The sequence below is a fragment of the Lithobates pipiens genome, unplaced genomic scaffold, assembly GCF_037356315.1.
Source record: "Lithobates pipiens isolate NorthernLeopardFrog02 unplaced genomic scaffold, aLitPip1_a1.2 Scaffold_19, whole genome shotgun sequence".
In the NCBI taxonomy this organism is placed as follows: Eukaryota; Metazoa; Chordata; class Amphibia; order Anura; family Ranidae; genus Lithobates; species Lithobates pipiens.
Window position 1 is genome coordinate 348435473 of NW_027507764.1, and position 144179 is coordinate 348579651.

Consider the following 144179-nt stretch of genomic DNA (forward strand, 5'->3'; position numbering starts at 1 on the left):
CAAATATCAGTATAAGGGCTTGTGGATGTCTACATAAGGGAGGCTTTTATAGGCAAATTGAATTACTTAAATTACTGTATATTAAATGCACATATAATCTTATGGGAAGATTTTTTTTGAGAAAAATGGTCTGGCAATAGAGTTGCCATAGTGTAACTCATGTGTGTGTCTAAAATATTGCTGCTGTTCCTTTCATCGCCATATGGCCAGGGCATACCTGTCTCTCCTGGGTGCCCAGACACATTATGGCAGGTGTCAGAATAGAGAGCAGAACCAGATCAGTAAACAAACAAACAAACCCAAAGTATGACCTGAGAAGTACTTACTAATTCTGAACCGTCATAGGACAAGTACCTACCCCCTGCTGTGGACTCACACATCCCTGAAATGTTATATGATGGGTACAGTGGCAGCTGGTGCTCAAAATTTTTTGGGGGTGCAAACGAACTGAAAAATTCTGAAAAATACTGAAACAAAAACATCAATTGCAGCCACTGTGCCCATCATATGCAACCAACTGTGCCCATCATATGCAGCCAACTGTGCCCATAGAATGCAACCAACTGTGCCCATAATATGCAGCCAGCTGTGCCCATCATATGCAGCCTCTGTGCTCATTAAATGCAGCCAACTGTGCCCCATCAATTGCAGTCTCTGTGCCCCGCAAATGCAGCCAACTGTGCTCCATCAATTGCAGCCTTTGTGCCCATAATATGCAGCCACTTACCCCATCATGGTGGTGGATCAGGCAGCAGGTCAGGTGGCGAGCTGTGGGATGCGTAGCATGGAGATGGATGCAGGACTTCTCCGTGCATGTCTACTTCCTGTTCTGCATGGCAGCCAATGGGATTGCCTCTACCTTCAGCCAATCAGGTGCCCGGCATTACATCCAGGCCTCCTGATTGGCTGAGAGCAGGTTCTGTGTTAGCAAATATGCCTATGGCTCTAATCAGGTACTTCAAAAACACCCCCCACCCCCGCCGCTGTAATTCAGGCGCCCAGTGCCTGAAAAGGGGCCGGACGCCTAAATGGCTACAGCAGCCGTGGATAGATTCATGCAATGCATGAATCTATCCATAGTGCACAGAGGGGGTGGCTGGAGAGAAGGGACGGCACCCAAGCACCCCTAATGGACACACCGCCACTGCTTCTCTATCTTTTCACCAGGGTCTGGCTCAGCTATCCTTTTCATTACTCTATTCTGAATACTGAACTCCTGTATGTATTTCTGAACATTAGCTCTTATACATTTTAAGTGTAGCTCACTGTATCTATATGCTTGGATCTATTTTTGTTGCTGTGATTCAACAGTGGAACGAATACCTTTGCCTTATTACGCTTGATGTAATATGACATACTTGGATATTTGTACCTATTGTATAATTGTTTGTATATGCCTAATATAACATAATATATAAAGGCATTTTTTTTCTGTAGTGCGTTTAAGCCAGTGTTTTTCAAACTTTTTTAAGCCAAGGCACCCTTTAAAATTATGGACAATCTCAAGGCACCCTCCAAAATTATGAGCAGTCTTGAGGTGCCCCATGCTAAAATGTAAAAACAATTCTGATAGTTTTACATGATGCAGTAACATCATTACACAGGACATAGGACACCTAACATTAAAGGCAATTTATTCTTCCAAAGCAAATACAATTTTGCAAACTTGTACTGTACTGTACTGACTAGTATTCATACTTACTAGTATTGCAATGTTTCTCTTCTGGCTCAGTTTTTCTCCATCACTCAGCTAATGAGACCCCAAAGCTGATGGAGAGAGGCAAGGGAGGGTCAAACAAGGATGACATCCTTCTTATCAACTGATGATGTCATTGGTTGTTGGAGGTTGGCAGATAGAAGATTTTAATGGTGCACAATGAAAACCTGTGGCTTTGTGTAACTAAAAGGCAGGTTTCATCCACCTGCTGGCTTGTATACACTTTTGGGGCAATTTTTTGGCATTTTGCCAAGTCTCCCCTGAAGAAACCTCAAGGCACCTTGGTTAAAAAAGGTTGGTTTAAGCTATATATTTAAAATTATTGTATTAGCAGATTGATACACCGTGGAGAGGTTTAAGCACCCTAAATAATAATCTATTGTTGGTTGCTGAATGGTATAGTTCAGTGATGGCGAACCTTGGCACCCCACATGTTTTGGAACTACATTTCCCATGATGCTCAACTACACTGCAGAGTGCTTGAGCATCATGGGAAATGTAGTTCAAAAACATCTTGGGTGCCAAGGTTTTCCATCAGTGGTATAGTTAATAGTGGTGTGCAAAACTTTATTGCTAATTACATTAGATTTTCTCTAACTTACCTTACAGGTGACACAGTTTAGCCCAACCCCCCCCAAAAAAAACTCAGTTTGGTACAGTAGGGAAAGAGTAATGCCCTGAAAGTTTTTAATTGATGTCTGTGTACATGTTCAAAATATATCTCACTTTCTTTTATTGGCCTGTTCATAAAATTCATATGGCAGGGTGGTGTGCCCTGCCTGGCCCTCCACATGCTGCAACGTCCAAAGAGGCTCGAGGGATTGGGAGTGCCCTCCATACGCAGGTACTATGAGGTGGTTGCCCTGCAAAGAATTCTTGACTGGCAACATCACACCGCTACTAAATCCTGGGTTGCCCTCAAGAAATTCCTGGCTGGACGTAATTTGTCTCATGCTCCATGGCTCCCTCGGGACTGCCGAGGCCTCTCAGATTTTGTGTCACCGGTCTCTGTCCATGTGCTGAGGTTATGGGATACACTAAATACAGGGAAACTGCTATCGCAGTCCGTGTCCCCACTTGCACCTCTTGGGGGCTTCCCCTGGCTCACCCCAGGGGAACACCTCTCCTATTTCCGCATGTGGGCAAGAGATGGAGAGATGCGATGAGGGAGATTTGTACATGAGCGAGGCCTAGTCTCCTTGGACTGGCTACGCTCCCAATTCGGCAGCTTCCCGATGGATGAATGGCGCTATAGAAAATTACAACACTTTATCAGTAGTCTGCCTCACCCTATCCAACCTCCCTCTTCCCTGACCCGGTTTCAAAGGTTATGTAAGTCTGCAGACCCCATCCCTCGCTCTATTTCTGTGCTTTACGAGATGTTGCAGTCTGCGGAGTCCAGGAGTAAGACAATATACATATACGAGAATGGTAGATATATGAGAACGCAACCCAGATTTGATACAATGGTACACAAGCCCCCTTGTGGTTGGGGCATAGCTTGATGAAATCATATGAGGCAAGCTATCTGAATGTATCAGAGGTTTCTCTATGCTGGTAACCCAATAGCCTTTCTGGTCCATATATGTGCCCCTTGGGCATTTACTGTTTGTTTCTGTCTTTCTATTCTCTATGTTTTGCTGTATTTTGTTTTTCTCAAAGTATGTTATTTTGAAAATATAAAATAAAGATTATATTAAAATAAATATATGTATATATATATATATATATATATATATATATATCACTTTCTTTATGGGTAACAACGTTGTCCCGAAGACATGAAATGAGAGAACATCTTCCCAGTGAGGAATCAGACAGCAATACACTTTGTTAGAGGTTCTAAGCCTTACACCACACTATCCAAAGATAAGAAAAAAGTTTTGGCTGAAGTTTTTTGTTATGGCCACTGAAGTTCTTTCAATGCATAAGATGATGGCAATTGTGTAGGGTGTTAATAAAGGATCAATGTGCTAACTTAAAAATATAGGGGTTGATTTACTAAAGGCAAATAGACTGTGCATTTTGCAAAGTGCAGTTGCACTCTGCAAGAACATTTGCTCCAGAGCTTAATAAAAGAGCAGCTCTGCCGACTTACATCATCCAATCATGTGCAAGCAAAAAAGCTTTTTTTTTGCCGATTGGGTATACTTTTCTGTTCTGAAGCAACTGCTGGGGTTGATTTATTCAGGCTAATCCACTGTGCACTATGAGTGCACCTGGAAGTGCAATCGTTGTAGATCTGGGGGGGAAGATCATAAATGAGGGGAATCTCTGCTGATTTTATCATCCAATCATGTGCAAGCCAAATTTCAGTTTTTTATTTTCCTTGCATGTCCCCGTCAGATCTACACCGACTGCACTTGTAGTGCAGAGTGGATTTGCCTTTAGTAAACAACCCCCCTCTATTTGCCTATAGTAAATCAACACAACAACATTCAATTAAAGCAGTGAAGCCAGTTTAACAGGCCAATAAAAAGAAATGGCTGACAAATTCACTTGAGATCACATGACAGTCTGTTAAACTGTAAACTTGAATCTTGGTATGCTCTGTGATGTTAGAGATTATAGTTATCCAGACATGATGTAAAACCATTGTAAATCTACCATGGACCTTTCTGAGCTGGAGACACTCAGGGGTTGATTTACTAAAAGCGAAAGGACTGTGCAGTTTGCAAAGTGCAGTTGCACGTTGCAAGAGCAGTTGCTCCAGTGCTTAGTACACAGGGCCGCCATAAGAAAGTTTGGGGCCCCTTACAAAGTTTTAGGCCTGCCCCCCCATCCCCAGACCTAATCATCAACATTCCCCAGGGCCCGCCCATTGGCAGTCCCACCGATTCCCATCCCATGTCATCCTCTTTCAGTCTCATGTCCCCGATCCCATGTCCTTCTCCTCCTCCAGTCCCATCTACTCCATCCTATATCATCCTTCTCCAGTCCCATCTCCTCCATCCCACATCCTCCTCCCCACATCCTACTCCAGTCCCATCTCTTCCATCCCACATCCTCCTCCTCCAGTCCCATCTCCTTCATCCCACATCCTCCTCCTCTTTCAGTCCCATCTCCTCCATCCCACATCCTTCTCCTTCAGTCCCATCTCCTCCATCCCATGTCCTCCTCCTCCTCCAGTCCCATGTCCTTATCCTCCTCCAGTCCCATCTCCTCCATCCCACATCCTCCTCCTCCTCCTGTCCCATCTCCTCCATCCCACATCCTCCTCCATCCACTCTCCTTTTCCTCCTCCAGTCCCATCTACTCCCCCAGTCTCATCTCCTCCATCCCATCTCCTTCTCCTCCAGTCCAATTTTCTCCATCCCATGTCCTTCTCCTCCAGTTCCATCTCCTCTATCCCATATCCTCCTCCTCCAGTCCCATCTCCTCCATCCTAGGACTCCAGTTCTGGTGGCAACTGTCTCCAAGGGCATTTCTCTTTCACTACCTATTGTGTCTATGGGACCTCACAATGGGACACAGATGGTAAAAAAAAGAATATAGTTTTAACTCTTTTATAATTTAGCCAACATGGAAAAAAAGCGCTTGCTTTATATATACACTTTTTATACATAACTAGAACATCTAATATGGTTATATCATTGCATGAGATTTCCCCTCACTTCCGGTCTTAGTGTTACCAGAAAAGGAAGTGGGGGAATCTCGCTGTGGGGAAATAGCTTGCAATTGTTGCCTTATAATGCCCATATTATCTCTCTCTCTCTCTCTCTCTCTCTCTCTCTCTGTATATATATATATATATATATATATATATATATATATATATATATATATATATATATATATATAAAGAGAGAGAGAGAGAGAGAGAGAGAGATTGGTGTTATCGCTCTCACTCTCTCATACTGGTCACTGGAAGTTCAACATGGCACCTCATGGCAAAGAACTCTCTGAGGATCTGAAAAAAAGAATTGTTGCTCTACATTAAGATGGCATAGGCTATAAGAAGATTGCCAAGACCATGAAACTAAGCTACAGCACGGTGGCCAAGACCATACAGCGGTTTGCAGTTACTTTCATCCTGCTAAAAGGACAGAAATAGGGCTGGCAATACAGTGATTGATATTAACAGGGATCACAGGCTGTGCACTGTACATGTCTTTTAGCAGCTTCAGGGAAATATTTTTTTTTCCACTCATCTCTGCAGCAGCTTCTTTGCAGAAGAATTCTGTCCTACCAACACAGGAAGCACAAGGCTCTGCAGTGATGGACAATCCACCCTGTGTACCTATTGGCTAAGGAGGCAACAGGAGGCGGAGCAGCCCAATCAGAAACTGAAAGGCTGTTAAGTTCCTCCCTCATAACATCTCCCAAGTCCCAGCCCTGCCAGCTTACTGTGCTGACTATGTGCTTAGCCTCTGGCTCCTCTCTCCTCCAGACTTCATGGTTACCGGCCCCCTCCAGACACTCAGGCCTAGTACATGTGTATCGGTTGTACCCCCCTATGGCGGCTCTGTTAGTACATGAGCAGGTCTGTTTTTTTATTTTCCTTGCATGTGATTGGGTATTGTTTTCATAGTGAACCTTTACCTCATTTACTAAGCTCTGGAGCAACTGCAATTGCAAAGTGCACAGTCTGTTTGCCTTTAGTAAACCAACCCCATAAACTTCCCATACGGTATGTGCAATTTACCTTTCTAAAGTAATCTGAACCCAAAAATATGTGGTGGGTACATTTGTTCATCTTTTCAACCTTCTTAATTTAATTTCAACTGATAATCTTGGGAATAACACACTAGGGTTGATTTACTAAAACTAGAGAGTGCAAAATCTGGTGCTGCGGTGCATGGTAACCAATCAGCTTCTAACTACAGCTGGCTCAAATAAGCTTGACAAAATAAAAAAGGAAGCCGGTTTCTATGCAGAACTGCACTATATTTTGCATTCTCTAGTTTTACTAAATCAACTGCACTACCTGTTCTTGGCTGGTTACCCTCACCAAATTCAATTGTATCTACAGAGGGAGTAATGGCTGTCACTTAGGCTGAACTTCAAGCATGTCTTCTCTTTCTCTACATTTCATATGAGACAGGGAAATTAGTAGTTTAAAAAAGACAGAAAATTAAATTACTACTTCTTAGGCTACTTTCACACTGAGGTGCTTTACAGGCGCTATAGTGCTAAAAATTTCACCTGTAAAGCGTCTCTCCTGTCACTTCAGTGTGAAAGCCCTTGGGCGTTGCGCTGGCAGGATGCTTAAAAAAGTCCTACAAGCAGCATCTTTGAGGTGCTTTAGGAGTGTTGTATATACCGCTCTTAAAGCACCCCTGCCCATTGAAATCAATGGGCAGCACTGCTGAAGCACCAGCAAACCACAGCTTTTAACCCTTTTCGCCCATTAGCGGGGTTTAAAGATTCATACATACACAGCTCAGTGTTCATTCCATAGAGGATTGTGAACAGGCACGTAAGTGTACTTTATTGCAGAAGACACATGTCAGCTTGTCTCTTGTCCCCACGATTGAATAAAAAAAATACCAGCCCATTTAAGTGATCCTTCAAAGGGATGCTACATGACAGTGGATTTAAACCCAAACATTAATAAATATGCACATAAGATATTGTCCTAGTCTCCTGGAAAAAGTTAAAAGGAACTTTTATTTAAGCATGATAAAATATATCCTAAAAACTAAAACAAAAACAAAAAAAAAAACATACTTATGTTTGACCCCCTCCCCAACTGTGCACTTATTTGGTCCCTGGCACTCATAAAAAGTTATTTTACAGAGGTCAAATTCTGTTTCTTGCAAAGCTTGTATGTGAAGTTTTTTAAAGCTTCCAACTGACCTCGCGCTTTCTAGTGGGTCTCACTATCCCCACAACAAGGGTGTTGGTATGGTAAGGAGATGTTCTGGACAATGAGGAATAAAAGAACATCTTAAAGAATGTCTCTTGAATATGTTGCAGTTTATTTTATATTTGAAAGCGACTAGCACACACAGGTAAAGTGTTTAGTGATGGGCACAACTTGAGCAACATTATATGCTGGCCTGTACCTTGGGTGGTGGGAACAACAACATTTTTGCTGATGATGATTTACAAAAATATGTGAGATATGTGAGCACATGTCATCGTTACATAGACGACATGAGTTTCTTTGGCAAGGGACAGAATCCCTGTTGAACAATATTTATGAAATGTACAATAACTTTAACATACAGTCAACAAAGGTACATTTTTGGGGATTCTGCATTGGAGATTAATATGAAGTTATATTTAAAGGATAATAGCATCTGGAATGCAGACAGTGACCATCTGATACATGTTAGAAATTGACTAAATAACTAGGGTAAACATTTTAGAGTAAAGAGAAAGATATTGATTTTGAAAAAGGTGCAAATTCATTGCAAATTAGACTATATAAGAAGGGCTACTCAAAGGTGCAAACAAAGGCAAAACAGAGTAACAGGGAAGAACAGTTAGGAATTAACAAAACAAAAGCTCACAAAATTTGGAAGGCAGTTGGTTCTTATCTGGCATGTGTATGCTTTTTGTAAATGTCTTTAATATATGTTTTATCATGTGTACATAAATGTTTTTTTTACATTTTATTCGTATGTACTTGGCTGCTGATATCTTATATGCAAATATAATACTATTTGGGTCAGAATCCATTGTTATGTATTGCCCCATTGGGGATCACTAAAACAGGCTGGTTTTGTTATGGTTGTCATTTAAAGGTGACTAATGGTTGCACTCACAGTGGATTTTGTCTCACTCATATAAGGACGATTACATTAAGAAGTAAATTGATGTTCCTCTTATCACTTTTTTTCTTGAAGCGGAGAAGGTTGTAGGTTAGTTTGTGGTTACCGCCTGATTGACTACTCTTTTCTCCCTTCCTCTCCAGTCTAACAGCTGTTGTACAAAAGGTTAAAAGGGTTAAATTTGTAACCATTTTTGTTGGGAAAATGTTAAAACAATTAAAGATAAGGGGTTAATAATGAATGGATAGGAGTGATTATTAATAACAATAGTAATTGTTAATGCAGGAGTCAAATATTAATTTAGTGCTATAAGGCCTCTTTCACATTGTTTTCTTGAAGCAGAGGTTGTAGGTTATTTTGTGGTCATCACCTGATTGACTACTATTCTTCACTTTCCTTATCAGTCTAATGGCTGTTGTATAAGGTTGGTGGCAGACTTTAACATTGCCCTGAAAAGTGATCTTTGGGTGAGCAGCAGTTTGCAGGTATTCGGGTTTTCTGAACCCAAGAGGGAAATACCACATCACAATCACAAACCAAACATTTGGCATGAGGAAGCCGCTTGGTCCTATTGACTTTAATAGGTGTACGTGGCAAGCAGTACCACCTGTCAAACGAAGCATGCCAAGTTGAATTCGCTGCACTGCAAGGGTGAAGCATCATGGCAAAGCCTACAATACATGACAATGTGAACTGACCTGAGTGGCTATCGTGTTAATTTGTAGGTAGGCAGTCCATAAATATGGAGATCAACTGCCTGTTTTTACCACCTTTTGCCACCTGTATGAACTTAATAGCATAATAGAGAATAATATTTAATGAATGAATGAATGAATGAATGAAAGACTTGTATAGCGCTGCAACTGCGAACTGAATCGCCTCGAGGCGCTTGGGCTAATGAGCGACTTCTTTCTTTTTTGTTGTAGCTCTTGTTTGTAGCATAGATTTTCCAGTTTGATACCCCATTAACAATATCTACAGTTAAGCTCTAAATCAGGTAAATGCATTAGAGGTGTGTTCTCCCATGGGTTTCTTATGGGTGGAGATTAGGCTAAAGCCATTTTGATACAGTTGTGACGGCGGTGTGCATTAACACTGTGCGGGGATGCAACATGGGACCTTGGCAACAGGCAGACCATCAAACATACATATTAAATAATAAAAAAATCATCAAGACACCAACATTGGATCAACTTAGGCCAGGGTCTGGTTTATTGGTTTTAAAACAAAATATTCAAGTAATATAATAAAATTTATTTCATCAACAAATACTGATTAAACCACTCTCAGCTCAGCCACTGAGACTCGAGCTGATTCAACCTTCAGTTTAACATTTCCTTACATACCCCCTTTAGATAAATTAATCTAAAAGGGATCCCCACATAAACCGGCAACGACGGGGGGGGGGGGGGGGGTATGGAGGGGAGCTCCCTGCGACGTCGTCTCTCTGACTCCTGCCAGCTGGTGCCTTATATAGACACAAGACCAGCTTCCGGAATGTTCTAAAGGTCGTATGATCTTAAATGACTAATCCTAACTCAACCCTCTGACCTTCCAGAACCCTCTTCTATCTCATGACCCAAACTGACCAATGAAAAATCTCCTATTTTAAAGCCCTTTAACTTGGCTTACATTGCCGACACCACAGCCCCATAAGGCAAAGGGGGCCTAAAAAGGCTATACCCCTTTCCTCCCCATTTTCTTGTAGACCCAGCGACTCCAACAGTTGTATTCAGAAAATTAGCAATATCTGAAAATATAATCAGCAGTTTTTACATACAAACAGCATTGTCTGGAGAAGGTCAGCAATTGTATTTCATGGTTTTCTGCAAAGCTGGTCACACAGTCAGGTGGTGTCATCATTTCTGCATCATTACCCAGTGAATGCAGGACATGTGGTAATGACTCCTTAGGCATAGGCCCATGATGCCCTGAACGCACAATGGGGTTGAATATCCTAAACTAGAGAATGCAAAATCTGGTACAGCTCTGCACAGAATCCAATAAGCTTCCAGGTTTTTTTTTTTTTTTGTCAAAGCTTAAGTGAATAGGCTGAAGTTAGAAGCTGATTGGCTACCATGCACATCTACACCAGATTTTGCACTCTCCAGTTTTAGTAAATCAACACTAGTGTGTTTTCAGTTTTATAGGTTCAGACTTTTGCATAATTTCATGTTGGCACTGAGTTTTACTGAACAAATGTGTACAAGACATTCTTCCTCCATCCATGTACATAGAGTCGTCACGGTGACCAGAAGGCTGTACATGAAAATGTTTAACATTCAGAATTTGTTCACAGACAATAATTTATTGGAACTCATCTGTAACAAGCCCTGGCACTGATTTATAAGTTGATTTGAAAAATAAATAAAAGTGATAGAAACCTACATTTGGTTTTAATGATAGACTGTTGCAGCGTGAAAAGTAAGGATAGGAAACATTGCTGGGAAATTAGATATTATGCCCTGAGGAAAGCTGCAGCTACCAGCCCATTAATTATTAGATATTTATTATTAAAAAATTCTTTTCATGAGTGACTGCAGAACATTTATGCTGTTCAAGCTGTTGAGTTCCAACATCAATGAATTCTGTGAAGCTTTTTCGGTATGTCTGTTTACCTGTTGCACTCAAGTAAGGTGTGAGCAATTTAATACAATGACTGCAAACAGTAGCAAATCTAAAATGACTGGATTTGGTATTAAAACCTTGTATCTTTAGAACCATGTCTGCACTATGAAAGGTTGTGGAGCTGTTCCCATTTCCTTCTTGTAATCTTACATTTTAGCATACATTATAAAATTATGTAACAGACTATTGTAGCACCCTGGAGTTTAGGCAGGGTTACTACTCAAAAATGTACTTGCCAGCAATAGTCATCTTGGCTAATTGTTACATATTAATTGATTTCTTCCTAAGTTTGACCTTGTTGCACTTTTCTCTTCTACCACTAGGTGGCTGGGTACTTGGTGGTACTAGATATGAGAAGGGCATTGCAAGTTTGGATTATGGGTATATGGGGTATCTCAGCCAATGGGCAGGGGTTTTCTTGAGTCCCTTGGCCTGCTGGGAGAACCTATATATTCGGGTGGAGTCAGGTGATTGGTATTCTGTGCCACCTGGATGGCTGTCTGGGTGGACATGTGTTGTACTGCCCGGGCTGCTAGGCCAGAGATTGGGCCTTTCTGCGGCACATCTGACTGCTAGTCTGGCTTAGGGCCTATCCAGAAACAGGAGAGAACAGCTTGAAGTCCAACTAAAAGTGGAAGTTCGGAGAATCTGTCATGGTCGGAGGTAGAAGGAAAGCTGTTGCCACTAAGGGACCAACCATCTTGTTACCAGGGACCACAGTAAGTAACTGAAAAAAAGTACCAGAGCAGCATTCCTCTTGTACTTGCTGGTACTTGTCTGGTAGGGATTGTGAAGAATCGGGAAACTTCAGTGGGTATCAAGCCAAGGACCCAGCCAGTGGAGGTGACACTTGCAGAGCAGTCTTGTGTGTCAAGCCAGGGACCGAGCACATGAGTGGGGTGAAGCTTGAAAGGTATCTTGAGTGCCAAGCTAGGGACCCAGCAGAGAGGAAGATACCACCGTGAAGATTGGAAGAGCTCAAGGGATTCATTGGCAGTGAATCATCTAGTCTAGTGAGAGACTGGGAGCTCAGTGGGCTGAAGAACTACAAGGGGTGCTTGTAGTGGAAGTAAAGAACTGTTATGCTTTGTGTTACGAACTGTTAAAGAATGTTGTCATAGGAGACAGCATTCCTACACATGCAGATTTGGCATCTCGCTAGATGCCTTTGCCTGCATGGCTGTCCTCCTGTTGAAGTCTCAGAGTCTGCCAATTGAATTTGCAACTACCTAAGGGTGCCCTGGCCCTAACCCTCTCTCCCTCAAAAATTTGTTAAAGAGGGTTTACTTCCTCTTTCATTCCCTGCAAAGGTAAAGCATAATGGACTATTATGCATCACATAGTAGTCCATTATGTGTCACTTACCTGACACAGGAGCCAGCAAAGTCACCGCTGTCCCCTGTAGTTCCGAGCGTCCATCTTCTTGGTGGGTCTCGCTGCTCCGGCGCTGTGATTCGCCGGAGCAGCGATGACGTCACTCCCGTGCATGCGCACAGGAGCCGACACTCGCGGCATATCGCCGTAATCTGCGGCTTACCCAGTGCGCCTGCACGCCGTAGACAGCGGTGGCTGTCTTTAGGTAAATATCTCCTAAACCGTATAGGTTTAGGAGATATTTCTTGGACCTACAGGTAAGCCTTAATCTAGGCTTACCTGTATGTCAAAGTGGTTTGTAAGGGTTTACAACCACTTTAAGAGAAAAAAAAACCTCTGTTTTGCATTCAAGAAGTGTCTGGCGTCCAATAACTTTAACTACCTTGCACCCACCATGTCTCACAACCCACCATATACAGAAGAATGTCAGCTGTCTCTGGCCCTGGAGGTTCTTATTAGACCGAAGGAGGCCTGGGTCCTTGCTACACTATGGTATGGATGTAAAAGCTCACATAAAGCCTAAAATACAATGTAAAGAGTTTAAATGGCTAAGAGAGGCTGCCAAAACCAAGGTGTTGCTATTAAAGTGAACCCTTATATTTATTACATCAATTATGTAAATGATTTAAAAGTTTGTTTTTTAACAATCATTTATTTTTTACAGAGATTACAACAAAAGATGTTTGTCAAACAGTAAATATTAATATATCAGTGTTCATTTTCATTTTTAGGTTTATTTTGACATTTATATAGAAGAAGCTTGTCAATTGTTTGCAAATGAATCATACCTTAAGGGCCGGTTCACACAGCGAGGCGATGCGAGGCGACACGGCTCGCCTCGCTCCCGCAAGTCGCCCCCGTTCTGTACAATGGAACCGTTCTGAGAGGAGCGACTCGAGTCGCTCCGACTCAGAAAAAAGGTTCCTGTACTACTTCAGGGCGACTTCGGGGGCGACTTGCATTGACTTCTATACAGAAGTCCTCTGCAAGTCGCCGCTGAGGTCCCCGCAGGTCGCGGCGAGGCAAGTCGGAGACGCCTCGCTGCGCCTCGCTGTGTGAACCGGCCCTAAAGCATAACGTCATGTTTACTTTCACTTTAATTTGTGTGGGCCAAGCTGGTCCAAACAATGAATTTCCTTAACTTGTATTTAATTGGATTATTTTATTTGTTGATAAAAAAATACAAGGCTTCCTGTGGATGGCTGAGCAGCTCTCAGCCTGATTCCATTTTTTGAGCAGCTCTCCGCCTGATTCAATTTTTTTCTGCCAACAGAAGGGAAGTTTTCAAACCACTGTCATACAGTTTTCACAATGCTGACATCAATTAGAAAAGGAAATAGTTTCTCTGAGCCAGCTTTGCCCAAACTTTAAAGTGAAAATATACATGGAATTTAGCATGAAAGTGGACATTTACTCATAACAACTTGATAAAAAAATGTTTGTAGCAAGGAATATACATTCCACATTAATAATTATGCTACCAAAATGGGTGTGTTCTGTAAATTGCTCTTAGTATTGCTCCTGTTTCTTCTTGCTGGAGGCTGGCATTATCCTGAAGCCCAGAGCACCTGAGCAGAAGTAAATCTTTAAGCTGACAGCAGATTTGCCTCTAGTGGCTCTGATTTTCGGCACAGTGCCAAAAAATAGAGAGCAACTGAGCATGTGCAGAGCGGGGTAAGACAGTGCCTTGCTGGATTTCAAACAGTCTAGGCCAGGCTTTCTCAACCTTTTAACCCTAGAGGAACCCCAAAAATGATTTTCAGTTCTCGAGGAACCCTTACTAAAACCAATTTCTCAGGGGTCAATAGGAACAATGCCCTTTATACTGGTGGCCAAAAGGAAGAATGTCCCCCTTAAAGTGGTGCTCAGATTTGCCCCCCTTAAAGACAGCTAAAAAGATATTTGGTGTCATGCTGCTGGCTTTGCTAAATGATACTGAACCTTGAACTCTGTAGGCATCATCAAAAAGGTGGTTCGTCAGGCACAGCTCAAGGAACCCCTAGCAACCTCTGGAGGAACCCCAGGGTTCCACGGAACCCTGGTTGAGAATGGCTGGTCTAGGCACTTATTTTTAATGTTTTACATAGCTATACCTGCAAAGGGGGCCAGCCTGAAATGATCTAGCAGGACTAAAGTTCCACTTTACAGCCGATCTCTTCATATATATTCCTCAACAGCCGCAAAGGATATAAAATCACGTTGTGTGCACCAAATCCCTTTGCAAACCCAAATATAAAATTGAGAAGATAACAGTGCCATCATCATTGTGCTACACATAGCCTATACAGAGAAGCAGGGGGACCCAGCAACTAAAGGCTGTGTGCAAAAAACTTTAGGGAGACAGATACAAGACTGGTCACCCTGTATAAGGAGAGAGAACACCAGTGTCTGGTCTTTATTACAAGAAACTCCTGCTCAAAGGATTATTAAACAGATCTGAAAAAAACACACCAGGCTGCAACTAAGAATACAAATACCTCTACCTCTAGGCCAGCACAGTGGCCAAAGCCCCTTTCCCACTTGTGCGACCTGAAAGTCGCCCGATTTTGCAGCAATTTTAATGCAACTTTAACAGATGCCTGTGTAATCTTGAGGTCTATGGACCTCAAATCACATCAAAGTCGGACCAAAGTAGTGCAGGGACTACTTTGAAGTCACACGGATATGAACGGTACTCATTGGAAATCATGGGGTATGGCTTGTCATGAGACTTTGCAGTCCCAAGTTGCTGGACAAGTCACAAAGTGTGAAAGGGACCTATGTGGTTATTCTGCCTAGCAGCACTGGGGTCGTCAGTTTGACACCCAACCATAGTACTGCCTGCATGGAGTTTGCATGTTCTTCCTGTGCGGGTTTCCTCCCACACTCCAAAGACATACTGATAGGTTAATTGGCTCCTTTATATGTGTAAATTGGCAGCACTATATCAGTACTTGTAATAAATAAATAAAATGTCTTTTGTATTCAGACAATATTTGCTTACCCAGGGGTTCAGCTTTAATAAAACTCTTTTTTTTATAATACTATGTTAGACTTTTTCATATAACAATAAATACAAAAGCTTTTAAAAGAAGCAACATTTGAGAATTTGCTATATGTAAAAGCAGTGCTTTAGATGCTCTATAGGTGGTGTCCAGGCTTTTTCAATAGTCTCCCGTTTATCATGAAGTATGCTGGACAGGTTTTCTTAAAGCGTTACTAAACGCAGAACAGTAAAATCAGTCTGTATATGCATAAAGCATGCTTGTTATACTCACTGTGGAACCTAAGGGGGTTAATCCTCCGCATTGTGTAAAAAGGTGTTTGAGCCCATCTTCTCTGATCCTCCCCTTCTTCCACTGTCCTCTAACCATCTCCTGATAATACAAAGCCTTGGAGTCACTCTGCACATGCTCAGTTTGGTGTGTATTGCGAGAGAGTTTTTTTGCATGTGATTGGCACAGGGCCAATCAGCACTGTCCAGAGGGTCAGGGGTCTTGCAGCCTCAGAGTAGAATGAAATCTTCTACTACGAGCTTTAACCAGACACTGATAGAAGTCACAATACTGCTATATACTGCTGATGAGAAAAGGTATTTAGCTGTTAATATTTACTAAAATAATTACATTTCCATGTTCTGTGTACTGAGAGAGACCAGATATAGTGAATACAGGGTCCTGGGTTTAGTAACACTGTAATTACAATGCAGGAGAGTTTTACTTAATTCCAATGGGACAGATAATATCTTCCATGATCTGGCAAATGGCAATTGTGGCTGCCAGGTGAATATTAGATATTACGATTTAGGAATGTTTAGATATTGATGGGATATGTTTATGTAGTAATGCAGTTTGTGGTACATTTATGTGGGAAATTTTGTTGATAAGTGAGAAGATTCTGATTCAAAAGCTTCTGATTTTTGGAAGTTGCTATCAAATATGAAACAGTGTTCACTCCTGTCCACACAAGCACATTTTAAATATTGTTTCATATACAATTTTCAATGTGATAGCTTCTGTTTGTGTGTGTCTTTTTAAGGAATTGAGAAAGTGGGAAACTTGGTTCCATCTAAAAAAAAAAAAAAATCTCCATTGGAAGAGTGCATTTTCTCTATGGAATATACTGTATGTCAGGACCTGGACTTGAACCTGTGACTTCTTCTGTGTCTAACAATGACTTTGCTTGCTGAGCCACATAGAATGCTGGCCAACCCCCCTGACAATTCCTTAAATGCTTCTGCCTTGAATCATGTTTGTCTTGAACCTTCAACTGTGTTGCTCCCATGAACCAAGCCATACGCCATATCTCTGCATGTCCCGTTTGCCAGATTATTGTGCTCTCTCCAGCCAACATCTCGCTTTTTGTCTCTCCCGCTGCTGTCCATATCTTTGCTACCATTTGTTACTCCACTACGCTTCTGCTTACGCCTAACCTGCAGCTATTCATTATTGACCTTTGGCTTGTTTACTGACTACACTTCTGCTTGATCCCTACCTGCTATATCTGCTACTGGACCCTGGCTTGCTCACCACCTGGGGACTGTGATCTGGTACTAAAACACAGCAAAGCCCATTTCCACTATCATGAGTTCTGGGGAATAGTGGTTAGTACTTAGACCCAACACCTTGGGTGAACCTATGTCATCAGCCAGAGTGACCTGTGTGTATACCTGTTCCGCTTGTTGGTGGATACTACTCCACTGCTATAGTTACCTGCCTCCGACCCTCTGTCATAATTTCCCCTGATGAAGTCAGGTGACATGTGATGTAACGCGTGGGACAGATTCTGTAGGAGTGAGGACTGGAAGTGATGTCATATCAAGAACAGTATCCCTGATATGCCTGTCTTTTTTTTTATTATTGATGTAAGCAGCATTTTAAGCATAAATAAAGTGATTTTTAGGCATATTGCACTATTGGGTTATCCTCTATGTCCCCATATGGTATATGAGTGCACCTCAGTTTACGGACCACATGGTCAAAAAGGGATCAGAACCCCATTACTGAGGAGGAAGATCGAGGTGAATACGAATATCCTGGTGAGTGGGAGACCTTACTACAGAGTGGATCTTGGAATACCAATCCGACCAGAGAGAAGTGAGCTGGATATTAGTGCACATGCGTATATATTACATTACTGAGGTGAGGGCACTGAGGTGATTGGGGAAGAGGCTTGAAGATTTTTGTAAAGAAGTCATGTTTATTTCCCATTTTATGAACTGTAATACCATTATCATTCACTATTTATTATTTAGTACATGTATACACTGATGGTGATACACTGTTCAATTTAAAGTAATTATTTAGGAGGTAGTGTGGCATCTTTAGACTATTTGCTTTTATAGCTTATAGAATATGACCAGTGTGTGGGTGGGGAGAAGACCTGTAAGAGTGGGTTCACAGCACTACAAGTCCGCACCATGCAGAAAAACACATTATGCAGGGTGTACATGACCATTTAATTTGGATGACACCCCAAGGCACCATCACAGCGTACCTGCTCTGTAGCATATAATAACACACTACAGGGGGTCCCCTACTTACAAAACATCCGACTTACAAACGACTCCTACTTACAAACGGAGGTAGACAACAGGAAGTGAGAGGAAATCTCCCCCTAGGAAGGGAAATTCTCGGCTGTAAGCCCTTGTACACACGGTCGGAGATTCCGACAACCAAATCCATCGGAGTAATTCCGACGGATTAATTCCGGAAGAGGTCCGGAAGTGATGTTGCATACACACGGTCGGACTAAGTTGTCGGAAAATCCGATTGTACATAACGTGATGACGTTATTTCGTTACGATGGGACTACATTCAGGCTAGTAGCCAATAGCTTTGGTCTAGGAATTTGATCTGAGCATGCGTGGCACTTTGTCTGTCGGAGTAGGCTACACATGATCGGAGTATGTCCGATCTGAGCATTTTCTCTGAAAATTTTACCGGCAAGTTGGAAAAGTTGGTGCGTCGTATAGTCCAACGGAAACAGTCCGATGGAGACCACACACAGTCGGAATATCCGACAAAACGGTCCGATAGGAAACATTCCGTCGGAATCTCTGACCGTGTGTACAAGGGCTAAGAGTTAATATGGGAAAACGGTGTCTCCACTGATGCTTTATTACCAATCCTTGTTTCCCTAATAACCCAACATTTTCAAAATCCAATTATCATTGGTACAGAAAGTGAGATGAAATCTTCTGAATAGGAGCACAGACAGCAAAACAAATGTTACAGGGGTGATAACCCTTCCCTATGCAGTCCAAAAAGCTTAAAAATAGATTTTTTTGGCTGGAGCTACACTTAAAAAATGTACCTGTTCCAACTTACAAACAGATTCAACTTAAGAACAAGCCTACAGTCCCTAACTTGTTTGTAACCCTGGGACCACCTGTATTGTGTGTATTCTGTCGGAAACAAAAGTGCAAGTACATTTTTCTGCCCAGGCTGGTGAATTTGCTGCTCATTCAAAATAAATGCACAGCCTTAATGCAAGTGAATGTAAACGCGTTAATGCAACACACCAAAGCAGAGTGCTGGGCTCACACTTATGTGAATTGGATGCGGATCACCCCGCATCCAATTCGCATGACAGGAGAGAGTGTGACCGGCTTTCAATGGAGCCGGTCCACACATCTCCGTGGCACCCATGGAGCACACAGCAAAAGGGTCCTGTGCATCTTCGGCTCCATTTTAGGTCCGAATTCAGGCAAAAATTTGCATCGGAGCCCCTGCTGTGCCCCGTAGTGTGAACCCAGCCTTAAGGGACTAGAAGCAAGATCCGTGACTCTTTATTGCACATCTTTTTGTATATTCCAAAAATAGCAAACGACAGCCAACAAAGACAGAGTGTCCAAACCCAGGAGGTGATGTGTGCATTTCACACTGACCTCAGTGCTTCTTCAAACCAGTGAAGAAGCACTGAGGTCAGTGTGAAATGCACGTGTCAGCTCCTGGGTTCGGACATTCTGTCTTTGTTGGCTGTCATTTGCTATTTTTGGAATAAAATCGTTGGAAGTTCCTGTGGTGTGCAGCCGTTCTTTTCTTCCTATTGATCATCGGTGGCGCGCCGTGGCTTGCACTTGGTGCATCCGGACTGTAGTGATTACTCACCTGGAGCGGAGTCTTCCTTTTTGAAGCTCAAATTAACATACTGCTTTGTTGCTCTTTACATGTTAACTTCTTGTGGTTCCTGATGTATTTAAATACAAAATGAAGAAAAAGTCAGAAGTAGCTGCCACAATATTTCACAGTATCCTCAATCAGCTTCTTACTTGGTTTCTATTGCAGGGACACTAAGCATGAAACCAGGACTGAGCTCTACCAGGTCAATGGATACAGTTGTATATTCCGAGTCACAAAAAAAAAAAAAATCAATACATCAATGACTAGAATGGGGAAAGCCATGATTTAACTCTTACATCAATGGCAGTCTATATAATCACCATATTTCACTGGCGACATCATTAACATATAAGAAGTGTGAGCACATACTGCTTGCAACAGAAGTGGGAAGAAGGACGAATGTAATGAATGGGCTGCCAGCACTTCCTGCTGTAGCAATTTTTAGAGCTGGATACTTTTCTGTACAATTCTATTTGCGGTGGAGATGAGCTTTCAGACACTCACCATTATTTATTGCACAAGTTAGATGATGTAACACAAAGGTCACCACAGCCGCAGTAAATTAGATTATTCTGATTTAACAGGGAAACTAAATAGGTAATAAACATTTCATTCTGTGCTCTCTCTCTCCTGCTATTTTATTAATGTATGTATTTTTATCACCTTTGCAAAGCTCCAACCGCAAGAAGGCTCTGTGCTTTTTGTACCAACAGTGTTCCTAAAACATTAATTTAAAACAAACTGTGCCGATTTTTTTTCTATGAATTTTTATTTGTAATTATACATTACCTTTTGCTTTATAGTGAAACTGACCTGGCTCAAAACATTCCTAAAGTAGCAATAGTGCTGAATGTCTTGAAATTGATGCCTGTGTCCCCGTGGAACCCTCTTGAATCCTAAGCCGAGCATTAAAGTGATATTAACCACTTGCCCACTGGGCACTTAAATCCCCTTCCTAACCAGACCAATTTTCAGCTTTCAGTGCTCTCACATTTTAAATGACAATTAGTCATGCAACACTATAACTATATGAAATTTTTGTCTTTTTTTCCCACAAATAGACCTTTCTTTTGGTGGTATTTAATCACCGCTGGGTTTTTTATTTTTTGCGCTATAAAAGAAAAAATTCTGTAAAAGAATGAATTTTTCTTCGTTTTTGTTATAAAATTTAGCAAAATTAGTCATTTTCCTTCATATATTTTGGCCACAATTTATACTGCTACATATCTTTAGTAAAAATAACCCAAATCAGTGTATATTATTTGGTCTTTTGTGAAAGTTAGAGCCCACAAGCTATGGTACCAATCTCTGAAAATTGATCACATCTGAAGTACTGACGGCCTATTTCTTAAGACCCTAACAAGCCAGGAAAGTACAAATTACCCCCCCCATGAACCTTTTTTGGAAAGTAGATATTTCAAAGGTATTTAGTAAGAGGCATGGTGAGTTTTTTGAAGTTGTAATTTTTTTCCACAATTCTTTGGAAAAATCAAATTTATTTATTTTTCACAAAATTGTTATATTAGCAGGTTATTTCTCACACACATCATATGCATACCACAAATTACACCCCAAAACACATTCTACTATTCCTCCCGAGTATGGTGTTTGAGACTTTTACACACAGTGACCGCTTACAGAGGCCCAACATGCAGGGAGCGCCATCAGGCGTTCTTGGAGCATAAATTACACATATAATTTAACTACCTCTTGCACTTTTGAAGGCCCTGGATATCCAGGACAATGGAAACACCCCAAAAATGACCCCATTTTGGAAAGAAAACAACCCAATGTAAAATCTATGAGGCATAATGAGTCTTTTGACCATGTCATTCTTTTCTACAAGTTTTGAAAAAAGTGTAAATAAAATTAAAACGCATTTTTTTTTTACACAACGTTGTCAATTTACACAATGTTTCTTACACATAGTATGTATATACCAAAAATTACACCCCAAAATAGATTCTCCTACTCCTGAGTATGGCGATACCACATGTTTGACTTTTTTGCAGCGTGGCCATATAGAGAGGCCCAACATGGAGGGAGCATCATCAGGTGTTCTAGGGGCATAAATTTCAAATCTAATTTGACTATCTATTACACTTTTGTGAGGCACTGTAGTGACATGGATGTGGCATGAATGGGGATGGATGAGCCATGGATGGGGATGGCTGAGTATGGATGGGATGACTGAGCATAAATGAGTATGGCTCAATATGGCCGGGTATGGCTGAGTGCAGATGGGTACATCTGAGTATGGCTTGGTATAGATGGGACAGCTGGGTACAGCTGAGTACGGATGGGATGGTTGGGTATGGCTGAGTATGGCTAATTATGGGTGGGGATGGATGGGATGGCTGAGCATGGATGAAAGATGAGTATGCCGAGTATGGATGGCTGAGCATGGATGGATGGATATGCTGAGTATGGATGGGTATGCTGAGTATGGGTGGCTGAGCATGAATGGATGGATGGATGGATGAGTACGCTGAGTATGGATGGGTAAGCATGGATGGATGGATGGATGAGTATGCTGAGCATGGATGACCATGGATGGATGAACATGCCGAGCATGGATGGCTAGGGATGGATGAATGGCTGGAATGAGCACATATCAGCACTGTGGGCACTACACATCCAGCCCACAGCACTGCTGCCACCAATCTCTCCCCTCGCACTGTACAGATGGGATAGAGGAACCGGACATGACGCTGGTTTGTTTACAAATGATCACTCCTTCGTTTACTGCTTTGTGCCGGGTCTTTTGGACCCAACAGTCACGGATATTGCAGGGGGCACGCGAGAGCGGGATTCTGGGAGGACATCAATATACGCCCTCCCCGAGTTATCCGACCGCACTGCAGCCTTTATTCGGCTATAGCGCGGTTGGCAAGCAGTTAAAGGTTTTTTTTTTGTTTTGTTTTTTAAATAATCCTGTTATTTACCTGTTCTGTGTAATGGTTTTGCACAGCGCACCCCCGGTCCTTCCCGTCTCGGGTCCCCCGCCAGTGCTCCTGCTTCTCCTGTTTAGCAAGTAACCCCATAGGATGCTGCTTCCTATGGGGGCACTCATGCAAGCTCACTCCAGAGCTGCCTTTTCTGAGCCCCTTGACACAGACTGGGCAGCTCGGCCCCACCCCCCACTCATCAGCATTCGATTGACAGCAGCAGGAGCCAATGTCTCGGCTTTCATGCACAGCACTGGATGGTGAATGGGCTCAGGTAAGTATAACAGAATGTTTTTTTTATCCTAAAGGATAAATTCACCTTTAAAAAATAAATAAAAATAAATGCAGGTAAAAAAAAATGTGCATTTATTTATTTTTTTATTGGGAGACTAGAAAGCATTGCACCCATGATCAGCAGATCGTGGGTGCAATGCAGAACTCTTGCATGCTCTGTGTGCAAGCTGTCTGGCCATACATCCAAGCAGTTAAACACTAACAGGAAGCATCAATGAACTACCACAGCGATCAACAGCACCATGGTAGTTCATTGGGATCTACAAGCCAACAGCCTCAAAGGCTGCCAAACCCTGTAGTTTTCTATTCAAATAACACTGTGAATGAATGACGTGCCCCACATGGCCAGGTTCTTTGCAGAGTGTGACAGAGTGGTGAAGATCCCCCGCCGCCTGTCACAACAGGGAGGTGGATTTGGAACATGTTACAAATGCTGAACTTATCCTTAATGCATTAAGGTAAAAGACCTTTACTAATTTCCGGGTGTTTCCGTTGTTATTTTGACGATTGGTTCAGTTCTGGGTATCTTACCACTTCCGGTTTTTATCAATGGAGACCAGAACGAGGCTTGGATTATCCTTGTTTGGTATTGACGCCATATTTGAGGTGACGCCCAATAGAGGACTTTGCTTGCTGCTTCGGGCACCATTTTGTTGGCGTCCTTTGGTGCAAGCATTCGGTTCCTTTCCCTTGCTGTATTATTGCAATTTTTATATAGTGATCATAACAGTAAGTTTCATTACTATATAACGGCACTTGGCATTTTTATTGCACTCTATCAATAATTCCGGACGTCCTCTGCCTATCTAGTATAGCAGAGAATGGTCCGGTTTTGGCTACACCCATATTGATTCTTGTTTTATACATCAAAGTGAAGCTTGAAGTGCAAACCATGGGTGCCATTTTACACCCATATAGAGGCTTGAGTTATACATCAAAGCAAGGCCATGGACGCCATCTTTACAAACAGGAAGTGGTTTGCTTATGATTGTTTGGTGGTCATAGAGCTGTCCCTCATTTGCAGTGATCATCTACCTTATAAATACGCAGTGGCTGCAGGTGACCAACACCCCAGAGGATGCCTTATTAGGACAGGCTCTGCTGCTGCCTCTGCGTTACTTGGTTTTATCCATATGCTTTTAATGTCTTCTCAAATGTGAGTGACCGTTTTATCATTTTTTTCAATAAATGTTTTACATTTAAAACGGGAACACACTATGAGGCCCCATTTTTCTTCTTTTGTCATATTGAGAGGAAGTTTATGGATTTCGGTCATCATACTTATGGTGGATACCTATTGATGTCACTACTTAAAGAGGGATTCCACCAAAAAAAAAAAATATTAAAAGCCAGCAGCTATAAATACTACAGCTGCTGATTTTTAATAAATGGACACTCACCTGTCCCGGGTTCCAGCGATGCCGGCAGCCGAGGCCGATCAACCGCTCGGCTCTCGGCTGCTGCCGCCACCATTCTAGGTGAGGGAATCAGGAAGTGAAGCGAATCGGCTTCACTTCCCGGTTCCCTACTGCGCATGCGCGAGTCGCGCCTCGCAATAGGAAATCTCTGCGCTGTCACTGGGACCCGTGTGTGTCCCAGCAGACAGCGTGGCAGGGCAGGAAATGGCGTAGACTCCCACGGGAGTCTATGCCCGGAAGTGGGTGTAAATACCTGTCTTTGACAGGTATCTCCACCCCCTCCCCCCTGAAAGGTGTCAATTGTGACACCGGAGGGGGGGAGGGATCCGATCAGCGGAGGTTCCACTTTAGGGTGGAATCCCGCTTTAATGGATCCCTACCAGATTGGTCTATATTGGAAGTCGTGGTTGCTGTACCTTTTGTGAGTTCAAGCTGGCTGGTAAGCTGCTTTCCTTACGGTGGTGGATTATCTACAGCCAACCAGTTCACCCAGATTCACAGTCACATTATTCTTTGCCATATTTTATGGACTATATGCACTTTATATGCATTAACACTGTTGGTTTGCTTAAATTTTTCATTATTGTTGGGCAATCTTAATTTGTTATATTATTATTATATTGTATACATTTTTATTGGAAATAATCTCATTGTTTATTTCATCAGCGCTGCACTATATTACTTTATTTGTTCACTTTAAACTGCCAGAACTCCATGGGCAGTAGAGGCTTTGACATTTGCCAGTTAAATGTGACTTAAATGTGTCAGGAGCATGCAGGGATTAACCTCAACTTTGGCAGGAGGGTGTAGGGATTAAAGCATATCCAAATCCAAAAAACAATGCCATATACTGCATTTGTGGTTGAAATTGTGGTGGCTGCTTTATTTTTTAATGCTGTTTATTTATTTTCACCTGGTGATTTGGCCAATAAGGCTGTTATTTTTCATCTTTTTTTTGTTTAAACAGTCCAAGCTGTCTAGTAAAAGCAGCAGTTAGTGTTAAACCAAACCATTTAACATGGGCAGGTTTGCTTATATTTTATTAATTTCTGTAAAATCTTTATTCACAAAAGGAAAAAAAAAAAAAAAAGTTGCTATAACTGCTTGAAAAGTGTTATGTTTAATTCAAATCCATCCAAAACGGATAGTGCAGGGGGGCGGGGGCGGAGGCGGCAGCCAAAGCAGATGGTGGTGTAAGGAGAGATCTCTGCCACAAATGTCAGCTTACCGCGGCTCACAGGTAGTCCACAAAACTACAAATTGTACCCACAGCAATGGGAGACTGAGGGCAACACAGCGGCCATGATGAATAAGCGCAAGGAGAGAGAAGGACTGAAGACATTAACTGATTTCCCCCTCCCCCCCCCCCCACGGAAGGCTGAGATTTCCAAGATGTAGTCCGCTCAGAGAACTGAACCTCAGCATCATCTGCATGCTCCTGCAGCCATCCACAGATTAGTCAAGCCCCACAAGCCATCCACCACCATCGTCACCTATTGATAGCCCTGTGAAGTGGAAAAGGAGGATTGGGATGGAGGGGGAGACACAGGATGAGGCAGGGACAGAGGGGGAAGGAATGGAGGAATCCTCCTCATATAGCCATCAGCTAGATGCATTCCCCAGATCTGGTCAGCCTATCATAGTTACCACTATGAAAGAAATGTTACTAACCCTACAGGGGGCCCTCCAACAGGGCATGGCAGCATTTATGCACACCACAAAAACAGAGCTGTCAGCGTTCAGCAGAAGAGTAGCTTATGTGGAACAAAAGATGTAGGAATTCACTCTGGCTCATAATCACCTGCTAGATGCCCATTTTGACATTGAGGATGAGCTCAAGGCCATGCATCTCAAGATCTCAAGAGGCTGGATGGATGAGGCTGCAATGTGATCTGGTCATATACAACGCTTATTTGCTATATATCTGAGGTGAGAGGCTGGGGGAACTGGTGGTGCACAAGTTGAGCACTGAAGTTTGCAGTGGATTGTCACACACTGGAAATCACTTTATTAGCCTTTTTTGCATGGACTGAATTTTATGTTCACAAAATACATGCATGGACTTTTTTTATTAATCACTGTTTATTATTGCATTTTGCACATTAATACGGATTTTGCTATTTATTGATTTTTTATTTATTATATTTATTGTGATATTTTTTGAATTTGCTCACTCATTACATGCATGATCTTTTCTAATTTATCACCGTAACATTGTTGTAGTGTATACACCATTTCGGATTTTGCAATTTAATGTGCTATAATATTTTTTGGATTCTTTAAATTTTATTTTTATTTTTTGAGATTTTTGGAATTTTTCCACTGAGGTATTTTGAATATATATATGCACAGGTATATTATTTGGTATATTGCATATTAGAGGCATCATACCTATTATTTCATTGGTACACTTTAGTGAGATATTATTTACTTCCACATGTTTTCTTTATTATTAGTGATTATTGCACTTTATACACAGTTTTAGGCAGCGCCGCATTTATTTATTCCTCTATTATACTTCATGCTGGTGTAAGAGATCACCATTTCGTGCCGGCTGCTTCCTTAGTATATAATAATACTATAGACTATTATTCAGTAGTTAGGTGGAGCACATTAGTATTTTTGTTATATTTGGATTATTTATGCAGATTTATTTTTTGCACTATATATGCTGTATTTATTATCTAGTGGGATAGTATCTCATTTGCACTTTATCTATTTTGGCTATTACAACTTTATTTTATATGTATATGCACCTTCAGGTAGCGCCGCATTTATTTATACTATTTTACATGCATCTCAAGATGACGCACATCGAGGATAGGGCTCGTAGGAACAACATAAAATTCAGAGTACCTGAATCGATAAAACCAGCAGATCTCACAGCATACCTCCAAAAGCTTATGACCACAACTTTCCCATCCCTGGGGTCTGCAGATGTAATAATAGACAGAGCCCACAGACTGCCAAAGCCATCATTCCTGTCTGCCCAAAACCCCAGGGATGTCATAGCTAGGATCCACTTTTACCTTGTGAAAAACCAGCTGATGCGATTTGCCAGACAGGATCCTGCACTCCCTGACCGTTCGCTGGAATTGCATTGTATGCTGATTTGTAGCAAGCTACACTGACGGCGAGGCACACTAGTCCCAATTACAAAAATCCTGCGTAATAACAAAATTCTTTACAAAACGGGGATGTCCTGCCAAATTATTGCTGGAAATGCATAATGAATCGCACACAATTACCTCACTTGAAAAAGGTATGGAGCTCCTCAGAAAATGGCGACTTCTGCCTGTGAATAGAGAAGCTGCAGACCCTGAACCCCTCCAGGACAGATGTAATATTAATCACCAAAACAGGAGGGGCAGGTAGACAACTCTCTGCTACATGCTTGTTCACTTTGATGGCATTTATACTTGGATGTTATCTGCTAGTGATCACTAACCCCTGGTGCCTTCCAAAACGCCCGCAAACCCATGTGTAGGCTCAAAAATCGTACGTTGTATGGCTAAATTGAGACCTAGTTTTCCCCCTTCTTCACTTACAGGATGACTCTGTAACCTGTTTTATGCAATACATATTGCTTGACTGTTCCAAGTTGCTACACAGCTCAGTTTAGTTTTCTATTCTTGTTTTTTTTTTTTTTTCTGATGTTTGTTACAGAAAATTTACCTCCAATACTACATCTACCCAACAACAGTTCAAGAGCACATTCTCTACTAATTTCTACCACTAGATGGGAGCAGTTCACTTTAATTAACTGGAATGAACCTTAAGATTGCGCCACACAATGTGAGAGGCTTACACAAACGTAGAGCCCTATGGAAGTCAGATCTGGACCTGAAATGTGACATCCTGTGTACACAAGAGACACATTTCTCCAGCAACAAACCCCCAAAGTGCACTCACAACAAATACCCAAAAGTATTCACAGCTAATGATATTTCCAAGAACAATGGTGTATTGATTGCCATTAGGGACACTGTAACCTTTTCTCTATTGCAGGATAATCTTGACCACCAAGGATGCTTTATCATTACCTACACACTGGTAAAATGACATGCTCCTAATGTCAAACCGATGAAATTTATTCGTAAAGCTGTTTCACTGGCTAAATCCATGCAAAAAGGTAACTTAATACGTGGGGACTTCATTATGGTTATGAATGATGAACTTGACTCCTCCTGGGTGGCTCTCAGGAAGAGGCCCTCTTTAGGATCTTGGTGCCATGAAGAAAGGACTCTTTGATCCCTGGCACTACCTTAGGTCCAGCAAGAGGGACTACACATATTACTCTATGGTGCATAATAGTTACTCTAGAATTGATTTTTTTTTCTCACGGACACGTATACGTGCAGAATACGAGCAAAGCAGATGTCCATAGCATCACCTGGTTGGACCACACGCCTGTGACCATTGAGATTATGGATAATACCAAAACTTCCCACAAACCATTGTGGCACAACAACACTTTTCTTCTGTCACATCCCCATATTAGGGATGAGAGAGAAGAGAAACTAAAAGAATACTTCAGCTTCAATGCCAATGGAGAGAGTGTTCTCCAACCATAATTTGGTGTGCACATAAGCATTCGCTAGGGGAACACTTATCCAGGTTCCCCCTAGAGAAAGGGGGAGAGAAGAAAAAAAAAAAAAAAAAAAAAAAAAAAAAAAAACAGTTGCAGTGCCTATCACAGCTTCACAAGTCCATAGCAGAACGAGGAGGCCCAAAATAAGAACACCAGTACCGCATCCCCCATCGTTTTGAAACGCCTTACTCCTTGCACCAAAACTAATATTTTTAATACAGCAGCCGCATCAGGTTCCAATGCTCCAAGCAATCATACTTACACTACCCAAATCCAGTAGAGACCATACTCATCCCCAAAATTTTAGGCAAATCTCATTACTAAACTCAGATCTAAAGACATAGCTAATATCTTGGCATATTAGGCTAATGGAAATTACCCCTCCCTCATAGGATTTGATCAAGTTGGCTTTGTAAAAGGCAGGCAAGTACCAGACGGGACCAGAAGGATGCTAGACCTCCTGCGTTTTGCAGAAATCAACCAAGTACCCAGTATCTTTCTAGGCTTAGATGCCGAAAAAGGCCTTTGGTACATTGGGGTTATCTATCAAAGACCTTACACAAATTTGGAATATCTGGCCTGATTCACTCAGCTATCATGTCCTTATATTTCAATCCCACAGCTCGAGTCTACACATCTAGTCTTCTCTCTGACCCTTTCCTGTTATCAAATGGTACGTGTCAAGGCTGCCCCCTTTCCCTAATAATATTCTCACTTATCATAGAACCACTAGCACCATGCATCAGGTCCAATGAAACCATACAAGGGATCAGGATAGGTCACAAAAGCCACACAATAGGTCTATTTGCTGACGATATTATATTGATGATATCTAACCCCCAAATCTTCCATGCTAGAACTAAAAATGCTGCTATACAAATTTGGACAAGTTTCCTTTACAAAGTCAACACAAACAAATGCTTTTCCTTGACACTCAATGTGCCCATAGAGGAACAAAACAGTATCAAGTGTCTATTCTCCTGTAATTGGGACCCCCTCCCCCCCTCAATTGCTTATCTTGGTGTGCAGCTAACCTCCTCTTCCGTTAAACTATATTCCTGCAACTATCCTCCGTTACTTGCTAAAATGGAAGATGATAACAAGGAAAGAATAGCTGCATACCAAATGCAAAATACTGCCCAAACTATTATACCATTTTAGATCATTACCCATACCTATCCCCCAAAAATTCTTCTTACAATTAACGACCAAGCTAAAGAAATTTATTTGAGTGGGTAAAAAAACCTAGAACTGCATTGACCCAACTGTATAAACCCAAATAACTTGGCGGTATAGGTCTCCCCAATGCACACATTTACTATCAAGCAACAATTCTGGACCAAACTCGTTACTGGTTCTCGTGTCAAATTGACAATAGATGGTCAGAAATAGAACAAGAACTCCCAGCGCTGGCGATAGCTCCCTGTATACACAATAGACCCGAAAGACCACTGTACCCTAAAATACAAGCCACTATAACATGGTCCTTCATGATAAAACAGCAATTTATAGACACTAAAATGCACAGAATAAAAACTCCAATAGCGGCATATGAATACCTGATCCCAAACTTTTTGACTCAATCTTGAAAAAGAAAAGGGGAACATTTCTCTACACCTGAACTAGATGGACAGGAAGCATTGGACAGATACCAACTGTTCCAAATAAAACACTACACTAAAACTAACACAGGCCACTAGAAATACCCCAAATCCTTTGGAACTACCTAATTAACAAACATCCAATGAAACACAAGGGGTTATCTCTATTCTATAAATTCACTACCCCCCTATAAATATAGTCTAAATTACCCAATATGATTAAATGGGAACAAGAACTAAAAAGAGAATTCCCACTATATCAATGGCACTTGCTGTAAACTACAAAACGCCAAATCCTCAGCATGTGTAGACCACTAGAAAAATGAGCAGAAGATACTACATAGATGGTACCTCACACCCCTACGTAGTCACAAAATGAACCCAAACATCCCACCACTTTTCTGGCAGAAATGTAATGCTACTGGCAACCTTCTGCACATACTGTGGAGCTGTAAGGTAATAGAATCCTTTTGGAAAGAAATAGCCTCTCTTATCCAAAACATTACAAATACCACATCCACATTAAACCCTGCATTTGCCCTCCTAAACCTCGGTATAGAAAACGCCCCCCCCCCCCCCTTTGACGAGGAAGGTTGTTATTCATATACTATTTGCAGCACGCATCTCCTTGGCAAAAGAATGGCGCTCCCAAACAACTCCATTTCGAGAGAAAAACGCCCACTATACAATGGAGAAAATGCTTGCGTATAAATAAAGAAGAGCTCCGGCCTTTCATAAATACTGGGAGACCCAGAGAACTTCTCTCAATGCCTCCTCTCACTCATGACTATTGCTCTATGTCTAATATGCTTATGATACTTATACCAAACACCCAGTCATTAGGTGTGGTCACACCAGAAGACCTACGACAGCAACTGCTAATATGCGATTACACCAAGACCACAGTATGAGGTTCCAGGAGGGCTACCTTATTCAAGTCCCTTAGAGGAGCCTGCTCACAGTATGTACCCAGTTGGGGTGACAGGTTCTACCTCCTGTTGAGGTTGCAGGCTATGTGTATATAGGTAGCTCAGATAGGAATGTTTCTTTGTAGAAGTAAGTCTAACATTCAACATCCACTATGTTCATGTACTAGAGGGGTGCCCAAGAGCGATGGCCACTTAAGCGACTCGGTAACCGGTCGTGGGCCACAATGAGCAGAGCAGGCCGATGACAGGTCTGTGCAGAGCTGACACGGACACAGCCCACTCTACTCCATGGGTCCTCTGATCCGATCAGGTAAATGGAGGGTCCGATTGGGTCGGACCGATTGTGTGAAAGGGGCCTTTCACACTAATGCAGTGCAGTGCACCTGTGTCTTTCCTGTGGGCTAGCTACATTTTGCCATAGCCTTCTATTATATCCTGCAGGTGTTGTGCACTTTCTGAAAGCTCACCAAACCCGCAGGTAATAAGAGAAGTCTATGCCTCAGTGCAGGTAACCTGAAGGTGCACTGCACCTAAGGATCAGTTTGAAAGCAGCCCAGTAACCACTGCAGAAATATGCCCACATATACACTACAGTTTTAGTAATAAACTGACCTTTTATAACAGTCTTCCATTCAGGTATCGCCTGCTGTTGCTGTCCCCAGCAGAGTGCATTTGGCATCACTCCGCCTGTTGCGAGAGACAGGGCTATACAGGAAGCATCAGCTTATACAGCTCTGCTCCACAGCTACTTGCTTTAACAACACTGATGCTCTGGGGTGGCGGGTCTGCAATCCAAGAGCTGGGCTTGCCAATTTACCATCCCACAGAAGGAGGTCACTGGCCACATCAGAGGGCTCTGTGGGCCACTAGTTGGGCACCCCTGATGTACTATGTTGTAAACAATGCTTTATACTTCATGTGTAAACTGCAATTTTTCAATAAAAATCTATGGTTAAAAAAAAAAAAAACATAGTACATTCAACACTACCCTTTCCACAGGTTGACAATGATGCTGTTTCGTTAGTCCTCCTCAGATAGGGTGTTACTAGTCGGATCGCCAGGGTATTATTTTTAAACAGAATTTATATAGCACCAACAGTTTGTGCAGCACTTTATAATAGAAGGGGTGACAATACAGTTCAGGACAAGAGGGGTAGAAGGGTCCTGCTGGTGAGAGCTTACAATCAATCAGGGTCTAAATAAAGGAAAAAAATAAAAACAAATGCAAACTTTAAAGTGGAGATCCACCCACATTTTTTACTCCTCACCATGCAGCACTAATGCGCATCCTTAAAAACAAATTTGAAATTTATTTATTTTTCTGTTCACTTACCTGATTTAAGCCTATATCTAATTTCACTTCCTCCTTGGACATCATTTCCGGTTTTGCATGGGCTCCTGGAAGATCTTGGTCAGCTTGGCATGGCACCGCTCCAGTAACATTTAACATTAGCGTCTTTGGAAACTCTTGTTCAGCTTGGCATGGCAAGCTGACCAAGATTGCAATGCACTACACATGCAGTGATTGGCTGGTGCATGCTGGGTGGCCAGCATGCACGGAATGTATGAGGCATGAGTATTCTAGGGGTATTTTTATCTTAAAAGTCATAATTCGGCTGGAACTCTGCTTTAATGATTGGTAAGCTGTAATATAATAAATGTTTGCTTGTGGGTTTAGGTTCATTTGAACCGTAGTCAGCCTGGGCAGAAGATGAAACTGTAGGTAAAGTCTAGTCCTAGGATCCAAGGCCAACAAAACTTGCAGACTCAACAACATGCATATTTACTTCAGAACTATTACTTCCTTAGTCATATTTTTGGCTAGGTCCACATGGAGTCTCTCTTTCTTCTTGCTATATCATAAAACACAATTATTATGAGAACAATAGGGATTGATTTTCAGTTTAACAAATAACTGGTCCCATAAATATAAAACATTACATTTTGACAGAGCACACTGGAGTAAAACAAGGGCAAATGAAATGAAGTGGCCCATTGGAACCACAAAAATAACACATTTTCTTTATAATATCGTTCATACATTCATAAGAAATTCACACTGGCTTGTTCAGGCCCAGGTGCTATGATCAGGGATAATAAAGGGGGGTGGAAACCTTATACAGAACATAGAAAGGAACACACTGAAACAAGCCATAGTGTGAACAGCCTAAAATACAGGTACATCTAAAAAAAAAATTGAATATTAAAAGTTAAAGTTTATTTCAGTAATTCAATTAAAAAAGGGACACCTATATTACATACTGTAGATTTATTTTATTTGTATCTTTCAATGATTATGGCTTACAGCTAGTGAAAATCCAAGATTTAGAATCTCAGAAAATTTGAATATTGTGAAAGATCAATATTGTAAACTCATGGGGGTTGATGTACTAAAAGCAAAACCACTCTGCACTACACGTGCACTTGGAAGTACAGTCGCTTTAGATCGGAGGGGGAAGATCTGAATTAAGGGGAAGCTCTGCTGATTTTATCATCCAATCATGTGCAAGCAAGAATGCGTTTTTTTATTTTCCTTGCATGTCCCCCTCAAATCTACTGCAAGTGCACTTGTAGTGCAAAGTGGATTTGCCTTTAGTAAATAACCCCCATGGTGTCACACACTAATCAGCTAATTAACTCAAAACACATGTAAAGGTTTCCTGAGCCTTTTAACCAGGGGTCTCAAACTGGCAGCCCTTCAGCTGTTGCAAAACTACAAGTCCCATCATGCCTCTGCCTATGGGAGTCATGCTTGTAACTCTCAGCCTTGCAATGCCTCATAGGACTTGTAGTTTCACAACAGCTGGAGGGCCGCCAGTTTGAGACCACTGCTTTAAACGGTCTCAGTCTGGTTCACTAGGTTACACAATCATGGGGAAGACTGCTGACTTGACAGTTGTCCAGACAGTCATCAGCACCCTCAACAAGGGGGGGATAAGTTACAAAAGGCCATTGCTAAAGAAGCTAGCTGTTTACAGAGTGCTGAATTCAAGCATATTAATGGAAAGTTGCGTGGAAGGAAAAAGGTGTGGTAGACTAAGGTTTACAAGCAACAGGGATAAACACAGCCTTGGGAGGATTGTGAAGCAAAGTCCATTCAAGAATTTAGGGGGAATTCACAAAGAGTGGACTACGCTGGTATCAGTGCTTCAAGAGCCACCACACACAGACTTATCCAGGACATGGGCTACAACTCTCACATTCCTTGTGTCAAGCCACTCCTGAACCAGAGAGATGTCAGAAGCGTCTTACCTGGACTAAGGAGAAAAAGGACTGGACTGTTGCTCAGTGGTCCAAAGTCCTCTTTTCAGATGAAAGTAACTTTTGCATTTTATTTGGAACTCAAGGTCCCATAGTATGGAGAAAGAGTGGAGAGGCACAGAATCCAAGTTGCATGAGGTCCAGTGTGAAGTTAGTCAGTCAGTGATCATTTTGGGAGCTAGGTCAACTGCTGGTGTTGGTCCACGGTGTTTTATTAAGTCCAAAGTCAGCATTGCCCCCTACCAGGAAATTCTAGAGCACTTCATGCTTCCCTCTGCTGACCAGCTTTATTGAGATGCTAAATGTCATTTTCCGGCAGGACTTGGCACCTGTCTACACTGCCAAAAGTACCAATACCTGGTTTATTGATCGTGGTATTACTGTGCTTGATTGGCCTATAAACTCGCCTGTCCTATAAACTCATAGAAAATCTGTAGGGAATGGTCAAGAGGAAAATGAGAGACACCAGAACCAACAATGCAGACAAGCTGAAAGCCGCTATCAGTACCACAGGCTTATTGCCTTCATACCACGCTGTATTGATACAGTAATTCATGGAAAAGGAGCCCAGACCAAGTATTGCATGCATACTATACTGTACATTTTGGGTTTTCATCGGCTGTAAGCCATAATCATCAAAACTAAAAGAAAGAAATGCTTGAAACGTGTGTGTGCGCGTGTGTGTTGAATCTATATAATATGAGTTTCGCTTTTTCAATTGAATTACTGAAATAAAAACTATTTGATTATTTTCAATTTTTTTGCACCTGCACTAGGGCTCCTGCATATGGACATCCTGAAGCCTAATTGAACTACCAGACGAAAGCAGGTACATATATTCCAGATATAATAAAACGTGATCAAATCTTATAGTTCCTTTTCTTTTGAAAGCAGACAGAATCTGAGTATACACCTGTTCTCTGCCAACATGCTGCAGAAAAGGAACCTCGCGCTCCATTTTGCTGTACAGGAAGACATTTACTCTGTGTGGAAACAGGGGTCTCTGCAGAGGTTCAACATGCCCCCTGCCAAGTCAGAACTACAGCTCTATAAACAAGAAATACTCATATAGTCTGCCAATTGGAGACATCAGCCCAGGCTGAGTTAAAAGCTAGAATTATCCAATTAGCAGGGTACACAAGTGTTGCTGATTTGTGGCGCCTCGCTTTAGACTCAGCAGGAGGCATGTCAGACCTCTGCAAGGTGACCACCCACTGCTTCCACAGAGAGTAAGGCTGGCCATACATTATACAATTTTCTTCTATAGATTTCCTTTAGGTTTACCAAAACCATATACTATGAGGTCTAAACTACTACTTTCAGTTTGTGTGCAATCAGGCAGGCCCTTGTACTACACAGTTGAAGGTAAATCTAAAGGAAATTGTATGGTGTATGGCCAGCTTTAAAGGTTCTTCTGTGCAGCATGCTGGAAGAGGCCTGGAAGACTTTGTACACCTTTTTTAAGTACCTTTAATGTATTTAGCAGATTTAATCTAAAAGTTAAGTTTTAAGGAATGCTGTTTGTATTCTTTACAAAGACCAGTTTTAGGGTATCTTATTTATATACCACATGATAAGCTATTATTTGCTATGGGCAACAGAGCCAATTATGGGGGGGAATCATTTTCTCTCTGTTGCCCATAGCAAACTAGGTTTCATAAGTTAACGCAGAACTCCATCTTTTGTTAGACTTCACATAGTTCATTTGGGCCAGATACGTCCCTGACTTAGGCCCCATTCATACCTGAGTGTAGCATTTTCAGGCAGAAAGTCACACAATTTTGTAAAGGTCACCAATGTAAAAAAAAAAAAAAAAAATAAAAAAAGCCCAAATCAGCCTAAAAAAAAAAAGTTCCAGAACTCGTTTGAGCTTCAGGCGTTTTGGAGCTTCTGGCTTCAGAAGTTTTGGAGTAGAGATGTGAATCATCTCCATAGAGAATTGATTTTTTATTTTTTTTCCCCCTCCAGCATTTTGTAGATTCGGGCTTAAAGCTACAAAATTCTCAGCTGTGAATGGGGCCTAACATGTGAGGCCATTGGATGTGTGGAATAAATTGTAAACATCATACCGTACGTTGTTGGATCCGAGACTTCCTGACGCATACCCGAAACAAAGTCTATCACAGCGACGCTCAGCCATTCACAGAAAGCAGTGTATTCCATCAATGAATACAAAGCTCGGCTACATACAGTTTTTATATGGCACATCCAGCGGCCTCACCCGTTAGTGAGAGAAATCGTTTGTTTGGGCCAAGCTAAAGTCTAACAAATGATTCAGTTCAGCTTTAAAGTGAACTTTGAGGCTTTTTAACCATACAAAATATGATGCTCTGACCCAGAAGTATGACATAGGCACTCAGACATATCAGGCTCCACTGGCTGCATGCATTTTTTCTGGTCAGGTACAGTATTTACTATGCAGTGATAACTCAAAGTCTGCATGTTTAAAATAAAGTCAGCAATGTCATATCCCATATATGTCTGTATTCACAGATTAACTAAAAATTAATAAAATAAAATAGATCCCCAATGATTCATCAAAAAACAGTAAACAACATTTTTTTTTAAAGGAAGGGCTATTTAAATTTCATCAATCTCCCAGTAATCAAATCTGAAAAGCAGACACATTATCAAGTATTTTTAGTCAAAGGCTGTGAACATTACTGTGCAGCCACACAGTGGCACTCAAGCCATTTCTTAGCGTCCAGAATTATTCAATAGGTGACTAATAAATAGCAGTATGATCAATTCATGTTTAACAGGATGAATGTTCACATTTCAGATATTACATTATAAACAAATCTGCTGTGGAAATGCACGTTTAGAGAAACGTGGAGTGGCAAGATTATTATACACATGATCACATGAAAAAGGAAATTACATATTCTAAAGATGTAAAGAAAAGACAAGAAAAAAGCACATGCTGTATTAGTTTTGCACGTTACAATCATGTTTCAGTAAGGCGTATATATGCCTTTATTTCTGTATCTGAACTCTAGTGCAGGGACATGATGTAGAACAGAGTCCCATCTCTGCACACTGCAACTGAAAGGACATGTCCTCAGCCTCCATCCTTCTTCACGTAAAGGAAAAAAAAAATCCTCCTTCATAACTACGACTTCCGTCAATGTGTACGATTTGCATTTGAATGATAGTGACAATTCTTAGTCGAGCACTGAAAACTGTGCTATGATAGGGAAGAAAAAAAAAAAAAAAGTCACAATACTAGTCCCGTAAATTGTCATGGTCCACTAGCGTGTTAACCTCTAACAGAGAGGTTGCTTAAGTCTTCTGGTACCTTGTTTCACAAGAGGAGGCCACAACACCTGGTCCTCTGGAAAATCCCTTCGGCAAGTGGAGTGAAGAAAATAAAGATCACCCTTGACTTAATCCTTTGCAGTAACATATTAGGCAATATGCCATCACCTTCTCCTTAGAATAACCAATTCCCTTTGGAAATACAATCATTTAATGATTACTGAAGATAAAATAAAAAGTCTAAAAACTCATTATGTTATACAGTCTGTGAAAACGTCCGTGATTTTCCTTCAGAACCCTGTTTCTTCAGAAAACTGTAAAGATGGTGCAGCTTAAATTTGTCCATATTCTTACTGTAGACATTTAAGAAAATTCCAAGTACGACTAACAGTCCAGACCATACATACCTAAAAAGAAAAAAAAAAAAAGAAGAAGAAAAGATAAAAACAGTGTTTTAGTTACACGTTAATTGCGCCTTAGGCTCGGTTCACATGGCTGCGACTTGAGATCTGACCCCAAGTCGCATGACATGTAAAATCCCATGTTAGTCAATGAGAGCTGTCTTAATTAGCACTACGCAAGTCACTCTGACTTTAGAAAAGACTTCTATTCTATACACTTCTATCAAACTACTCAAGTCACCTGACCGCAGGTCATAGCAGTGTGAACCGAGCCTAAATCTGCAATAAAGATAATCATATTTGCTTGTTCTTGTCCAAGATTCTGACACTTCCCAGGGCAACAACAGATACTGCACCGTCTTCAAAAATGGATTAGCAGAAGGGAGAAGGATCAGTATACAAAAAGGTAAAAGTTTCTATTTTGAGAATACATTGCTATGGCAGTATTCCTGCCGCTGGATAAAAGAATAGCTTAAAGCGTATGTAAACCCCTACAAACATCTTTTTTGCTCCTTTTGGTTTGCTTAAAACATACCACTCAAACTAGAAACCAAGCATTACTAGACCTACTGATTACCAATACAGACCTGATCATGGATGTGGAAATAAGGGGCAATTTAGGAAACAGCAATCACAGGTCAATAAGGGGAAGCATAAGGGGAATATAAAGACACTGAATTTCAAGAGCCAACTACCCTAAACTATGAACCTTGCTAGAAGATATAAATTGGGATAAAAATCTTAGGAACAAAGAACACGGAGGAGAGATGGGTTTGCTTTAAGAGCATATTAAATAAGGACATTAGCCAGTGCATCCTATTGGGAAATAAACGTTTAAAAAAGTGAACAAAAGTCCTGGATGGATTAACTCCAATGTAAAAATGCATATAAAAGCAAAGGAGAAGGCCTTCAAGAGATACAAGGCTGATGGATCATCATCAGCATTCAGACTTTACAAAGAATGCAACAAGAAATGTAAGGGTGCAATCAGGGCAGCTAAGATAGAACACGAAAGACACATAGTGGAGGAGAGCAAAAAAAAAAAAAAAATTCTTTAAGTATAAAAGAGGGAGGACAGACCATAGTGGCCTCAAAGAACAATGAAGGGAATCTGGTTACTAAGGATGGAGAGATGGAGAAGGTATTGGATTTATTCTTCTCCTCAGTCTTTTGCCTCAGTTTCCACAAGGAAATCGGGGGGCTTCAGTAACCAAAAACTGCAGTTTTATCCTCATGACACATCTCATGAAGCACCCTCATGCCTAACAGAGGACAGAATAAAAAAACGTAACATTAAATAAGTCACTGGGACCAGATGGCTTGTACCCGAGGGTTCATAGGGAACTCAGTCAAGTAATTGCCAGACCATTGTTCCTAATTTTTACTGACAGTCTACTGACTGGAATGGTACCAGGTGATTGGAAAAAAGCCAATGTAGCACCAATATTTAAAAAAGGGTCAAAATACATCCCTGGAAATTACAGACCAGTTAGCCTAACATCAATAGTATGCAAGCTTTTCAAGGGGATGATCAGGGACTATGTACAAGATTTTAGTAATGAAAATGGTATCATTAACAGTAATCAGTATGGATTCATGAAGAATCGAAGAATCGTTCTTGCCAAACCAATCTGTTAACCTTCTATGAGGAGGTGAGCTGCCATTGAGATAAAAGAAGTGCATCTGGATTTTGCAAAAGCATTTGACACAGTGCCCCATAAACATTTACTGTACAAAGTAACGTCCGTTGGCATGGACCATAGGGTGATTGCCCGGATTGAAAACTGGCTACAAGGGCGAGTTCAGAGGGTGGTGATAAATGGGGAGTACTCGGAATGGTCCAGTTCTGGGCACCAGTCCTCAGGAAGGATGTACTGGAAATGGAGCCAGTAGAGAAGGGCAACAAAGCTAATAAAAGGGACTGGAGAATATTAGTTATGAAGAAAGGTTACGAGCACTGAACTTATTCTCTCTAGAGAAGAGACGTTTGAGAGGGGAATACTATTTCAATTTACAAATACCACTATTATTGATTATAACAGTGATAATCACGGTTATAGGCAATAGTTTTAGCTGTCAGGAATATCTTTCATTCATAACAACTTAGTTACTATTATAATCTGCGATTGGCTACAGTTAATCACATGGTACAGGGTGCTGTGATTGGCCCAGGTACCATTTGATAGCTGTGGGCCAATCACAGCATCGCTAGAGTAAGCACGGCTGTTATGAAAGACCTAACAGTTTTGTTTACATTGTGATCACATAGCAGTAACAGTAATCCGCTGTTTCCAGTAGACAAAGCGGTCACGGGAGCGGTGTGCTGCGCGCCGATGTGCCAGGCGATGTATATGTACACGGCTGTACCACCCGCTTGCAGTAACGTGGACGGGACTATAAGTGATCAATTTAGCAGTACACATCACAATTCAGAGGCGGTGACTGACCTGCTTCATGCTGCACTGTATTTGATTGCAGCATTTCCTACTAAAAGGGGGGTTTAAACCATAGGCAAAGCAGGTCAAATACAGCCTTTTCTTGTCAAATGCTGCATTTTCCATCCAAAAGCAGCTGCATAGGTTTAAAAGGTAAATGCAGCATTTGACTAGAAAACCCACTGACATCAACCCTCATACATAAATAATTAATTACAGCAGTAAACAGAGTTAAAATAGCTGGGAAACTTATAACCATTTCAGAATTCTGTATGTGGCAATGCTCTCTCTTTGCCCAATTTACATTCTTCTTTTCTAAAGGATTATCTTTCATCCAATGAGCAAAAACGATTAACATCTACGGCTGACAATAAGCTACAGTAGACACAAGCATAATACATCTCAAAATGATTTTACCTTTAAAAAAAAAAAATATATATCTAAAAAGAAAAGCTGTTACTTACTGTAAGGTAAAGGGTTTTGCAAAGAATAGAAAGGACAACACAATCGTCATTGCCTTTCTCCCAGTTGTTACTGTGGAATTGAACAAAACATGTATTAAAGCAGAAATAGAATTATAAAATTGGTATATGAAAAGGTTTTGAAATCAATCTTGTTTTACCAACAATTCAACATTTCTCTTAGTAATATATTTTTGTATTCTTGTCTTCAGTGGGTTAGGTTTACCAATGATTGCAAGTCAACTGAGACCATGAGGTCAAATACAAAAAACAAAAGTATGATTTTAGTTTGCTTTTGTTATACGATACGTTTTTTTCTCTCTCATAATTTGTAAAAACAATTGATAGTATGAGGGAGCTGAATATACAGAATGCCCGGTATCCCTTGTATTTTCTGTGTTAAATCCAAATTAATACAATTACTGGGCAAACTATCCTTTGCCATAAGCAGGCTCTTGTTGAAATGAAATGAGACGTTCAATAGGGTCTTCATTTAGGTGGAGATAAAATCAAGAGATTTACAAGACCCCAATTTACGAGGAATATAGGCTAGTGGTGGTTAAAGCGGAACTCCAGGATGCCATCACATTTTTTTGCAAGGTTTCCCTTCAGTGAAAATAAGTAGTGTTAGTTTACTCACTAATTTTCTGAGAAATCGTCTACTGAAAAGTTCATGATATTAATCACTTTTACTTTTTTTCCCACTTTGAAAATTGCAGATGCTTGGCCACTAGGATGAGGTACTCGGAAGAGTCTGACATCACACCCTTTTGCATTTGCACAACCTGACAAACTATTCAGGATGATGTGGATGGATGGGTGGGACACACAAGGACGACTTGCCTAATGAACAAAGCCTGATGTGTGAAGACTCTTCAGAAACCTCCTGGCCCCCTGCTGTGCTTAGTGGTTTCTATCATCAAACTCTACTCAGTACAACAGGGCAGTTACATAGGGATCAGCAGTGGGAACCACTGAAAGCAACATGAGACCGGGAGGTTTTTGGAGCATCTTCAGGCTGCAGGTTCTCTTTGTTAGAACATAATTTGATGGCTGCCCTGTGGAAAAGACAAATATTTGCCATCTTCACAAGGATGCCTTTTATTCTTGATATTAGAGTCACCATAAATAACAACTTAATGCGTATTCAATATTTATCTTCACGAATTGCCCATGTGATATAACAAACACTATTAAAGCCCCTAAGGGATCATTCATACCTGCAACCCTCTCTACAACTCCTCTAAAAAGCAATTTTCAGTGGATTGCTTTTTATAGGATGATAGAGCAGCAGCTGCAAGCCATTCAGGAGGCTTGCATATTGTAAAATCCTTAAGGGTATTTTACCCCTATCAAGGTGCCAGCCAGACAAGCAGCCACTCACCCACAGCAAGAGGCCAGCCAGCAAGCCAGCCACCCATAGCAGTGGGTTAGGAAGTAAGTTGAGGAAGTAAAGGCTATGCTGCAAACAGAGCATGCTGGCAACTCCCTCCCATTCATGACTGACTGTTGGTCAGGACCAACAGAGCCACTAATGAGTCTTACATGCCACTTCATTGACAGTGGATGGACAAAAAGGCAATTGGCGTTGAATACAAAGGTGATGCAAGGATCCCACACTGGGGAGTACATTAGAGGAAAAACTGAATGCGCATAAACGTGCATGCAAAAACAAATCTTTTTACTGCTGCTAAACTCCTGCAGGAGAGAAAAGCATCAACACTGTGTGCATAAAGCCTTATGCTGTAAATATACCAACAGTTTCTAATAACTGGTTACCTGTCACAGCAGTCAGAGCTCCAAAGATCTTAATCAATGCAAGTACAAAAGATATTCCAAAATATCCTGTCAGCGAGAAAAGGAAGGCATATCCATACGTCTGAAATGGATACTAAAAGAAAACAGGTTCAGATTAGGAGATGCTGCTTCAGTATACACACACACACACACACACACACACACACACACACACTATAAATTACTGTATTTATCGGCGTATAGCATGCGGCAGCGTATAACACGCACCCCAAGTTTAGGAGGGAATTGTAAAGAAGAAGAAGAAGAAGAAGAAGAAAAAAAAAAAAAAAACTTTTAGGAGGGAAGTTTAAGGAAAAAAAAAAAAAACAACTTACATTTAAATGCCCATCAATGCAGCCTTGTCAGTGTCATTTGCAGCCTTGCATTGCAGCCTTCCCAGTCATTAGCAGCCTTGTCAGTTTCTTTTGCAGGCTTTCCATTTAAAAATGGCGCCGTTGAGATACAGAGCGGATGTCCTGTGTATCTCAGCGGCGCTTGGTAGCGCTCGGCCGTTCTCGGCTATTTTTGCCGGCTTCTGAAAGCCGTCGAAAATAGCCAAGACCGGCCGAAGAGCTCGCAATCGGCAGGTGATCGGCGTATAACACACACCCATGATTTTAAGGGGAAAAATGTGCGTGTTATACGCCGGTTACACTTTATAAGATATAATTATGATAAATTTGTATTAAATATATTATATATATATATATATACATACATATATACACACACACACACACACACACACACACACACACACACACACACACACACACATATATTTTTTTTATTTATTTATTAATTTTTTCGAAAAACTGTGCTGGAGGGACAACTGAAGCGTACAGCCACCCAAAGTATAGAAAGACCATACACGGGTATACATTGTGCTTGTGTAAATTGGAGTATAAATCCCTAGTAGCACAAAACCACCATTCTCGGATTTACTCCTTTGCACGAGTTTCTCAAGTACGCTGTATAACTGTGTACAGCTAGTGCACAGCCATTCATTAGTATGCTGCAGCAGTCAGAAATATGACCACAATTTACATTGAATGTCTGAAAGTGTCTGTAAGGCCTTTGAGTGCTCAACCGTTATGTATTCTTTTTTTTTTAAGGGCACAACTATAATGAACAGCTATGTGCTTTACAAATTGTCTCTAAAATAACTGATACTCCCTTCGCTTGATAAATAAAAAAAAAAAAAAAAAAAAAGGTAGAAGTTAAGCTCAGTCACAGAAAATGTCATAATATTCCTTGAATCTTGTAGTGTGCAGCATTAGGCAGAAAACACTCTGTAGCACACCACAACCTGCATTGAAGGAATGAGTTGCAAAATGTAGGCATTGTGTGGAGCAAAAACAGTTGCATTTGGAGGAAAACAGTATCCACTCTGCGCTGTAATCCCAAATCCAAAAAAGTTGTCCCTTTCTTGCCTCAGCATATTCTACGCTAAAACCTGGATATATATCTTTCATCATTGATGGTGCCTTTCCAGATGTGCAAGGTTCCTCTTCTCTTTGATCTGGAGGATGTAGTGCCCATGGTTGCCACATTTGGATTCATCTGACCAAAGAACAGTTTTCACTTTCTAATAGACCAATTTAAATGAGCTTTGGCCCAGCGAAGATGCCAGCATTTCTGGATAATGTTCAGATATGGCTTCTTCTTTGTACAATAGAACTGTAACTTGTATTTCTGGATGGCATGGCAAACTAGGTTCATAGATTGATTTTTGGAAGTATCCCTGAGGCCATACGGTAAGGTCCATCACAAAACCCATGCCAGTTTTTCATGCAGTGCTGTCTGAGGGCGCAAAAATCATGGGCATCCAATATTGTGTTTTGGCCTGTTCCCTTGCGCACAGAGATTTCTCCAGATTCTCAGAAACAGAACCTCTACCCATCTTTACTTCTGAGACACTCTGACTCTCCAATATGCCCTTTTTATACCCAATCATGTTAGTGACTTGTTGCCAATTAACCCAGTTAGTTGCATAATGTTCTTCCAGCACTTCCTGGTAGGTACCACTTTGCCAGCTTTTTAAAGCCCTGCCCCAACTTTTCCGAGATGCGTTGCTGTCATGAATTTCAAAATGACCTTATTTGTTTTTCTATTGCGAATAAAATCTAGGTTTACAAGGTTTGCAAATCAACGTATTCTGTTTTTTTGTAGATTTTACATAGCTCACAGTCACAACTTTTTTTGTTTGGCAAGAGTTAGTCACTGGTCCGCTAGACTCCAACTGTCCACATAGAGGCATGATCAGAAGGTGCCAGGTGTAATTTTAGATATATATGGCTGACCACACATTATACAATTTTCTGATTCAGAGAAAGTTGTATAATGTATGGTCAGACTAATACAGGTATTTTTAGTGACAACATGGACCTCGGCTTTGCCTTGCAGGTTCAGGTTAAAGCTGGCCCCTGCAACATCCAATGCTCATCTTCCCTTTGTTTCCTTCTTGCTTGGGCCAATACCTCACTATTGAATACCTTTAAAGCCCAAGTTCACTTAAAACAAAAAATAGATAAAAGCACAAGGGATTTTACTTACCTTCAGTGAGATCTGTCCCTTTTTCTGCTGTGTCCTCCTGTAGCAGAAACTTTCTCCTCCGACGACCCAACCCTGCAATCCTCCAGTGCAACAGGGGACAGTAGAAGTAAGAAAGCTGTCACAGGCACTCATCAAAAAACTGTCCAACTATTCTTGCCCTTTACACTCCCTTCCCCCATTCACGCAAGTACTACAGCTTCTATTAATAAAACAGAATCTGTGAATGGATGATGGTTGATGGTTGAAAGGTCCATCCTCTCCATTCATAGATCAAGTTTTATTCATAGAAGCTGTAGTACCAGCTTCTATAAATGGAGTTGCTTGGCAGCAAGGGCAGGCATAGTCTGGCATGCTGAATGAGTGCCCGTGACAGCTCCCTCAGTTCTATTAACCCCGTCACAACAGAAGATTAAGACTGTAGGGGTTGGGGGGATCTTAGGCTTTAAAAAATGCTGACTGGCAAGAAAAATATTTCCCCTGAAAATAGGAGGGCAAACGTATTATGCACCGATATTTGTTTTTACCAACAGGGGGGTGGGGGTAGGGTGGTCCACCCCAGGTGCCATACATTGGGGGATGTCAGGCTGGCCGCACTGCCTCTCCTGGCCCTGGGACAGCACTACCGCATACTCTAATGTTAAGAAATTTTTTTTTAAAAAAAATCACCGCCAGTCCCTTCTCATGCACTTCTGCTGTGTCATGGTCATTGCAAAACGGAGCCTCTAAAAATCCTCATTGGCTCCGTTTTTTCCTCCTCCTCATGTAGCTTTAGATTGGAAGAAGAGCGGTCACGTGACCGCCCATGAAACATTAGAGGAGAGCAGTCACGTGACCGGGTCTATGAAAGAACGGAGATAATGAGGTATTTAGAGGCTTTGTTGAGAAGGGACTGGCAGTGATTTTTTTCTTAAACTTTAGAGTATGCTGGCAGTACTGTCCCAGGAGTGCAGGGGGGCTGTGTACAGTGCATGGGGAGGGGGCTGTGTAAATGGGGCTGCATATTCTGCAGGGGGTCTTTGTAATGTGCAGGAGGCTGTGGAAATTATTTTGCCCTGAAACTTCCCTCTTAAAATTAGGGTGCGTGTTATACGCCGATAAATAAGGCAATTCTAACAACTAGAAAGACAAAACTTATACCGGATCCAAATGTTACATGCTATTAACAATACTACCAATCCCTACAAAGTATAACTGTATTTTCACTTTGCTCATAACCATGTTATTTGTACAAAGTAGACAGGTTTTTTTTTTTTTTTTTTTTCGCTGAAAGTAAGACACGCCTTATAAAATGTACATTGTAACATAGTAAAGAATAAAAGACCTTAAACACATACATTAGGTAAATATATAAAGCCTGTGAGGAATTAATTTTGAATATATAAAACATGCCATTATAATGTTTTTCATAGGAGAAGGAAAAATTTTTTTGAAGTGTGTGCATGACTTGTGGCTGGAAGGCAGTGCCTATTCAGCAGCCACTCCATAATGCGACATGTATATTTTATGCTTTCATGCACTACTGCCTTGCATTAATACAGTTCTCAGCTGTGTACTAGTCATTTCCTATTTTTTAATCAAGCTGCTCTGTTTCAGCACTCACCTTGGAACAGAAGGCTATGGCAGGAGTTAATCCACTTGTAATGGCCAAACCCAATAAAATGTAAACAAATCCTATGGAATATGAATACAGAACCTGAAAAATTAAACACTCATTTGAAAAAGGTAATAGAGACTTGCAAGCGCTGTTCACAGAGGCCTGAAATCTAACACAAAACAGTTTTTACATAATGCTCTCCAGAATACTAGCGTATATTTGCATATAAGGGTTACTTTGATTATGCAGTAGAAAAAAAAAAAAAAAAGGTTGTTACAAGAAAATATACAAGTACTGGGCCTCAGAGGAAATATATACTCCACAGACCCCTTTCTCATTTAGACCAATACATGTTTGACATTTGGTATAAAAGGGAGTAAAAAAAATTAGGTCTTGTATATTTAGATAGGTAGTTATTTTTATTTAAATAGCAATCCAGTCATCCGCAGTCCTTTACATTACAGCACATGCACCATGTTTGGCCTTACTAGCAGTACAAATTCCTATGCCGCAGTTCATTCACTGGTTTTTAAGTGAATTTGGATAATCTCTCTACATATGAAATCCTCTTCATACCTTCATGAAATATTTCTCCCCACAGGTATTAATGAGCAAACCAGGCAAACTTCAGTTTGAACTTTCCTGGGGGAAGTTTACAAGCCCTGAACATGGCAGCATTGTTTTTTGTAAACAAGGGCATGGGGGTAGTTGGGCATGGTCTTTGCCACCGCAAAAAAAAAAAGTTTAAAGAAAAATACACTTCAGCGTGAAGAGGGTCTTTTAATACGCCTTAAAGGGCAACAATAAAAAACATAAATCCTTTACATAACATGCATAGGGGATGCTTTGGAGCAATTTTTCTCAACTCCAGCCCTCAATAAAATAATGGCTGTGGTAAGTGAAACTGATCAAATAACCTGTGCAAAATAATGGAGAGCCTGAAAACATGACCTGTTGGGGGTACTTGAGGACTGAAGTTGAGAAATATTGCTTTAGAGGATCTGCACGAGCAGTTAGGAAGCAGTACGATGTAGTCCTTTATGGCCTCTTGCACGCTGCAGCTTGAAAAAGATCAGTCGTTTTTTTTTTCCTTTAAAAGGAGCTAAAATATGGCCCATTAATTGAAATATGCCTACACACACACACACACACACACACACACACACACACACACGTAAACAAGCGACATGCATTGTCCAATATAAAAATAAAAAAATTATAAAAAAAATAAAAATCTGCATTTCTGGTCAGTAATTTATGCCTCTTGTGCACAAGTGTGCACAAATGCGCTGAAACGACCATTTGCATATTGTGCAGACGAGAACGCAAATAAAATGCCTGAGTGCGTGCAAAAACATGTGATCACAAATACGCGAAAATGCACGTAAAATAATGTACAAAAAAAAAGAAAAAAAAAAAAAAAAAACTGCTTGAAATTACGTCTGAAAAAGTAGATGCTCAAACAGAAATATCATGTGCAAGAGGCCTATAAGTGACTTTGTTTACAAACAGGGGCAAGGGATTTATCATTTTGCGGCGAGGTAGCACTACCACCGCTAAACTGCAAATCCCCTTCTGGCTACTGTTTATAAGCCTCCGTTTACACCTGAGCATATTTCTTTCATGCAGAAAGTCCTGCAATTTTTGCCACAATTTTGTACAGGCCAAAAGGTCACCAATGTAAGAGAATGAAAAACGCCTGTAATCTACCAAAAAAGAAGCTCCTGTACTTTTTAGTTTTTAGCGATGGGCGTTTTGCTTTAGGTGACAGAACGCTCAGATGTGAACAGGTGCCGTTGAACTGAATGGGATTTGTCTTGTTGGGCATTTTTAGAGCCGAGGCTTACAGCAGAAAAAATATATAAAAATGCCTAGGTGTGAGCAGAGCCTTAAGGAACCAGGGGATCTGAGCGATGTGTTTGACCAAATATAATGACCACATATGACCTCACTCAGGATCCCCAGGCAGTTTGCTTAGGAACAGAAGCCAGCTGGGAATTTGTCAGTTTCAACATAAATAGTGCAAGAGCAGTATGCTGGATTATTTTATCAATTTTTAGGGTGTTTGTTGTAAAAATGTGTACTGTCTTTGGGGTGGGGGGGGTCGTGGGGTCCCCTAAAAATTCACAGAACACCCATATCCAGGCACAGGCTGGATGATCAAGAAAGTAGAGTGTGTATCCTCACTCTTCCAGAACCACACCAGGCCACATGCCTTCAACAAATTAAAAAATAAACACTATTCCCTGATGCAAATCCAATATCAATAACTGTGTCCTTGATCCTGGATGTAGATCCTTGTCAATCATGAAGACCTGCGCTACCTGACAAGGTTTTTTCCATTGCACTACTGCCAGAAAATGACAGATCCCTGGTCAGCTGCTCTATGTAAACAAAATGTAAAAGAATTCTGCCCTTGAGTTCTAGGTGAAGAAATAAAAGAAATCTACTTAACCAGCTGCCAACCCCTTGCCCTGATACAAGGTATTAAACAAATGAAATACATGCATGGAGTTAATATTAACAAAAAATAAATATAAATATTGCGATTTTATAACTGAACTAAAAGTATAAAAGTTGCATAAGATGCTATTGTGTAAATGAACAATCTCCCTGTAATTGTGCAAATGTGCAAAAGTGAACCTGAAAGTGCTGAAATGCCCAAAAAAACCAAAAATAAATAAATCCTGGAATAACTTAATTTGGTTCATAAGTCATGAATAAAGCACTCCATAAGAATGTAAATCTCCTGCAGAACTCGTGTGTGGAAACCTTCACACCACACCGCTGTGAACAAGTCTTACCAGAAGACAAATCACCCTCTTTGTACAAAAAAGTGTCAACCACCCCAACCTATAAGCTTTTGCAGTAAGGTGCATGCACATCACAAAACAAAGATTTCCCAGCATGCTTACCAGCTGGCCTGCAAAAAAAAAAAAATAAATAAATAAATAAAATTGACCAGTCTAACAATTCACGTTAAAAACAAAGGGTTTTGTTTAGTGTGCAAATAAATTCCTCTATTTTTAACTTGAATTTTTAGACAGGGCCTATCTGGTTTGTTTGTAATAACCACCTTTTCCAGCTTCCGTCTCGTAGTTGAATCTGAGCATGCGTGAGTTTTTGCGCATCGGAATAGCATACACACGAACGTATTTTCGGATAGGAACTTTTTCAGGCCGAATTTCCGATCGCGAGTACGCGGCATTAGTTATCAATTAGACCCCTGAAAAACCCTTGGATCCTAGGCCAAGATTGTACATGGGGTTCTGACGAACTTTAATACCAAGCCCAATCTATACAGATGACAGGTATTATCACCTCTCAAACTGACAAAATGCTAAAATTTCAGTGGGCAGTAAAGGTTTTGGCATTTGACAGGTAAATGGCAGAAGGCAGGGCTTATTTTTGAATTGTGCACAAGCAGAAATCCCATGTTTAGCCTGGAATTGTGATCAAAAGGCTACCAGGACATATTCAATTATAATAAGAAATTTGCAGGCATCTCAAAAATGGTTGTTCTCCTAGGAACACAGAAAGAAGAAATCAGGGTTATGCTAAAGCCTTTTTTACACTCTGCATCTCCATTGACGCTTTTCAGCGTAGTGCGATTAACCACTTGCCACCCAGACCAACTCTGACATTTCTCTCCTACAAATCAAAAAAAAAAAAAAAAATTATCAAATTTTTTTGCTAGAAAATTTACATAGAAGCCCAAACACACACACACACACACACACACACACACACACACACACACTTTTTTTTAGCAAAGAACCTAGAGAATACAATGGTGGTTGTTGCAACTTTTTATCTCGCACGGTATTTGCCAAGATGTTTTTTTCCTTTAAAACAGTTTTGTCCTCAAAAAAAAAAAAAAAAAAAAAAAACCCAGTAAAGTTAGCCCAATTTTTTTACATAATGTGAAAGATAGAGTTATGCTGAGTAAAGAGATACCCAACATGTCACGCTTTAAAACTGCACTCGGTTGTGGAATGGCGCCAAACTTCGGTACTTAAAAATCCCCATAGGCGAGGTGGCGCAGTTTGCTTGAATGCAGAGGCCAGGCATGACATTATAACATTGTGCCCGGCCTCTGAACGTTCATAAAGATACCGGTGACTGGTCCACCAGAAAAAAAAAAAAATATGGTAAACATCCGGAGCCAGCGCATCCTGTCTCCGACACACTGATGGAAGCAGTGAGTCGGTAGAAGCACCAGAGGGAGGCGGGAACGGATGTCCCCTTTCGCCATCCGTAAGGAACGATCAAGCTGCGGAACAGCCGTTATGATCATTCTTATGGTGTAGAGAATCGCCGGCTGAAAAAGCCGATATTTAAAATGATGCCTGTAGCTGCAGGCATCATTCAGATATACCTGCACAAAGGACGTCATATGATGGCTGGTGGGCAGGAAGTTGTTAAAGACTAAAAAAAAAAAAAAAAATTAATAATAATAATAATAATAATAATAATAGGTACGTATAAATAAGTATGATTAAAAAATCCTATGTGTCCTTTATATCGATGGAGGCTAGAAATTCTCCAGTCTGGAGCGAGGCCATTACTGAGCGGACAGACATCATCCGAAAGGACTGGATTAGTAGATACTGGTTAGGGGATCTTGGGTCCAAAATGGGCCTTGTATCCCAGTTTGGTTTTTGAAACGTAAACAGGTTTGAATGAAACCTTGTGCCCCTTTCGGATGCAGGAACCTGTATAATCACTCCTTGTTGCACTAAATTATGTAGTGCCTGAAACAGCAAGTTCCTTTTTTGGAAGATCCAAGGGAACACTGAATCTTAGAAACCTCTGAAGGGGAACCCCCCCGCAACTCCAGCTTGGGACCATGCGACACAGTCAAGGTGACCCACTCATCCCAAGCAACAGTTCTTCAAAATTTCCGCAAAGTGCAGCAGCTTCCCCCCCCCACCCAATAGAGTGGGGGGCGTCCCCTCAAAAGGAGGGCTTGGTGCCGGGTTTAGAAGAGTTTTCTGACCCTGGCCTTGCCCCTGGCTCTAGTGCCCTGTTGGTGGCGGAACCACCTTGGCACTGAGACACCTGGGGAAAGCAGTCCCTGAGGTTTTAAACGGGGGACACCTGGTACTTCTCTTCTCCGGAAATCTTTTGGATATATTTGTCCAAATGATCACTGAAGAAACGTTTCCCATGAAAAGGGAAACCTGCCAATAACTTCTTACAAAGGAAGCTTGGCTGACCAGTTCTTAAGCCATAAAAGTCTGCGCATATGTACAGACAAGAGAGACAAATTAGAAACCTGCTATACTGAAACCTTTACAAAGGCATCAACAGCAAAACACAGGGCTCAAGGAATAAATCGGTCTTATTTTCAGCAAGCTCATCCTCCTGGTTAAGCCTGTAGGCCTGTCTGACCTGATCCTTTACGGACTGGCAGATACCAATTGCTGCAACAGCTGGCTGAATAGCTAAACTGGCCAAATAAAAGTAAGCCTTTAATAATGGCTCCAGTTTTTTGTCAACAGGGTCTTTCAAGCCCTGTGCCTTTATCCACCGGAAAAGTTAAGTTCTCGTTTAAGGAAGAGAATACTGCATCTACGGCTGGCATTCTCCACTTCTTAAACTTTTCATCCATGGGATATGTAAGGGAACAAAAAGGAACAAAAATCCTGTCAGGATGCTCTCAATCAGCATACACCGCCTGTTCCAACAGCGGAAAGCCCATGTGGCGGCCTGAAGAGGCCTCAGGGACCCCAAAGAGGACCGGGGGGGGGGGGGCTCAATAACCTCTGCAAGAGACAATTTAAAAGCAGAACGAACCATCTCGGCAAGAGTCTGGATCAAAAGCCTCTGCGACTGAGAGGCAGACACCAAATGAATATCTGCTTGTCCAGATTGCTCAGAAGCAGACTCATCTGCCAGGCCCTCCACAGAGTCCTGAGCTTTTAGCTCTTCCCCATCCTCAACTCGTTCCTGCTCCAAACTAGGAGGCTCAGGGGAGGGGGATCTGTCAAGCTCCTTGCCGCCCTGCAGGATGGAGGCAATCATGCCAGCAATCCTGTGCTCTAAGCCGGCTAGGGCCAAGGACAGTTCATCTTTGGTGATAAAGGGTAAAGCAGCAGCATTGACTGTATGCACGATATCAGATAGGAGCAGCAGCTCAGATTGCCCAGAAGCCCCTGGTCTTTCACGGGATACAACACTAGGGATACAAATAGGTTCAGGAACTACTAGCAACATAGGTGTGCCCTTCCCTGTAGCGTTAGTCCAGCTCCTCTTTTTTGAAAACATAAAAATCCTATTTTTGTGGCTTGTAAATAACAGCCTACCTGTAAAATCCTTGGAGTACATCACGGGACACAGAGCAGCATAGTAATAACCATGTGGGTTATCGGCCACCTTCGTGTGATGGACACTGGCACACCCAAGACAGGAAGTTGCCTCCCTATATAACCCTTCCCATACAGGGAATACCTCAGTTTTTGTAGCAAAGCAATATACATAAATCCCAAAAGAGGGGAGTGACCACTGTGTCCCGTGATGTACTCCAAGAAAAGGATTTTACAGGTAAGCTGTTATAAAAATCCTATTTTCTTTATCGTACATCACCCGACACAGAACAGCATAGTAAAAACTATGTGGGACGCCCCACAGCAATGCCACTTGAGGGGAGGGAGACAACAAGTAGGGTGTTAGACTTGAGGACCTATACTGCTCGCAGCACACTGCATCCAAAAGCGATATCCTCATGCCTTTTTATATCCACCCAATAGAATCTAGTGAATATATGGACTGAAGACCAAGTTGCGGCCTTGCAGATCTGAGCCATGGAGGCTTGGTGATGCACTGCCCAAGAAGCACTAACTGCTCTGGTGGAGTGCGCTTTGACTTGAATAGGTGGAATTTTCCCCTTTAAACCATAGGCCTGAATTATCACTTGCCTAATCCACTTAGAACAAGTAGATTTGGACACTGCCTGTCCTTCCCTAGGACCTTCTGGCAGCACAAATAAAAACATCAGTCTTCTGGATCTGAGTAGTTGTCTTTTAAATAGACCTTGACTGCTCTCGCCACATGAAGGGAATGTAGCGATTTCTCTTCCACAGAACAGGGTTCTGGAAAAAACGACAGTAGGACAATATCTTGGTTCAGATGGAAACCTGACACCACTTTAGGCAAAAAAAACTGATGAGGATGCAACACCACCTTGTCCTAGTGAATAATTAAATATGGCTCTTTACAAGAAAGAGCAGCCAACTCTGATACGCTACTTGCAGAGGATATAGCAACCAGAAAAACGAATTTCCTTGTCAGAAGGACCAATGGAGAAGGCTGTATCGGTTCAAAAGTCTGTTTTTGCAGACAAAACTAAAGTCAAGTCCCAAGGGTTCACGGTTGACCTAACTGGCGGATTAAGCCGCATTAACCCTTGCTAGTACTCAAGCTTCATCTCTACCCCCAATTGTAGAATATTTCCGAGGATGCCAACCCTTGGATTCACACCAGGAAACATAAGCCTTAGACACGGGTGAAGAAACTGAGGTACTCCCTGGGAGACCCTTTAATAAGGCTCACCAAGGCCCTGTGCAACAATCCTGCTAAGCACCTTAGCCTGCCAAGCAACACCTGGCAACTCACGTGACCCGGGTAAGGAGAAATGAACTGCTGTAAAATGCCTGGTTCAGAGCCTGCTGTGTCCCACATGTGCGTGGTCCTGGCGAATGGGTGTGGCTGTATTCGCATATGAAGCAATCTGTACGCCCAGATTAGGCTACAGAGCATGCGTGGCTCCGATTTTGCATCAATGCCTGTGGCGAAGCCGCGTGCGCCATGGCTGCCAAACGAACTGCTAAGCATTTTGGCAAACGGACGTGCGTCTGAACAAAGATGCGCAACCATCCATTTCTAGGTGAAAAACAGCCAGACACAAGCAAAAAAGGTACACTTTGCAAACGCCCACAGCTAGTCCAAAACTCCCCCGAATGGTCACCACACACAGGTGTAGAGCCTCTAGATAGCTTGACTGATTGTTACAATCACTGGGACAAGCCACAATAAATAAGGGGGTTTTGCTTACCCTTCCAGGCACAAGGCAGCTTAAAAACGAAGCCCAATCTTAACCCATCATGGCAGGTTCCTGTCACTTGAGGACCTTCAAGAACGGCGTACCCTTTTCATGTTCTGGGTCCACTCCATTGGACCTGTACAGCACCCTGCAAGAATGGCTTAGTGCTATGGTGTCCAGGACTCCACTTCGCAGGGTCCAGCGCCCGGAGGTCGCAGTACAGGCAAAACCTCACAGGATCTTGTGTCTTCTTTGCAAGGTTTGCGTACTATTTATCTAAGCATATACGGTGCCTTGCAAAAGTATTCACCCCCTTGGCTTTTTACCTATTTTGTTACATTACAGCCTTTGGTTAAATTTTTTTTAATCTGAATTATATGTGATGCATCAGAACACAATAGCCTAAGTTAGTGAAGTAAAATTAGAAAAATATATACACAAAACTATTTTTCAGAACTAAAAAACTGACAAATGGCACGTACGTGCGTGTGCGTGTATATATACACACACACACACACACACACACACACACACACACACACACTTCATATTCACCCCCTTTGTTATGAAGCCCATAAAAAGCTCTGGTGCAACCAATTGCCTTCAGAAGTCACATAAATAGTAAAATGATGTCCACCTGTGTGCAATCTAAGTGTCACATGATCTGTCATTACATATAAACACCTTTTTGAAAGGCCCCAGAGGCTGCAACACTGAAGTAAGAGGCACCACTAATCAAACATTGCCATGGAGACCAAGGAACTCTCCAAGCAAGTAAGGGACAAGGAAGTACAAGTCAGGGTTAGGTTATAAAAAAAATAAATAAATAAATAAATAAATAAATATCCAAATCTTTGATGATCCCTAGGAGCACCATCAAATCTATCATATCCAAATTGAAAGAACATGGCACAACAGCCAACCTGCCAAGAGACGGCCGCACACCAAAAAACTCATGGACCAGGCAAGGAGGGCATTAATCAGAGAGGCAGCAGAGACCTAAGGTAACCCTGGAGGAGCTGCAGAGTTCCACAGCAGAGACTGGAGTATCTGTACATAGAATGACAATAAGCCATGTGCTCTATAGCATCGGACTTTATGGCAGAGTGGCCAGAAGAAAGCCATTACTTTCAGCAAAAAACAAAATTGTACGTTTTGAGTTTGCAAAAAGGCATGTGGGAGACTCACAAAATGTATGGAGGAAGGTGCTCCGGTCTGAGGAGACTAAAATTGAACATTTTGTCCATCAAAGAAAGCACTATGTCTGGCGCAAACCCAACACATCACATCGCCCAAAGAACACATTTTCAGCAGTCAGGACTGGGGAAACTGGTCAGAGTTGAGGGAAAGATGGATGGTGCTAAATGCACAGGGATATTCTTGGGCAAAACTTGTACCACACTGTCTGTGATTTGAAGCTAGGACGGAGGTTCACCTTCCAGCAGGACAATGACCCCAAACACACTGCTAAAGCAACACTTGAGTTGTTAAGGGGGAAACATGTAAATGTGTTGAAATGGCCTAGTCAAAGCCCAAACCTCAATCCAACAGAAAATCTGTGGTCAGACTTAAAGATTGCTGTTCACAAGCGCAAACCATCCACCTTGAAGGAGTTGGAGCAGTTTTGCAATTAGGAATGGGAAAAAATCCCAGTGGTAAGATGTGGCAAGCTCATAGAGACTTATCCAAAGCGACGTGGAGCTGTGATAGCTGCAAAAGGTGGCTCTACAAAGTATTGACTTTAGGGGGGTGCATCATTATGCACATTGACTTTTTCTGTTATTTTGTCTAATTTGTTATTTGCTTCACAATAAAAATAAATAAAAAATCATCATCTTGAAAGTTGTGGGTATGTTCTGTAAATTAAATGGTGCAAATCCTCAAACAATCCATGTTAATCCCAGGTTGTGAGGCAACAAAATATGAAAAATGCCAAGGGGGGGTGAATACATTTGCAAGGCACTATATAGCCTGCAAAGGGAGAAATATTTGATTACGCGCAGTGGGAAATTTTTTTTTTTTGGTACCAGCAGGAAACAAAATTTAAATAAATGTGTGAAAATGAAATCACATAAATAGAGAACTGCTGCCCCTACTGGTTACTTCCACCTGAGTGGTGCAAATGAGAAAAATAAAAGTAGGTGTGACACTGTTAGTTTAGATATCTTAAATGATTAGTGATGTGCCTTAAAAATTTATATATTTTATGACATTCATATGTTAAAGCTCTTAAAAAAAAAAAAAAAAAAATTATATATATATATATATATATATATATATATATATATATATATATATATATATATATATATATATATATATATATATATATATATATTTATGAAAAAAAAAATACAGAAAAGACATATAGAACTACACAAAATGAATAAAAAAAAAAAATCCATAAAAACGTGCAAAAACTGCCTGCCTGGCCGCTGATTGGCTGGAATGGATGGGATTGAAGGCAGCGCAGCCATTGGCTTGCGCTGCTGTCAATCACATCCAATGACATGGTGGGCCAGGGCTGTGTGATACAGCAAGCGGCTATATCACGGGAGCGCACCCGCAGGTCCTTCTCACCATGCGAGGGAGCTTGCATGAACGTGAGAAGTACCTGCGGGAAGAAGCAGAGACAGCCGCAGAGGGACCCTAGAAGAGCAGGTTCGGGGCCACGAGCTGCACAGTGGAGGTAAGTATAACATGTTTGTTATTTAAATAAAAAAATTAAATTACTTTACAATCCCTTTAAGAAAAACTGTATTGCATCATAAAAACCTTAAAAATTATTAATAATATTCAAACACGAGACAGACAGACAGACGAAAGCAGGGGACATAAAGGGTCAGGTTTTCCCAACATAAACAGTACTACGGTTTACATTTGTGATCACTGATTTGCCATCACAGCAATTAAAGTGTTGTAAAGTCTCTTTTTTTTTTTTTAAATGACCTGCTCTGTGCAGTGGATTTGCACAGAACAGCCCAGATCTTCCTCTTCTCAGGTCCATCCTTGGTGCTCCTGGCCCTTCCCTCCCGTTTAACTGCCCCCACAGCAAGCTGCTTGCTATAGGGGCACCCGAGCCGAGTAACAGCTTCCTGTGTCCATTAAGACACGGAGCTGCGGCCCGACCCCATCCCCTTCTATTCTCATTAGCTGACCAACTTTGATTGACAGCAGTAGGAGCCAATGGTGCCTTGCTGCCGTCTCAGCCAATGAGGAGGGGAGTCCCAGGCAGCACAGACATTCCTACAACATCACTGGATCTAGATGGACCTCCGGTAAGTATTAGGAGGGCTGCTGCACACAGAAGGCTTTTTACCTTAATGCATAGAATGCATTAAGATAAAAAAAAAAAAAAAAACCTTCTGACTTTACAATCAATTTAAGGCACGGAGCTGCTCTGATCAGCTCTGTGCTTTTTGCCTATACTCTATGCTGTCTAATAATAGCAATAACTAAAAGGGTGTTTTTAAATTGCCTGTCAGAACTGCTCCCCCTAGTGGTCATTTACTACAACGGCCGATAGTCATCTATATTAACCATCCCACCAAGTCACAAATCCGGATGCAAGAAGGAAACTGCAACTTGTAGCTGCACCAGCAGTTACATGTGCTCAGCACCCATGCATTGCATGGTTACCAACCTTAGGATATACAAGAGACTGCTTTTATTTCAACCTGCTGACAATCAAATAAATTTGAAATAAGCATGTTATGCAACTTGGACTTTATATTACTCTGTAAAAGAAAAGAAAAAAACTGCATAAAATGATTTTGGAATCTTCACCATTTCTGAATTTGATCCATTATGTAGTTTCATGGCCTTTTCCTGCACATTTCCTATAACAGCATCTGCACAAAGCGCCAGGGAGATGAGCATCACACCTTAAAATGATAAAAACACAATTAAAAATAGTCTGCATCTGCTCACACTGAAGCCTAAAACGACTCAACATTAGAGGTATGACTATTGAAACAGCACTTATGCCATTAACCCCTCAATGTAAAGAGACTCTATGCTACCTGTAGAGCAGAAAAGTCCCTACTGCAAAATCTATAAACACCTAGCACTGCCTATTCTGTTTTAGACCCCCTTTCACACTGAGGTGCATTAAAGGTGTTTTAGTACTAAAAATAGCACTTGAAAAGCACCTCTCAGGCCACCCCACTGTGAAAGCCCGAGTGTTTTCACTCTGGGGTGGTGTGCTTGCAGGATGGGAAAAAAAGTCCTGCAAGCAGTATCTTTGGGGCGGTGCGGGAGCGGTATATACACACACACTTCTCCTCCACTGCCCCTGCCCACTGAAATGAATGGGCAGCCCCACAACATGGGAGCTATTAACCCTTTTTTTCAGCCGCTAACGGGCGAAAAGTGCAGCTGTAACAGTGGTAAAAGCGGTTCCAGTGGCGCTCTATCGCCAACGCCCATGCCGCCCCAGTGTGAAAGGGGTCTTAATATTAATTTATGATTAAGCAGTAATCCACATGAATTCACCCCACCTTTAGTGAACAAAAGGTAATTGATGGTTACACTTATCAGCCATATCTTCATGACCACCCAGCTAATATCGAATAGGTCCCCCTTTCGTCACCAAAACACCCATGACCCATCGAGACATGGATGCAACTATACCACTGAAGGCAAGCAGTGGTATCTGGCACCAAGCCACCAGTAGCAGATCCTGTTAGTCCTGTAAATTGTGAGGTGGGGTCTCCATGGATCCACACGCACCCAGCCATCCACATGATGTAAAAGAAAACTTGATCAGACAAGGCCATCTTCAATTTCTCTGTGGTCCAATTATGATGCTCATTGTAGATGTTTCTTGTTGTGGACACAGGTCAGCATGAGCACGAGTTGTGTATGGGTCTGCAGCTATGCAGCCCCATACACAACAAACTACGATGCCCGTTTTTACTACTTTCAACACATGAACATGAACATGAACGTATCCCACCAACTTTCAGATACTATTGTAACAAGATGATCAGCATTATTCCCTTGTCCGTGGTTCATAATGTGATGGCTAAATGGTGTAGATGCCCATGTGAGATTTAACAGTTAACTTGACCATAACTATTACTAATTTTAAATAAATAAAGCTTTTACTTCCACCCAAAAGTGTAACTTCCACTTTAAGCACTCCATACCCCCTGTCATTTGGAGGGGGGTGTACCCCTTTTCTTGTGGAACTTCCTGTCCCACTTCCCATCTTCGGCCGCCTAGGCAACTCCTCCCCTCGCCCCAGGTGGCACCTCCCTGCCAGCAATCTTCTGGGACACAACTCAGGTCCCAGAAGATCGGCTGGCCAATAGGAGAGCGCAGTGCGATTTGTGCATGCGCAGTGCGCACCCAGCAGTGAAGCCGTAAGCTGTCATGGCTGGGTGCCCACAGTTACCATGACGGAGTGGAGCTAGCCTCCGAGCAGCCACATCGCTGGACCGTGGGGCACATGTCGGTTTATTAAAAGTCAGCAGCTATGCCTTTTGTAGCTGTTCACTTTTAATAAACTAAGTAATTCCGCTTTACAAAAAAATAAAAATAAATAAATATTCCATTTTCTATTTTAGGTTGGCAAATATCCCAAAAAAAAAAAAAAAAAAAAAGAAGTTTATTTTTTATATTTAAATTTTTTTTTCTTCCTTTTTTTATTAAAATGAGAGATGGTAACAAATATATCATTTGAACAGTAGTCATTTCTCAGGTTGTTATTGTGGCAAAAACATAAGTCTGTCAAAAAGAAAACAAAAAGACAGACAATGTAAACCATCATCAGATAAATGTACATCATTAACCACTTTCCGCCTGGCCTGTAGCAAAATGATGGGCGGTCGGTGGTTCAGTTATCCTGACTGGACTTCATATGGCATCTTTCAGGATAACTGCCGACGACTGTCCGTTGGGGCATACAGCACGGCGATTGGTGGTGCGGCGTGCCAGTCTGACACACTGCAACACCAATCTCGGTAAAAAGCATTCGGACAGAGGCTCTTTACCACATGATCAGCGGTGTCCAATCACAGCTGATTACAGTGTAAACGGGAAGAGCCTATTTACTGGCTTTTCCCTCACGACAGACGCGAGTAAAAGGAGACCCGATTGGTGGTTCTCCTGACAGAGGGGCTGAGCGATTATCAGCGCAGCCACCCCTCAGATGCCCACATGGATGACCAGATATGCTCCACATAGCCACCAGGGATGCCACACAGTGCCCACTACAAATGCCTGAAAGATGTCTCATTGGTGATGCCCAGCAGTGCCCACCTATCAGTGTCCATCTGTGGCCATCAGTGCTGCATACCAGTGCTGTCTATTAGTGAGCTTCAATGCCGCCTATCACTGCCCTTTTGTGCTGCCTATCAGTGCCTCCTCATTGGTGCCGTCTCATCAGTGAAGTAGAAAACATACTTATTTACTTTATTTGTTACGCAAAAACTAAAAACCCCAGCAGTGATCAAATGCCACCAAAAGAAAGCTATATTTGTGGGAACAAAAAAGATAAAAAAAAAATTTGTTTGAGTACAGTGTAGCATGACCACGCAAGTGTCATTCAAAATGCGATAGCACTGAAAGCTAAAAATTGTCCTGGGCAAGAAGGGGCGAAAGTGCCTGGTATTGAAGTGGTTAAACAAGTATTCTTATACTAAGTAAGGATGGAAATCATCATCAGAAGCTAGAAAGCATGAACCCAATCCACAAGGGACCAGCAGCGTAACAATCCCAATCAGCAGATTTAATATCAACACTGTATTAAAGTTACAGTAAGTGCACAGTGGGGGGGGAGAGATGGGGAGCGGAGGGTGGAAGTGAGGTGAAGGTAAGGGTAAAACCACTGTTCTCTTGCCTGAGAATATAATCAAGGTCAGAGCCATATAAGACATTCTAAAGCAATCAGAAATAAAAAAAAGAAAAAGAAAAAGAAAAAGAAAAAAGAGAAAAAAAGAAAAAAAGAGAAAAAAAGAAACCGGATTAGCCCGGGACTCGCTAAAGGGACTGTTATGTAATAGATACACAGATCCCATGAGCGGTCAAACCTCTCATGCCACGTACACACCACCGGACTTTCCGGCAGACTAGGTCCGACGGTCTTTCCAAACGAACTGTGTCCGTTCGAAAGTCCATTCATTTTGAACATGATGACGTAAGACGGGCCTAAAAAAGGAAGTTCAATAGCCAGTAGCTTCTCTTGCATCGTATTTGGTCCGTCAGATCAGCATACAGATGAAGGGTTTTCCCGATAGGAATGGAGTCCGTTGGACAGATTTGAAACATGTTTTATTTCTAGGCCCCTCTGATTTTTTTTAAACGAAAAATGATCAGATTAGCCCACACACAATCGGATTGTCCAATGGACTGAATCAGTCGCACCTAGTCTGCTGGAAAGTCCGGTCGTGTTTAACCACTTGCCGACCGCCGCACGACGATGTATGTCCATTTTTTGAAGAGGGATATCTCGGTAACGGCAGCAGCTGCTGCCACAACCGAGATATCCATCTCTTCAGGCGGCGGTCAGCTGTACGATAACAGTGGTCTCCGCGGCGGATTCGCCGCGAGATCACCGCTATCGGCGGCGGGAGAGGTGCCACCCCCCCCTCCCGCCGCTTACCGGAGCCGTCGGTAGCGGCGGAGGCGATCGGGTCCTTCAGTCTGCTGGGCATAGAGACAAGTGAGGCTAAGATGGCCCCCACTCGTCTCTATACCATTAGGAGGGCGGAAGCGACGTCAAAACGTCACTTCCGCCCATACCTCTTAAAAATATATATTTTTTTTAAATGTCAGATTTTTTTTTTTTTTTTTTTTTGCATTTTAGCCCAAATATGAGATCTGAGGACCTTTTGACCCTAGATCTCATATTTAAGAGGACCTGTCATGCTTTTTTCTATTACAAGGGATGTTTACATTCCTTGTAATAGGAATAAAAGTGATCCATTTTATTATTATTTTTTTAAAAGTGTAAAAATAAATAAAATAAAATAAATAAAGAAAAAAAAAAAAAAAAAAAAAATTTTTTTTAAAAACACCCCGTTACGACGAGCTTGCGCACAGAAGCGAGCGCATACGTGAGTAGCGCCCGCATATGAAAACGGTGGTCAAACCACATATGTGAGGTATCGCCGCGATCGGTAGAGCGAGAGCAATAATTCTAGCCCTAGACCTCCTCTGTAACGCAAAAAATGCAACCTGTAGAATTTTTTAAATGTCGCTTATGGAGATTTTTGAGGCTAAAAGTTTGACGCCATTCCACGAGCGGGCGCAATTTTGAAGCGTGACATGTTGGGTATCAATTTACTCGGCATACCATTATCTTTCACAGTATAAAAAAAAATTGGGCTAATTTTACTGTTGTCTTATTTTTTTCAAAAAAGTGAATTTTTTCCAAAAAAAGTGCGCTTCTAAGACCGCTGCGCAAATACGGTGTGAAAAAAAGTATTTCAATGACCGCCGCCATTTTATTCTCTAGGGTGTTAGAAAAAAAAAACAATATAAAATGTTTGGGGGTTCTAAGTAATTTTCTAGCAAAAAAAACAGTTTTAAACATGGAAACACCAAGTCCAAAAAAGAGGCCTGGTCCTTAAGTGGTTAAGCGGCAATAGTGTTTTTATGAAGAACACAGGTGAGTCTGTCATTGACCATAATCCAGTTAAGCTTATGCTTTACATAGTCAAGAGGAACTACCGATTGTTTCCAATATTTAGCAATAGTAATTCTTGCCGCCAAAAGCATTTAGCCTAGGTTCATACTGTAGCGATAAGGGAAAGCAATATTTTGCCTACAGATAATTCAAAAGGTAAGATTCAGGTCTCGCTCCCACTGATTCATGCAAGGAAACTTGGAATTCAGACCAGTGAGGGAAGCATACACATCACAGACATTCATCCCTTCAATGGGCCCCTTGTTTGGCTGGATAGTTCAAAAATCAAAAGCGTAAAGGCCCATCTAAAGTTTAGATCTGATAAAAGATAAAATGTGATTGCCATATATACTCGAGTATAGGCCGACCTGAATTTTACCTAATTTTACCACAAGAAAATGGGAAAACATATTGACTCGAGTATAAGCCTAGGGTGGGAAATGCAGCAGCTACTGGGTAAACAATGCCCATCTGCAGCTGTACCTTTGATAACCAAAGCAGCAGGCGTCTCCCACTGTGTCATGCAGTCTGTTTGGGGGGGCCTTCCATTGTAACAAAGTCCTGCCGCCTCCTCTTCTGTGATAGACAGAACACTAATACAGTGCTGGGAAACTGTATCAGGGTTCCGTCTATCACAGACGAGGAGGAGGCGGGGCTTTGTTACAATGGAAGGTCCCCGAAAAGACTGCATGACACAGCGGGAGACACACCCGCTGTTTTAGTTATCAAAAAGTTACAGCTGCAGATGGGCACAGTGAGGCTGCGCCCTCACTCGAGTATAAGCTGAGGTGGGTTTTTTCAGCCTAAAAATGTGCTGAGAAAAAAAAAAAAAAAAAAAAAAAAAAAAAAAAAAAAAAATCGGATTATACTCGAGTATATACGGTATATCTAAATATTAAACTAAGGGACATCTGCAGTTTGTCTTTAAAATGTTGTAAAGAATATAGTTGGTCACCATTAAGATAATCTCCAATCCTTAAAAACCCATTGTTTGTTAACCACTGAAGCTATGTGCAATCCACAGTTCCCAACTGGGAACTGTGGATTGCAAAAAAAATAAATAAAAAAATAAATAAAAAAAAAATAGGGGCTAACTGTGTATGCGGAGATAAGGATTTATGATGGCGTGCCCTATCCCAGATGGCTAAGGATTGTGATAAGGTGGGACATAGTATAGGAGGGCGTAGATGACTAGGAAGCCAAAGCAATGATCCGATTGTAAATGGACAGCAGGAGAGAGCCCCAAAAGAGATTTAGGTCCTTTAGCAGTAGTATAGGCAAGTTGAGCCATTTAAGCAGCTTAAAAATATGCTTGTAGGTTGGGAAGTTTACATTTTTAAATACGATTATTGTATCTGAAGATCATAGTATTAACCACTTCACACCCAAGGACATCAAATGAAGTCCTGGACTTTGAGTGGGGATAGGCATCATTCAGATATCATCTTTTCCAGCCGGCGAATTCCTGCACCATAAGAACAATCATACAGTGCCTTGCGAAAGTGTTTGGTCCCCTTGAACTTTTCAACCTTTTGCCACATTTCAGGCTTCAAAACAAAGATATAACATTTTTATTTTTTGTGAAGAATCACGAACAAGTGGGACACAATTGTGAAGTGGAACGAAATATATTGGATTTTTGAAACTTTTTTAAATGATAAAAAAAATGAAAAGCGGGCGTGCAAAATTATTCGGCCCCCTTGCGTTAATACTTTGTAGAGCCACCTTTTGATGCGATTACAGCTGAAAGTCGCTTGGGGTATGTCTCTATCAGTTTTGCACATCGAGAGACTGAAATTCTTGCCCATTCTTCCTTGCAAAACAGTTCGAGCTCAGTGAGGTTGGATGGAGAGCATTTGTGAACAGCAGTTTTCAGCTCTTTCCACAGATTCTCGATTGGATTCAGGTCTGGACTTTGACTTGCCCATTCTAACACCTGGATACGTTTATTTGTGAACCATTCCTTTGTAGATTTTGCTGTATGTTTGGGATCATTGTCTTGTTGGAAGATAAATCTCCGTCCCAGTTTCAGGTCTTTTGCAGACTCCAACAGGTTTTCATCCAGAATGGTCCTGCATTTGGCTGCATCCATCTTCCCCTCAATTTTAACCATCTTCCCTGTCCCTGCTGAAGAAAAGCAGGCCCAAACCATGATGCTGCCACCACCAAGTTTGACAGTGGGGATGGTGTGTTGAGGGTGATGAGCTGTGTTGCTTTTACGCCAAACATATCGTTTTTGCATTGTGGGCAAAAAGTTCGATTTTGGTTTCATCTGACCAGAGCACCTTCTTCCACATGTTTGGTGTGTCTCCCAGGTGGCTTGTGGCAAACTTTAGACGAGACTTTTTATGGATATCTTTGAGAAATAGCTTTTTTCTTGCCACTCTTCCATAAAGGCCAGATTTGTGCAGTGTACGATTGATTGTTGTCCTATGGACAGACTCTCCCACCTCAGCTGTAGTTCTCTGCAGTTCATCCAGTGTGATAATGGGCCTCTTGGCTGCATCTCTGATCAGTCTTCTCCTTGTCTGAGCTGAAAGTTTAGAGGGACGGCCAGGTGTTGGTAGATTTGCAGTGGTCTGATACTCCTTTCATTTCAAAATGATTGCTTGCACAGTGCTCCTTGGGATGTTTAAAGCTTGGGAAATCTTTTTGTATCCAAATTCGGCTTTAAACTTCTCCACAACTGTATTATGGACCTGCCTGGTGTGTTCCTTGGGCTTCATGATGCTCTCTGCGCTTTCAACAGAACCCTGAGACTATCACAGAGCAGGTGCATTTATACAGAGACTTGATTACACACAGGTGGATTCTATTTATCACCATCAGTCATTTAGGACTACATTGGATCATTCAGAGATCCTCGCTGAACTTCTGGAGTGAGTTTGCTGCACTGAAAGTGAAGGGGCAGAATAATTTTTCACGCACCACTTTTCAGTGTTTTATTTGCTAAAAAAGGTTAAAATATCCAATAGATTTCCTTCCACTTCACAACTGTGTCCCACTTGTTGGCGATTCTTCACAAAAAATTAAAATTTTATATCTTTATGTTTGAAGCCTGAAATGTGGCAAAAGGTTGAAAAGTTCAAGGGGGCCGAATACTTTTGCAAAGGCACTGTAGTGGCAGTTCAATTACTTGATCATTCTTACAAGCGGCAGGAGGGGACGTCCCCCCCTGCTGCCCTCCGGTGCTTCTACCGGCTTGCTCGTAGGATTGGCAAGATGGAGAAGGAATCCGCCGGCAGCTGAGCCTAGAGATTTCCGGTGACCAGATGGTACCCAGTCATCTTTATGACCTTCAGAGGCAAAGGAGCGATGTTATGACATGACATCCACCAGGCAAAAGTAAACATTGCCGGGGGACTTGACTGGAAAGTTTCACTTGAATAATTAAAAAAGAGTCCTGCGCAAATAATGCCACACAAAATAAATAATGTATAAAAATGTGAAGAAAACAAGAGTCAATGTAAATATTTCAAAAATAAACACACCAATAGTGTAAGTGTGTAGTGAAAAAGCACTGGAGAAAGAACAGGACCAAATGTTCCAAAAGATCAGGCTCCCAGAACTCTCACCTCAGAGATGGAATAATAAGGCAAAAGAAAGTAATTCCAATGGACTTCTCCTTCACTTCTCTGTGCACAATCATCAAATGGTATAAACTTCTACCACTAGAGGGCCGATTCAATCTCTTATGAGTAATGCTGCAGCATATGTATCCTCGTGGTATGAAACTTAAAGAAAACACAGAGGGGAAGGGGGAAGGGAGAGAAAAAGGGGACTCCAATAGTGTAGTGGTTTCCAAAACTGAACAAATTTATTTAAGAGAAAGCAAATGGACTCTCACATTTAAAAAGAAAATATCAAACAGAAAGAGATCTGGCGTGTACAGCCAGTCTTACGCTCGTTCCGGTATTCCTACGGCCACTCCCTACGCGTTACGTCACCACGTGACTTCTTCATGGGGATGACGCTAGACCGTTCGTAACGTACTTATATACTTATATTCTTCACATTTTTATACATTATTTATTTTGTGTGGCATTATTTGCGCAGGACTCTTTTTTAATTATTCAAGTGATAGTTTGTGTTTACTATTTTGTCCCGCTGCATTTTCTGTTTCATTTAGTAGCACTTGCACTTTTGTTATTCCACAGATTGTTACATTATATTTTGTTATGCACGTAGATTTATTTCACGTCTAGTACATAGTGGCGCGAGGGTCCATTTTACACTTGACTGGAAAGGCCACGATAGTTTACTTTTATTTTTTTATTTTTTTTATTATTTTATTTTTTATCTCGGTCTTTCCAGCCTAGAGGAGAGATGTGGGGTATGATAAACATAATGTTTCTAAACATTTCGCTATTCACCACAATAGAGACCCCAAGCATCTAAAATTCTGGGGCATTGTCCCCTATGTCAAACATTGGAGAGGGGGACATAAGGTTAGGACTCTAAGTCAGAGTCCAAATGGATATATACCCTTGATACTTTTGCCCCCAGGGGATTGAACATAGAGTTCGATTTGAACTGTTTTATTAGCGATCTCTAGCCCCCTATAGATATTTTGTTGCGTGGCCTTTATGGATTTTTTAGTTTTTTTTCTGGCATTTCTATCTTAATATATATATTCTTTAAAGCGATTTGTTTTTATCAAGTCCCTGCGACGTTTTAAAATCCATCTTTCTGCCTTTTTATTGCATATGGTTTGAATATTTTCGTGATTTTATTTATTTTAGGTTTTAGACATATATTTTTCTTCACATATATTCTTATTATACACCAATATGCCTTTTAAATTAACTGCTATGTTTTGATGATATCTGTAATGTGTACGTCATTTCCGTGAAGAATATATATATATATATATATATATATATATATATATATATATATATATATTATGAATTTTTTTTTTTTTTTATAGTAAAGAAAAATAAAATAATTTTAGAGATATATTTAAAATATTTTTTAGCTATTCAAATATGCTTCGTAGCCATTCTATTTTTATCTGTTTCCCTGTTTAAGCTGCCTATGTATATACATCTGTATATATATTTATACTTATGTATATAGGGTTGGGCACTCTAATTATTAGTGATTCCCCTTTTTGATTTTTCCGATACATTGTTTTAAATATTTTTTTATGCCTACTTACAATTTATAATTTACCAGCTGCTGTTTATATACAATTGCCGTTTTCGATGCTGGTATAATAACCACCAAAAAATGGCTGCCTACATAGTTCTAAATTAACTCCAACAAAATGGCCGCCGGGCGTGCTCTATCGGCTTTAAATATCTTTTTCGATAGACATTATGTTTATAAGTTCAACGCTGCGCTACTTGCAGCCGACGTAATGCACTATTATTGTTCTCGGCAGCCCCTTGAAATGTTGGAACTAATTCTGTTTTTTCCGCCCCCCCCGCCCCCTTGTTTGTTCTCCCCTCCTGATGGTCGCTATAACTATGTGTGCTTCCAGGTGGGAGGAGAATTCAGCTAGAGACACGCCCGTCTATTCTAATTGGCCTGTCCCCGCCAGCACTAGTATTCTTACACAGCGGTGGTATGCTAATTGAAGGGCGGCGTAGTCCCGCCCAGTACACCTATAAATCACTTCCGGTACCCTTTGAAAATATCCCAGTTGAAGTCTTGACGACGTAACGCGTAGGAACCCGGAAGTGACGTCCATATCCGGTCTATTGCTGTCTGTCAATGTGCACATTCCTACCTCTCTTGTGAGTAGTTTTAATTTTTCAATAAATCTTACATGCTTAAAATACTACACTATGGCGGTTCTCTTTGGTCTATTCCCCTGAGTTTATCCACCATCCACCACATGTGAGGAAGTTAGAGAAGTCTCCAAAAGAGCCTGTTGTACAGCCATCTCTGATCATCCCTTGCTACCTGGGTGTCCAGTACTATTTTCGCTGTTTACCTACAGCGGTGAGGTAATTGCATAGCATTAGCACCATTTGCACGGATCATCATGGAAGGATTGTTGGGCCAGCACGTTGCACGTTTAATTCAGTGTGTTTACCGAATTGCACGATTTGATTTGATTGTGTATGGGACACTTTATTGCGACTCACGGTTGTCACTTGGATCAAGAATTTGTTTTATTGTTCACAGTAATATTTGTCACTATATGGTTTAACCTTTACACATTTAATGATGTTTACACGTTTTTGTATATGAATTTTGATACTTCTGGTGAATTCATGATTTTTTGTGCACATTATGATTTACTGCAGCATAACTTTGACTTATCTAAAACATATCTTTATATATTATGCACAAAGTCACCTTTTGATATATTTATGCATGGTTGCACTTTAACCACTTCAATACAGGGCACTTTCGCCCCCTTCCTTCCCAGCCCAATTTTCAGCTTTCAGCGCTCTAGCGCTTTCAGTGACAATTGCGCGGTCATGCTACACTGTACCCAAATGACATTTTTATCATTTTGTTCGCACAAATAGAGCTTTATTTTGGTGGTATTTATTCACGACTCAGTTTTTTATTTTTTGCGATATAAGCGCAAAAAAGCGGAAATTTGGAAAAAAAAAACAATATTTTCTTTTTTCTACTTCAATAAAAATCCAATAAAATCAAATTTTGTCATAAATTTAAGCCAAAATGTATTCTGCTACATGTTTTTGGTAAAAAAAAATCCGTTAAGTGTATAATAATTGGTTTGTGTGATCACGGACATATGTACGCAAATGATCATGTACATATGTGTGCAGGTGATCACGTACATATGTGTGCAGATAATCATTGGGACATGTGATTTTAGTGGGACATATGTGGGGGACATGTTTTTATTATTATTAGGGACATGTGTTTTTATTATTTGGGGACATGTATGTTTTGGGGACATGTGTGGGGACATTGTGTTTATACTGTGTGATGTGTTTACTGTGTGGTGTGTTTACTGTGTACACTAGACTGGTGATCAGTGAGTAAAAAGCTGTAAAAAGCAGCTCATACTCACTGATCAGCAGCCGGCTGCAGCGATCTGCTCTCCTCTCCACAGCGATGACTTCTGTGTGAGGAGAGGAGGAGCCGATTGCCTAGCAACCGGCTGTTTGTTTACATCACATGACGGCCGTGATTGGACACGGCCGTCATGTGATCAGGAGGGCCAATCACAGAGCCCTCCTGCCGATCTGAGATGCGCCGTGTCCGGGTGACACGGGCGCATCGGGATCGCGCCGCTGCGCGGGCGCGCGATCCCGCTACTCCTGAATGACGTTCCTGAACGTCCTATCAGGAGTAGGCGGCTCCCACCCGGCCGTATATGTGCATTGGCCGGGTGGGAAGTGGTTAAACAATTTTTCTAACCTTGAATGTATTTTGCACACTATTGGTTTTATTGTGGCTATTTTTAATTTTTTGAAATTAGCGCATCACACCTTTTTTATTTTACTTCTACTAGTGAGAGTCAACTCATTTAGTGATTGCTGCTTTCTTCACTCGCTACTCTCGCCCTCTTCTATTTTACCCATAGAGCGCAGAAGTCTTTAGTTATACATTCCTCTACCCTTGCTTTTTGTTCCTGCCTTTGCCAAGAACGTAAATGTTTTGATTGCCCTGCCAGAAAATACAAATATAAATCTAGCAGGATAAAATCTGTTTTAGTTTACATCTACCATATGCCCAGATAAATCTAGTCATCTGGGAATATAGATTTTTAAATATCCCTTTTTTTTGTTTGTTTTTTTACAGGGGAATGTGCAAAAACATACAAGCACAGGCAATTCATTAGACTTAATCAGCTGTATTCTTCCTGCCATTGATATTGGTCGTTTTATCCACATTCCCAATTCTCTCTTGACATATACTACCAAGGGGAGTATATTAGCTTTCAGGGATTCCTCGGGGTCCAAAGTGGTGCTTATTCCTAGATCTTTAAATGCTTCAACTTTTTTTTAATGGGGTCTGAAGTCTCATTCCATTACTGGCCCAAGCAGCATCAATGCGGATTTCTGCCAATTTATCTTAAGCCCTGAAAACATCCCATATATTTCTATTATTTTCATTGCCTCCCTCAGGGAGGTATGCACACCTGTAAACATTTTTAAAGCGTCGCCTATGGAGATTTTTAATTACCAAAATTTTGGTGTCATTGCCAAAGTGTGCACAATTTTAAAGCTTTACATGTTTGGTATCTATTTACTTGGTGTAACATCTTTCACATTATACAAATTGGGTTAACTTTACGTTTTTTTTTTTGTTTTTTGTTTTTTAATTCATGAAAGTGTTAGAAAAATTGCTGCGCAAATACCGTGTGATGTAAAAGGTTGCAATGACTGCCATTTTATTCCCTAGGGTCTCTGCAAAAAAAAAAAAAAAAAAAAAAAAGATCCCACTGTATAATGCTTGGGGGCTCTGAGTAATTTTCTATCAAAAAGGAGTGCCAGAACAGGCCTGGTATGGAAGCGGTTAAAAAAAAATTATAATTATATATATATATATATATATATATATATATATATATATATATATATATATATATATAAACATTGCCACCTTTGGGCTGCAGTGGCATCTGAAGTACTATCTGCAGGCTTCTTTTTTTCACAAAGCTCCAGTCTACATGCGATCAATATGTCATAGATGACAGTGATCACATCTGAGAATGAGACAGTCAGCGAAAGCTAGCATTGAAAGCCATCATCTATGCAGTGGCAGCAGATGGATCTCATATCAGGGCTTTTGTTACCGAGTGCCCGACTATACTCGCTCTTTCCAACAAGCTGAGCCATTGATAGAAGCCATACCACATGAATGGAGAACGGATGGGTGATTGATAGCTCTGCCACCTCCATTCAGAGAAGTTTTATTCATAGAAGCTGTAGTAAGGCTTCTATAAATGGGGCAGCGAGATACTCTTGATGAGAGCCTATTACAGCAAACTAAAATAAGAGGAATCAGCACAAGGGACACATCCTACTTACTGTTATGCCGCGTACACACGAGTGGACTGTATGGCGTACTTAGTCCGTCATACAATCCGACGGACAGTCCGTCATACTTTCGACTGAACGGACTTGACCACACACGGATGCACAAACAGTCCGTCGAAAGCTTGCGCGATGACGTGTACAGCACGTACGACGGGACTAGAAATAGGAAGTCCAATACACAGCAAAGCACCCTTCCGCCGTGTAAATCCTTTCTGGGCATGCGCCATTCTTAGTCCGTCGAACTAGCCTACTGACGAGCGGATTGTCCGCTGAAACCAAAGAACGACGGACAGAATTTCGAAAAATCCGAAATTCTTAGTACGCCAGACTGCACGCTGAAAAAGTCAGCTGAAGCCCACACACACACGAGTGGACTGTCCGCTGAAATGTTTTTCGACGGACTAAGTACGCCATACAGTCCGCCCGTGTGTACGCGGCATAAGTTATGCTCCTTGTGCTGATTTTTCCGTTTTTAAATTTTAGCTACACTTAGGCTTTAAATGCTGTAAATGCTAATTGATATCAATACAACTTGAAACATTGCATTTAACAGACATAATTTGCAGGCCTAAATACATAGCCTTGTCTAAATTTCAGCATAGAATAAATAACAGAAGCCCTCAACCAACAGAGGTTTATGATAAGAATATTTGTTCGAGACAGCAGAAGAGTATGCTTTGTTTATACTAGCTGAATAGTTCAGCTTCCTTTAGGCAAAAATGTCATCTAAATAGATTTGTCCCTCACAATGTTCAAAGGAATCTGATTAAATTATGTAAGTAGAGCTTCAGCTGAAATCAGACTAGTTTATGTATCAATGTTTCTGAGAAATTTATGAGTAAAAGTCAAGTGAAGTCAATTTGGCATTTAGTAACTAGCATCCAAACTACTCCCCTAAGGCAACTGCATCCTTAAGAATTTTTCATTTGAAAGTTAATATAAAATAGAGAAAAGTAGCATGTTTTCTGAAAGCCTCAATGCCTCCAAGACTTTTGCTGGTTTATGCATTTATCCATGCATATGCTAGTGTCAATACACATTTAACATATGTTACCTAATATACCGCCTTTGCAAAGAATAATATGTGGTAATAAACTGTACAATGTACCTCTTTGTAGATTCCTCCCCCCCCCCTTTCATTGTCTGTATTACTATGTTTATTACACAAAGAAATACATTACTTCAATTAACATTTCTACTACAACAGCAGCACAATTGTTACAGGTTAGGATATCAGACACTGGGTACAACTTTGGGGTAAAAATAGATTTTGGGGGTCCTTTGATTTAAATGGTTTTATTTGGAAACAGATTTTGGCGGCTTTCAAAATAGGAACATTTTTACTCCAAGAAAAATGGAAGAGTCACAAATGGAGCTTAAGAAAAATAGGGTTGAGGGGGACCCCCAGTTTTACGGCTACAGGGAAGCACCTGTGCACAAGATCACGTACATATTTAAAATGATCTGGCGCTTTCGGGTAGGGGACGCGCATGTGCACTCCTGTTCACCAGAACAGAGATGTGAACAAGGCAGATCGCCGTTTTGTCAGGAGAGAAGGGTTGGAATTTGTGTCCCTACAAAGCAGGGAATAAGTTCCATCTCTTGTCCTAGTAAATAAAATACTTTTGCAAGGCACTGTACGCTTATTGGGATTTTGTTTACCAAAAATATCTAGCAGAATACATATTGGCCTAAATTGGTGATTTTTTTTTTTTTTTTGGATAGGCTTTATAGCAGAAAGTAAAAAAGTTTTCTTCGTTTAGTTTATAGAATTTTGCAAATAAGTAATTTTTCTTCTTCCCTGATGTGGCTGCACGGATATTCAGTGTAAACAATGTAATTACTTACCAGCTGCGATTGGACACAGCTAATCACATGGTAAAGGGCCTCCCTGATTGTCCCTTTACTGTGATCAGCTATCAGCAGTCACAGCATGTGCCCCATCTTTTGGTTATAGCAGGGGCAGGAAGGGGTTAATGTTTACATTAAAAAAAAAATTCTCCTCCTAGCTCCCTCAATACAGTCTACATTACTTTTTTAAATTCTTATGCTGCTAGCATTAGTAAATAAATAGTAAGTTCTATTCTATTTACTTGTTTTAAACTTTACATTCTTTAGTTACTTCCTTGTCTCAACCAAAATATCATACACCTCATAAATCTTTATGGGAATTTTTTTTTTCATGGGGGGTTGGTTTCTAAACTAAGCACACCTTCCTACTTGCATGTTTGAGCTACGGGCAGATTCCAATAAGTAAATGCTACGTTAGTCATCTGTCCTTACTCAAGATGGCCACAGTTAGAATTTCTAGGGGCTGTTTTTTAAAGTGATTTCTCAACAAAAATGAAATAAACAAAATAGAGCATGGAGACATGGACAAAATAGGCAAGTTTGCTTTGAACATTAATAATGTATTAAAATAACAAAAAAAAGAACAGCCAAATTCTGCTTTAAATGATCAGAAAGAAACATCCCAAGTCTAGCAATCATGTGCAAACTTTCATTCTCCAGCTGTCATTTTCCAATGCAGGCTTCAGCTGGACTGGTTGCTCAACTAACTACCAAAGATTTCCAATTAAGGCCAAGCATTTATTTTATAACCTGGATGTGCAGTAATGAACAATTCATCATATTTAAAATCATTAGCAAGACTACATCTGGAACACCAGTTCATTTTTGGGCACCAGTTCTCAAAAAAGGAGATGGGTAACTGGAGAAGGGCAACCAAACCGATAAGAGGCATGGAGGAGCTCAGCTATGAGAAAAAAGATTAGCTGAACTGAATTTATTCTCTTGAGAAAAGGAGAGTTATGCCCCATACACACAGTCGGACTTTCCGACTGAAAAGGTGTGATTGGATGGTGTTGTCAGAAAATCCGATCGTGTGTGGGCTCCGGGGGACTTTTCCCATCGGAATTTCCGACACACAAAGTTTGAGATCTGGATCTAAAATTTTCTGACAACATTTGATTGTTTAAATTTCGATCGTGTGTAAACAATCCAGACGCACAAAGTACCACGCATTCTCAGAATAAATTACGAGAAGAAAGCTACTTCTTGGCTACCAGCCTCTTTATAGTCTCGTTGTACATCACCTCGTTCTGAACGATTGGATTTTCCGCCAACTTTGTGCAACCGTGTGTATGCTAGACAGTTTGGGCCAAAACCTCAGTCGGATTTTGTCGTCGGAATGTCCGACCATGTGTACAGGGCATATGGGGAATATGATCGAGATGTATAAAATAAATAGATTGTGATATAGTGAACTTGGTGTTGAGTTATTCACTTTAAAGCCATCACAGAGCGTCTGGAGGAAAAGAGATTTAACCTCCACATATGGAAAGGCTTCTTTAGGCTCCATGCACACTTGCATTTTTTTTTTAAGCTCCTAAAAGTTATTAGCATTTTGTTTCTGCTCCTAGACGCTAAATAGCGTTATCCTATATGTCCATGCACACTACTTTAGGCTACTAGAGTTTTTTTGAGCTTCAACATCTAGGAGCAGAAAAAAAAAAAAAAAAAAAAAAAATTGTAGTTTCCTGAGCATTTATTCAGCAGAAACACTTCCAAATGCTACTAATAGCGTTTTTTTTTTTAGCCCCCCCTTTTTTATGCTTTAAAAAAGGAACTGCAAAAACACACCTAAAAAAAACGCTGCTAAAATGCTGCTACAAAAAGCTACTACCATAATTTCTATTTTATCCAGCGTTCTTGTAGCTTAAAAAAAAAAAAAAAAAAAAGTGTGCATGGAGCCTTAAAGCAAGAGCTGTGAAAAAGGGGAATATGTACAGTGGTGTGAAAAAGTGTTTGCCCCCTTCCTCATTTCCTGTTCCTTTGCATGTTTGTCTCACTTAAGTGTTTCGGAACATCAAACCAATTTAAACAATAGTCAAGGACAACACAAGTAAACACAAAATGCAATTTGTAAATGAAGGTGTTTATTATTAAAGGTGAAAAAAAATCCAAACCATCATGGCCCTGTGTGAAAAAGTGATTGCCCCCCCTTGTTAAAACATACTATAACTGTGGTTGTCCACACCTGAGTTCAATTTCTCTAGCCACAACCAGGCCTGATTATTGCCACACCTGTTCACAATCAAGGCATCACTTAAATAGGAGCTGCTTGACACAGTAAGGTCCACCAGAAGATCCTTAAAAGCTACACATCATGCCGAGACCCAAAGAAATTCAGGAACAATTGAGAAAGAAAGTAATTGAGATCTATCAGTCTGGAAAGGGTTATAAAGCCATTTCCAAAGCTTTGGGAATCCAGCGAACCACAGTGAGAGCCATTATCCACAAATGGCGAAGACATGGAACAGTGGTGAACCTTCCCAGGAGTGGCCAGCCGCCCAAAATTACCCCAAGAGCGCAGCGACGACTCATCCAAGAGGTCACAAAAGACCCCACAACAACGTCCAAGGAACTGCAGGCCTCACTTGCCTCAGTTAAGGTCAGCGTTCATGCCTCCACCATCAGGAAAAGACTGGGCAAATATGGCCTGCATGGCAGAGTTCCAAGGAGAAAACCACTGCTGAGCAAAAAGAACATCAAAGCTCGTCTCAATTTCTCCACAACACATCTTGATGATCCCCAAGACTTTTGGGACAACATTCTGTGGACCGATGAGACAAAAGTGGAACTCTTTGGAAGGTGTGTGTCCAAGTATATCTGGCGTAGAAGGAACACTGCATTTCATAAAAAGAACATTATACCAACAGTAAAATATGGTGGTGGTAGTGTGATGGTCTGGGGCTGTTTTGCTGCTTCAAGACCTGGAAGACTTGCCGTGATAAAAGGAACTATGAATTCTGCTGTCTACCAAGAGATCCTGAAGGAGAATGTCCGACCATCTGTTCGTGTACTCAAGATGAAACCAACTTGGGTTCTGCAGCAGGACAATGATCCTAAACACACCAGCAAGTCCACCACCGAATGGCTGAACAAAAACAAAATGAAGACTTTGGAGTGGCCTAGCCAAAGTCCTGACCTGAATCCTATTGAGATGTTGTGGTATGACCTTAAAAAGGCCGTTCATGCTCGAAAACCCTCTAATGTAACTGAATTAGGACAATTCTGCAAAGATGAGTGAGCCAAAATTCCTCCAGGACGTTGTAAAAGCCTCATTGCACGTTATCGCAAACGCTTGGTTGCAGTTGTTGCTGCTAAGGGTGGCCCAACCAGTTATTAGGTTTAGGGGGCAATCACTTTTTCACACAGGGCCATGATGGTTTGGATTTTTTTTCACCTTTAATAATAAACACCTTCATTTACAAATTGCATTTTGTGTTTACTTGTGTTGTCCTTGACTATTGTTTAAATTGGTTTGATGTTCCGAAACACTTAAGTGTGACAAACATGCAAAGGAACAGGAAATGAGGAAGGGGGCAAACACTTTTTCACACCACTGTATATGGAGGTTTTCTTTTTGCTCTTTTTTTTTTTTTTTTTCTGTTGGTTAAACTGGACGGACTTTTTTCAACACAGTATATTAACAATTCAGTGCAGCAATATGTAGAAACAGACTTTTAAGTGCAGCACTACAAGATTTAATAGGATGGTCTAAGCAACAATAATGTAAATCAAATATAAACTCTGCATGCAGTATTTTAGTAATTATTTTATGTAGTTATATTGGTCTGATTGGACCTGTTTTTTTCCTATTACCTTTAAGTTAGGCCTCTTTCACACGGGGCGGATCAGTAAAGATCCGCCCCGTGATGATCCGCTCGCTCAGCGGGGATCGCTCCGTTGTCCCCGCTGAGCCGGCTGCGGACAGGGCGGTCTCCGCACACTGTGCGGGGACCGCCCTGTCAGCTCTCCGCTCTCCTCTATGGGGATCGGACGAGCACGGACCGTGTGTCCGTGTTCATCCGATCCGCTCTGCAGACGGACAGAAAAATAGGATTTTCCTCCGTCTGCAGAATCGGACATTTGCGGAGGCGGACAATAGCGGGTGTCTGCGGATGCTCATCCGCAGACACCCGCTATCCCATAGGGATGAATGGATGTCCGTATTTCATCCGCAAACGGATGGATGAAATACGGACATACCATCAGCATGTGTGAAAGGGGCCTTAAAGTGATACTAAAGTGTGTTAAAAATAACAAACATGTCATACTTACCTGCTCTTTGTAGTGGCTTTGCACTTTGCACAGAGCAGCCCGGATCCTCCTCTTCTCTGGTTTCTCTTTGGCGCTTCTGGCCCCTCCTTTTCGCTGAGTGCCCCCACAGCAAGCAGCTTACTATGGGGACACCCGAGCCGAGGCCCTGCTGTGTGTCCATTCAGACACAGAGTTGTGGCTCGGCCCTACCCACCCCCCCCGATTGGTCAACTGACTTGACAGCAGCAGGAGGCAATGGCGCAACTGCTGTGTCTCTGCCAGTCAGAAGAGAGAGAGTCACGGAAGGCTGAGGGCACTTGTGCACATCGCTGGACAGAGATGGGGCTCAGGGGGGCTGCTGCACATAGGTTTTATCTTAATTCATAGAATGCATTAAAAGTAAAGTTTAAAAAAAAAAAAAAAAAAACGCTGACTTTACAACCACTTAAAATGTAGTAAACTACTAATATTCCTGGCATCCCCCAAAAGTTCTAACCTAGAGGGTTGCACAAGTAAATAAAATATAGTCTATGCCTATATTGTCAGAACAGCAACATTGGGCATCTAGACGTCATGCACTAAGCACAATTGTGAACTGGATACAAGATGGCCAAGATAATAAACAATAATTGGGACCTTGGGGTGTACGCAAGTATAACACTGCAAACTTTAGGCTTGGATTTAATTTGCTGTACAGGCACAACGAATAAGGTATGCCAACTGCAACCACTTGTAGATTTGCTCTGAATATATTAGTGTATGCTGTGCTGAAGAACTCCTTACATTACAGTAAGCAGTAACACGGGTCTCTTTCTACCAGCAGTGTATCTGCAGTAAGCATAATGTGCAGCAGTCTATAGTATTGTAGATGTCAGTTATTTAACCACTTGCTTATTGGGCACTTAAACCCCCCCTCATGCCCAGACCAATTTTCAGCTTTCAGCGCTGATGCACTTTGAATGACAATTGCGCGGGCATACAACACTGTACCCAAATGAAATTTTTATCATTTTTTCCCACAAATAGAGCTTTCTTTTGGTGGTATTTAATTACAGCTGGGAGTTTTATTTTTTGCTAAACAAACAAAAAAAGATGCAAAATAAAAAAAAAAAAAAAAAAAAAAATCATGTTTAATAGTTTGTTATAAAATTTAGCAAACAGGTAATTTTTCTCCTTCATTGAAGTGCGCTGATGAGGCGGCACTGATAGGCTGCACTGGTGGGCACTGATAGGCATAGTTAAGGCGCCACTAATAGGCACAGATAAGGTGGCACTGATAGGTACCACTGATAGATGGGACTGATGGGCACTGCTGGGTGGCACTTATATTTTATTGAGGTGGCACTGGCAGGGCTGGCCGTGATCGGGACTGATGTCCCAATCACGGCCGCCGGTGATCGGCTCTTTTTTTTCTCCTCGCGCTGTCAGCGCGAGGAGGAATAATAACCGATTACCGGCTCCGTTGTATCACATGATCAGCTATCATTGGCTGACAGCTGATCTCGTGATAAGGGGGTCGGGATCAACCCCTTGCTCGGATCGGTGATCAGGCGAGTCTCAGACTCTTACAGACACTGTAATGGGTTCTTTTTGGTAGCTTGCCAATCTCTTGTAATATAAACATTTTTTGTAACGTGCGTTGTTAAGGACACACAGATTTAACCACCTCAAGTCCGACACTTTCACTCACTTCCAGTCCAGGCCAATTTTTAGCACGGTCATACTTTGAATGACAGTTACTCAGTTATGCAACACTGTACCCAAATGAAATGTTTATAATTTTTTGAGACAGGTAGAGCTTTCTTTTGGTGGTATTTAATCACCACTATATAAATAAAAAAAAACGGAAAAAAATAAAAAATAAAAAAAAAATATGATGATGTTTTTCTTTTCTCGGTCCTAAAATGTATTTTTTTTTTTTAATTGAGATTGCCAATTACAACGATGATTGCTGCAATAAGCAATTGGTAAAAAGACTGTGTAAAGTTTTTATTCATGAAACCTTGTGTACCACTGATTGGCCCTAGGGATTACATGGTACCAGGGGCAAAATCACAACAGACATGTACCATGTAACCGCTGTGACTAATCACAGAGCTCACACAGCAGCAAACAATTACATCATTGTTTACTACTGTTCATGTGCCCTCTGTGATTGGTCAGAACGATCACATGATATCATGGTCAACAATAGCGGCCTGGTACAACAATCATACAAGCGGGTGATGCAGGACAACATACCGGTAAGTTCACCTGCATCTGCGCTGCTCCTGTCCAGCTGTTAATGTACTATGGCCAGAGGTGTAGCAGTTAAAGAGAGTTTGGGGGGGGGGGGGGGTTAAGTAACATGGCAATTTGTTGTCATTAACAAAATCCTCTGTTTCAGTCTTATGCAAGATCCACATATTGTAAGAAAAAAATGGCAACTTACGTGGGCATCAATGGATTTGCAATGCAGTTCCTGAATTTTTATATGGATTTACGGAACCATGTATGCTAAAAATGACCTCAGTCTAATCTATATTGCCTGTGTACACTAACTCTTAATGTGAAACTGTTGTAGCACATTAGCGGTAAAAAGCTATTCAGGTTGAGATCCAGTTATACATTGGTTTCAAACGTAGTTTGTGGACCACATGTACTGTATAGGCCTTTAAAATATGTAGATAGGTAAAACCAGAAAAGTAATTCAGAAACATCTAAAGAAATAATCGGCTAGAATCATAATAATTTAACATCTTACCTGTTACATTAAAGTTTGGAGCAACTGTGCTATCAGCCAGTGTAAACCATATGAGGCCAAAGCTCATGCATACAGCTGCACTTACATCTGCAGCATTATACCTCTTTCCTGTAGATAAAAAAAAAAAAAAAAAAAGTTTTTTTTTTTTTTTAGCAAACCTTTCTGCTATACATACATCCTACCAATAAATGCAGAGTGCAGCTAGAGATCACAACCAATCAGCAAACAAATTATGGATGCTTAGAAAAACGTATTAGTTGCTACGCGTTTTGGTACTTTCAACATTCTAGGCTGAGCAGAACTTTGCTCCTGGTCCCTCCTGCACAGAATCACGCTCGGATAATCTCTGTTGACCTGAGTTGCAGGCAAACCAGGACTGCATAGGTAATAATAAAATAAATGAAATGACCATGTACAGGAAAAAAAATATTTTTTGCATTTTCCCAACTATATATATATATATATATATATATATATGAGAATGTGAATCTTTAACTGAACTCTTTACATCTGATTTTTTATGTGAAATAAATAGCTTTCAGAAGCTCAACTATATGTGCAAGTGACACCTTGTATTTTCAGGCCCTCTGGTCCCCATTGTCCATCTTCCTCATCTGCGCACTTCAACTGAGGATGAGGCAAGGGTCCTGGTTGCTAACTGGGGCTGCCCCCCCGGTGAGACCCTCTGTCTCTTGGCTTCTGGCTGGGACCCTTTGACCCGTGGATGAGACTTTCAGTCTCCTACACTGGGAGCAGTCTCCAACTGCAAAGCTCTGCGCTATCCTCAGATCTGAGTATACAATGACCCTGCACGCCTGTATACCGAGACAGGTTGCAGGCCTCTGGTAAAATCCATACACAGGATTGAAAGTTCTGACCCAGAACTACAAAATCCAGGGAAGCCAAATACACAGTATTCTCTGCTCAGAAACAATATAGTCTGGAAATTTGCATTAACCCTAAATGCGTCACATTTTCTTATATTCTCACAGTGACAGGGCCTCTCACTGTCACATAGGCAACTGCCATAAGTGAATTAGCTCCGCACACCCCAACATGCAAAGAATAAAAGGTGCACACTACTGAAGAATCAAGCACCCAGACAGGCCACAACCATCGTACGGAAGCCCCACATCTTCCAGAAATGACATTACATGCCACCAGAGGAACCAACATCAAGGAAGCAGAAGTAGCTTCTCGCACAGCACCAAAAAACACACACACACACACACACACACACACACACACACACACACACACACACACACGAACACAGCAGGAGTGACTAGACAGTATTTACACTAAAGAGGGAAGAGCACCCCAAAAGCAACCACCGCAGGCCAGAGGTTTTATTTCTATTTTTTTCATAGGTCAATATATCCAGGTGAGAGCATAAGGTGACAGAGCATATGACATTGACAGCACTGGATTTATCCACTGACACTTTTTTACTGCAGCTGCTGACTTTTAAAATATAGACACTTACCTGTCCAGGGCGCCCGCGATCTGTCGCTCGGTAAGACAATCAGGAAGTGAAGCCTTGTTTCCTACTGCACATGCGCGAGTTGCACTCAGCGATCCCACAGGTCCCTACTGTCTTCTGGGTCCCGAATGTCTCAGGGAAGACAGCAGGGGGAATGGAGGAGGTGCCAGATATGGCGTAGATATACGTGGCTATCTATACCCGGAAGTGGGAGCAAATACCTGGATTATACAGGTATCTGCTCTCCCCTTCCCCCTGAAAAGGTGCCAAAATGTGACACCGGAGGGGGGAGGATTCCGAAAAGTGGAAGTTCCATTTTTGGGTGGAACTCCGCTTTAACTAAATTATACATAACATTTAGATTATTATACGATTAATCAAAAAAATAAAAAAATCAGCCAACTAATCCATTATGAAATTAATAGTTAGTTGCAGTCCTAGAAATAAGTTTTATTGGATCACTATTACTAATTTGCAGCATTATTTTTTTACGTTTGAAAAAAATTCCTTTGGGCGCATAATCATATTATGTAGTTGCGCAACACTATTGTAGTATAAATTAAAAATGTTAAAATGGAATGCCAGGCAAATATATCTACACACTAATATAACACACACACACAGAGGCCACTTTATTAGGTACACCTGTTCAATTGCTTGGTAACAAATTGCTAATCAGCCAATCAGAAGGGCATCAGAATGGGGAAGAAAGGGGATTTACGAGACTTTCAACGTTGGTGCCAGATGGGCTAAAACTGCTGATCTACTGGGATACACACACACACACACACACACCTCTAGTGTTTACAGAGAATGGTCCGAATAAGAAAATATCCAGGAAAAGGCAGTTGTGTGGGCGAAAATGCCTTGTTGAGGTCAGAGGAAACATGGGCAGGCTGGTTCGAGAGCATAGAAAGGCAACGGTAGTTCAAATAACTACTTGTTACAACTAAGGTATGCAGAATACCATCTTTGAACGCACAACACACTGAACCATGAAGCAGATGGGCTACAGCAGCAGAAGACAATACCAGGTGCCACTCGTGTCAGCTAAGAACAGGAAACTAAGGCTACAATTCATACAGGCTCACCAAAATTGGACAATAGAAGATTGGAAAAACGTTGCCTGGTCTGAGGAGTCTCGATTTCAGTTGCGACATTCAGATGGTAGGGTCAGAATTTGGTGTAAACAACATGAAAGCATGGATCCATCCTGCCTTATATCAACGGTTCAGGCTGTTGGTGGCGGTGTAATGGTGTGAGGGATATTCTCTTAACACACTTTGCGCCCCTTAGTACAAACTGAGCATCATTCAAATGCCACGGCCTACCAGAGTATTGTTTTTGACCAGGTGCATCCCTTTAGGACTACAGTGTACCCATCTTCTGATGGCTACTTCCAGCAGGATAATGCACCATGTCACAAAGCTCAAATCTCCTCATCACTGGTTGCTTAAACATGGCAATGAGGTCACTGTACTCCAATGGCCTCCACAGTCACCAGATCTCAATCCAATAGAGCACCTTTAGGATGTGGTGGAACGAGAGATTCGCATCATGGATGTGCAGCCAACAAATCTGCAGCAACCGAGTGATGCCATCATGTCAATATGCACCAAAATCTGAGGAATGTTTCCAACACCTTGTTGAATCTATGCCACGAAGAGTTAAGGCAGTTCTGAAGGCAAAAGGGGGGTCCAAACCCGGTACTAGCAAGGTGTAACTAATAAAGTGGCCAGCAGTGAGTGTATATTTTATATACAGTTCCTTGAAAGAAGTATTCATACCCCTTGAAAATTTCCAAATTTTGTCATGTTACAACCAAAAACATAAAATGTATTTTATTGGGGATTTTATGCGATAGACCAAAAAACACAAAAGTGGCACATAATTGTGAAGTGGAAGGAAAATGACAAAATAGTTTCAATTTTGTTTTGCAAATATGTGAAAAGTGTGGCGTGCATTTGTATTCAGCCCCCTTTACTCTGATACCCCTAACTAAAACTAAAATCGAGTGGAATTGCCTTTAGAAGTCACCTAAATAGTCCACCTGTGTGTAATTTAATCTCAGTATAAATACAGCTGTTCTGTGAAGACCTCAGGTTTGTTAGAGAACTTTACTGAACAAACAACATCATGAAGGCCAAGGAACACACCAGACAGGTCAGGGATAAAGATGTGAAGTTTAAAGCAGGGTTAGGTGATAAAAATAAAAAAATATCCCAAGCTTTGAATATCTCATGGAGCACTGTTCAAGCCATCACATTAAAATGGGGGAGAGAAGAAGAAGAAGAAAAAAAAAAAAAAAAAAAAAAAAAAAAAAAAAAAGCAGTATGGCACAATTGCAAACCTACCTAGACATGGCCGTCCACCTAAACTGGCAAGCTGGGCAAGGAGAGCATTAATCAGTGAAGCAGCCAAGAGGCCCATGGTAACTCTGGAGGAGCTGCAGAGATCCACAGCTCTGGAGAATCTGTCCACAGGACAACTATTAGTTGTGCACTCCACAAATCTGGCCTTTATGGAAGAGTGGCAAGAACAAAGCCATTGTTGAAAGAAAGCCATAAGAATTCCCATTTGAAGTTTGGGAGAAGCCATGTGGGGGACACAGCAAACATGTGGGAGAGGGCGCCTTGGTCAGGAGACTAAAATTGAACTTTTGGCCTAAAAGCAATACGCTATGTGTGGCAGAAAACAATGCACATCACCCTGAACACACCATCCCCACCATCAAACACGGTTGTGGCAGCATCATGCTGTGGGGATGTTTTTCTTCAGCAGGGACAGGGAAGCTGGTAAGAGCTGATGGGAAGCTGGATGGAGCCAAATACAGGGCAATCTTAGAAGAAAACCTGTTTGAGACTGCAAAAGACTTAAGACTGGGACAATGGTTTAGATCAAAGCAATCTGACAGAGCTTGAGCCATTTTGCAAAGATGAATGGGTAAACATTTCACTCTAGATGTTGGGGGATCGACTGATATTGTTTTTCGGTGCCGATACAACACCCATATTTTGATCACCTCTCCTGCCGATATCTTGTAAAAAAAAAAAAAAAAAAAAAAAAAAAAAAAAAAAAAAAAACGCACAAACACACCTTTTCACTGTCATTTTACTTTTTTTTTTTAATCACTGTTATTGCTGTAAAATGTAAACATCCCTGTTACAGTAACAGGCAGTGACATCTACGCTTTATTCTACGCTTTATGGAGGGATCTGGAGTCTAGGAGACCCCCAAACCCCTCCTCTGCACTTCAAAGTATTCAAAACGTCAAGATCGGCATTTTTGAATACTTTTTTTTTTTTTATAAACAGGCGCCTTTAAGATGCCAGTAATCCGGGAAGTGATGTCATGACATGGTTTCCAGATTACTAGATGAAGCATCAGCTTTGCTCGGGTCTTCTGTCAGCCGGCGGATGTTCCCGGCTGGTTGCCTCGGGCCTCCTGGTGGGACGGGAGAGCCTGAGACAAGCAGAAGGAAGGAGGCAGGGGTGGTATACATCCCCTCCTGCTGTTTGTAATAACAGCCAAGCGGCTACTAAGCCGCATTGGTGGTTGTTACAATAAAGCTGACTGTCCTCTCTAAGGCTGGCCATACACCTATAGATTATCTGCAGATTTTCTATGGTTAGATGGAAAAAGTGCAACAGATTTCTCCATGTTCGCTAAACTGTGTGGTTGGAGGAATCTCCCACTTTTTCCCCATCTAACCATAGAAAATCTGCAGATAATCTATAGGTGTATGGCCAGCTTAAAGACTGGTACCAGGGTGATGCATGCAGCAGTAACAGTCCTTGAAGCAATATCTGTAATATCGGTCAGTTTTTTGACCGATACTTCTAAAAAAGTGAATATCGGTCAGACTGATAGTCAGTCAATCCCTACTAGATGTGCAGAGCTGGTAGAGACATCCCCAAAAAGACTTGCAGCTGTAATTGCAGCGAAAGATGATTCTACAAAGTATTGACTCAGGGGGGCTGAATACAAAAACACACACCACACTTGTACATTTATTTGTAAAAAGGATGTTGAAAACCATTTATAATTTCCCTTCCACTTCACAATTATGTGCCACTTTGTGTTGGTCTAGCACATAAAATCTCAATAAAATACATTTACGTTTTTGGTTGTAACAAGGTGGAAAATTTCAAGGGGTATGAATACTTTTTCAAGTCACTGTATCACATACATACACACAGATTTTTAAACAAAGCTGGATACCAACCTTGAATAAATATTCCTCCAATCATGACAGGGATCAGCTTACAGCATTTGAAAATAACCTGAGTAGGATAGTTCAAATATCCAAGAGAAGTATTTGAAAGGCCCATTGTACCCACAGTGAGGAATGCTATTATCATGTAAGTTTTTGCAGGTATTCTGAAAAATAAAGTAAATATAAAAAACACTCAAAACATTCATTATATTTATACCATAGTATAGATTTTGTATTTCATTAACATGATCAAGGTCTTTCATTATGCTTTAATAACCCGACATATTCAAAACCATCATTCTGGGAAATGATTTAACTGTTTCAAATGGTATCTATGCCTAGTAGTAATTTGTACAATAGCAACTAAAAGTTAGATTTGATTTAGAATATAGAACCCCCCCCCCACACACACACACAATATAAAAACATAAATCATGCCTGCACTGCATTCTTGTCTGTTACAAAGACTGAAGACCAGTCTTAAACTTACACATGATGATATCATGCTAACTTGTCCTATAGATACTAGCTTCTTGGCTAGTTACTATGATTTAAACAAGCTCAAAAGATAAATCCAAGGAAAATTCAAAGCTTACTTACCGACCAGCCCGCGGCCAACCAAATCAACCTGTCTAACAGTAGGTGTTAAAAATAGGGGGTTTAGTCTGCATACATTTGCAAATACATGCATAAGCTACAGGCCCCACCAAGGACTACAGATTCCAGGGTGCCTTGGCGGGGCCTGTAGCTAATGCATGTATTTGCAAATGTGTGCAGACTAAACCCCCTGTTTTTAACGCATACTGTTAGGTTAATTTGGTTGTCCGCAGGCTGGTCGGTAAGTGAGCTTGGAGTTTTCCTTGGATTTATCCTCGGCCTGGTCTATATCATATGTTGCCTTCCAATGCTTCTTGCTGCAATGGGCAGTTATAAGTGGAGGCAGTGGAGACCTTTTTTGTAGTTACTATGATTCACTATATGCTTTCCGACTTACTGGCTTGAATAGGCATGCAGATGTTTGACTTCACATGTTGCATAATTGTTTTGAAGCCAGACAACCAGCATTACCACAACAAAGTGGTTGTAAACTCACACATATAGCCAGTGAAGTAACTGGCCTCAGGCGATACAGAGATGAAACAAATCCACCTGTATAAAGTTGTACCTGTTTATATGCAGCCATCTCTCATATCTGAAAAGAAGGAGGCAAGGCATCAGTGATAGGAGCTCTGAGAGCGGATTGGAGGTAAGGGACACCCCCCACCCCACACACAGGATCAGAGCCGAGGCTGTCAGTCACAGACTGTTCCCTCAGAAGTGATTCATGATGATAGAAGAGGCACAAAGCAACAGACAGAAATTACTCTTAGGGCCAGTTCACACCACGTGCAGTTGCAAGTTGAACATGCTGCATTTTTTCTACACTGGACTGCTGTTAAAAACACACAGGAACAAACCTAAATGCACCAAAAACGCACTGTAACACACCTGTCCTTATTTAAGTTTAAGAAGAAAAAAAAAAAAAAAAAAAAAAGAAGAGGGAAAAAAATAATAATAAATAAAATAAATTTAAATACAAAAAAGCCATTGGACTGCATCAAAAAACACACTGGAACACATCAAAAACACACATGCAGAAAAGCACCTGGAACGCATCCGCAATGCTTTTCTATGGTGCGAACTGGCCCTTAGGCTACTTTCACACTCAGGCGCTTTACAGGCGCTATAGCGCTAAAAATAGCACCTGTAAAGAGCCTCTCCCGTCTCTACAGTGTGAAAGCCGGAGTGCTTTCACACTGGAGCGCTGCACTTGCAGGACGGTAAAAATAAAAAAAAAATAAAAGTCCTGCAAGCCGCATCTGTGCAGCGCTCATAAAGCACCCCTGCCCATTGATATCAATGGGGCAGCGCTGCCAAACAGATTTTCCGGCAGTTTTAACCATTTTTCGGCCGCTAGCAGGTGTTAAAAGTGCAGGATAGCAGCCGAATAGATAAAATGACTGTAAAGCACCGCCAAAAAATAGTGGCACTTTACCGCCAATGCCCGCCCCAGTGTGAACGTAGCTTTAGCGCTCTGGATTGAGACAGGCAGGCACACACACACACACACACACACACACACACACACACACACACACACACACACACACACACACACACACACACACACACACACACACACACACACACTAGAAGGATATGCTTTGTTCACATTTCATGTCTGATGTTTACAACCACTTTAAGCTCAGAAATAACAGACCCAATATTTCTGTGTAGTATAGGATTTACTACACATATATTTTAGTCATAGAAGAGCTTAGTAAATTGGATGCTTTCTTAAAGCAGGTGTGTTAAATTTGGTGTTATCGCTCTCACTCTCTCATACTGGTCACTGGAAGTTCAACATGGCACCTCATGGCAAAGAACTCTGAGGATCAAAAAATAAAAAAAATAGTTGCTCTACATAAAGATAGCCTAATCTATAAGAAGATTGCCAAGACCCTGAAACTGAGCTGCAGCTTGGTGACCAAGACCATACAGCGGTTTAACAGGACAGGTTCCACTCAGAACAGGCCGTGCCATGGTCTACCAAAGAAGCCGAGTGCATGTGTTCAGCGTCATATCCAGAGGTTGTCTTTGGGAAATAAATGTATGAGTGCTGCCGGCATTGCTGCAGAGGTTGAACGGGTGGGGCCTGTCAGTGCTTAGACCATACGCTGTAAACTGCATCAATTTGGTCTGCATGGCTGTCATTTCAGAAGGAAGCCTCTTCTAAAAGATGATGCACAAGAAAGCCTGGAAACAGTTTGCTGAAGACAAGCAGACTAATGCTGGCCTCACACTATACGAAAAATTGTCCAAAATTCGGTCATTTCAACAGTTCATTCTTTTTTTGGCGAGTTAACGGGCACAAAAAAATAAAAATAAAATAAATAGCTAATCGTTGGGACGTTTGAGCTGAAAAAAAACGAAGGATGGGTTTGGAAATTTTCTGCCGAACAAACGATAAATTGAAAGGTTAATGCATTTCCTGTCTGAACTGTCTGCACTAGGTACACACACACACACACACACACACACACACACACACACACTCATTTATGTCCACTGAATGGATTTATCAGTCATTACATGATGGCATTATCATTAGCGCTCATGGCCAAAAAGTTTGCTTTTCGAAAAAATGGGGTTGGCCGATTTTTCGTATAGTGTATGGCCAGCATAAGGACATGGATTATTGAGACCAAGATAAACTTAATTTGTTCAGATGGTGTCAAGCGTGAGTGGCGGCAACCAGGTGAGGAGTACAAAGACAAGTGTGTCTTGCCTACAGTCAAACATGGTGGTGGGAGTGTCATGGTCTGGGGCTGTGTGAGAGCTGCCGGCACTGGGGAGGTGCAGTATTCCAACATGATAACAACCTCAAACACAACTCCAAGGCGACCACCGCCTTGCTAAAGAATCTGAGGGTAAAAGGTGAAGGACTGGCCAAGCATGTCTCCAGACCTAAACCCGATTGAGCATCTATGGAGCATTCTCAAATGGAAGGTGGGGGGGAACGCAGCTGTGAAGCTCTGGTGAACGCCATGCCCAAGAGGGATAAGGCAGTGCTGTACACTCACTATTTTACATTGTTGTCGCATGAAAAGATATAATAAAATATTAACAAAAATATGAGGGGTGTACTCACTTTTGTGAGAATATATATATATATATATATATATATATATATATATATATATATATATATATATATATATATATATATATATATATATATATATATATATATATATATATATATATATATATACATATACACACACACACACACACACACAAAGCTTTATGGTCTGAAATCTATTTATTTCTATGCCATTTCAACCTCATTCTGAAGGAATGAATATTTTTAAATAAGAAAGTGCCTTATCTCACCTTTTTATTTTGTCATTGGAGTTTGACAGTACACTGACAGCTAGAGCTAAGCGATAAAAAATATAATATAATATATATATATTATATATATATATATATATATATATATATATATATATTTTCACGATTTGAAGCAAGTTTTTTTTTTTGATGGATACCATGCTGGTCCTGAGGAGCTGCGGGCAGGAGTTTAGGCGAGGCCGCGGCTTTGGCCTAGTCCGCGGCGTCCAGCCTCGCGGACTAGGCCGAAACCGCACCCTTGCCTAAAAACTCCTGCCTGCAGCTCCTCAGGACCAGCACGGTGTCAGTGCCAGTCCTGGTGAGGGGGGGGGAAAAAAAAAAAAAAAAAAACATTATTTTTTAAAACAGCTTACCTGTAAAATCCTTTTCTTTGATGTACAACAGGGGACACAGAGATATAGTATTTACTATGTGGGTTATAGGGCCACTAATAGGTGATGGACACTGGCACTCCCTAAGGCAAGAAGTGTACTCCCTATATAATCCCTCCCACTACTGGGAGTCCTCAGTTTTGTAGTCAAGCAATACAAGTGTATACCAAGAAAAGGATTTTACAGGTAAGCCGTTTTAAAAATCCTGTTTTCTTTTCTTACATCAGGGGACACAGAGCCATAGCACTTACTATGTGGGATGTTCCATAGCAATGGCAACTGAAGGGAGGGAGACAACAAAAAACAGGCGGCCAGAGGACTCATACTGCGGCCTGTAGTATACTGCGCCCAAAGGCAATATCCTCATGACCTTTAATATTGATTTGATAAAACGTATGCACTGAAGACCCAGTCGCGGCCTTACAGATCTGAGCCATAGAGACCTGATGATGCACCAACCAAGAGGCACTAGTCACCCCAACATGAGAAGGAAGAATTTTCTTCTTTAAGCTGAAGCTTGAACAATCACTTGACAAATCCATTTGGAAAATAGTGGATTTTGATGCTGCCTGTCCACATCTTCTCTGGCAGAACAAACAAAACATGTGTTTTGCGAACCTGAGCGGTTTCCTTTGAATAGACTGATCGCTTTTACTAAATCAAGAGAATGTAGTACCTTCTCTTCCTTAGATTGAGGCTCTGGGGAGAAAGGAGGAAGAATAATATCTTGGTTTAAATGAAAACCTGTTAACGCTTTTGGTAGGAATTCAGGATGAGGACATAAAACCACCTTATCCTTATGCATCATCAAACATGGCTCTTTACAAGACAGAGCTGCTAGTTTCAATACTCTTCTAGCAGAAGAAATGGCATTCAGAAAGATTATTTTCTTGTCAAAAAAGGACCAAGGCAATTTCTCGTAAAGGCTCAAATGGCTGATTCAGCAAAGCCGATAAGACCAAATTCAAATTCCAAGGATTAGAGGTGCCTTGATAGCCCTGGTGCTGCCCTTGGGAACTTCCCCTTGAACCTGATGGTTGAGGCAGTCAAGGCTGCCTAGAGGCTGATGCCCCTGGCATAGGAGAGGCAGCACGATTAAAAGGAGAAATATTTGAACTTCTTTACTGGTAAAAGAGCTTTTCCCCATTAGAGATCCTTTGGATGTACTTATCCAGATCGTCTCTAAATAGCCGTTCACCACGAAAGGGAAAACTGGCTACGAGCTTTTTACACGGTGCTTCGGTTGACCAATTTTTCAGCTTTTTTGATAGCATCTACTGCGAAACATAGTACGTCTGATATACCAGCCCATTGCTGGGCCTGCTGAACAGGCAGAATTTTAAGTATCTCCACAAACTGTTCCTTAATGGACTGAGATACACCAATTGCAGCAAGAACCGGCCACGCTACTGAACTCGCTAAAGATATATTGTTTTTAGAAAGAAGTTCCAACTTTTTATCTGTTGGATCCTTTAAGATTATCCACCAGACATGTGAGATTCTTGCTCACTGAAGTGACAGGCTAAGGAAACCTTCAGGAACAGGGGAACCTCAGGTTACCCACAATCCTGGACCTGCGACAGCATTCTGCCAGTAAAAACTTTATGGCCTTACTACCAAAAAGTACTGGATCCCAGGGTCCAGCTCTCTAAAGAGAAGCGTTCGCAATCAAAACCTTGTTTCTTTGGACACGAGGCCTGGTTACCATCCATTTAGCCCATGAAAGGACATCAAAACTGAGGACTCCCAGTAGTGGAAAGGGGTTATATAGGGAGTAAACTTCTTGCCTTAGGGCGTGCCAGTGTGCATCACCTATCAGTGGCCCTATAACCCAAAGTACTATGGCTCTGTGTCCCCTGATGTATGGAAAAAAAAAAACAAAAAAACAAAGGAGCCAGGTGCAAAATTGTTGGTCATTCAATCAGCCGTCGTCTGAAAACAGAGGGAGATTCATTCATCTGTGGTGTTTGGTGTGGGTGGAGGAAAAACTTTTTTGTTCAGATCTAGGGGTGTATGGCCAGCGTTAGACTGCTATAAAGTCAAGCTAGTGCTAAGAGAGTCAGTAAAAGAATAAGAAAACAGGAGAAAACACATCATATACATACCTTCTTCGTTTATCTTGGGTTAACTGTAATTCTATTAATCCAAACATGGAGTAAAATCCAAATTGCACTAATGTCAGATACCAACCAAATGGTTTAAAACCCTCAACAGAGAATATCAATTCCTAAAAGGTAGGAGAAAACACAATTAAAAATCAGTGAATTCTGTCAAAATGTTATTTAATATAAACAGCAGTTTTATTGTCTTGGTAATATTATGGTTACCATCAAAAAAAATTCTAGGGCAAGAAGTAATTCTCCCTTCATTTTTCAATTTATAAAACACTGCACTGCATAAAATCTAGTCATATCAATTGTAAATAAAGATAGGTTATACATACACTAAAGTAAACCTGTCACAAGTCAGGGAAATACAAACTTGGTTTTAGATTAAAAATTAGCATATACAGAGCTGACCCTCTGAGAAAATACACATCAGAACAAACACATCCAACGATCTTATTGGCTGGGAAAGAATACTTATTTGTGGTCTAGAATAGATTATCCAAAACAGACTAGAGATTTAGGCTCCGGCATAAACAATAAAAACATATTTATTTTACTTCTGTGCTTAATCTATTGTACTGGCTAAATAAATTGTATAAATATTCACTTCAATTATCCAATCATGTGCAGACGATATAAATGAGCAGGAATTTGCTTTCACATGATTGGATAAGCGAGTCTTTTTAGAATCAGTCACCACGTATATCTAGGCACGAGTGATAAGAACTTCTGCTTTCTGGAGGGGTCGCTCACAGTTTAAAAGGACATTTGCACTCTTAACTTAAAATCCTCTAAAGTCACCTCTTTACCCTACCCGAACTAACCTGCACTAACATCCAACCCCGCACCAGCTTCTTGCCTGACAGTAGAAGAGCTACATCCTGTGCACTGTCTACTTGACCTTGAATCCCCTTTTGAGATGGCCACACCTATACAAAAAGACCTGGCAGACTTGTATGTGGTCTTCCAAGACACTGGAACTGCATCCTGGGGTGGTCTCATCCAAGTCTATGAGGGCTTTGTGCACAGATGAAGCCATTGCAGAAGAGGATTCCTGCCCAAAGTGAAGTAAACAGTGTCCAGGATGCAGCTCTGCTACAGAAGTAATATGTCTACCTCTGATGGTATAACCTCTATTTTAAAACACAACTAGACACTGGAATTGCACCATTTCCCTCCAGCACCCACACATTGTTAGCTTTAAAAGGGTAGCTGAGGAAGCATCCACAAATGGCCAACCCATTGCCACGTTCCTAAACTAGTACTTTTCAAAAATCCCCACCCTATCCTAGACTTCTAGCCACCCTCCACTGCCTATACTTCTCTTTACCCCTCGTTCACATTGAACGTGGCTTTGAAATCATGCAACTTCATCTGAAACTGCACGATTTCAAAGTTGCATGTCAGTGCAACTTCAGTTACGGCTTTGAAGACATCTGCACAGGTTCATGCACAAATCGGTCTATGCAATTTGCCCCCCCCCCCCCCCCCCACAAATAAATAAAAAAAAAAAAAAAAAAAAAAAAATCGGCAGAAGTAGTGCAGGAAATACTTTTTCAAATCCATACAGCAGCGCAAAGTCTGCATCACACCGATTTGAAATGGTGCCATTGCTGACAATAGGATGCAACTTGTCATGCAATTTGACCTGTCACATCGCATGACAAGTCACTCCAATGTGAACTAGGGTTTAATGCTACTTCCTCACTACATCATGGGTAAATTCCTGGGAACTTCCTCCCACTGCCAAAACACAGTGCTGAAGCTACATACAGTTTATGTAGTGCTTACAGCTGTTGCATGGTAATGAAGTAAATAGTTTGTTTGGACCAGCTTGGTCCAAACAAACCATTTAAAGTTCACTAAAACCTGGAGATCAACTTTACAGCTAGTGATCGACTGCATCAGATATGTATTTTTTTATTTTGTCTTTAGTACCACTTTAACTTAAATATCTGCAAACAACATTAAAATAAAAACCCCAAAAGCAGCACCTGCTGGATTAAGATTGTCTGCATATTTTTTACAATATGATTTTTTTTTTTTTCAAATGCGATTTTTGGCATTTTGATATTATTACAGGAACATAAATGTCTGCATGAAGATTACCTGTAAATATCCATATATTAAATAAAAAATAAAAACTCCAGTAACACAAATGAAAAATTGCACAGGTTTTTGGAAGTGGCTAAGATTAATACCAAGCACCCGGATGTCATCAACAGACTTGATGTGAGGGGACATTGTATCCGTTTTTGAGGGAATACTGATGGAAATGTACTTCCTTGAGTTATTATATTTTAGATCCATGGTGTTCAGTGGGAAGTCTTCAAGTTCCTCCAATGATTCAGCTGCTTTATCTTTAGAATAACTGAAAGAAAAAAGCAGAATGACATACAATTTAACAAAGGCCTCTTATAACTGGTAGAAAAAAAAAAAAATTTGCTAGCAAACAAATCTGTTAAAAGGCCATTAGGATCTGACAACACATATTCTTCAATTAATAGTGGTAATACTCTGGATCTCATTGGTACAAACTGGAGGAAACAACATTTTTACAGCTGTTTTCTAGTGTGAGTTAGAGAGTAAAATTAGGGATCAGGTTGATTATGTTTCTCCACTTCCTCTACATCAATCCTCCATTCTCTGAATTCTTCTACAGTTGATCTCACATAATGATGCTCATCTTTAAGCTTACACTTTATCTTTCATTTTACTTCTCTGTACCCAAGTCTGTTTACAAAGAAGGATATTGACAAGAGAATAGCATATGAATAAATTATCTGTTGTTCAGGTAATGTTTTTGGTGTGCATTGCAATTTAACTTCACTATTGCAGCCATGGGATTCTCCAAATCTGCAACATTACAACACAATATCTTGTTTTTGCCAGCATGTTAAAAGATCTTTCTGCTAATAGAATTCAGAACTTGCAACCAAGGTCTTAAAATTGATAACAAATGTGACATTGTATGTTCTGCATCGCTAATCACAAGCGGTGAGACATATCCTGATGTGCGGCTCCAGAGATCAGGAAATGTCTCACTGCCTGTGATTAGCGCTGAGTAGTGCTGACTTCCCAGTGAACTCTGCGCATCCTGTTTGCAGGTAAGGATGAGCTCAGGCGTGTTCGCAAATAAAAGGAATCTCTTGGGAACCCCCAGGTCAGCAGAACTAGTGTCCCCATTGGAAGATTTCCCCACTATTACTATTCTGACCCAAAATGTGTGATTTTCTTTAAAGCCTCATACACACAATCGGACTTTGTACAAACTTTCCCGTGGATTATTGTACAAAGGGTGTCGGCCGTGAACTTGTATTGCATACACACACAGCAGGACTTTTTCAGCCAACTTTCACCAAATCACGTGGTTTTGATGCTCTTTAGCGCCACCTTTGGTCAACTTGTATTGTTGTCTGATCTTTTGCATTGGTTCTGAGCATGCGTTTGTGCTTTGTACAAAAGTCCTATGGTTTTCTGTACACACGATCGGACTTTGCTCCATTAGACTTTTGTTGCCTGAAAGTTTGTCCGTTCGCACAGCCAACAAAAGTCAGATGAAAACCGAAAAAGTTTGTCCGATGGCACGTACACACGGTCGGATGTTGCCTTAAAACAGCTAATTTGCATGTTTGTTGTCAAAAAGTCAGTTTGTGCGTATGGGCCTTAAGGCCACCTTAACACGGAGGTGGTTTTCAGGTGCGGTGTTAGAAATAGCCTCTGAAAAGCATGGTGTTAGAAATAGCCTCTTAAAAGCATCTGAAAACCACCTCCCATTCATTGCAGTGTGTCTGTTCACACTGGGGCAGTGCGCTTGCGGGATGTTACGAAAAGTCCTGCAAGCAGCATCTTTGGGGCGGTTTGGGAGCGCTGCATTTAGTATTCTAATCCACCCAAAACAAACAGAAACCTAGCCTGCATAACCTAAATAATATCTGTGTACCACACCCCCCCCTTTTCAATCTGGTCATGTGAACCCAAAGTTCCTGCTCCTTTGCATCAGTCAGCAGCAGGGGAGAGGAGGGAGTGCCGACCACTAGGGATGAGCTCAGGTGTGTTCGCATGGACCAGGTGCAGAGCCCGCCAGGAAGTTGGCGCAACGCTATTCTAATCACAGGCAGAGAGACATTGCCCGATCTCTGCAGCCGCGCATCAGGACAATGTCTCACTGCCTGTGATTAGCGCAGCACAGACTTCCTGGTGGGCTCTGCACATGGTCCATGCGAACACGCCTGAGCTCATCCTTACCGACCACTGATGGGACCCTAAGGGTGACGTCACAGCTCTCTCGCTTACATGACCAAGCTGGACAAAAAAAAAAAAAAAAAAAAAAATAAGAAAAAAAATAAAAATAGGCAAGTACACAGATCTGTATAAAGAATAATAAAAGGGGTTAGGCAGTTTTAAGAATAGTGAGGCTGAGTCTAGGTTTACACAAAGAAAGAAATGGCTGCACATCCAGAACTTCCGATTGCCTTTTAATTTTGTTCACAAAGATAACACCAAAGACACCAAACTGTGGTCTGCCTGTGCAGCCATTTCTTTCTTCTTTCCACATTTCCCATGGAGGCGAGCCGGGGCTAGCCTAGCACTCTGCAAGATAGTCCAATCAGCCTTATTATACACCTGGAGCAGCGGTTCTCTTTCTTGTATACTAGGTTCACACATATGCAGATCTGGGAACGCATGCAAATCGCACAACTTCCTGCACCCTCAGCAAAAACGCATTGCTCTTTAGCAGATATGAGGGGGTGTCGTTAATTCCTAATGGCACCCCTACAAATCTGGAAACGTAGCGAGTTCTCGGGTGTGCGTTTAAAAGAAGAAAAAAAAGGGGGGGGGCGGTCAGGGACTTCCCCCCAACATTTACCACAGGCACATCAACACATTCAAATGAATGAACTGCTGTGTCCACAAAAATACACATATGTGAAGGTAGCATTGTGAGGAGGCCCCCCTCCCCTGATGGAAATACACTGGCTGGAGCTTTCAGGTACACACAATAAAGTCACATTTTGCTATGCTGACACATGCAGACCCCTCAGTCTGCTCCAATACACGCTGCCCACCAGTGCGAACACTGGCAGTCTGCTGTACAGATGTGAGCACTGTGTGAGGAGTGAATGAAGACATTCAGACAGGTCATACAGGAAGCTCCACATACACAGAGACGATGAGCTGGCCGGAACTCCATCAGATACATCCCCCTTCCTCCTTCTCCGGCAGTCTTGTATCACCTCCGTATCCCCATCAGGTGAACGCGCCCGGCACCCTCATACTACAACCTCCGGGGACTCTCATACAGAGCGGCGACCAGATATACCCCACAACGCGCTCTTGTTGTGCTGGTTGTTGTCAGTGACAGCACCCGCTTCCGGGTTCCGACCGTCACGCCGTGATGACGTACACCCAGTGAGCAGAGGGTGGGCGGGGATTTGTAGTGTGAGCCCTGCACATAGCAAAGCTGGTGTGAGACTCTACATAGCGCAGCATTGAGGAGCTACGTGTGTTCCGACCGCTCTGCTCTTCCAATGTCCAGCTATTAAACAGTTTTCTGACAGACCATTTTTTTTCTATTTTCCCCCACACATGCTGGGGCCTACAATTTTGGTCTGAAAATTACCATAATAAATTAAAACGGCTAGTTTACACTTGCTTCAAAACATGGCTTTGGACAGGCTTTGTTATAAGAGAAATCGTTTTTTTTTCCTCCCATTTATACTTACCTAGGTGGATGCAGCATCTGTCCCCTGCTGCCTCTGCACCGAGAACCGAGCGATCGAACATCGCCAATGGCTCGGTTCTCACAGTTCCCCAAGCAGAGAGCTGCTACTTGTCAGTCAGCATCTCTCCTCTCTGCTCCTCCATGTTCACTGGTGCGCTGAGCTGTGGAGGGGCGGGGGAACGGTTGTCTCAGGCTCTCAGCAGGTCGCTGAGATGGGTATCAGTCAAGGCACCTGGCTGATCCAGACTTTATTGTTGGGATGACGCAGTGCCTGGACTGATCTTGTTGATGTCAGCAGAGAGCGGACTTTAGGCAAAAAAACTAAAACAGGTCACAGGAGTGCCAAATGAATAGCATTCCTGTGACCCATAGGAGAAGCCCAGCCAAATGAGCTCAGGCTGGACTTCTCCTTTAAAGCTCTCTTGAATGCCAGTCAAAGTTCCTATCGCCAAATTAAATGGTTAGCTTACAGTCCTGTTTTGGAGAAATTGCAGGTATGAGAGATCCACACACACACACAGGGCATTTGTCCAGCTTCAACAAAGCATTACCAAAGCTTCATCAAAGCAGCAGTGTCCCCTACCACGCTGAGGCGCTTTTCAGACGCTTTCATGCTAAAAAAAAAAACACCTAAAAAAGTCAAGGAAAACCTATTTCTATTAATATAAATGAATGCTTTCACACTGGGGCAGTGTGCTGGCAGTGTGGTGAAAAAATGCCCCTCTCCATTGAAATGAATAGAAAGCTCTTCAAAAGCGCCTGAAAAGCTCTTCAAAAGAGCTCAAATGTTTTACTGATAGTTTATAAAAGCCTCAGTGTGAAAGGGACCTTAATAATCAAAAACACATCATGAAATCATGTAGTAGAAGGGCCTGCCTGATTGCATACAAATTGAAAGTCCTAAGTTGACCTCATATTATATGGTTTTGGTAAATCTGAAGGAAAAAAGTGTGACGGACTGGGGTTTATATGGTCACAAAACAGACACCCCAAAGCAAAGTACATATTCATTTTTTTTTTTTTATATTTCTAAACATGTCCCTTCTATTCTATTAATAACCAGTAGATGGCAGAGAAGGTACACAAACAGAGTCTATATAAGGCCACACACCATGTGACTGGAAATTAAACTACTTCCAGCCATAAAGTCAGTGGTCATATCTCATGCTGTTTGTGTGATTCTTTGCAGGTATGTACTCTAAATTGTTCCTAATCTGTATTAACCTGTGATAGAAAGATTCCTAAACATGTTGAGCAGATGCAGAAAAAGTCTCAGCAGATTTTATGCTATAGTTTTGCTGTAATTAGAAGTTTAGAACAGCATGTGTCAGAAACAAGTGAAAAGTGCATAAGAACATGAAAATACTGCATTAGTCAGAACAAATGTCTATGATAAACACTAAACCTTTCTAAATAGGTATATTTAAACCTGATTTATTGAAAATGGCATAGATTTATAGAAGCACATGTTTTCTGTTATTTAATATAGAAAAAAACCTATTGTATGTAAAGCTTATGTATTGCATCATACAGACATGCAATGTGCACCATCTAGTGGTTAAAAAAGAGTACTACCATGAAAATATTTGTATTAAAGCAATGCATTGCTAGTATGATTATTGCACACTTAAAGTGTACCAGAGAGATAAAGATAATTATCTATAACACTGAATAACAGGGATATATATGTTATTAAAATATAGTAATGTTCATTGTTATAACTACGTTTTAAAATACTTTAGTTAAAATCGGTATTATATATATTGTTAATGGTTATAAACACGTGATTATAAAAATGTAAAAGATGTATTGTTATGTAAAAATTAAACTACTTCCAGCCATAAAGTCAGTGGTCATATCTCATGCTGTTTGTGTGATTCTTTGCAGTCCACGCCAAGCTGATCACCTCATCTCATCGCGTCTACAATCATCGGCTCTCTTAATTCACATTTTGAGGCCGGTAACAAAAGCAGCAGAAAATCTGATAGTGTGTATGGGGTAGGGTTGCCACCTCATCCCTTTAAAACCGAACACATATTAATTACACAGTTTCTGTGACTGATTAAGGTTGATAATTAAAATCACTTGGTGTCTTATCTGCATGAAATTAGCCTCAGAACCTGTGTAATTCATACGTGTTCGGGTTTAAAGGGATGAGGTGGCAACTATAGTATGGGGCTTAAGGGCTGGTTTACATGTGCTTCAAAACATGGCTTCAGACACGCTTTGTTAAGCCCTATACACACAGTCGGAGAATCTGTCGGACTGCATCTTATCGGACCGTGTCGTCAGATAATCCAACTGTGTGTGGTATGCATCGGACTGATTCCGTAGGAATCTCCGTCCGACCCAATTTTCCAACATGTTGGAAATATTTCCCGACCAACTGAGCCGGTCGGACCTAATCCGATCATGTGTATAGCATTTTGACTGGACCAAGTGCCACGCATGCTCAGATCAAATTCCTACATCAAAGCTATTGGCTACTAGCCTGAATGTAGTCCCATCGTAACGAAATTACGTCATCACGTTCTGAAAGATCGGATTTTTCACCAACTTGGCCCGACCGTGTGTATGCAACAGTTTTGGACACAATCCGTCGGACTAAATCCGACGGACAAAATCCGACGGATTTGGTTGGCAAAATCTCCGACCGTGTGTACAGGGGCTTAAAGCTCTCTGAACACCAGTCAAAGCTTCTGTCACTAAATAAAATGGTTAGCTTACAGTCCTGTTTACATCTTGCTTTTGCTTGGTGCTTCGATGAGGCTTCAGTGGGGCTTTGCTGAGGCTTTGGTGGAGCTTTGCTGGGACTTAGAAGAGCCTTTGGTGGGGCTTTGCTTTGACTTAGATGAGCCTTTTGTGGGGCTTCAAGCAAGCTTTGCCATAGACTTAAATGGAGGCTTTGAAGACGCTCTGAAGCACCACTAAAGCTTCATGGGGCATCATTTCTGAAGAAAAGCAAAAGCAAGGTGTAAACAGAACTGTAAGCTAACCATTTTATTTAATGACAGGAGCTTTTTACTGTTGTTCAGTAAGGATGAGCTGAACACCCCCGGTTCGGTTCGCACCAGAACCTGCGAACAGACCTAAACTTCGTGTGAACTTTAGAACCCTATTAAAGTCTATGGGACTCGAACGTTCAAAATCTAAAGTGCTAATTTTAAAGGCTAATATGCAAGTTATTGTTCTAAAAAGTGTTTGGGGACCTGGGTCCTGCCCCAGGGGACATGCATCAATGCAAAAAAAGGTTTAAAAACGGCCGTTTTTCGGGAGCAGTGATTTTAATAATGCTTAAAGTGAAACAATAAAAGTGTAATATTCCTTTAAATTTCGTACCTGGGGGGTGTCTATAGTATGCCTATGAAGTGGCACATGTTTCCCGTGCTTAGAACTGTCCCTGCACAAAGTGTAATTTCTGCAGGAAAAAAGTAATTTAAAATCCCTAGTGGCTATAATGAATTGCCGGCTCCCGTAATACAGAGAACAGTCATTGAACGTTTTTGATTTAATAAAAAGCGTGGGGCTCCCACAAAGTCAATTACCAGGCCCTTCAGGTCTGGTATGGATATTAAGGGGATCCCTGAGTCAAATAAAAAAAAAAAATGATGCGAGGTTCCCCCTAAATATCCATACCAGACCCTTCATGTCTAGTATGGATTTTAAGGGGAACTCCAGGCCAAATTAAAAAAAAAATGGCATGGAGTTCCCCCTAAAAATCCATACCAGACCCTTTATGCGAGCACGCAACCTAGCAGGCCGCAGGAAAAGAGGGGGGATGAGAGAGCGCCCCCCCTTAACCGTACCAGGCCACATGCCCTCAACATTGGGAGGATGCTTTGGGGGTCTGTGACCCCTCAAAGCACCTTGTCCCCATGTTGATGAGGACAAGGGCCTCCTCCCCACAAGCATGGCCGGTGCTTGTGGGGGTCTGCGGGAGGGGGGCTTATTAGAATCTGGAAGCCCCCTTTAACAAGGGGATCCCCAGATCCCGGCCCCCCTGTTTGAAATGGTAAGGGGGTACAAAAGTACCCCTACCATTTCACAAAGAAAGTGTAAAAGAATGTTAAAAAAGACAAACACACTTTTTGAAAAAGTCCTTTATTAAAAATAAAAAAAAAATTAAAAAAAGATTACAGCGGTGGTAATCCACTCTTGCTATCCAGCGACGGATGATCATCTCTCCGGGGTCCAGCGATGGCTGATCTGATCGACCGCAACCTGCGTTACATCAGAGGGGGGTGGGGTCACCCACACGTCATTGGGGAAGCCAGGCTTCCCCACTTGCGTCAGAGGGGGGGGGGTCAGGTGACAGGTGGCCCCGCCCTCCTCATATAAGAAATGTCAGGCTGCTGGGATCCCCGCAATGTCTCCGCCAATGGAGACAGAGGATGGATGGACTGCACTGCGCTGGACGGAGAGATCACCCGTCGCTGGATCAGATCAGCTATCACTGGACCCTGGAGAGATGATCATCCGTCGCTGGATAGCAAGAGTGAATTAGCACCGCTGGAATCTTTTTTTTATTTTTTTTGTTTTTAATAAAGGACTTTTTCAAAAGTGTGTGTATCTGGGAATCATATATTCCCCGTTGATTGTGGCAGGCAGCCAGTGAGTCTGGCAGTGTGGCAGACAAAGGTCAGATCGATGGTGGACAAAGCAGGTTAGACAAGGGAGCAGCCGCTGCTGCAACTAATTATCCTCTCCAAGGCAAAACACTGTGAGTGAGTTCTGCCTTTCTCCTCACAAGAAGTACATGCCTACTTTCCTGGCTTCCGATTGGCTGTGAGACTCGGGACACTGAGCTGCTTCCAGTCCAAGGAGTCCATGCAGCACACTGCTCAGAGCTCCTCTGCTGTTCCATGGATACGTGTTCTGCTGTACCCAACATGTAATGAAATAGAAATCTCTGGGTCACTCACTGTGGTATGTCACATGAGCATGTATACCACAGTCACATAGGATAAACTACACTCACAGTCTACACTACACACATACACAGAGCTCTCTCGCTTACACACTTATCCCAAATGTCCCTCCTCTCCCCCCTCTTATCACATATGTCCCTCCTCCCCCCCCCCACTTATCGCATATGTCCCTCCTCTCCCCCCCACTTATCCCAAATGTCCCTCCTCTCCCCCCCACTTATCCCAAATGTCCCTCCTCTCCCCCCACTTATCACATATGTCCCTCCTCTCCCCCCACTTATCACATATGTCCCCCCCCCCACTTATCCCAAATGTCCCTCCTCTCCTCCCACTTACCCCAAATGTCCCTCCTCTCCTCCCACTTATCCCAAATGTCCCTCTAGTCCCATCACTTATCCCAAATGTCCTCTCCTCTAACATATCCCCCACTTATCCCCAATGTCCCCCTTCTTTGTCTACATATCCCCAATGTCCCGATTCTCCCTCTTATCCCAAATGTCCCTCGTTTCCCCCAACTTAGCACCAGTGCCCCCCTCCCTCCTACTTAGAAACAATGTTCACACTCTCCCCCAATTTAAAAATGAGCACATCGCCCCCCCCCCCCAATTTAGCACCAATGCCCCATTAACTTAGCACCAATGTCATCCCCTATCCCCTCTCTTTGCACTAATGCCCCCTCTCTCCACTTAACATTGCACTCCTACTGTAAGCAGGGCCAGATTAAGAACATCATGGGCCTGGGGCTGAGGGTTTTGGTGGGGACTTTTATAAATAATAAATAAATAAAAATGCAAACAATTTTTTGTTATAACAAATTAAATTAAAGAGAGAGAGGGAGGATGAGAGAGAGAGAGAAAGAGAGAGAAAGAGAAGTGGGATGAAAGAGGTGTGAGGGGTAAGGGAGGGAGGATGGGAGAGAAAGGGGGATGAGAGAAAGAGGATGCACATGAGCATGTGTGGGAATGACATCAACGCAGCCTGGCCAAGGCAAGTGACCGAAGGCACAGAACCCAGAAGGAAGACCGGGTGAAGATGGAAGTGCCCAGCCCCGCCGGATTGATCGCAGCACAGCACTGGAGGGCTCAGTCTGACAATTTAAGTGTACCCTAATGTGCTAATATGCTGTGCATACTTGTACATTATGGCATAACCTACCCCAGGACCTCTAAAAAGTAGTAATGTTAGAAAAGTTTACTACCATTTTAATATCACAGGAGCCTCTCAAGTGGAAAGTATGTGAAGGTGAGGGAGAGGAATGTGGAGGGTCTAACAGTGGGCACTATGTACATGAGAGGAGTGCAGAGGGTATGGCAGAAGGCACTATGTACAGGAGAGGAGTGTGAAGGGTATGACAGTGGGCAGTATGCACAGCAGAGGAGTGTAGAGGGTATGACATTGGGCACTATGTATAAGAGAAGAGTGTGGAGGGTATGACAGTGAGCAATATGTACAGGAGTGTGGAGGGTATGACAGTGGACACTATGTATAGGAGAGAAGTGTGGAGAGTAGGACAGTAAGCAGTAATTACAGGAGAGGAGTGTGGAGGGAGGGTATGACGGTGGGCACTATGTATAGGAGAGGAGTATGGAGGGTATGACAGTGGGCACTATGTATAGGAGAGAAGTGTTGGGAGAATGCAAGTGGGCACTATGTATAGGAGAGGAGTATGGAGGGTATGACAGTGTGTAGTATGTACAGGAGAGGAGTGTGAAGGGTATGCCAGTGGGCACTATGTATAGGAGAGAAGTGTGGAGGGTATGACAGTGAGCAGTATGTACAGGAGAGAAGTGTGGAGAGTATGACAGTGGGCACTATGTATAGGAGAGAAGTGTGGAGAGTATGACAGTGGACAGTATGACTATGTATAGGAGAGAAGTGTGGAGAGTATGACAGTGGGCACTATGTATAGGAGAGGAGGATGAAGTAATCTGGGAAGGAAAAATGTAAAGGTTTGTGGAAGGATGTTTAGGGACTGCGTAGTGGTTAAGCGGGCCAGGCATGGATTGAAATTACACCAATTAAGCAGAGACCAGCCATAGTCAATCTATGTATGGGCTAGCTGGTTTTACACAAGTCAACCTATTAACTGACTTGAGTACAACCAGCCTGTCAGGTTTTCCCCAAAACAATCAGTGCGGCCAGCTATAGTTAGCAACACTAATCGTATTCACTGGCAGAACACAATAACGCTGCAGGAGTGATTGCCCCATTCACAGGTCAGCAGGTGAGAGGGTGTGTGGGAACAGGCTGGGGAGAGATACTACTCAGTCCCTGGGTAGGCACTGGTTAGTATCAGAGTCAGATACACACAAGTTACATACGCCACGATCTTTAGAGCGAGAGCAATAATTCTAGCACTAGACCTCCTCTGTAAGTCTAAACATGTAACCTGTAAAAAAATTTAAAGCATCGCTTAGTACACAACAAAAAATCGTGCTAACTTTAGTGTTTTTTTTTAATGAATGAAACAGTTTCTTTCCAAAAAAAAGTTTGCAAAATTGCTGAGCAAATATCGTGTAACGTTGCAAAGACCGCCATTTTATTCCATAGGGTGTCTGCTAAAACAATATATAATGCTTGAGGGTTCTGAGTAATTTTGAAGTGGAAGGAGAGCTCTGTACTGGAAGGGGGGGTTGTAAACTGTCCTGTGATATATGCATTCCTGATCCCTGCAATCTGTACGTATAACAGTCATGAACTCTGCACTCTGTATGTAGTGCACTCCTGAACTCTGCACTCTATACGTAGTACAATCTTGATCTTTGCATTTTGTATATAGCACACTCCTGATTTTTGCATTCTGTACATGGCAAACTCCTGAACTCTTCACTCTGTGCAGAACGCACAAGTGGCATTTAACAATGCCCCATTAAGACTCTCCCACTGTTAGGTGGCGGTGGCGGCATGGTTGGGTTCCTGCACCAGTTATCTGAGGAAAATAGCCCTGTGTATAGTATGTCTGCAGTCTTTCACTGTATCTCCTGTAGTATGTCTGCAGTCTCTGACCATCTCCTGTATCATGTCTGCAGTCTCTCAACATCTTATATATCATGTCTGCAGTATCTCATCATCTCTTGTATCATGTCTGCAGTCCCCGACCATCTCCTCCTGTATCATATCTGCAGTCTCTGGCTATCATGTCTAGCACTAAATATTATGCACAACCCTTAAATCGGGGGTTATTATTGGCTGTCTGCTCTGCTGTATACAAGTGCTCCTCATTATTTACAACCTAAGCCTCTGATTGGTTACCAGCAGCCTTTTATTATTGATTGATCATGAGAAGATATCTCTTTGATTATTGTAGTCAAAGAGATATCTCAGATCTAACCAATCATAAAAGGCTGCAGGCAGCCAATCAGAGGCTCAGGCTGTGAGTGTGGAAACCCTGTGCGTTTCACAGCCACAGCACATAAGCAGCAGCAGAGCAGTCCCTGAGCCCCCATTCTTAGGTGTTAAAAGTCCACAGGTTAGGGGGTTCAAATTACTTGCCTTGCCCCGGATGCTGACAACCCACGCTACGCCACTGATAGTACTTCTGGTTATTCCTTCTCAAAAAAATTAATTAAAAAACGTAAACAAAAACACAGACACCTTTGAAAAAGTCCTTTAATAAAACATTCCACAAAAATGTCCCAAAATACAGAATCGTCAATCATATCATCTAGTGATGTAGATCCATAGTCAGTCACATTAAACAATGCCATAATGACCTTTCAACACAAACATGAAAGGTATTGCCCCAACAATCTTCTCCTGCCAAGATTCCATTATGAGTGGCAGCTCCTTGACCAGCAGCTGAATGTTAACAAACCATCCAGGGATCCTGGGTGATGTCATTGACCAAATATAGGCATGATTACACTTGGTCAACGGTATCAGCAAGCACTCAGTTTAGTTTGTTTACATTCAGCAGCTGGCTATGGAGATGTCAGGGTGGGACATTTACTTTGTTGGACATTTATTTTTGGACATCAGGGGACATTATTGTGTTTATTTAGGATGTATATATATATTTTCATGAATGAGTAACCAAAGCTACTATTTACCCCTTACTCATACACATTGGGGGGGGGGGGGGGGCTGGATATTGGCCTTCCTGGTGGTAGCTGCACCCCTTAAAATATCTACCGTATATACTCGAGTATAGGCCGACCCGAGTATAAGCCGAGGCCCCCAATTTACCCCCAAAAAACTGGGAAACCTATTGACTCGTGTATAAGCCGAGGGTGAGATATGCCTGTCCATCCCTGTGTGTGTGTGTCCATCCATCCATCCATCCCTGTGTGTGTGTGTGTCCATCCATCCCTGTGTGTGTGTGTGTCCATCCATCCATCCATCCCTGTGTGTGTGTGTGTCCATCCATCCATCCATCCCTGTGTGTGTGTGTGTCCATCCATCCATCCATCCCTGTGTGTGTGTCCATCCATCCATCCCTGTGTGTGTGTGTGTCCATCCGTGTGTGTGTGTGTGTGTGTGTGTGTGTGTGTGTGTGTGTGTGTGTGTGTGTGGCCTTGTGTGTCCAGCCTACCTGTGTCCCGAGCCTCCGTCCGGTCCCGAGCCTCCGTCCGGTCCCGTCCCGTCCCGAGCCTCCGTCCGGTCCCGTCCCGTCCCGAGCCTCCGTCCGGTCCCGTCCCGAGCCTCCGTCCGGTCCCGTCCCGAGACTCCGTCCGGTCCCGTCCCGTCCCGAGCCGAGCCTCCGTCCGGTCCCGTCCCAGGATCACCGCTCTTCGTCGGCGCCCATTCCCCTGTTCAAATGCCGCGCCTCCCTGTCTGTGATAGGCGGAACACAATTTCCCAGCAGCCTGTGTTCCGCTTATCACGGACATCGTCTCATCCTCGTCCGTAGTACGAGGATGAGACGATGTCCGTGATAGGCGGAACACAGGCTGCTGGGAAATTCAGTGTTCCGCCTATCACAGGCGAAGGCGGAGCCGGAGGCGCGGCTTTTGAATTATAGAATGGCCGCTGTCTGTCTGCTCGACACGCTGATCGAGCAGGCAGACAGCGATGACTCGAGTATAAGCCGAGGGGGGCACTTTCAGCCTCAAAAAAGAGGCTGAAAATCTCGGCTTATACTCGAGTATATACGGTATATAAAAAGGCCATCTCTAGGCAAAATTAGACTGAGGATATAAGTGAGAAAAAAGAATCATTCTTATAAGTCTTATATACTGTATGCTAGCAATTAGAGAGAATGGGGTGGGGCAGGGGGGTACCCAGAGTTGAACTTTTTTATGACTCTCTAATTTTGTATATTGCATAAAACCCACATAAACAGATGTATAAATTGTGCATACAAGTGTTAAAGGTCATTAAAATGTAACCTAAATGTATAGGTTACTAAATTGTAGCCTATAGAAGATAATTATATACTTGGGTCATGTAACAATACTCAAAATCACCAGCAGGTGTCACAACAAATACAATCTGTAATCGCAAACTACATGGATTAAATAATTAGTTCACTTTTTCAGAAAAAATTAAAAAGTGAACTAACATCTTACACCAACCATGGAACCATGGAACAAGGCAAGCTGGGAGCGGGACCGTCTTTGCTGTTTAGACTGAAGTGAACTAAAGGGACCACTTGGTGTGGAGAGAGATGACCGCTGTGACCACTGTGCTGCTGCACACTGCTGTCAGTGTCAATGTGAGAGTCAATTTCACGTGTGTGTGCCCGTCTTTTCTGTCCCTGAGCTACTTACTTACTTATCAGAAATAAAATAATAAATATTTTTTTTGCCTTAATATCTACCCAAAATCACATTGCTAATTGCATATTGTACTTTTTTGTAGCCTAAATATGGAACTTTGCACTTAAACTGTCATTTTGTAACTTTTGGAAATGGCAGTAAAAAAATGGCAGTGCCAGTAAATTTTGGGTGTCGTGTCAGTAAATTTAAATCTGGTAGGTTGGTAACACTGCTATATACTGTGTGCTGAATCAATAGACATCGCTCTAAATGTACTGAATGTATATTCATTCTCTGCTCAAAACCCAATCACATGACATATGTCTGCATCATCATCACATGCACAACGTGTAGAAATGCAAGTTACAAGAATTTTAGATGTAAATAAGAGTTCACAAGCTAAAACGATATAAAGTACCTTTCCTGTTTGGTCACAGGTTGCTGATTGATGTTTTGGCTACTTGAATGAGGGTCCTTTGCAGGTGTCCAATTATTGTTGGCAGTAAACATTTCTAAAGGAGGAATATAGCTGTTTTAGTGGCAGTTGTAACTTCCTTGTTCTAATAATACTTGTATAAACCAGCATGGAACTGCTGACAAGGAAATGTTTAACTGCAGAGCACGTATATCCTGTCTGCATAAATACACAGGTGTAGGTGTGGCAGCAAGGAAAGAAACTGTCTCGGCTTCTGGGATTGTGTTGTGAGGACTATCTCATACCTCCCAAATCTAATACTTGACGAAAAGGGACACAGTTGTTAAGATTGCATGTGGTCGTTAAATTGAACTCAGCAGCTGAAAATCTGATAAACATGTTGGCACATGACGTATGCCCTGCTTACTCGGTGCCCATAAATCTGTTTGCGAAAGCCCAAACTACAAAGTAGATAAAAGGGTTCAAAAAAACTCCTGGAGCTCCTCATACAGATTTGGGATGGATCTCCACGCAGTATGAAAAAGAGCACAGACAGGGCGCTGCAGTTAGTAAAACCACATAAACACCATTTTAATATATAAAGCAAACTTGCGTGTTAAAATCCAGATGGTGAACAGGCAATGGTAGACAAGCAGAACATGCAGCAAGGTAGGTGCTAGAATAGAGCCGCGACTGGCAGACAACGTTCTGATTAAGCATTATGTTGTGTGAAACTGGTTAAAAAGGAAGTAAATCCTGGGAAAAAAAAATACACCCTGCAAGGCAAAGTCATAATGAGCTAGTATGCATAGCATACTAGCTCATTATGAATAACTTACCTGAGATGGAAGCCCCCCAAGCGACCCTCGTCCATGTCCTCTGTCGTTGCCATGATACCCTGAATGATTTCCGGGTATCCGGCGTTCTGACTAGCCGGAGCTGCGACGATGTCACTCCGGCGCATGTGCACGGGAGCAGCCAGTGACAGCACATTCGCCTTCACTTTGCGGTGCGCTCAGTGCACCTGTGCTGTTGTCTACGGCGCGCATGCACCGTAGACAGCTGTGCCCGTTTTTTGTAGAATATCTCCTTAACCGTGTAGTAGGGATAAGCCGAACACCCCCCGGTTCGGTTCGCACCAGAACTTTCGAACGGACCCCAAATTCGTACGAACGTTAGAACCCAATTGAAGTCTATGGGACTCGAACGTTCGAAATTAAAAGTGCTAATTTTAACGGCTAATATGCAAGATACTGTCCTAAAAAGGGTTTGGGGACCTGGCTCCTGCCCCAGGGGACATGGGTCAATGCCTAAAATGTTTTTAAAAATGTCCGTTTTGGCGGGAGCACTGATTTTAATGACGATTAAAGTGAAAAAAAAAAAGTGAAATATTCCTTTAAATATGGTGCCTGGGGGGTGTCTGTAGGATGCCTGTGAAGTGCCACATGTTTCCCGTGTTTAGAACAGTCCCTGCACAAAATGACATTAAACGGAAATAACACCATTTAAAACTGCTTGCGGTTTTAATGTTATATCTGGTTCCTGCAATATGGTTGAAAATCATTGAGAAAAATGGCATGGGTAGCCCTCCCTGCCCATTACCAGCCTATTTGGGTCTTGTACGCATATAAAGGGGAACCCTGTACCCATATTTAAAAAAGGAAATGCGTGTGGCCCCCAGGCCCTATATACTCAGAACAGCAGTATACAGGCGGTGCAAACAAGACAGGGACTGTGTAGGTTTGTTGTGTTAAGTTGAATCTGTTTGTAATTTTCAACTGGTACATTTTTAAAGTGTAGCTCCAGTCAAAAAAACTATTTTATCTGGTGGGCATGTCACATTGTTGTGAATTCATGAAGAAATACATTTAATATTCGCTGGCCGAGATGAGGGATTTCAGTATTTTATTGAACTGTGACCTCTTGGAGACCTTTAAAGCAAAGTACAAGATCTCGCAGGTTTTTTTTTCCAAATGTTGAAAGGATTAGTTCTTTTTAAACTTTTACAAAACCTGTGTTTAAAAAAGAAACTCGCTGAAACAATGGTATTTTCTGTCACCAAATAAAAAGCTGTTTACTTATTTTGTTGGTTAGAGTGAGAAGGCCAAACTTGCATAAGTATTTATCACATGGAAATAACCCTTAACTAGAGAACCCCATTGTACGTAAGTAAAAGACTATTTGGACAATATACAACCGTGCAAATAGCTGACGCCTCATCCAAAAACATATTGAAGGGCACAGCTGACCCATTTAATCATTTATTGGAAGCTCAGAGTTCATCCCAAAACATGCTGTAAGATTCATCTACCAGTATCATCTATATTTTTCTAAGCCATTCAATTTATACATAGGTCACAACTGAGATTATAAATTTAGTATCTAATGATCTAAAGAACTTTGTCATAAAGAGATTATATATGAAAGTGTGATCATAAGTAGAAGTGTTTTAGCAACAAATTAGTATTATAAAAAACATATAATCATGATTAGAATTGTATAAGAATTTAACCTATGTTTAGATAAACAAATATTGATTGGATACCCAAATTATACATGGATCCATATAGATAATAATTGTATGTGATATTGTTTGTGATATATCTAACCTGTGTCCTTTCTAAACGGACTAAAGATTAACAGATATACATTGATATACATATATATCAACAATTTATGCAAGTGATTATTGAACTTTATGTTAAGGAGTATTTTATATTATGCCATAATTCGTGAACACTCAAAATATATTCGTTAGAACATATATAAATAACGAGCGCAAATTACAGAAATAGAAAAATATTAACTTAAAGAAATAAAACACCAAACACAGGTGAGACACCTGGTGGTGGAAGGGGCTATTACCTTAAAATCACGAGACTCCCGGGAAAGCTAACCATTAAGTCTGTTGGCCAATGAGGGGGGAACACATACCCTCTGGGCAGAACTTAGTATAATTTTATAATCCTTTTGTTGAAGAGGATATTTAAGAAACTAGAAAGATGAGAAAAAAAGGAGAGAGGAAGCTCGGGGGAGAGCTGGGGGGAGAGAGTCAGGGGGAAGCTTAGGGACCCCCCCTGAGAAGGGACACTGGAAGACATGCATGAATACACATTTTACATTCATGAAGATCCCTGCTCCTTGGAATGTTGAAGCCACGGCAGCCATCTTAAAACTCCTGGTAACTAATACTCCACACTAATAGCCATATTGGAAATGGGTAAATATATGTTTATCATCTATTTTATGTTCTCTTAAATATTGATGTTTTTGAATATTCTATTATTGAAATACTTCTCCCGAATCAATAACCGCCTTTTAGATTTTTCTCTAAATTAAATGTTTCATACATTTCTTTTTGCATAGATGCCAATTTAATTGACAAACAAATGTCTAATTTATTTCACATTGTTAACCACTTACTTACCTGCAGTATAGTAACGGTTGGATGTGTGAAATACAGACATTCTGTTTAATTGTCAATTATCAAAAGGTTATTGATTCTACCGAGAAATGATAATGGTGATAATTGTGTCCAAGGTACTAATACGCCCAGTTTGAGGGTGTTCCCAGAAATTGTCAAAATGATCAAGTAATGTAATCTGTATTTTAATAGTTCATGTAAATATTTGTTTTCTGTCAACCAATAAATGTAACTATTTTGTATGATCACTCGTCTCCGTGAATACGTTTCACATATATAGACTGTGTCATATAGACTGATTCTGTATCTTAAAAATATCTTCGTTAAAAATTACTTAGTAAATATTGTGCGGGAAAATGTCCTTAAAAGCACAACATATATAAATGGAGGCACTGCTGAGATAACGTCGATATTTTGTACAGGATCAATCATAGTTACGGTGGTGACAGAAATAATATTTCGCATGAAATTATTAATTATTAACTTTTAAAAAAAAAAAAAATGTTGCCAAGAAAAATGTCTGGTCAAAGTGAATTTTATTTTGATGGGGATTATCAAGAGTTAGCCCTTAGTGGTAATATGAGTACTCAGACAAAATGGATACAAGAACAGGAAATGTGGGATATAATGTCAAAAAAGTAACATGATAAATCATGCCGAAAAAAGTTTGTCTAATGAGAATGGTCTAGAAGCACTCATTGAAGACCTTATAAACCACACCCGTCAATCAATAAAAGACGTAGGGAACGTGGAAGGTCAAAGCGTTGAACTCACAGACAGCTCATCTGAGACAAAGGAAATAGAAAGGCCTGATCACATGCATTTTGAACCAAGCACTAACCTGATGTATCTTTATAGTGAGTTTAAACGTCAATATACCCAACTAGAGAGTGATATCTTAGAATCCCAGTCCCAGTTAATAGGAGGGGAATGTGAGCTCACAAAAAAGCTAAAGGAGATTAAAGACAAGGCAGATTATTTTGATGAGGCTATAGCGAAAATGGTGAAATATGAAACAGAACAGTTACAAAATGATGTAATAATGCTGGACGAATTTCACCAATTAAATAAAAAGTATAAACAATCAAAAGAGAAGGAGAGGTTCTTAATTAAAGCAGAACAGATGCACAATAATACAATAATAATGCTGTACAAATGTTATCAATTAAATAAAGAAATAATAAACAATACAAGAGAGGAGAAGGAAAATTTTCTGCAGGAAAACGAGTCTCCTGAAGAAAGTTGCCGAGTAATATGCAGTGGAAATTTAAAAGAAGAAACAAATCAGCTTAGGTCAGGACAGGAATCCCTAATTAAGCAACCAGAAGAATTAAAAGAACAAGGGGAGTTTATGCTTCAGGATAATGCTCAGATGCTTAAACCTGAAAGTATAGAGTCTGACAATACTCCAAAATCTGACTCTCAACCTAAAATTTGGGAGTTACATAATGAAAAAGAATTAGAAAAAGAAACTATATTCTACCCCAAGCCATCTGTAGAGCAAAGGGGGGTAAAAATTGAACCGCCACATGAAGGTATGCCTAATCAGTTTTCTTTGGGATCAGAGAAAAATACAGGCACCCCTAAACAGGACGCCTCAGAAATAATAAAATTTTTAAAAGATGCTGTCCCGGTGTTTAAGAAAGAGGGATCCATGCACATTATTGACCACATTGAAATCTATGAAAATGCTTTATCAGTTTTAGGCCTAAATGATGACCAATCTAAGATTCATTTCTTACCGTGGGTATTTGAACCCAAACTCTGTTCATTCTGCGAAGATGTAATAAGTCTGTGGGGTACTGCCTGGCAAATAATTAAAAACATTTGTCATCTAGGATTTGTCCCACATAAAAATGTTAACGCAGCTAGAGTGGATATACACAATATCACATGTACCAGTGATCAAAGCCCCACCGAAGTTATGGCTGTGCTCAAGGGTGCTGTCCACTTAGCAGAAAAGGAGCCAAGTTATAATCAACTTGGGTTTGAACCCATGTTCTTCGAGGCCCCGCCTACCCACATAAAAGTGAATTTGGTGAAAGACTACAAAGGGGGGTGTTCACTGGAGTCTTTGGTAAAAGAGAGTAACAATTTGTACTCTATCCAACAAACTGGTGAAAACAATGGAAGACCTGAAAGCCCTATAATGAAATTTGTGGATGAATTTTATGTATCTCCTCAATCATTACAGTCCAAAACCAAGAAAAAGAGATACGCTGATATAGTCAGAGGAAAGATGCTACCGAGTTTCCCCAGCGGGAAACCAATGTCCCCACCCATCAGAAGGGGGGAGCAAAGACTACCCTTTAGAGGGGGAGTTAAAAGAACACCTCAGGAGTCTCATCCAAAGGATCCAGACCCAAGGTTTAGGAGAAACTATAGGGTATATCTCCAAAGGGTCAGATTTAAAACTAAGGGTAGACACCCTCACCTTTACCGGTGTAATGGACTTCGGGGGCCTACACAGGTAAATAGGGAGAAATTACAGGGTAAGACACCCCAAAATCCCCAGAACAATAGGGAACAACTAAGGCCCAGACAACTATCCCAGAATCAAGACAATGTTTCTGATGTGGATATGTCTGATAAAATTGAGCCAGTAGTCCCCAGAAAGTATAGAAACCGGGTCCCACGAACAAATTCTGATCAGCCTGTAAGCAATACGGAAACCAAAATAGACAAAATTATGGATATGTTACACGGCTTCATTGCTATACGGAACGTGAATAACACTTCTTCCAGGGACAAATCCTGTGGCCAGCCCAAGGGCCACAGAGCCTTTTAAGCGCCTATGTTAAAATAAATCAGAGGAATGCACTGAATAAAGATATAGGAAGCAGAGGTTCTAAAACCATGTTTTTCCCCAGGTTACAGTAATGAGGATCCTGAAATCCCTACCGAGGGATTGTGGTTGTTAGATATTAACTATTCTCCTATTTTTCAGTGATCACTTCATTCCTCTGACATAAACAGGTCGCTCCAAACAGCCAAATTTCAAGAAGTCCCGAAGACGGTAATTCCAGAGGAAGACCGAATCCTAAAGACATAAATATCAGGAGGCCTAAATGGTTTGATATTTTGGTAAAAGATGAGGAGTCACCTGTATAAGGTAGTTTGATTGCCTCAAATGAGTTCTATTGACACCCCAAAGGGGGAAGATTTTATCTGTTTTATTCCTCCCAAGTAGAAGGTTGACTATGATGTCAAATATTTTGATACTGACAGTAAGTGTCACATGTCAAACTGAAATGTTTTTAATTGTTATTATTCCAGAACCGCAACAATTAAGCTAAAAAAAAAAAATGGTTCTGAAGAACATAAGTCAGTCAGAATTGTCTGGTATCCACAGATATTAATAAATGGCCTCATGATAATGAGCCCTGGAGCTTGGTCTCCCATAGCCAATGTGTCATACATTGTCTTGATTTCCAGAGTGTTTAGTTAAAGGACTGATAACATAATGGGAAAGAGGAGGGCTCTGAGGAAGCCCAGGATACCAACTTGACACTGAGATCTCAAACACAGATCATGTTAAAAAAAAACTTATATATCTTTTCTCATGGAATCCATTTTCATTTACAGGACTAAGATGTCCATGAGCCGGTCAACAGAACCGAGAGTCCAACATGTGTGAACATCCAGAGAAGGAACCGTATGGGGGATCCAGGGATACCACTGATGGCCAGTCTACATGGACGGAACCCACCAGGACGGCCAGGACTAAAGGTGCCCGGAATGGTCCATTTCCTGCCAATCAACAGATGACGGGCCTGAGATGCACACATCGATCACAAACCCATTTTGTTTTTCAAAGAGTTACACTCATCTGCAAGTGTCTATACCTCTTAATTATATATATACATAATCCGGATCCATCGTCACAACTCAACTTACAAGGCCCGAGCGAAGCCATATTTCTTCAAACTGTTGCATTGGTGAAGTCTTTCAAACGACTTCCGGCATTTGAACACTTCACAAGGGGGGCTTTGTTGTGAATTCATGAAGAAATACATTTAATATTCGCTGGCCGAGATGAGGGATTTCAGTATTTTATTGAACTGTGACCTCTTGGAGACCTTTAAAGCAAAGTACAAGATCTCGCAGGTTTTTTTTTCCAAATGTTGAAAGGATTAGTTCTTTTTAAACTTTTACAAAACCTGTGTTTAAAAAAGAAACTCGCTGAAACAATGGTATTTTCTGTCACCAAATAAAAAGCTGTTTACTTATTTTGTTGGTTAGAGTGAGAAGGCCAAACTTGCATAAGTATTTATCACATGGAAATAACCCTTAACTAGAGAACCCCATTGTACGTAAGTAAAAGACTATTTGGACAATATACAACCGTGCAAATAGCTGACGCCTCATCCAAAAACATATTGAAGGGCACAGCTGACCCATTTAATCATTTATTGGAAGCTCAGAGTTCATCCCAAAACATGCTGTAAGATTCATCTACCAGTATCATCTATATTTTTCTAAGCCATTCAATTTATACATAGGTCACAACTGAGATTATAAATTTAGTATCTAATGATCTAAAGAACTTTGTCATAAAGAGATTATATATGAAAGTGTGATCATAAGTAGAAGTGTTTTAGCAACAAATTAGTATTATAAAAAACATATAATCATGATTAGAATTGTATAAGAATTTAACCTATGTTTAGATAAACAAATATTGATTGGATACCCAAATTATACATGGATCCATATAGATAATAATTGTATGTGATATTGTTTGTGATATATCTAACCTGTGTCCTTTCTAAACGGACTAAAGATTAACAGATATACATTGATATACATATATATCAACAATTTATGCAAGTGATTATTGAACTTTATGTTAAGGAGTATTTTATATTATGCCATAATTCGTGAACACTCAAAATATATTCGTTAGAACATATATAAATAACGAGCGCAAATTACAGAAATAGAAAAATATTAACTTAAAGAAATAAAACACCAAACACAGGTGAGACACCTGGTGGTGGAAGGGGCTATTACCTTAAAATCACGAGACTCCCGGGAAAGCTAACCATTAAGTCTGTCGGCCAATGAGGGGGGAACACATACCCTCTGGGCAGAACTTAGTATAATTTTATAATCCTTTTGTTGAAGAGGATATTTAAGAAACTAGAAAGATGAGAAAAAAAGGAGAGAGGAAGCTCGGAGGAGAGCTGGGGGGAGAGAGTCAGGGGGAAGCCTAGGGACCCCCCCTGAGAAGGGACACTGGAAGACATGCATGAATACACATTTTACATTCATGAAGATCCCTGCTCCTTGGAATGTTGAAGCCACGGCAGCCATCTTAAAACTCCTGGTAACTAATACTCCACACTAATAGCCATATTGGAAATGGGTAAATATATGTTTATCATCTATTTTATGTTCTCTTAAATATTGATGTTTTTGAATATTCTATTATTGAAATACTTCTCCCGAATCAATAACCGCCTTTTAGATTTTTCTCTAAATTAAATGTTTCATACATTTCTTTTTGCATAGATGCCAATTTTATTGACAAACAAATGTCTAATTTATTTCACATTGTTAACCACTTACTTACCTGCAGTATAGTAACGGTTGGATGTGTGAAATACAGACATTCTGTTTAATTGTCAATTATCAAAAGGTTATTGATTCTACCGAGAAATGATAATGGTGATAATTGTGTCCAAGGTACTAATACGCCCAGTTTGAGGGTGTTCCCAGAAATTGTCAAAATGATCAAGTAATGTAATCTGTATTTTAATAGTTCATGTAAATATTTGTTTTCTGTCAACCAATAAATGTAACTATTTTGTATGATCACTCGTCTCCGTGAATACGTTTCACATATATAGACTGTGTCATATAGACTGATTCTGTATCTTAAAAATATCTTCGTTAAAAATTACTTAGTAAATATTGTGCGGGAAAATGTCCTTAAAAGCACAACAACATATAAGGCGGTTCTTGGGCAGGTTCAACTCCTTTTGGAGCTCAGCCAGCCAAGCACAGGCATTAAATGATCGGCAGAAATGCACACAGACTTTCCTGGCCTGCTTCAGGACATCCTGTAAGCCGGGATACCTGCCCAAGAACCGCTGCACCACCAGGTTAAGGACGTGAGCTACACAGGGCACATGGGTCAGTTGTCCCTGTCGGAGGGCGGAGAGGAGGTTGGTGCCATTGTCACAAACCACCATTCCTGGCTTAAGCTGGCGTGGCGTCAACCACCTCTCGGCCTGCCCCTGCAGAGCTGACAAAACATCCGCCCCAGTGTGGCTCCTGTCCCCCAAACAAACAAGCGCAAGCACGGCATGGCATCGTTTTGCCTGCGTACTTGCGTAGCCCCTGGAACGCCTACGAAGCACCGCTGGTTCTGAGGACAGAGCACTGGAAGAGGCCATGGAGGAAGAAGAAGAGGAGGGGTGGAGGAGAGAGGTGTGTCACAACCAATAGTAGCATTTTGGAGGCGTGGTGGCGGAAAAAAACCTCCAACACTACTGCACCTTGTCCTGCATCCTTCCCAGCTGCCAGAAGAGTGACCCAATGGGCCGTGAAAGACAGGTAACGTCCCTGTCCATGCCTGCTGGACCATGAGTCAGAGGTAATATGCACCTTACCGCTGACCACCCTGTCCTGCGAGGCAAGGACATTGCCTTCCACATGCCGGTAGAGAGCCGGAATCGCCTTCCATGAGAAAAAGTGGCGTTTGGGGACCTGCCACTGAGGAACCGCACATTGTACAAACTCACGGAAGGGGGCCGAGTCTACCAACTGAAAAGGCAGCAGTTGAAGTGCTAGCAATTTAGCCAAGCCAGCATTCAACCGCTGGGCATGTGGATGGCTGGGAGTGAACTTCTTTCGCCGGTCCAGCAGCTGGGGCAGGGACATTTGCCTGCTATAATCGGACGTGGGTGTACCGCTAGCAGAGTTCCCGGAAGCACTTGGCTGTGACACACCTAATTCTACACCTTCATTCCTCCCAGAGCAGGTTTCAGAGAGGACTGAAGGTCTAGTGGGGTTGGAGATGCCAGCTGATGAGGAGCAAGGAGAGGTCCGCTTTGTTCTTTGGTGTGGGTCTTTGAGGTACGCTTGCCAACGAGCTGCATGGCAGGTCAACATATGTCTGGTCAAGCATGTGGTGCCCAAGCGGCTGATGTTTTGGCCACGCGAGATATGCTTGAGACATGTGTTGCAAATAGCAGCGGTGCGATCTGATGCACTCGTCTCAAAAAAGGCCCACACCAAAGAACTTTTAGAATAACGCGCAGAGGCAGCGCCCTGCACAGGCGGAGCTCTGCGGTGTGATTCAGTCGGTGTGCTGCCCCTAAGCTGGCCCCCAGAGGGCATCCTGCCTCGTTGGACATGTGCCTCCTCCTCCTCCTCCTCCTCTCTCCTTCCAGGCACCCACGTGGAGTCAGTGCCCTCATCATCCCCTCCCTCTTCATCGCTGTAGCAAACCTGGCAGTATGCTGCAGCTTGTGGAACATGACTGCCAGATTGCTGTCCTTCTTGAGCATCCCCTCTCTCTGCGCTCACGCTGCTGCCTTCCTCTAGCTGAGTGTCATCATCAGAGCCCACAAAACACTGGGCATCCTCCTGGAGCATGTACCCAACACTGTGCTCAAAGAGTTCAGGAGACTCCTCAGGAGGACGTGGTGGGTCTAGGGAAGGAGTCACTGATGATGACATTGAGAGGAGGGAAGACGATGCGTTGGCAGCTGCTTTGCTAGTACCCTGAGACTGGGTGAGAGAGGATGAGGAGGATGAAGAGGGCTTGGTCATCCACTCTACCAAGTCGTTGGCATGTTGCGGCTCAACATGTCCAGCTGCCGAAAAGAAGGACAGGCGTGTCCCATGGCCACGTGCTGATGATGATGATGCACTGCGTCCACGACCAGCACTGTTGTCTCTAGACACAGAGCCTGCTTGCCCTCTTTTACCGGCTTGCGCCTGTCTGCCTCTCCTTGCTGGCCTTCCAGACATGGTAATGGCCTGAAGGGAGTTGGGTAAAAAAGCAGTTGGGTAGTGTATATTGTGCTAGAGGCACACAACACCCACTAACTCCTGCAGATGCCTTTATTATAGAACACCAGAGATAAAGGGGTATATACAGATGTATACTGTGCTGTGCTGGAGGCAACCAATAACTCCTGCAGATGGCAAGTGGGCTCAAATAGAGAACAGCTATGTAGGTGGATATAGCGGTATGTACTGGGTACCAGAGCACGCAGACAGCACGCACAAGCTCCTAACACTACTGACTGCAAGCTCTATTATAAAAGATAGATCACTAGCTATATAGGTGAGGTGAATATAGCGGTGTATACTGCGGTCAGGGCATGCAGACAACAACCACTACACAACAGCAAGATCGAAAATCGGCCGAAAACGATCGGTGTGTACTGTGTTGAAGGTACACAGAACACCCACTGCTTCAGACGCCAACAAACTACACAAGGCCGCCGCGCTGGCGGCCTTATATAGTGTGGGGCGTGCACTACACAGCCTGAGCTATGATTGGCCACAGGCATCCTGCCTGTGGCCAATCATGGCTCTCCTCGCTGCTGGCGCTGCGATTGGCCAAGCATGCGGGGTCACATTGCATGCTTGGCCAATCATGAGCCAGCAATGCACTGCGCCATCGCAGTGCATTATGGGCCGTGAGCGCCACACGAATTTGGCGCGAACGGACCAAAATGTTCGGACTTCGCCGAACGGACGAACAGCCGATGTTCGAGTCGAACGTATGTTCGACTCGAACACGAAGCTCATCCCTACCGTGTAGGTTAAGGAGATATTTCTTGCACCTACAAGTAAGCCTTAATATAGGCTTACCTGTAGGTTAAAGTGGTCTGTAAGGGTTTACAAGCACTTAAAAGAAAAAGTATTTGTACTTGTTAAAGAGAGGTATTTTTTTATTGTAGAATCATACTTACCTATCGGTATGATGCTGCATGTGTTCCCTGCCGGGTCTAAGACTAAGAACTGAGTGACCAAATACCACTGATCGCTTGGTTCCCAGAGCTCCCTGAGTAGATACCTTCAGATACCTTCAGATAGAGCCTGACAAGCAGAGGAAGGCCTTTCGTACAGCCCCAGTTCATGGACCAGTTCATGGACCACTGAGCAACAGCGGCCGCGAGAGCATTGTGATTTAGGAGTGCCTGCAATTTTCTCCATAGCAGGTGAAGCAGCCAGCAGCGGTAGACGCAGGCACGTTGTGGATGCAGGGGTGCTGTAGATGCAGGTAGGTTGCAGCTACTGGGGTACTGCGCCATGGCCAACATGTCCTTGACAGCTGGTGACTGTCAGTCAGCAGCTCCCTGCTCTGTCCCCCACCCACTTACTGGAGTGCTGGGCTGTGGAAAGGGCAAAAGCAGCTAGCTCAGGCTCTCAACGGCCCCCTGAGAGGCTAAGCCGGGTGCCGGTCCAGACATGTCGGCGGATCCTGACCAAATGGTCATGATATTTCAAGAGCTTGGTCCAGTTCTGTGACATCGTCCAACTGCAGGCTTCAGCCCACTGTCTTCTGAAAACATTTAGTTCTGCACTCCTCTGACATTTGGAACCCCATGCTGTATTACCTGTTATCTTTTCGAATAAATAAGCATATCTCAGTATCCTGTTGTGGTTTGGGGCTATCTTTTATTTTCCAGCCAACTGTCAAATCTGACCAATGATGTCTGAGATGGGTGGGCCACTATGTGTTTCAGGGGCCCTGCCCCCTTTGTCAGGCAGTCCTAGCTTCAGGAACAAGCCAGTTGCCTGCCAGTTCTCGGCTGTGCTTGCCACTGTTTATGCACCTATCCTACTCATCTACCATTGCCTGTTTACCATCTGGTGCCAGCTGTCCCCGCTCCCTTGGCTTTGTATACTGACAAATCAAGATTTTAACAAGTAGGTGTGCTTTATTTATAAAAAAAATTTTTATGTTGTCCTACTAACTCCAGCGCCCTGTTGCTGACTATCTTTCATGCTGAATAGCTGTTTCATTGTTTTTACAGAATGTAACATCTTCTGTAAAAGGGAGAGCAGATTCTGTCATTTATCTGCTCCTCCCCATTGTGGTACATTCTGTCAAAACAATGAAAGGATTTTTTTCAAAGGCAAAGGGGAGAAAGGGGGGTGCTGCAATGTTAGAAACAAAGCTATAAACACATGCGATGCTGGAAGTTCAGCACTGTGAAGAGAACCGCACAACAGTGGAGAGAGGATTTCTATAGGGAATTTCAGTCTGCAGGACATACTTCATTACAGGTAAGTAATATGGCTGCAATTAATCTTGAGCTTTAATTCTTTAGTAGCCAAAACATTTAAAAAAAATGTTCATTGGTTGAAATGCCTGCAAATTACATATAACCCCTAATACATTATCGGGCAAATTTATAAAGGGTGTTGTAGACACCTTTTCGAATTCCATTGGGGCATGGCACTAAAAGTGTCATTGCTTGCACCCAGTTCTCTGTCTGTGTCTGCACTGAAGAAGGAATGACCACACTAGACACTTCTTCCCCAGTGCACTCCCGCCCTTCCTCCCCGGCCACCGCACCCATCAAATTGACAAGGAGTTTTGTACTGGGTGGGCCAAGCCTGATGTGGAACTGAGAGGCTAGTTCCCCATTAGTTCTTCTATACTTTTGATTGACATCACACCACAGTGGGTGGATCCATAGCTGCTATTCAGTCCAACAGTGGCTTTCGAATGCGTAACGTATCTGATGGGGAACAATTTTCTCAGCTACCCATCAAGCTCCACCCACCAAGTGACAGGTCATTTTCTGAAACTGGCTATTGCAAATATTTGGGTAATGACATCACCTGTATCCCTATTTACAGTTAGCTTTAACCACTTAACAACCGGCCTCATATGACGTCCTCCCAGAATTCCGCTCTTGTGCGCCCCCTAGGGCACGCACTTGAAAGCATCCGTGCCCGCGGGGTTGTCACAGTCATCACCCGGCGCATCACGGATAACGGTAAACGGGTGCTCATCGCGGCCGTTTATCACGTGATCACTCCGTCAAATGACGGAGCGATTACTTGTAAACAATTACGCCGGCTCCTCCCTCCCCTCTCTGTACCGATCGGTACAGTTAGAGGGGAGAGATCGGTGTCAGCAGCGCTGTGGGCTGGATCTGCAGTGCCCACAGCACTGCTCACCGACAATGAACCCAGCAATTCCCTGCCAATACTCTGCAATGCCCTGTCAATACTCTGAAATGCCCAGCAATGCCTTGCCAATACTCTGCAATGCCCTGCCAATACTCTGCAATACCCAGCAATGCCCTGCCAATACTCTGCAATGCCCTGTCAATACTCTGAAATGCCCAGCAATGCCCTGCCAATACTCTGCAATGCCCTGCCAATACTCTGCAATATCCAGCAATGCCCTGCCAATACTCTGCAATACCCTGCCAATACTCTGCAATTCCCTGCCAATACTCTGCAATGCCCTGCCAATACTCTACAATGCCCAGCAATGCCCTGCCAATACTCTGCAATACCCTGCCAATACTCTGCAATGCCCTGCCAATACTCTGCAATACCCAGAAATGCCCTGCCAATACTCTGCAATACCCAGCAATGCCCTGCCAATACCCAGCAATAATCTGCAATACCCAGCAATACTCTGCAATACCCTGCCATTACTCTGCCATAAACTGCCATACCCTGCAATACCCAGCCATACTCTGCAATACCCAGCCATACTCGGTGATACTCTGCAATACCCAGCCATACTCTGCAATACCCAGCCATACTCGGCGATACCCTGCAATACTCGGTGATGCCCAGCCATACTCGGTGATACCCTGCAATACTCGGTGATACCCAGCCTGCTCGGCCATGCTTGGCTGTACTCGGCCTCTGTATGTGGCCAGGCTGTGGAAGTCTCACACATGTGGTATCGCCGTACTCGCCAGGCATCATTCAGATATCAGATTTTTCAGCCGGCGATTCCCTACACCATAAGAACGATCATAGCGGCTATTAGACTGCTTGATTGTTCTTACAGGAGGCTAGAGGGGACGTCCCCCCCTCCTGCAACCCTCAGGTGCTTCTACTGACTTTCCAATACGATCAAAGCCAGAATAGTTTTTTTTAGTTTTTTTTTATTTCAAGCTTCCCAGCCTAGAGGTGAGATGTGGGGTCTTATTGACCCCATATCTCACTGTAAAGAGGACCTGTCATGCCGTATTCCTATTACAAGGGGTGTTTACATTCCTTGTAATAGGAATAAAAGTGATCAAAAAATTTATTTTTGGGGAAAAAAGTGTCAAACTAAAATAAATAAAGTAAAATGAACAATAAAAAATAATAATTATTTTCTAAAGCGCCCCTGTCCCCATGTGCTCACATGCAGAAGCGAACGCATACGTAAGTCCGCCCACATATGAAAACGGTGTTCAAACCACACATGTAAGGTATCACTGCGAACGTTAGAACGAGAGCAATAATTTTGGCCCTAGACCTCCTCTGTAACTCAAAACATGTAACCAGTAAAAAAATTTAAAGCGTCACCTATGGGGATTTTTAAGTAGCGACATTTGGTTCCATTCCACGAGCATGTGCAATTTTGAAGGGTGACATGTTAAGTATCTATTTACTCGGCGCAACTTCATCTTTCACATTATGCAAAAACATTGGGCTACTTTTACTGTTTTTTTTTTTTAAAGTTGCACTAACCACCATTGTATTCTCTAGGGTCTTTGCTAAAAAAACATATATAATGTTTTGGGGTTCTATGTAATTTTATAGTAAATAAATGATAATTTTTACATGTAGGAGAGAAATGTCAGAATTGGCCTGGGTGCTCCAGAACGCCTGATGGTGCTCCTTGCATGTTGGGCCTCTGTATGTGGCCACACTGTGTGAAAGTCTCACACATGTGGTATCGCCGTACTTGGGAGTAATAGCAGAATGTGTTTTGGAGTGTAATTTGTGGTATGCATATGCTGTGTGTGAGAAATAAACTAATAATATGACAATTTTGTGAAAAAAAAAAGTAAAAAAAATCTTGATTTTGCAAAGAATTGTGGGAAAAAATTACAACTTCAAAAAACTCATCATGCCTCTTACTAAATACCTTGGAAGGTCTTCTTCCCAAAAAGGGGTCATTTGGGGGTTATTTGTACTTTTCTGGCATGTTAGGGTCTCAAGAATTGAAATAGGCCGTCAGTACTTCAGGTGTGATCAATTTTCAGATATTGGCACCATAGCTTGTGGACTCTATAACATTCACAAAGACCAAATAATATACACCAATTTGTACTTATTTTTACCAAAGATATGTAGTAGTATAAATTTTGGCCAAAATTTATGAAGAAAAATTACTAATCTGCTAAATTTTATAACAGAAACGAAGAAAAATTATTTTCTTTTATAGACTTTTTTCTTTTATAGCACAAAAAAGAAAAAAACCGAGCGGTGATTAAATACCACCAAAAGAAAGCTCTATTTGTGTGAAAAAAAGGACAAAAATTTCATATAGGTCCAGTATTGCATGACTGAGTAATTGTCATTCAAAATGTGAGAGCATCGAAAGCTGAAAATTGGTCTGGTTATTAAGGGTGTTTAAGTGCCCAGTGGTCAAGTGGTTAAAAAAAGATTGAATATTGGGTTCTTCATGTATCAGTCTTCAAAAATGTACAAAAAAAATAAAAATTACCTCAGTGTGATGATTAGTCATTCCACAGGGGGTATACTGTTACGGAAATATGTGAGGCTGCAATAGTGGGCACAGGTCACGCTGCAATGGTGAGCACAGGTGTGGCTGCAATGATGGGCACAGGTCACGCTGCAATGGTGGGCACAGGTGAGGCAGGTGAGGCTGCAATGGTGGGCACAAGTCATGCTGCAATGGGGGGGGGACAGGTCACGCTGCAATGGTGGGCACAGGTGATGCTGCAATGGTGGACACAGGTCACGCTGCAATGGTGGGCACAGGTCACGCTGCAATGGTGGGCACAGGTCACACTGCAATGGTGGGCACAGGTGAGGCTGCAATGGTGGACACAGGTCACACTGCAATGATGTTTATTTTATGCATATAAAAATATTAGAATATTGGGTTCTTCATGTATCATGTCATGTATATTACCTCAGTGTGATTATTAGCTGTTTAATAGGGGTTATACTGTTACGGAAATATGTGTCCGTTCATTGCAACCGACTACCGAGTAAACCCAGTAACTCATTGAAGCTTTGAGCAAAAATAACAAATGTGGGGTTTAGTGGACATGATAAGAAAGGAACAATGTCAAACATCATGAATCCAAAGAAGTTTGACTAACCTTTTTATGGACATCCTAGTGTAGTCCAAAAAATGTTTCTCATGATCACGTAGGCCACTGTACATGACCCAAAATTGGCCTCTCTCTTCTTGATCTGCAATTATGGGGTAGATCCAGTATCTGTGTGCCCTCTTCTTCCTTCTCTCTGTTTCATGCAGAAAATATGATGTAACAGTGACTTCTGCCACAAAACATGCCATCTCATCATCACTCATCTTTGTATAACAAGATACACCACACAACACAATCAGGAACAGAAAGAACAATGATGAACCGGAAGCAGAATATTCACCCAGGAAGCAGATGAAAAAAACTAAAAACATAGCAACAAATGATGAAACAGATGATCATTTTTCCTATTGGCTAATAAAAAAAATCCAAAGCTCAAAAATGGTGGAAAACGCTGCATGGAAACACGGAAATACGTGCAAATACGTGCAAAGATGTGAAAAAAAATCCTGAAAAACATGCAAAAATGCCACGCTCAGGTGTGAATGGGGCCTACCAGCTATAACGGCTTTAACTCTTCTGGAAAGACTGTCCACAAGGTTTAGGAGTGTGTCTATGGGACTGTTTGACCATTCTTCCAGAAGCACATTTGTGAGGTCAGGCACTGATGTGAACAAGAAGGCCTGGCTCGCAGTCTTCGCTCTAATTCATCCCAAAGGTGTTCTATCGGGTTGCGGCCAGGACTCTGTGCGGGCCAGTCAAGTTCCTCCACCCAAACTCACTGGTGTATGTCTTTATGGACCTTGCTTTGTGCACTGGTCCAAATAATTTTGTGAAGTGGGGATTATGGTGTGGGGTTGTTTTTCAGGAGTTGGGCTTGGCCCCTTAGTTCCAGTGAAGGTAACTCCTAAGACATCAGCAAGACATTTTGGACAATTTCTTGCTCCCAACTTTGGGGATGGTCCCTTCCTGTTCCAACATGACTGCACACCAGTGCACAAAGCAAGGTCCAAAAAGATATGGATGAGTGAGTTTGGGGTGGAGGAACTTGACTGGCCCGCACAGTCCTGACCTCAACCTGATAGAAAAACTTTGGGATGAATTAGAGTGGAGACTGAGGGCAAGGCCTTCTCTCCATCATCAGTGCCTAATCTCACAAATGCACTTCTGGAAGAATGGTCAAACATTCCCATAGACACGCTCCTAAACTTTGTGGACAGCCTTCCCAGAAGAGTTGAAGCTGTTATAGCTGTAAAGGGTGGGTCAACTCAATATTGAACCCTACGGACTAAGACTGAGGTGCCATTAAATTTATGTGTGTGTAAAGACAAGGTCCCAATACTTTTGGTAATATAGTGTACTGTATGTCCTGGGTATGTGTGCATTGGTATGTGTATGCCTGGAGGTGAGTGGAAGTTCTTTAAAAAATGTTTTATATTACTAGACTTTTATTTTACTAGACTTTATTATTTTAAAACACTTTTGAAAATATTGTGAAACGTAACTTTATTACTATAGGGGATTTCAGCCCCCTTGTGGCAGATCTTATTTATAGAGAGTCATGAGTGGTCTGTTAGACGCCCGATGTCTCCCCTGCACTGTGTCTTAGCAGATTGAGTATAGACAGTATCCAATTACTCCTTTCCTGGCCACAACCATCTAGGATCAGACAGCCATGAATCCCTAAGTGAAAAATATTGGCAGAACAAAGAGCTTGGACTTTTTAGGCACACCAGTACACGATGTAAAAATAAAATTCTTTAATACATAATATATACAATAAACATACAATTTAGCTTAAAACCATGTTAATATAAACTGTCTATATAGTAAAGTATTGGCCACTAATACATCAAACCATTGCACTTAAAAGAAGCGAGCGAGGGAGCCAAGTTACAGTACAATACAAACTACAGTACATCAAGCACTTTGGAACCTACTTCACCATATAATATCATTATTTGAATCTTCTATTAAGTGCCATGGTTTGATGTATGAGTGGCCAATACTTTACTATATAGGCAGTTTATATTAACGTGATTTTCAGCTAAATTGTATGTTTATTGTATATATTATGTATTAACCACCTCAATACAGGGCACTCCCCTCCCCCCTTTCCTGCCCAGGCCATTTTTCAGCTTTCAGAGCTGTCACACTTTGAATGACAATTGCACAGTCATGCTACACTGTAACCATGTGATTCTTTAATAATTTTCTTCAGACAAATAGAGCTTTCTTTTGGTGGTATTTAATTACTTCTGGGTTTTTAATTTTTTCCTAAGCAGAGGAAGCCACTATTAGCATTAGATAGGGAAAGGACCTTCTGCCTTGTTATGTTTATCATGCTGTACTCTTAGTAAAAGTTATTAACCGCAATGAGCCTGGTCTAAAGATATTCAAGGGGTCCTGGCACACATCCACAAGGATGTGAGTCTGCAAGACTTGGAAGGGTACTTGTAACTGACTTAATTCTTTATTCTTTACATGACCACATACCTTGTCATGTCCCAGCAATGATGAGCATGCCCTCGGGCAAGGTGTAAATCCGATGTTACAACAAATGATCGCTCTGATCACCTAGATATAGCCCGGAAGGACCCACCCTGGGGTAGGCCTCCTGTGTCACCAGTACACTTGTTTACCAGTTAATGGGCAACACATGAAGGAGAGGTCACCTGTCCATCACAAGATGCACACTCTACCCTTACATACACACATCACAAACAATTTTTTTCTGCTTGTAGGTGCTTGTACGCTCACACACACTTCACAAACTGAAACTTACATTTAGTGTGTAAATCTTTAAAAATGTAATTGAATAGAACACAGATAATGAAAATGCTCAGCAGATATGACATACTGTATGTATACATCTTAAAAAACATGAGCTTAGTCTATAAGACAAATTAAATTGAGTTATGCTTTATAAATGTGTTTTTCATTTTCTGCCTCTGGATTACTTTAGTTTTTCAAGATGTGAGAGAATGTATGTTATTTTAAAGAAATGTTGAACTCAATGGGCAACAACGTGTGAAGCGTTTGTAAAGGTAATTAAGAAAAAAAATAACAAACATGTTATACTTACCTGCTCTGTGCAATGTTTTTGCACAGAGTGGACCCAAACCTCCTCTTCTGGGGTCCCCCACCGTCACTTCAGGCTCGTCCTCTCCTCTTGTGCCACTATAAGAAGCTGCTTCTGCCCCCACTCTCTGCTCACAGGATTTGATTGACGGAAGCAGGAGACAATTGCTCCTGCTGATACCTCTATCAGCACAAAGAGAGAAGAGAGCAGCTGCAAGCTGGCATGGTGCTGGACTCAGATAAGTATAAAAGGTGGGTGAGGGGGTGATACAAACACTAGGGCATTTTTTTATTTAATGCAGGAAATGCATTGAGGTAAAAAAAAAAAAAAAAGAGTCTTTTTGTAGCTAATATCGCTGACATGGCAACTCTCTTTATAGCCTTCTATATAAAGTCTTTAGCACATTATTTTTCTTTAATAAAAGTTCTGTGAACACATTGGGTATAACAGAACATTCATCAATGTATTGTTAAAATGATGAACAAATAACCTTGTATGTGAAGGTGACATTAACATTTCATCAGGTACAACTAAGTCCCTTTATAAACCCACACAACTTCCTTTATTTTATGAGAAGGAGTTAAGCCAAGGAAATACAGATACTTCCTTAGTTATGTAAGGATTCATTTTTGTGTCATTGTTTAAAAAAAAACTATACACTATACACAAGAACACGGCATGGATAATCCAACAGATTCCAACAGTACAACATTGTATTATTAATAGACAATGGAACCTAATAAATCCAAAATGAAGCAGACAAAAACACCATTTAATCTAATTGTAGAGTCATTAAGAATCAAAGAACACAGTATAATCTATTTATGTATTCATTAGGAAATTATTCAATCCATCTTTTAATATAACTTCATAACATACGTTCTTAAATCTGTCCTGAGAACAGCTTCCTGTAATTCCTGCTTTGTAAAGAGAAGGGCAGCACACTGAACCAATTATGGCACGAAAAGATGACCTAACACCATAAACCCTCCCTTCCCCCCAGTCCCCACTGAATTTACTTCCATGGATGGTTAGCTTTTTACTACCCATTCAGCTGATGCAGGGGTCCACACCGGCTGCATGGGCAATAAAAAAGTCTTATGCCGCATACACACGATCGGAATTTCCGACAACAAATGTTCGATGTGAGCTTGTTGTCGGAAATTCCGACCTTGTGTAGGCTCCATAGGACATTTGCAGTCTGAATTTTCCAACAACAAAATCCGTTCTTGTAAATTCAGAGCGTGTGTAGACAATTCCAACACACAAAATTTCACACATGCTCTGAATCAAGTACGAGACGGAAGCGCTTGGTCTGGTAAAACTAGCATTCATAATGGAGATAGCACATTCTTCATGCTGTAAACTTTTTAATCTTTTAATGCCGCGCATTTTCTTCTTCTTTATAATGCTAGAATAATGAAGTTGTTTTGCTGCTAATATTCACACAGAGTTCTGACAAACTTATTTCTATATTATTTCTCGTGATCTCCTGAATAATCTTTATTTTATTTTTTTCACCAGATCTCCAGAATAATGTTTATATATTTTTTTTATAGCAATCTACTTTTTTTTTATCCTGATTTATTTTTTATTTTTTTTCTAGTGATCTCCATAATATTTTTTGTCGTTTTGTGTGCCAAGTTACCACAAAACCATTATTATCTTGTATTTTTTAACCTCAAGGAGGTTGGTTGGTGTTAGTGTCCCTTGTTAATTTGACATTGTATTTTTGAAATGTAAATGCCTACTCACAAGCAAACTGTCCTTTTTGAAGTAAAACACATAGCCATGTATTTGTTATAAAAAAATAGACATTTAATAGGGATCATAACAAAATAAAGATGAAGGCAACGCTGGATAAACTGGTGAAATTGGCAAAGCCTTTGTACCCCTGGGCACACATCAACTATTTGACAAGCAAAATTGGTAGCCTGAGGAGTCCATTTAATAGGGAGCACAATCCGGTCCAGGACTCCAAGAGATCAGTAATAGCAGCAGATGACATATATGCCCCGAGGCTATGATCTTACAACAGCCTGCGTCTTTTGTCAGACCAGACTAAACCCACGCCATCACTCTTTTGTCTTCCTTCCATGCTTGTTCCATGCTTGCTTCCAGGCTGTGCCTCTGGTGTTGGAATTGTGGCAGGACGAGGAGGAGATGGAGGAGGATGGTCGAACTCAAAAACATGGCTTTTGCTTGTGAGTTCGCCCCTCAACCCCTTATTTAGGGCCTGATAGATCACTACCTCACAAATGAGGCGTTGGCCCACCTCCATTTCCTGCATTTTGCTGGCAGCCATGCAGGCATATGCCTCTTGAATATTAAGGGGGGCTCCGAGGGCCGCAGTAGCCTCCCAAATTGCCCCAAGTGCTGACTCCCCCACGTTCCCCCCCTTCCTGGGCCTTTTTGTTTGAAGGTGGAGGGGAGGGACCTGGGATCCGGTCAGGCTACTGTTCCCAGCCACCCCCTGGCTGCCACTTTCCCCTGCCACCTCCTGGCTGCCACTTTCCACAGCCTCCTCTTGGCTGAGGCTTTCCTGTGTATGAAAAAGGGACATAGTTTTAGTTTTTTGTTCATTAATCACACACAATTTTGAGCTCATGACTGTTGCAAAATGAATGTTAACAAATTGAAAAGACTATCATTCTGACCCCAGAATTTTTCATTCTTGTCCCAGTCATTTTTGGCTACTACTGTCTACTGATATGTAAGCCACTTTGTTATATCAGAAATTAGTGATCAATAATAACATCTAGTTAACATCATTAATTTTTTTACCGGAAATATGTTGAACGATGCTATACCTGACTCAAGATGGGCTCCTCCACATCTTCTTCCTGGGTGGAAGGCCCAGGTTGGATGTCAAAAGCCTCAGCTGGGGTGGAAGGAATCGTGGAAGGAAGAGTTGAGATTGCCTGATTTAAGCCTGGTCTGACAAAAACCGCAGTCTGTCATAGTACCACAGCCTGGGTACATAAATGTCATCTGCCGCTTCTCCTGATCTCTGGGAATCCTGGACCTTCTTGGGCTCCCTATTATATGTACTCCTCAGGCCACCAGTTTTGTCCTTCAAATAGGGCATGGTTGCCAAGGGGATCTGCGGCTTCAACAATTCCATCAATTGATCCAGCGCTGCCTTCCTTTTTATTTTATTATTATAAAAGGGGTGTTTCACCTGCCACAGGCAGGGCAGCTCTCTGTACATATCAATGAATCGGGGGAGGAAGTTGTGATCATTGAATCTATCCATTTTATCTGCAAGACAAACCCTAATGTCAGGCTAAACTCTCGAAATCCTGTCCCAATATAGGCCTCAATCTATAAGCAGTATAGGCTACTGATGCCCCAAGTTAAAATTGTACCTTTGTTATCATGATCGGCGCTTCCGCAACTACTTCCTCCGCTCACAGATCATATGTATGACGCACGCGTGTTACGTTTTATATACACTGCGCATGTGTGAAACTCCACCCACCTCTGACCTTCTTTCTAGTATATTCCCCGCCCCTTCTCTTTCAAGGCAGTGGGAGAGCACATGGCGGAGAAAGAGCAAGTGCATGCAGACAGCAGCAGCAATGACAAGGAAAGCCCAGAGCCAGAAACTTCCCCATCCAGAAGGAGATATAAGGCCTCAAATATGTCCTTTGTAGAGATGGTGGACATCTTGAAGAGAGCAGACTATGATGGGAAGCATAGACCTTACTCAAACCCAAATGTGAGAGAAACCAAGATCATGACTAAAGCTGTGAGGCATCTGCACAGGAAATTTGGGGTACGACGATCCAAGGAGAAATTGAAGAAACGTTGGTCAGACCTTAAATTGAGGGATCATGATCAGTATAGAAAGATCAGGAAGCTGCTTCTAAAAAGTATTTGTCCTGTGTTCCTATTATTATTATTACTTGCATGCTGCTCCATGTGCTTTTCTTTACTGTTGTACAGTTTAAAATGGCAACTTTCAGGTTTGTGGGCACAGTAATTGGTCATAGTAAACATCGTTCGTTCGCCCACTAATGTAATGTTTTTGGCAGATGCAGGTTAACTACATTTGGTCATGCCTATTTGTTTTAAAAGAAGTTTAATACATTGTTGTCTAGATGGGTTTGTAACTAGAAGGAAATGCAAACTTTATTCAGTGTAAGGAGAAGGCACTGTTTACACATCTAGACACGGGAGCACTAGTGTGGGACACCAGAACAAACTTTTTAGGGTGCCCCACACAGGTGCTCCAGTGGATGCTAGGGGTGTCTCCATGTGTGAAACTTGCACAAAACAGTATTTCAGCTTTAGAAAGGGAAAAAATAATGTCTTGAGCTTGGAAAAAGACAAATTGTACGACACTTCCAAGCAATGTTTCATATTCCTATTTCTGGCCTCAAATATCTGTGTTCTAAGTATACTTTTTTTTTTATTCCCATAGAGGAGAAAAGACTTGGGACATCTGAGGACACCAGGAAACCCACACCTCCTAACTCAGTACACCACAACCTGTGGATGTGGAGGGAAAGGTTTATGAAGTGGGCCAAATAGTGATCACAACCACAGCTTCAGGTAATAGATGTATGCCTGCATATTTATAATACATGGTGTGTTTTATTTTATTTTAGGTGATGTGGATGTTGTGAAAGAAGAATCTCTTTTCACCATTGCAAGTGCACACGTCCTCTTTAGGGAGATAATGGTGTGCAATTGTGAATTAAAGAAGATCAATGAAGACATCAATGATGTTGAAAAAAGACTCAAAAACATCATTGATGTTTTAGGCATAATCTAAAACACCCCAAAATTATTCAAGTTTGTCTTTATATTTGTTATTTTTAAAACAATTTTAAAGTAATTTTAAAGCTAAATTTTGAAGATGCATGCAGTGTGTCAACATGTGCTATCTGCCATCACGGAATATCATTGTACGTGTTTTGTGGGTGCAACCCCTTCCTCGCAACTAAAGTAGATGAAAGAAAAGGAGTTGCACCCCTGAAACACGTCTATTGATCCCCCATGATGGGTGCTAGCACATGTTGACATTAGGCATGGGATCAGGAGGGAAACAATGTGTGCATCTTCAAAATTTGGCTTTTACAGGGGGGACATCACCCCATCGGATGAAGGCAAGATCAACACAGTTTGGACATACTAATGTCTCATATTGCCTTCACTTTGTCAAAGTTGAACTTTGTAAGTTCCTGAGTTGTTTATGTTTTATGGTTTTAAACATTCTGGAGCCGTCTGTAGAACTCGGTCTGGGTGATGACTCCACCATCCAACATCCAGCCATTCTTCCCCATGTCCACATACAAAAACTCGTATATCGCCGACACCACCGCCAACATCACTATTCTAATAAACCCCTTATAGTTGTAATAGTATGACCCCGAGTTGGGGGGTGGGACGATGTGGACATGTTTCCCATCGATTGCCCTTCCGCAGTTGGGAAAGTCCCATGGGAAGCCACAGTCTGCCATTCCTGTGGCGTTGAAGGAAACTGTAGAGTCAAACAAGAAAAAAACAAATTAGTACTTTTGCGCATAACATTGCAAGCAGATTAGATACAAATATTCTCCTCACCACCTCTGATGGCCCAATGTCAAATTTTTAGGGGGGGGGGCATGTTTTGGACAGCATACATAATGTATGTTACTTTGGCCAGCCCCTCCTTACTTACACTATTGGCAGCCCACTGGACAGGTAAGAAATGTCATAATACAAAATATGAATATACACTGTCCAAATTGAAGCACATTTTTACATTCTGCAATTACCTATCAAGATAATAGGAGAACAACATTTTAAACAGTACCATTTGAAAGTATTCTGGCAGGCCCTTTCAGTACATGCTTTGGTAAATTCATCCATACATGTGAATACAAAAGAGGTAGTTATAGTGTGTATGGGTTTGGCAAAGTTGGCAGATAGAGGATTGTTATCTGTTGACTTAGCAGTTGAGTGGGAGGGAGGGTTCCAAATGAGTTTGGAGGCAAATATGCATGAAGGACAAAAAAGGAACTTTAAAAACTTCCAGCATGCATGAGGACAAAGGGGACATTCACAGCATATTACAATCATGGTAATTAGGGAATGATGAAGGAAATACAATACATTAGCAAACATTAAATACATAGAATGTGATGTTAAAGGAGAAAACTTACCTTAATATAGTCCTTCTGCAGGACCTGAATGATAGCAGAACAGGTCTCTGGAATAATGATCCCCAGAGCCCGGGGAGAGATGCCTGTCGAGAACTTGATGTCCTGCAGACTTTTCCTCGTCGCCAAGTACCGCAACGTGGCAACTAGCCTCTGTTCAGGAGTGATAGCTTGCCGCATGCAGGTGTCCGCTTCGTAATATAAGGGGACAGCAAAGACAACAAACGGTGAAAAATGGGGTCCGTCATCCAGAGATAATTCCTGAAATCATCAGGATTATTCTCACGGATTACGAACTGGATACACACACTGAAAAACAGATACGAACCCACAAGCATAAACTGAAGAGCAGTAATGATCTGAAAAGCATGAGGCTGAAAAGCGCGAATCGTCTCTCACCAAACTTTTACTAACACGAGATAAACACGAGATTAGTAGAAGGAGCCCAAAGGGTGGCGCACTTGGTATTGAATTTCTCTTTTATAGAGCTGTCGTACGTGTTGTTCGTTAGCGTGTTCTTGGCGATCAGAATTTATGACATTTGTGTGACCATGTTTATGCAAGACAAGTTTGAGCCAACATCGATTTAGTCCACGGTTTAGTTGTCGGAAATTCTGATCGTTTATGTGGCATTTGTCTTCTTCCCTTTCTGGCAGCACATGACCAATCAGAATCGCTTTGATCCATACCAAAAGAAGACCTAAGACAAACTAGTCTTAAAAGTGTTCCCTTGCCACCTCCTGTTACCTACAGTATACTGCCTAAACTATGTAAAAAAAAAAAAAAAGATTTAGGCCACTCCAACCCGGTCATGCGACCCCTGTTCTAGTTAGTGGTGGCTGAAGGGTAACGGAGGGAGCGCTTGACAACAGGTGGGAATTCTGGGACCTCACTCATAGGATCCCATGTCCCAGCTGTTGTCAGCAATCCCTCCTCTCCCCTGCAGCCATTGCTGCTATTGCAATCAATGCAGGCTTACTATTGCAATCAATGCAGCCTTACAATTGCAATCAATGCAGCCTTACCATTGCCATGAATGCAGCCTCACATGTGCCATGAATGCAGCCTTACCATTACTATCAGTGCAGCCTGATCCATGCCCATCTGCAGCCTCGGAGGGGACAGGGAGGGGGGCGGGATGAGTGCCGATAGATTACATACAGGAGAATCTCCTGTTTACTTGGCAGCCTCTTTAATACAAAGTCCCACCTCCTATGATAGACATAACAATCATCCAATGGTAGCCCAGGAGACAGGATTTTCTATGACAGATGCCGCAGAGTAAACAGGAGATTCTCCTTTATGTAATCTGATGGCACTTGATCTGCCCCCTGTCCCCTCTGAGGCAGTGCCGATAAATATGGTATGGGGCCACAAAAGATATATTTTTATCCAAATTACCATGGGGGCTGTATTAAACCATGCAGGCCGTAATTGACCCATGGGCCGGACTTTGGACATGCCTGGTCTAGGGATCCTCCGTCCTGCTAGTCTGGTCCCTGAAGCCTCCTCTCCCCCATGCCTCTGATGTCATCAAGGCCAATATGGTAATAGCCCTACATTGCACATGAAGATGTCTAGGGACAATACACCTCTGGAAAATGGAGGAGCTCCATCTGGCAGAAGAACAGAAGATAAGGTAAGTAAAAGTACTTCTCACTGCCCTGATACAGAAACAAGCAGATAACCCTTGCAGTGCAAGCTCAGTCCCACTGCAAGAGAAAATGTTTAGGTTTCCTGGAGTTGGACCTTAAAATGGAACTAAAGTCTTCATACTTACCTGTCCAATGGTCCTGTACCAGCGCCGGCATCTTCTTCTGAGTGCCGGTCTTCAGGCATCTTCATTGGCAGGTGGGGAATGACATACTCAGAGACCAGCTTGGCCCTGTGAGCAAAGTAAAAAATATTGCTTTTTCTTTTCAAAATTGTTTATATTGTGCAAAAAATAAAAACCGCAATGGTGATCAAATACCACCAAAAGAAAGCTCTATTTGTGGGGAAAAAAAGGGTTTGGGTAAAACGTCGCACTACCACACAATTGTCAGTTAAAGCGAAGCAGTGCTGTATCGCAAAAAATGGCCTGGTCATTAAGGGAGCAAATCCTTCTGGTCCTTAAAGGCTAATTTCACCTTTGCTCACCTTTTTTTCTTCTAAATTCCAGCTCCCCTATTTACCAATATAGCATTAATGTACTTCTTTTGCAAAAATAAAACTGATCTCCATTTATTCTACACACACATACCTCACTCTCTTCGTGACTGTTCAAAAACACTTATCTATTAATTCTGCCTTACTTCCTGGACAGACTTTAGGTCATGACACAGGAAGGAGTTGACCAGCTTTAGTTTAGATGATGCAGGGTGTGTGCTAATGAGATAAGCTGGTCAACTCCTTTCTGTGTCATGACCTATAGTCTGTCCAGGAAGTAAGGCAGAAGTAATCGAACAGTGTTTTTAAACAGCCATGAAGAGAGTTAGGTAAGCGGGTGTAGAATTTGTCCGATCGTGTGTACACAAGTCCCGCGTACAAAAGTTCATGCATGCTCACAATCAAGCAGAAGGAGCCGCACTGGCTATTGAACTTCCTTTTTCTTGGCTCGTCATACATCTGTCATACGTTTGGGATTTTGTGCCAACATTTGTGTGACCATGTGTATGCAAGACAAGTTTGAGCCAACATATTTCGAACAAAAATCCATGGTTTTGTTGGCAGAAAGTCCGATCGTGTGTACGTGGAATTACTCTCTGTGTTGAAGCAGTGGTCTCTCTGCCAAGGCTCAGCATGTCCTCTTTCTGAATCAGGCATGCCCCTGCTGAATCAGCAAAACTCACACTTCCTGCTGTTTGGAAAGCTCTAGATCTGACATATCAGGGGGTGTATTGGACCCCTGCAGAATGACATCTGCTTGCACACAGAGAACAAGGGTCCTTCTTTACAGAATGCTGGCAGAGGACAGGCTTTTCCACTTTCTAAAAATGTATGATAAGTGTTACACACTTTTTATTTTGATGCATTTGGAATGCATTTGACTGATTTAAATTTAGGTCTTGAAAAATTCATAATAAAATTAAAATGTTTGGCCTCAACACCAAACTATGTATCTGGCAGAAATCCAGTACAGCTCACCATCCAAATAACACTATTCCTACAGTAAAGCATGGAGGTGGTAATATCCTGTTATGGGGGTATTTCTCTGCAGCAGGGATTGGAGCACTAGTCAGGATAGAAGAAAAATGAATGGGGCAAAATACCTTCACATTTTTTAGGAAGATCTGCTGCCCTCTGGCAGAAACTTGTCAATGGGAAGAAGGTTTACCTTCCAACCTGACAATGACTCAAAGCACACAGCAACAATGACCACACATTGGTAGAAAAAAATCTGAATGGCCTTGCATGGCTTAGTCAGAGCCCAGACTTAAAACTCCATTAAAAATCTGTGGAATGACTTGGAGACTGCAGTCCACAAACGGTCACCATCAAATTTAAATGAACTTGTGCAGTTCTGCAAAGAAGAGTGGGCAAATATTGCAAGATCTAGATGTGCAAAGATAGTAGAGACATAGCTCAATAGACTAAAGGCTGTAATTAAAGCAAAAGGTGGTTCAACAAAATATTGACATATGGGGGGGAGGTGATCCTTTTTCTAACTCAGTGATTCTGTTTTTTATTTTTATTTATTTTTTTATGACATGTTGGAGTTATCTCTGTACCTTGGATGTTATAAGTTGCACTGGTAAATACAGCTGGATAAAACAAAAACGGTGTCTGTCTTAATTTCAGGCTACAAAGCAACCAAATATTATTATTTTAAATGGGTTTATGGGTTTATTCTTTTCTATACCCACTGTATACAGTATATATATATGAGGATTTGGTTCAAAGGGGACTGTTTTGAACTATTTATTTATGATGATTAATGTCCAATAGTTTTTCTGCTTGTACGCTTCACACAGTAAAGAAACTTATGTGGTTCATATACTGTAGCCTATATGCTTTTCAGTTCATCATTATCTGATAATACAGAAGGTCAGTTCATCACCTTATTTTCCTCCTGCTCCTTGATAATATAAAAAGATTCCAGATGGACAGCTCAATCCCTCTTCCATTTTATATTTGATTGTTATGCTATTGCCTAGTTACCCTGGAGAGGAATCCGGGACAATTTTCTGCTCTTCATGACCCTTAGATTTAGGTCTACACTTTCCCCATCTATTCCAGCAATCCTATTGAGGATTCATGCAATCTTTATATATTATTAGTATGGGATTATTAATTATTCCTGGCCGCTGAATGGCTTTAAAACAGAAAGCAATTGTCTAAGTGTATATTTTCTGTTACTTTGTAGAAATATTAAGGATTTTGTATTTACAGTGTCACCTAAACAGGATTGTATTTATAATATTCAATAATATGGTTTGCATTTAGTTATCCATTCCACTAGCAACTGACTATTTTCAATCCCATTCCATTTGTCAACTGTACTTGATTTTTATAATCTGCTTTCTCTTTTTTAAATTGAATAGAATATGGATGATTTATTGATAGCACACCAATACCTGTGCAAGCTAAGCCTACTATGCCTACACACAACAGTAGATCGCAGATAAACATAGTATTGTCCATTCATTTTTGAAGAACTAAATATGAAAACTTACAAGTATTATATATATGAAATTGAAAGGATTTAATTACATAGAGTGCTAGATGCTTGTTAGCATTCCTTATTTTAAAGTGATGTCAAAAATTAGCAAATGTATATATTTTTTTTAAATGTGCCCCCGCAGCTTTATGCTATAATTTGCTAGTATGTACCAGATACTAGCACATTATGGCAGACTTTTCCTTGCAAAGGGTGTCTCTTCTGTAAAACAAAAAGTTTTAATTTAAATTTTAAGTTAAATGTCAACTGAATCTTTTTTTTTTTTTTTTTTTACATTAGAAGGCACTTGCATGCACCCCTGGAGCCACTGCTGCAGTGTTTTTCTGCACATAGGGATGCATTATCTAAAACACCATGCATGAATCACCGCTGGCATTACTCACACATGGGTATGAGCGTATTTTTCTAAATTTAACATTTAAAGAATTTAAAAAAATTTACTTATGCGCCCATGCGAGTAAGTACCGGTGCCGGCGGTTACATGCACACTGCATTTTCAGTAACGCATTTCTGGTTGCTGAGGCTCCCAGGCTCAACAACAGACATATTTACACTGTACCCCCATACACTTTTGTTTATGACCCGTGCAAGACGCTTGAATTTTCAACATAACCTGTAAGCAAAATAATAATAGATGAGAATATTGTCAGAAGTATGGGTACATATGGCCATAGTAGTGGACATACAATGGCTTTAATGCATGGCCACCTTCACATCCCTACAGTCACCCTCTAAATATCTGGAAAAAAAAAGGGAATGGCTTTGTTAGATCCTTTTAGTTTGTGACTCAAGTACAGTGCCTTGAAAACGTATTCATACTTCTTGAAATTTTCCACATTTTATTATGTTACAACCAAAAATGTAAATGTATTTTATTGGGATTTGTGATAGACCAACACAAAGTGGTACATAATTGTGAAGTGGAAGGAAAATGGTAAATGTTTTTCAAATTTTTTTACAAATACATATCTGAAAAGTGTGGCTTGCATTTGTATTCAAAGTCAATACTTTGTAGAACCACCTTTCGCTGCAATTGCAAGCACCTTTTACCTGCAAGTCTTTTTGGTGATGTATCTGCCAGCTTTGCACATCTAGAGAGTGACATTTTTGCCCATTCTTCATTTCAAAATATCTCAAACTCTGTCAGATTGGATGAAGAGCGTCTGTAAACAGCACACTCAAGTCTTGCCACAGATTCTCAATTGTATTTAGGTCTGTACTTTGACTGGCCATTCTAACACATGACTATCCTTTGATCTAAACCATTCCATTGTAGCTCTGGCTGTATGTTTACGGTCGTTGTCCTGCTGGAAGGTAAACCTCCGCCCCAGTCTCAGAGTCCTTTACAGACTCTAATGCCCCATACACACGATCAGACTTTCCGACAACAAAACCATGGAATTGTGTTCGAAGGTTGTTGGCTTGAAACTTGTCTTGCATATACATGGTCACACAAATGTTGGCCAGCAATTACAAACGTAGTGACGTACAAGACATATGGCGAGCCAATGAAAAGGAAGTTCAATAGTCATGCACCACCCTTTGGGCTCCTTCTGCTAATGTTGTGTTTGGAGAGCATTGATTCCGAGCATGCGTGTTTGTACTTTGGATTTTTATCTGACGGACTTGTGTAGACACGATCAGAAATTCAGACAACACACATGTGTTGTCAGAAAATCCGATCGTGTGTGCGGGGCATAACGGGTTTTCTTCTAAGATTGCCTTGTTTTTGGCTCCATCCATTAACTCTGACCAGTTTCCCTGTCCCTGCGGAAGAAAAGCATCCCCACAACATGATGCTGCCACCACCATGTGTTATGGTGGAGATGCGTTTTGCTTTTTGGCTAAAAAGTTACATTTTGATCTCATCTGACCAGAGTGCCTTCTCCCACATGTTTGCTCTGTCCCCCACATGGTTTCTCACAAACTACAAATGGGACGTCTTATGGCTTTTTTTCAACAATGGCTTTCTCCTTGCCACTCTTGCATAAAGACACATTTGTGGAATGCACGACTAATAGTTGTTCTGTGGACAGACTCTCTCACCTGAGCTGTGGATCTCTGCAGTTCCTCCAGAGTTACCATGGGCCTCTTGGCTGCTTCTCTGATGAATACTCTCCTTGCCCGGCCTGTCAGTTTAG

At 41.6% G+C, this 144179-nt stretch overlaps 1 protein-coding gene across 2 annotated transcripts; it reads right to left on the minus strand.

Moving 5' to 3' along the window:
- Window positions 1-37206: 37206 nt before the first annotated feature.
- Window positions 37207-110650, minus strand: SLC35B3 (solute carrier family 35 member B3). Of its 2 annotated transcripts, none has more exons than XM_077492167.1 (10): window positions 110487-110650; window positions 95829-96090; window positions 93717-93838; window positions 87293-87447; window positions 81585-81692; window positions 58916-59013; window positions 47092-47184; window positions 42918-43029; window positions 41142-41211; window positions 37207-38248 (listed from the first exon to the last, which is right to left on the minus strand). In XM_077492167.1, the coding sequence occupies exons 1-10, from the start codon at window positions 110576-110578 to the stop codon at window positions 38098-38100; spliced, it is 1263 nt and encodes a 420-aa protein (XP_077348293.1). In that variant the 5' UTR covers window positions 110579-110650; the 3' UTR covers window positions 37207-38097. The 2 variants fall into 2 exon arrangements, with proteins under 2 accessions (XP_077348293.1, XP_077348294.1); XM_077492168.1 differs by lacking the exon at window positions 110487-110650 and adding an exon at window positions 98884-99128.
- Between the last annotated feature and the right edge of the window lie 33529 nt (window positions 110651-144179).

Excerpts from the sequence above, each read along its gene's own strand:
- SLC35B3 (XM_077492167.1), bottom strand. The coding sequence starts at position 110,578 with ATGTTTACTGCCAACAATAATTGGACACCTGCAAAGGACCCTCATTCA. Across the intron at positions 93,839-95,828 it reads TAATATATGGATATTTACAG|GAATTGATATTCTCTGTTGA; the intron begins GTAATCTTCATG and ends CCTACCTTTTAG. Across the intron at positions 87,448-93,716 it reads ACCCAAGATAAACGAAGAAG|AATACCTGCAAAAACTTACA; the intron begins GTATGTATATGA and ends TTTATTTTTCAG.